At 35.6% G+C, this 141,184-nt stretch overlaps 1 protein-coding gene across 6 annotated transcripts; it reads left to right on the top strand.

Annotated features, from left to right (window-relative positions):
• Nucleotides 1-6,163: 6,163 nt before the first annotated feature.
• Nucleotides 6,164-114,009, top strand: PTPN2 (protein tyrosine phosphatase non-receptor type 2). 6 transcript variants are annotated; one of them, XM_007487741.3, is made up of 11 exons: nucleotides 6,164-6,603; nucleotides 31,306-31,396; nucleotides 45,519-45,619; nucleotides 62,985-63,083; nucleotides 66,114-66,251; nucleotides 87,767-87,976; nucleotides 90,895-91,056; nucleotides 101,230-101,423; nucleotides 105,390-105,491; nucleotides 110,052-110,086; nucleotides 113,635-114,009. In XM_007487741.3, the coding sequence occupies exons 1-11, from the start codon at nucleotides 6,535-6,537 to the stop codon at nucleotides 113,643-113,645; spliced, it is 1,212 nt and encodes a 403-aa protein (XP_007487803.1). In that variant the 5' UTR covers nucleotides 6,164-6,534; the 3' UTR covers nucleotides 113,646-114,009. The 6 variants fall into 6 exon arrangements, with proteins under 6 accessions (XP_007487803.1, XP_007487804.1, XP_007487802.1 ...); XM_007487742.3 differs by lacking the exon at nucleotides 110,052-110,086; XM_007487740.3 differs by lacking the exons at nucleotides 110,052-110,086; nucleotides 113,635-114,009 and having other exon boundaries at nucleotides 105,390-106,993.
• Nucleotides 114,010-141,184: the final 27,175 nt, after the last annotated feature.

Consider the following 141,184-nt stretch of genomic DNA (forward strand, 5'->3'; position numbering starts at 1 on the left):
TATTGTACTTAAACCACCATTAAAAATCCCAAACTGACTTGAGTATTTTATTGGGATTGAATTAATCCCTGGCTACCACTAGTATAATCTATTTAGTCAATAACCCCTAATTTTACCCCTAACAGTAGCTCAATGGATTGAGAGCCAAGCCTAGAGACAGGAGGTCCTAGGTTCAAATCTGTCCTCTGACACTTCCCAGCTGTGTGACCCTGGGCAAGTCACTTAACTCCCATTGCCTAACCCTTACCATTCTTCTGCCTTGGAACCAATACACAGTATTGATTCTATGATGGAAGGTAAGGGTTCTTAAAAAAAAAAGGAAAAGTGAAATGTAAAAATGTCTCATTAACAGTCTAGCATTCTATATTATCTCCCCATGAGGCTTGAATATTAGCCCCAAGAGAAGTACTAGTTTCTGAATTCTGGCGGGGGGGTGGGGTGGTAGTTCCAACCTTTGGTCCCTGCTGCTGGGGAGGCTGAGGCTGATGTCTCTTTTGGGCTCATGGGTTCTGAATAGCAGAAGAGTAAACTTAATGGAGGTCTACTAAGTTTAACACAGTGGCTCTTGGAAGAAGGGGAAAAAGGGCAGGACAGTCCAGGTCAGAAGAAGAACAGGTCAGAGCTCTTTTACAAATCAGAGTGGAACTGTGCTGTGAACAACCTTTGCATTTCTATCCTGGGCAAGATAGGGAGACCTAGTCTTTAAAAAAAGAAAAAGTCCTGAATTCTATTAAAATGGTTCTGTTGATACATGTTATGATTCTTTTTTTGGTTATCATTTTTTCTGTGTAGGAATAAATCCTTTTGCCTAACTATGCACTAAGCACTGCTTTTCCTACTTCTCTTTTTTGAGAAGTCCCTGGACATGAGTCAAAAAAATAACATGCTATCAGGGCAGCTAGGTGGCTCAGTGGATCAAAAGCCAAACCTGGAGATAGGAAGACCTAGGTTGAAATATGACCTCAGGCACTTCCTAGGTGGGTGATTCTGGACAAGTCACTTAACCCCAATTGCCTTGCCCTTAGTAGTCTTTTGCCTTGTTAACAATAATTAATATTGATTCTAAGAAAGAAGGAAAGGGTTAAAAAAAAGTAACATGTTCTCTTGGATTTTGGGATTGGTGTTTAATGAGTCAATAAATGTGAGAACAGAGAATGGAATCTTCCTATTTAGACATAAGGTTTCACCAGAGCTGAACCTGAGCAAATATCAATGACTAGGTACAGAACATTAGTGCTGCAGGTCACTAGACCCTGTGCTCCCAGTGGCAGCAGTTTCTCTATGCTAGATTAGGTTTTCTAGGTCTGCCTTTCCAGGGTTCTTTTTTTTATATTCCAAAATTATGCTTTGTCTTACCCAAGCCATCAAAATGTCATTCAGTCAGTGGATAGTAGAGAAGTATCTGAGGAACTTAATTCACATTAAGGAGTGAATTATAAAAATTTAAGGTAATTAGATTGCAAAAAGGGCAACTTATTATCCCAAAGAAATTATACTTTAATGGTGGAAATTTCAGCAGAGATGTTTAGAGCACATGAGGTCTTCCTGATAGCCTTCAAATTATTTTGGGCCTGCTTTTTCATCTACAATAATGCTGAAGTCAAAGTAGGAGGTGATTATCTCTCCAAGAGAGAAGCCACATGTCAAATGCCTTGATTGCCAAGAAAGCAGTGATTTAGGATGCCTAAAATGTCAACAAAAGAAAAATCTACCTTCTGAAACTTTAACTTCAAAGACAGATCAATGTCTTTCCGAAAAATTCCCCTAGGAGTAAAAACCTTGACTATTTTCAAGTTTCCCTTGACTATTGAGTCTTCAGTGGAGAAGAATGAAGACAATACTACTCCAATATTAATTATGGATATCAAGGCCAATAAACATCAGATAAAAGAGGATATTCATGGAGTTGAATGATATCAATTTGGCCAAGTTCAAAAAACTAATTCAGCTTGATGTTTGAAAAGAAGGCTCTCATTTCTTAAGTATGGAGCTTTGTATATTGCCAACAAAACTAGTACCATCTAAACTATATCCAACTAATCTGCTTTGTATATAATAAAAGTTTCTAGTATATGTATAAAAACACTACCCCAAAACCAGGGAAGTGAACTTCTCCACTTAAATATAAAACTGGCCCTGTGTAAATAGATTTGCTGTTTCCTTTACTTTCCTTTATTATATTCTGAACAGCATCTGAACTACAACCTTCACTGGAGAATGCTCCATACGGCTGAAAAGCTAATTAAAAAAATGAAAAACCTTTCCCAAGGGGATGGTGTCAGCCTAAATCATAACTGGAAGGAAGAGTATGAATTAAAAATAAAAGCAGGGAACCTTTTGAATTTAAGTATTGAACCAGAACTCGGGAAACCTGAGATCTAGATTTAGTTTTGGCTCTGCCATTTATGAGCTGAAGAACTCTAGGCAGGATTTTTATTTCAATGACAATAGATTGTGATTTTTAGATTTTTTCCATTTTGCTTAGTCTAGCACCCAGGAATGTATACACCCACACTACTGGCATGTGCTAGCAAGTGACAAATCAGAAACAATTGACTGTCCCCTGGGCTGTTCTAAGCCAAGCTTGAGCCACCATTGGCACATGTGAGACACAGGAAGTGATGTAGAGAACTGCCTTTGGAGTTCCATCACTTCCTGTGAGGAGGCCTGGGCACCAGTTGACCCTGGAACTGGAGCCTGGGGGAGCTCCCTCAGATGGCTTCCTTGAGACAGTCACCTGGTGAGTGATAAGACTGACTCCCCTTTCCCTTGACTCTTTGGGGAGCCCCCTTTGGCCAAGGCCTTAACTCCTGCCTGGCTTAGCCTGAGCTGGAGCAGTTTAAACTAAATCTTTTTTCCTCTCTCTCTCTCTCTCTCTCTTAATTTCTTCCTCCTACTATAAATAAATCATCATAAATTTCCATTCTGACTTGAGTACTTCATTGGGATTTAAGAAATTAAATCTCTGGCAACCAATTAAAATTATTATATTCAATCTCAACCCTAAATTTAACCTTTACAATTTGTAACATTATTATAATACTCTCCTCTTTGTACTGTAGGGCTCAAACAGAAGACTCTATCACTCTCACAAGGAGAGCTCACTTACTTTTTGTATTGTCTATTATATTCTAATTTGTATAATTTCTTTGATTTATTTGCCATTAGCTTGGATAAGGAATTTTATTTGATATCACTAGTTGTGATGGCTTTTTTATGACAGGGATTTGAAGAAAAGGAAATCAAACCTTTGCATAAAGTTTGGAGTACTTTTTTCCCATTAAGGGTTGGTGACCAGGAAAATGTCTTGAATCTAAAAATCATTTTCCTTAGAAAGATTGGGAGGGGGAGTTGTAGAAAGACATAATTTTAGATATCCCTTCTTTGGGAAGGAAGGAAAGGAGTATTTCTTTTTTTTAAAACCCTTACCTTCCGTCTTGGAATCAATACTTTTGATTCCAAGGCAGAAGAGTGGTAAGGGCTAGGCAACAGGGGTCAAGTGACTTGCCCAGGGTCACACAGCTGGGAAGTATCTGAGGCCAGATTTGAACCTGGACCTCCCGTCTCTAGGTTTGGCTCTCAATCCACTGAGCCACCCAGCTTCCCCCATAAGTTCTTAAGAAATGCTTATTCCTAGGGGGCAGCTGGCCTCAGACATACACAGTATTGACTCCAAGATGGAAATTAAGGGTTTAAAAAATTTTTTTAAAAAGAACTTATGATGTATTTGGGCACTTTAGTATGTGCTTTCCAAGTGTTTCATTTGATCGTCACAACAAACTCATTAGGTAGATCCTATTATTATACATATTTGCATTTGAGTAAAATGAGACAGTCATTAAGTGACTTGCCTAGGGTCACACAACTAATGTTTGAAGTCACATTTGAACTCAGGACTTTGTACCTCTTGAAACCTATCTATAAGAAATTAATCTATAATGGTGGCATTTTAGACACCAGAATAGATTTGTGAGAAATTAGGTATAATAATAATAATATCTGGAATATAAATAGTGCTTTAAGTTTTGCAAAGCACTTTATAAATATTTACTCACTTAATCCTCCTACAAACCTGTAGGTGCTATTTTTATCTTCATTTTACAAGCAAAAAACCCGAGACATACAGAGGTATAGTGAAATGTTTGAGCCCAAGTTTAAATGCAGGCATGACTTCAGGTCTTACATTTATCTATTGTGCCACTGAACTGTCTCCAAATTATGGGTAGAGAGGCACTTCTTCTGACCTTCGACACACATCATAAATTTAGATCTGGAAAAGGTCTTACTGCTCATAGGATCATACTAATGAAAATATTTAGTCCACAGCTCTCCTTATACAGTTGAGGAAATTTAGTACCAAAGAGTTCACTGACTTGTCCAAGGTCACTCAGGTGGTTAAGTGGCAAAGACAGGCTTCAGTCTCACACCCTCTGGCTCTGAATCCAGCATCCTTTCTATACATCCCAGATTCAGCTCAGATGAATTATCTACTGGGAAGACTTTCTTGATTCTCTCTTCCCTGCTTTCTTATATGAATAATACTGCTCCTGACTTCCAGTCTAATAGTTAGTCTAATATTAGTTCCTTGAGGGCAATGTGAAGATTGGATTTGGCTATCTTCTGATTGTAACAATGAAGCTCTTTCTTGATAGTGAAGATAAAATTATAATTCCTGGTCTATTTTTAGATTTTAATCCCCAAAGTGTTAACTCAGTTTTTAAAGTAGATCTATCCATTTTAACTACAAAAAGGCATTAACTAACCAAAAAAGTGTTAACTCACCACAAAAAGGTGTTAACTACAAAAGGTGTGACACCCATTTGATACATTGAGTGGGCAGTCCTGGAGAGGAGCATCTGCTGTAATTGGTTGACATAAAAATTTAGGGGAGGTGACATAAGAGAAAGGTCTTTAAAATAGAGGAAACAGAGGCACACAAGGGATAGAGATCAGTCACTGGAAGGTGGACTGAAGATAGACAGTCAATCAGAGTTGGAGTGAAGACACTTGGCTGTGGAACTGGACCCCTGGAGGAGCTCGGTCAGGAGACCTCAGACTGTTTTCTTTTTAGATGGTCACCATGGTGAGTGAAAGGATGACTTAGTTTTCTTGCCTTTCTGGAGTTGTGAACCTCTAAGAAAGACCCATAGTGTGAGACTCCTTTCCCCTGACTGGTTTTTTCTACCTGGCTCAGAGGAAGCAGGAGCTCACACTCTCTCCCACTCTCTCTCTCCTCTTTCTTTCCTCTCTTCCTTAATATCTTCCTCTATTGTAAAATAAACTACCATAATTCCATTTACTTGAGTAATTCATTTTGGGATTTAGAAATTAAATCCCTGGCGACCACCAATCAAATATTAAGTCCAATCAATAAATTTAACAGCAAGAACTGTTTACTTTTGTCTGTCCATCTCCACTACCTGCTCACATAGTGCTTTGGTGTAAGAAATGTTTCTTGAATGAAAAATAGCAAGCATTTCAGGCTTGCAAAGAGCGTTACATATATTATCTCATATATTAATCCCATCTTATAGATGCGGAAACTGACAGGCAGGGGTTAAGTGACTTGCCTAAAACGCAACTAGTGTCTGGGGTTGGATTTGTATATTGAAGTCTTTCAGCACTTTATCTGCTCAGTCACCAGCACCACCAACTACAAGGGTTAGAAAACAAATTTAAAAGCTAAAAAACAAATTAAAAAACAAAAACAAGTAGAAGTTGGCAATAAGGTGGGTTTAAGTTTGCAATTTGGGCACAGCAGGGTATAAAAGGATTTCTATGCTGTTACACACAACTGTGGATAATCGGAGCTAGCCTCCAAAACATGGAAGGGAAACTGGGAGCACTCTAAGACAAGTCGCAGAGGAGGCGCCAATTGCATGGGTAGAGGGTGTTTCCTCACCTGGAGGCTCCCCATGAAATGAAATCCCAGATTCTGCCCCCATCCTTAAAGACAAATACTTTCAGTTAAGACTAAGGAAAGAACAGTAGAATAGGACGAAAGAAGAGCTCCGACTAGTTACTTTCCCGAGTTTCTGCCCGTTGTTTCCCTCCACGCGGGAGCGCAGAGCCGACTGGACCTCCGCGTTCCTCCAGGGGGTGGGGCCTGTGAGCGCTCGCTCCTCCCTCCTCCCGCCCCCTTGGGATCCTGCGGTTCAGCAGGGTGGTCCCTAGTGGCCCCGCCCCCTTCCCACCTGGGTGCCGATTCCCTGAGGCGGGGACCACTCCCTCGACTCTCTGACTACGGTCGAATCGTAACACCCCCCCCCCCCCTTTTCCGCACCAACTCTGCGTGCTGACGTTCTACGCTCCAGGTACTTTCCCGGCCGCGAGCAGCTGGTGTTCGGCGTCGTCGCTGGGGGTTGGGGGGGGAGCGGGAAGGAGGAGAAAGCAGGGAAAGCGGAGCGCGCATGCGTTAGGCGGCCGCCGCCGGGGAGAGGAGTGCGGCTCCCACTCTGCTGTTATACAGCGAGGACGGGGCATGTGCCTCTCCGGCCGCGGCGGCTCTTCTCGCGCCAGGTCTCGCCCGCCACCATGTCCGATACCATCGAGCGGGAGTTTGAGGAGGTGGATGCTGAGAACCGGTGGCAGCCCATGTACTTGGTGAGTCTTAGGGGTTAATGTGGCGGCCGACGCCGCCTACTCTGAAGGGTCAGGGCTCGGGCTGTCCCTCTAGCCTCCCGTTCCCTCCCTCTTTTCTCCCCTCTCTAAGCGGAAGTGCCCGAACCGAGGCGCGCGGGCTGTCCGGGCACTGGTGTTCAGGTGCGCGCTCCGAGTGCGGGGTGGCGGCGGAGCGCGCCTGCGCCCAGGATTTCTTTTCTCTCTTAATAAATAAATAAATTTAAAGTAGTGCACTCTCTGATGCGCGCAGGCGTAGAGGTGGTTCGTAAGGTCGAAGAGGGCTCCTACAGCGGCCTCTTGTGGTGGGTTGAGACTCGCTTGCTTTGGTTGGGCCTGGCACTAAACCCCTGGGAGGTGCGTTAGGGAGGGGAGACTGTGGCATTGCCCGTGCCAGAGCTGCGCCGCATGCACATGGTCACAGAAGTTCAAACGATGTAGCTTCTCACCCTTGCTCCCCCGAAGTCTATTAAGTTACATCACCCGACACTGCCTCCTGGGTGGGAGCAGCGAAGAGAGGCCTGTGAAATCATCATTACTCCATAGCCTGGTCGTCCCTGGCAGAGTTATAGTAGTTCATGTAAAACATTTAAATAAGTCCAGAGATGAGGTTGGGTGGTTGTTTTTTGTTTTTATGTTGCATCCCATGTGGGTATCAGATAGGGGAGATGTGACCTCCATATAGCAGCTGAAGAGGTTATGAAAAACTAGGTTAATCGCAGTGCTTTCTTCACTTGTTACTGTGTCTACAGTCTGTCCAATTTCCAGAGAAACTACTTGACCCTCAGGCTGTAATCACGGTAGCCATTTCTAAAATGAGCTCTGGTCCAAATGGATTTGACTTCACTTCCGTTTATTTTGCATTTAACTATAATGTATTTAGGATAGTTATAGTTTTGCAGATTTGAAGTGATGGTAGATATTGCTGGAAGGAAGAAACTCACTTTATTTGAGTGAGTGAGGGAGGGTTTTTTTTTGTTCCCCAGTGAAATGAAGGAATGAATGAAGAATACATTCAGTAATTACTTACTGTGTGTGAGGTACTTTACTGAGTGCTGAGGTTACCAATTGAAAAGATCGTCCCTGCTCTCAATGAGCTCACATTCTGATGCGAGAAAAGACATGCATAGGAAGTTGAAGCTTTAAGTGAGATGGAAAGGTACCCTAGTTCTTAGGGTTCAGTGGCAAAGCAGATTATAATGCTTCATTTTTAAAGTCAAAGGCATATCAGCTTATGATATTGAAATATTTGATAGTGTCAAAGTCTATGGAAGAAAGAAGTCTCTTTTCTGAGTCTTTAGTGTAGCTGTGTCTGCAGTACCCACCAAAGCAGTTGACAGGCCACATCTGAGGGGGTTACTTATTAGGAAGTAACCTAGGGCCTGGGCTAGAAGCAGCACCTGTGATATGGGAGGTGTTTTTTAGGTATACTGTACATTTTGTGCAATTAATTTAAGTAATATAAGTAAATTATGCACTGTACTTTTTAACTCAAGTGAAATTGAAATTTTTTATACAAGTTGATTTTTTTTTTTAAACCCTTACCTTCCGTCTTGGAGTCAATACTGTGTATTGGCTCCAAGGCAGAAGAGTGGTAAGGGCTAGGCAATGGGGGTCAAGTGACTTGCCCAGGGTCACACAGCTGGGAAGTGTCTGAGGCCAGATTTGAACCTAGAACCTCTCCTTTCTAGGACTGGCTCTCAATCCACTGAGCCACCCAGCTGCCCCCTAAGTTGATATTTTTAACTGGACAAAGATTTATAAAGTACTTAACTATATGCAAGGCTCTGAGGAATACAAAGATAAGAAATAAAAGTCTCTGCCCTCAAGGAGCACACTGTGGGATGGAAAATAAGAGGTATACTCAAATCATACAAATTAGAAAATAATTAAATACATTGGGAAGGGTGAACAGTGATCAGGGGATTCTGTGTAGAGAGGAGGAATCTTTACAAAGACCTTAGTTTTAACTCCAGATATGGCTTATTAGACATGAAACAAGGGATTGTAAGGATGTTAAGCTATAAATGAGAATTCCAATTTTTCATTTTCTGTGTAACTAGTTGATTTTTCCTCATCCTTATTCTGTTAGAAGTAATGCATAATAGCTTATTTCTGCATGTCATGATTTTTACAAGTGTATTATGGTAGTAGTACAGCAGCTAGGTGGCATAGTTGAAAGAGTGCCAAGCCTGGAGTTAGACTACCTGAGTTCAAATTTAGCTTCATACACATGCTAGATGTGTGACCCTGGGCAAGTCAACCCTTTTTGCCTCAGTTTCCTCATCAGTAAAATAAGCTGGACAAAAAAATGGTAAGCCATTCTAGTAATTTGCCAAGAAAACTCCAAATGGGGTTACCAAGAGTTGGACTTGCCTGAAGATAGTAGTGATGGTTAGAAGTCAGAAGAAATGAATCCAGATCTCTCTGTTACTTGCTACCTATGTAACTTTTAAGCGAATTACTTTACCTATGGTCCTCATTTTTTCATCTGTAAAAGCGGGGATTAGACCAGATGACTTCTGAGGGTTCTTTAAATATTTTCACAGATATTTTAATATCTATGAGCCTAAGTGAAGGCAGTAGTACTCAGAAGGATGACTTGCTATTGGGTCACACTGCTAGTCAAGACCAGGGCTAGAATATGAACTTTAGAGGCCAATTCTTGTTGCTTTCTTTTTTCCACCATACCAAGTAGGGTTTTTTTAATGCTCTGATTCACATAGTGTAGGATTTGATTAGAATCAATGTCTTGACTTTTAAAAAAACTTCTTATGGTGAAATTTTTTAATCATTGAAAATCTTAAATATTAACTTGGGTAAATTCCAGTGAGAATTTTAGTATGGGGTCCTTGCCAATTGTGTCTTCAATTGCATTTGTTCAGCAGAGGCAACTGTTTTCCAATATATGCTCCTGACAGCATGCAAATTTGAGCTTTAACACATGAATTTATTTAAACTTAATGAGAAATAACTTGGTTAATAAAAATAGTAGATAGATACTCTTTAGGTAATTTTATGACTTTCCTCCTTGTTATATTGTGTGTTAATAGCCCCATGCAAAGAACATATATTATTAATGGCAAGAAGATGGGAAAGTAGCCTTAGAAGAATAAGAATAATTCCTTAGAAGGAAAAAAGTTTAGGGATGTAGAGTTCAGTCACACAACTCTTTGGAGTGGCAATTGAAAGGCCATTCAGGAAGGAGTTAGGAGACCTAGATTTTTGTTACAGCTTTTCTAATAGTGAACTAGTTAACTTGACAAATTTTTTTACAATTATTTTTTGTGCAATACATTATATTAGATACTGGTGGTACAAAGGTGAAATAAGATGTTTCTGTGCTAGCATTTAGAAGAAGATAAATATGTACATGAGTATAATTCAAGTTCTAATATAACTCATAAGAGAGGTCCATGATTACAGATTGTTATGAGAATTTTGATGATTGAGAAATGTCTTCTAGTTGGGAAGATAAGAGTATGGTTTATGGGAGAGTTGATACCTAAGCTGGAAAGTATTTTAACAGGTGGAAATTGGGGATAAGTGGGATACATTGTAGGAATGTAAAAGGTGATGAGTTTAAATTTTTTTTTAAACCCTCACCTTTTGTCTTGGAATCAATAACTGTGTATTGGTTCCAAGGCAGAAGAGTGGTAAGGGCTAGACAATGGGGGTTAAGTGACTTGCCCAGGGTCACACAACTGGGAAGTGTCTGAGGTCAGATTTGAGCCTAAGATCTCCTGTCTCTAGGCCTGGCTCTCAATCCACTGAGCTACCCAGCTGCCCCAAGTTTAGATTTTCTAAATCAATTTGTTCTTGAAATAGTTTTGGACTTCTTTTTAATTGATGGCACCTACATATATGGCTAGTCTGGGGAGTTAAGGATATTAAATACCTCCAGAATTAAAGCAGTTAGAAAAATTTTGAAGCTGGCCTACCATCATACTGAAAAAGTATATTATTTTCCAGACATAATTGCACATTTTTGAAGGAAATTGTCAGTGGTGTTGAAATTTCTTACATTAATATAATTGGATTATTGAGGTTATAAGGAGTACAGTTTTAAAGATACTAGACATGGGTTTTTAAGTTCTCTTTCATGCCTGATTTTATGACTTTGCTCTAAATCAGAGGTACTTAACCTTTTCTTTTGTGTCATGGACTCTTTTTTTCCTAGTAAACCTACTGGTCCCATTTCCCAGACAGATGTTTTTAAATAATTAAAGGAAATGATGAATTTCTATTAGACATGAATAAAAATTAAAATGTAATTAAAAAAACTATCCAAGTTTATTTATTCCTTCCATTTGTTGATCCCATTTCATTTCCTTTTTTTATCCTTCCTTTTCATGCTAGGCAACAGTAAAATGTTATTCTGACAAACAGTATTTCATTGGAAGTATCAATGCTAGTCTTTTGGGGGCATCACAGAGTACTTTGGAAGAATATTCATTCACTTCATTTCTAATCCTCAGACACAGCTAGCTGAACTATTAGGCTGGGGCATTAGAGGAGATGAGAATCCATATGAGGGTTTGTGAGACTGGACAAGGGAAGTGAGAAAAGGGAAATGGGAAAAAATCAGTGTCATGATGTATAGAAAAATGGGTAACTATATCTAAAATGTACCTAAAAAAACCTGTTCAATTATTAAGGCAAGCCAGCAACCATTAAGGGTTTACTTAATGCCAGGCATGGGGGATACACAGATCAACAACAGTATCTGCTCTGAAAGAGGTCATATTCTAATGGAGAAAACAACATGTAGATAATTCTGTACATATAAAATATATACAGTGTAAGTTGGAGGTAATTTCTGAGAGAAAGCTTTAGCATTGAGGGAGAACTGAGAGGTTTCTTGTAGAAGGTAGAATTTTAACTGAAACTGGAAGGAAGCTAGGGAAGTCAGGAGGTGGATATTAGGAAAGGGGAGTTTCCCGTTTAGGGGACAGCCAATGAAATTGCTGGGATCAGGACTAGGGTGTTTAATGTGCTAGGAACAGCAAGGAGGCTAGTGTCATTGGATTGAACAGCAAGTTAAGGATGTGTGAGTAGTATTAGAAGAAAGGAAAGGCAGTAAGGGCCAGATATTAAGGGCTTTATAGTAGATCCTAGAAGTAAAAGGGAGCAAGTGAAATTAATTGAATTGGGGGGGGGAGTGTGTACAATGAGTGTGAAAAAGAAACAGTCAGATTAGGTCTGGGCTTTAGAAGTATCATTTTGACAGCTGAGTGGAGAATGGTTTGTAGACGCTTGAGGTTAGGAAGACCAACTAGCAGACCATTGTTGTAATCAAAGTTATGAGGTGATCAGGGCCTACACCAGGGTGGTTTTGGTATTAGAGAAGATAGAATTGCTAGGACATGGCAACAGATTGAATCCGGGAGAAGGGATAGAGAGAATGAGGAATATAAAATGAGGTTGTGAGCCTGGGTGACCAGGAGGATTAGTGGGTTCTCTGTAGTAATGGGGATGTAAGGAAAAGGAGAGGATTTGTGGGGAAGAAAGATGAGTTCAGTTATATACATTTTTATTCAATAGAGAATCTTAGTATTTGTTCCTCTGGGTCCATAAAGATTTGTTGAATGAATGGGCAAATGGAATTGTAGCTAGAGGAGACAAGTTCTTCCTTCCTTGCCAAAAGCACGTTCTCCACACATTCTGACATTTAGAGATATTTTGATTTAATATATTGTATGTTTAAATATACCACTGTTGCCCTCTTTCTTCCCTCCACCCCCAGTTAAGTATTAATTTTCAGTTTAGGATCAATTATTTTCATAAGATTGCTTTCCTTCTATAAATAACTACTCATTGAGGTCAGTAGCACTGAAGGGATGGGAATTTTGATTGGGAGGCATAGTTTTGGAGTTCGGGTTGCCCTAGTCAGAGATTTGCTTTTGGCATGTTTTCTAGGTTACTGCGGTAGGGATCTTTTTTTGGAAGAGGATGGAGGTGCAGGTGACATTGTTTAGAGATATTCTGAAAGTGACTTTTCTATTAGATACTCCACTTATACTTCTGTAGTTCTGCTATGCCATTTAGCATCCCTGTTAGTCCTACCTTCCCAGCGGAATATCTTTTGCAGCTCTAGTAATAAAAATGATAGCTGACATTCATATAATGTTTTAGGATTTGCAGCATATTTTGTATACATTAACTTGTTTCATTCCAAAAGCAAATATTTGTTAAATGACTACTATGTGCCAGGTTCTATGCTAGCAACTGTTATAAAGAATGAAACAATTCTCACCAATAAGCTTATATCTAATGAAAGAGAAAAATACACATAAAAATGTGCATGTCATAAATTTAAAGTTAACTACAAATGTATACAGAGTAGTTAAATGCAAGGTAGTTTGGGAAAGAGGGCATTTGGTGACACATAGGATGTAAATTTTATCAAATCTCAGAAATAAGTTTCCAAATCACATTCATTACTTCTAGATTTATTTGCTGAAAATAGTCAGACTTTGAATTTTTGACATGGGTCTGGGAAGACATGAGCTTGAATTCTGCCTCTGGCACCATGACCAGGACAAGTTACTTAAGTAATAAAAAGCCCAATTTTTCTCATCTGTAAAAAGAAGCTAGTGATAACTATTTTCCCTGTCTCGCAACATTGTGAGTCTCAAATGAGATAAGATATGTAAAATTGTTTGCAAACTTTAAAGTACTATATAAATGTCAGCTGACATTGTTGGTCAGCCATGTTCAACTCTTCGTAACATCTTTTTTCTTGGCAAAGTAAATTACTTTTACTGCCATAGTAAATTATTATTATTGGAAGGTGAACTTCCAGAAACATTGATTATGTGTCTATGCAAGACTCACTGCTCAGAATGTTAGAATAAAAGATTAAATTTTAAAATGGTCCCTGTCCCTTGAGATTAGCATTTTGCCAAGCTTGATCCCTGATGTTAGAGTCCATCTATGGACTTGTAGTTCTCTTCCTTTTGACTACAGGAAAGTAAGGAAGGGAAGACATTTCTACTTATTGCAGAAGTTACTTTAAGGCCTGAATAATGAAGTCATGCATGACCAACAAGTCAAAGAGTTGGGAAATTTGTAGACAGTTGTTCTAGGTGAAGAGAGTAGAAATTAGCAGAGTATAACCATCTAGGAGAGGTGTCAGAGGTACTTCTATTCTTCTAGTCTCCCAAGTTTTTAACCTAACCATTATCATTGAATCTTCATTCTATCTCTCCCTATATTTCTAATCACCTGCCAGATTTTGACATTTGTACCATTATAGTATGTTTCTTTATAACTTTTTCTTATTTGGCCATCACCTTCTCATTGACATCATCCTTTAGGTTTTATCACCTAATTCCTGGACTATCGTAGTAGCCTACTGATTGGTCTACCTGCTTCTAGTCTCTGCCTCAGTCCATCCTGCACTTGACCATCAAATCTATCTTCTTAAAGTGCAGACCTGGACCTTTTCCGACCCTCCTATTAATTGAACTGTGGTGGCTCCCAGGCACCTCCAGGATCAAATACAAAATTTTCTGTCCTTGAGAGCCCTTTATAACCTTCCCTCCCTTTCCAATCTTCTTATACCCCTCCACATATTTGCATTCCAGTGACACTGGCCTCTTTGCTGTTCTTGAAAAGACACTTCGTATCCTGACACTGAGTATTTTTACTGACTGTACTCCATGCTTGGAGCTCTTTCTTCATCTCTGCCTCTTAGCTTCCCTGACTTTAAATCCCAGCTAAATCCTACTTTTGACAGGAAACCTTTCCTGATCCCTTTTAAAAACTCTAGTGCCTTTCCTCAGTTGATTATTTGCAATTTACCTTTTATATAGTTTGTATATAATTTCCAGCTTATTGTCTCCCTTATTAGAATGTGAACTCCTTTAGGGCAGGAACTATAGTTTGCCCTTTTCTCTATCCCCAATGCTTAACACAGTGCCCAGCACATAGTAGGTGCTTAATAAGTTTATTGACTGATTAAGAAGAGTGCCTAGATCAGAGCTTTTGGGATATACCCATAGCTAGAGAGTACAATATAATTGTTGTTGGTCCAGCAAAGGAAAACAGCCATAAAGTACAAGGGAAACAAGAAAGAATAATATCATAAATACTCAAAAGAACAGAATGCAGCAAGAAGCATCAGGTGCTGCAGAGAAGTCAAGAAGAGGATTGAAAACAGATCATCAGATTTGACAAATCAAAGATCATCAGTAAGTTTGGAGAAAACAATTTCCCTTGAATAACCAGATTGCAAGAGTAAAGAAATGAGTAAGCAGAGTGAAGTCAGTGTATAAATTTTTTTTCTAGCCAGGTTTCTTTCATTAAAATTTTTTTTGAGCTAACTTTACATTTATCCCCATTAAATTTCATATTGTTAATTTCCAAGTCTAACATTTCATCTTGTTGCTTTTCTGGATCCTAATACTCATCTAATATATGCTTCTTCCTCCCAGTCATGTGATAACCTGGAAATATAACTATTGTCTTTGTCTTTGTCCAGGCTGTAGATAAAAATTTTGGAATAGAACAGGGCCAATGACAACTTGTCGGTTCTATACTTGTTGAAATCTTTATTGAATTGATTTAAGGTAAGCAAAGTCTGATTTTTCCAGATGAGGAAATTGAGGTTCAAGTAAAGTGATTTGTCTAAGGTCACACAGCTACTAATTGATTAGTGCTTTTTTTTAAACCCTTACCTTCTATGTTGGAATCAATACTGTGTATCGGTTCCAAGGCAGAAGAGTGGTAAGGACTAGGCAATGGGGGTTAAGTGACTTGTCCAGGGTCACATAGTTGGGAAGTGTCTGAGGTCAGATTTGAACCTAAGACCTCCTGTCTCTAGGCCTGGCTCTCAATCCATTGAGCTACCCAGATGCCCCCATGATTAGTGCTTTTTTTGAGACCAGTTATAGGGATATTTTCATTGACATAGATGAGAGTAAGGAGTAGCACGGAATAATGGATAGAGATCTCACTTGGAATTAGAAAGAACTAGGTTCAAACCTCATTTTGGACAGTTACTATCTAGCATGTCACTTAACCTCTTTGTTTTTCAGATTCCTCATACCTTAAGTTAGGGTATTGGACTTGATGGTCTCTATCATTCCTTTTAGTTCAAAATATAGGTCATATGGGCTTTCTATAGCTGGAAGAGACCTTAGAGGGACTCTAATCCAGTCCTTCAATTTACAGGTAATGAAACTAGGAAACATTAAATTATTTGCCCAAAGCCACGTAGATAGTGACAGAGGGAGTGTGTAAATACAGGTCCCTTATTCTATGTCCACTATTTTTCCCTCTGTATTATGCTACCTGTTACCATACACCACATGTACCTTAAGATTTATGGTGTCCTTAAAAGTTTTTTGATCTATGAGCTTAATAAATGTTGGATTCGTTAAAGTAGGCAGGTAGGTAGGTAGTGAGAATGTATATGAATGTGACTATAAGAGGGGAAATTATGAAACTGGCCATAAATTAAAAAGAGTGGTTCTAGCCAGTTCCTTTGAGGATGCCAAAAAGTGAGAGGGAAAATTATGAGACTGACTGTAAATTAATAATTTTATTAAATCAAAAGTGGTAGGAGAAAAAGATGGAAAAATAGGAGTGAGATATATAGGTTACTTTCCTTGTTGTTCCATTTATTTTGCTATTCTGTGGTTGTCATTAGGACCCCCGTAGCCATGCTATACAGAGAAGTCCAGCCAGCAATAAACATAGAAGAGAAGGAAGTGAAATCCACTGTTTCCTCAGTTTATCAAACTTTTTCTCCACCCACTAACTCTCACACATCTCATCTTGGGAGCCAACTATCATTCTATTTTGCCTGGGCCACTCAGGGAGGTAGTCAAGGGGACAGTGCAGGGGACATCCGCCCTGCCTCCTGCCTCCTGTCTTGTCATCTCTTGGCTCTATTGGTGCCTTTTTCCTGCTGCCATTCTATCCTTCTGACCCAATCCACTCAATGATTTCCTTCACACAATCCTCACCTCTTGAGTCAAGTTCGGGCTCACGCCAGGTATGTAGGTAATTGATGGGAGATGACATCACCTGCATGATCCCAGAAAGGGAGGAAGGCAGATTTCCTTTGCACATGACCATGTTTATTCAGGCAATCTCTAAAGATATTTATTTGAATAAAGACAGAAACAAATTGATAGATGACTCAATGTTAAGAGCCAAGGACATGAATAAATAAGTAAAATATTTTAAAATTGCACTATGTACAATTTGGTGCTGTGATCTTTTCTGATAGGATTAGGCCTTCAGAGACTTTTCAAAGAAGGAAATTATGGTCAGGGAGTTAATACAAATAATCCTTGAATAGAAGACTAGTTGATACTATTAAATTGAAAAATGATTTTCTCCTAGGGACAATGTTGCTACAACAGAGAGTTTAATATTGGGGCCTGATCAACGTTTAGTGGATATAATTATAAATATATTTGATCAACTCTAAATTATAGTATTGCCTCATATAAAACTGAAGAATATGTAAATTGACTATGGCAGCACTATAACCAGTTACCAAAAAAGTCAAATATTATGAGTCAGTAAAATTAACAGAATATGCTATAGTAGTGTAACATATGATATATTAAGTTTTTATTTTAATTCCTGCTTAATTTTTCTTGCAATCCATCAAGTTTAAAGAAATACGAATGAGGTAAGCACTAAAGGGCAATTAGGTGGAAAGCTTTTTTTCCCCAATAAGGTTTCCCATATTCTATACTTAATATATCTGTATGGTAGAAAGAACTCTGGACTAGTAGTAGTCAGAAGACCCCTGAAGCCCAGCTTGGAAACCTAGTGGGTTTGTGAGTGGGCACTAGTTCTGTGATTCTGAGTCATTATTAAATGGGATTTGTAAAAATTTGTATTGTAAATCGGTATTGTAAATTTGTAAAAAATGGGTTTCATGAAATGGAATAATGACACTTGTACTACCTACCTGAAATATTATGAAATAATATAAGAAAAGACTTCATACATACTGTAAAGTATCATACCAAAAGTAAGTTGATGTTATCAGAAGTATGGAATTCCTCTGGAGAGTTTTAGGTATCTTTGAAGGTAGATTGACCATATGATAATTTTTTTTTTTTAAGAAATTGTTTAATCAGTCAACAAGCATTTATTAAATATTTTCTGAGTGCCAGGCACTGTGCTAGGTCCTGGAAATACAAAGATTGAAAAAATAAACACTATTTATTTTTAGTGAGCTACCAGAGGAGAAATGTATATTATAAGAGTATGCAAAATAAATCTAAATGATTTGGGGATAAGGGGACACTAGTAGCTGAGGGGATTAGGAAAACATAGCAATGAAACTTGAGCTGAGTTTTATTTTTCAAGGAGATGTGAAGAGGGAGTATCTTCCAGGCATGGGGGATAGTTTGTTATAGAGACAGAAAATGGAGATGAAATGTCATGTGTGATGGACAGCAAAAAGACTGTTTTGGCTCATTTTGTTCAAGTACTTGAAGGAAAGTAGTGTGAAGCAACTAGATGGCACAGTGGATAGAGAGCTGGAGCTGGAGTTATTCAGACATACTAGATGAGGGACCCTGGACAAGTCTAATAACTTCTAATTTTTGTTTACTGCAGTTTTCTCATCTGTAAAATGGAGATTATAGTAGCATCTATCTTCTACAGTGATTTTTAAAAATATGGAATGCTGGAAGTGATTCCAGGTGCTCAGCCTTTACAGACCAGGCTAAAACCCTAGGGTTCTCATAAGTCAGGTTCATTTCCTGTCTTGTGCCTTCCCAAATTTTAAATGGCAGTGTTTGAGAAGGACACATGAAGGTGGTGGTTCTCTCCATAGTTATGAAGGTAAATAAGGGATCGAATGGCTCCTTCCACTGAGTCCATCTGGATCAGAGCCATCTTCTGGTCCTTTTGGAAGATCTTGAATCCTTTGACCATTCCTCCATTAGCATCTATCTTCCAAGGTTGCTGTGAATGTTAAAATGAGATATTCATAGAGAGCATTGCAAATGTTAAAAAGGTTTGTATAATAAGCTTGGAAAGATAGGTAGATAGAGGGATATCTACTTTTCTGAATTTTTAGAGGTTTTTTTTCTATAGTCACAATAAGTATTAGAGATCGAAGTTTTTTTTCTTGTTGAATCAAAACAATTCAATTTAGTATCTATTTATTGTGCCAGCCACTGTGCTGCCGAGTGTTGGGCATAATAATAAAAAAAAAGGAATATACTCTGCTCTTGGGAAGCTTAGACTTCTTGTGAGGTGGTGGGATACTTACTTGATTAAAGTTAGATTTGGCTACAGCTGTGGCTTTGGTTATAACATGACACCTAGGTTTTGTAAGTTCCTTACATACAATAAAAGATGATAACACAGTATTGTGCATATAACTAATGAGACAACTAGCTGGCATGGTGGATAGAATGCTGGAATCAGGAAGTTCTAAGTTAAAATGCTACCTCAGACATTTATTAGTTGTCTATTAGCACATGGAGTGTTCAGAAAGGACTAGGAACTCTGAGCTCTTTTCAGGATGCTCATCTACCTTTGTGTCCATCTTTTACCTAGCCAGGTTGAGAGTAACTGATGGGCCTCAGACCCATTAGTGAGTTAGGGGATGTCTACCCCAAGCACATGAAGATTTTCTACACTTACCCCAGGGGGCAGATGAGAACAGTTTGTTCCAATAACCATGAAGGTGGCAGAAGCAGGCACTGTGGAATGCTTAGAGCTGGTCATATGTGGAAAGTGCCAAGGTCATCTGTACACTGCATTTTAGGCCACAGCCAGTCATTCTGACCTTCAGCTTGCCAGTGGACTTTGATGACTGTGAGAAAGAGAATGAGGCTGATGATTTTATATAACTCTATCTCACTTAACTCAAATTCACAGGCAAGTCAAAATATCACTTTGTATGGGGAGCTAGGTAGCTCAGTGGATAGACAGTGAGGCCTGGACACGAGAGGTATTTGACCTCAGACTCTTCTAGCTGTATGATCCTGGGGAAGACACTTAAACCCCAATTGCCTTGCCCTTACTGCTCCCCTGCCTTGGAACTGATACTTAGTATTGAGTCTAAGACAAGGTAAATATTAAGATATCAACCTGTTATGTCATTGGTTCTCTTCAAAAAGGACAAACAACAAACTTGTGTGACTTCGGATAAATCACCTCTTCTGGAAAATAGAGGCAATAATGGCCCTTTCAATCCTAGGGTTGATGTGAAGAGCTTTGCAATCCTTAAAAAACCATATGAATAACTTTGTTATTATTCAGTTGTATCCCACTCTTCATCATCCCTTTTGAGGTTTTCTTGGCAAAGATACTAGAGTTGTTTGCCATTTCCTTCTCTAGCTGATTTAACAGATGAGAAAACTGCAAATAGAATTAAATGACTTGTCAAAGGTCACACAGCTAGTAAGTGGCCAGGGCCATATTTGAACTCAGATTTTCCTAATTCCAGGAGGTGTTCTATTCACCATGCCACCATGCTGCCCCATATAAATAATTAGTACTGAATAAATACTTGCTTATTTGTTGAAGCATCCTTCTCTGAATCCCTGTTTCCCTAACCTAGTGAAGTGATTTAATCTAGAAGGAAATCTGAAACTCTTTTCCCTTTTCTTGTTTTTGGGTCAAGAATGAGCATTAAGCAGTTTAATCCTTATCTGTTTTAACTAGGTGCTCAAGTAAGAGGCAGTTTCCCATCAAAGATTTTCATTCTTCTTCCTCTTCCTATTCTACTGTCTTTGCTTATTCATTATTTGACATTTTCTTGCTCAAATCTCAATTCAGTACAACTATTACTTCTTAATTTTATAATCCTTTCATTCTTCCTACTTGATTCCCATTCATATGACTACCAAAAAAGGAAAGGAGGGAGTGTAGGGTTTGATCCCCTGAGCTAATCTTTTTTTTTTCCCCCTGTGGGTTTATCTCTCTGACCAGTTTTTATTCTGATTGTATGTCTGAGGTTTCTTTTAGTTACTCAAAAAGCATTAAGATTTACTTTATGACTTATTGCCCCAAGATAGGGTCAGTAATAGTTTACATTCAAATAATGTAAATTTTGAGATACTTTGCCTACAACAATTCCAAGTTAGTTAATACAAGGATTATGTTCATTTTAGAGATGAGGAAACTGAGACTCTTATTTCTCTTAAGTTAAGCAATTTATCCAAAATTATTAAGTGGAAAAACTGGGACTTTAGTCAAAATGCCAGAATCTATGGTAGGTGAAAGGGACACTTAATATACAAATGAGATATCTCCTTGTCTCAAGCAGCTCAAACTACAAAGAGTTGTGGCCAGGGAAAGGGGCCTTGGTCTATGTCAGTAATGGCGAAACTTTTAGTGACTGTGCCATGTGTCCTCTACATACACAGCTGAGTGAGGAAGTACTCCTTTTGGGCTGCTGGGCAGAGTGGTGGGTAAAGTGAGGAATGTCCTCAGCTCAGTGGAAAGGGGAAAGGGAGCAGCTCCGCCCAAATCCCTCTGCCTTTCTAATAACTAACTGGCAAGCAACAGCATGCATGCCCACAGAGAGGGCTTTGTGTGCCCTCTTTAGCATGTGTGCCATAGGTCCACCACCATGAGTCTAGGAAATACAGGGTTTGTGAGAGGAGCTACAGAGCAAAAAAAATCGTCAAAATCATTCCAGTAGCATTGAAAATATTTTATTATTGTCTTTGAACAAAAAGTGAAAAGGGCAAGATTGTATGGACATAATGGCAGAGCTTGTTCTGACTAGGTCCTAGTGGATGACAAGATGGGATAAGCATGGTTGTAGACTTGAGATTGATTATAAATAAAATGCTAAGGCAAATATTGACTCAGTGACTCTATCATATGGGCAGTTCTGTTCCAAGGCTGCCAAAACTGAATGGATTAACTTTCCTAGTATGTAGGGGTGACAAGGCAAGAGTCTCTGGAGGCCCAAAACTTGAACCTAAATTTTCTGACTTTTAAAGCCAAGGGTCCTTTTCAAAATCCACTAGGTTGCTTAATCTCATGTCCCATTGGGTGTTTAATCACTAGTAGGCAATCAATAAGAATTTATTATAAGGGTATGCAAAATGTCTGAATATGTCACAGGATTAATAAGTTTTTTTTTCAAAGAGAAACAGGTTTAGATAAAAATGTAAAATATATGTGTTCTCTAAACTTAAAAACAAACAAAAAAACCCACCTGGTTGCATAGTATAATGTAAAGAACATTGGATTTTAAAATCAGAGGATATTAGTTCATGTTCTAGTGTTGCCACTTATTACTTGTGGGCAATAACATCATTGGGTCTTAGTTTCTTTTACCTGAATTTGCAGCTAAAAGCCTCAGCTCTGGTACCTGACTTTCAAGTCTCAGCTAAAGCCATATCTACAAGAAACCTTCTCTAGGCCTCTTTAAACTTAGTACCTTTTTTCTGTGTCTGTCTCCAGCTTATTGGATAGATAGATGTGCATGTGTATGTGTGTGCATACACACACATCTTGTTTGTACCTAATTTGTGTGATGTCTTCCCATTAGACTATTACAGTGAGTTCCTGAGAGCCTGGGCTGTTGCTTTTCTGTATATCCCCAATACTTAATACAGTACTTAGCACGTAGTTGGTGCTTAATAAATGCTTGTTGATTAACAACATGGCCTTCCATGAAACCTATCCACCTCTTTAGGTGGTAATGAATTTTTTCCCTTTGGACTTCACGTAGCACTGAGGAGAAAGGAAAATGCAAATTATTCAGGGAATACTTGCTGTCTGTCCAATGAGATTGGTATCAGTCCAGTGAAAGAGTCCAAAGTGAGAGTATTAAGAGTATGAGAAATAGGAAATAGCATGGAATAAGGTAGAAATATAGTTCAGTGTTATGTTGATAGTACAACTTCCTGTTTCAAATGAGGTTTAAGTGCAGTGTCACAAATACTGTCAAACTGAGGATTTGAGGACTTCAAATTTTATGCTGTAGTAGGTCCCTTAAAGGCTTTAGTCCTCTGGGATTTTGGTTGGTCCAATAGAATATAGAATACTGATATTATATACATTCCCAGTATTCCCAGGTTTCCTTGAAACAGTCCATTTCTACTAATATTAGTCTACTAATAGTCCATTATGTTCATAGACCATAATTTGTCTAGTCCATTGGTTTCAAATTCAGATAGAGACAGGGACCACTAATATGTACATTAGAATTTCTGCAGCCTGCATACTGACCTATTTTAAAAATGTAATAGCTATTTTTTATTGTATTTATTTTTGTTAAATATTTCCCAATTACATTTTAATCTGATTTAGGCCACAATTGAGTATTGTGGGCCATGTCTCCTGCAAGCTGTTTGACACCAGTCTGCATCTCTTTTGTTTCTAGTTCTTTCCTTCTATGATTTGTTCCTTGACCTATTCGTTTTTAGAATAAGGTTATTTAGTTTCCAACTAATTTTTAACCTTTTTTTTTTTAAACTTCAGCCCCTTGTTTAGTGCGATTTTTTTATAGCATTATGGTCTGAAAAGGATATAATTACTATTTCTGTTTTTCAGCATTTGGTCATTAGGCCAGATGTATAAGACATGGTCAGTTTTTCGGAAGTTTTTGCCACATACTGCTGAGAAAAAAGTTATATCTCTTTTATTTCCATTCATTTTACTCTAGAGGTCTATCAAATCTTAATTTTTCTACAATTCTATTCACCTTAATTTCTTAGTGGTTAATTTTTTGGTTCGATTTATCTAGTTCTGAGAGGGGAAGGTTAATGTCTCCTAATATGGTTTTACTGACTATTTTCTCTTGTAATTCATGTAAGATCTCCTTTAGGAATTTGGATGCTATACCATTTGGTAAATATATGTTTAGTATTGATAATACTTCATTGTCTATGGTAGTGCTTTATCAAGATGTAATTACCTTCCTTATCTATTTTAATTAGATCAGTTTTCACTTTTGCTTTGTCTGAGATCATAATTGCTACCCACTGCTTTTTTAACTTTAGCTGAAGCATAATGGATTCAGTTCCAACCTTTTACCTTTACTTTTTGTGTCTAGTTCTTTCTCGTAACAAAAAGAGTTGACAGCAATTTTTTTTTTACCTAAGAGTCATTTTCCTTTATGTTCAGTTTCTTTGAGCGTATTGATTTTACCTGATTCCTATCCATTATTGTGTAGAGATCCTCAAGAGAAGCCACTCAAACTAGTGGAGCCCTTACTCTAAATCTTTTTTTATGTCACAGGTGTTAGTGAAACATCCAGGGTGTCCATCTGTTAACTCTTGTTCTTGTTACCTGATTGTCCCATTTTCTTTTCTTATGTCTCTTCTGTAATATTTCTTATATCACTTTTTGCATCTAGATCATAATTAGAAATAGTCTTTGACCTATTTCTACCCATCTTGAATTTCTGCATTGCCCTTTGGGTCACCCTCAACCTTGATTTCTTGTATTTTATGATGCTGTATGATTTACAGTCATATAGAATCACAAGGAATGATTTTTTAAAGTGTTTTTAAAGTTCAGTCTTTGTCTTAAGAAATAGCTTCAAATTATTAAAAGGCTTAAATAGTTTCATAAATTCAGTCTATCCTACTCTTATATTTATTCAATTCTGGGTCCTTTTCCAGGGTCCATACCAGTTTTATGTACTGATATACTTAATCAAAGGATTGACCATACATCTGCATATCAGAATCTAGGTCAGTGGTCTTCAGATTTTTGGATCATATTCTTCATCAGTTAAAAAAAAAGTTGAATATGTACTCTATTGCGAATTAGGGATAGAACTCAGACCTGTGATAAAAGGAACTCCTTAGTGAGAAAACTTCCTTTAGCACCTTCTATACAATAAGTGTCATAGAGTCTCTCTGAGGTTAAGTGACTTGTCCAAGATCATACAACCAGTATGTGTTAAGAGGCAGGCTTAAACCCCAAGGATTTTCCTGGCCCTGAGGCTAGCATTCTATCCACTGTGGCATGCCTCTTCTCCTTGCACACAGCAAATAAAAATGAATAAATAAAGCACATAAGTTCTAACATATATGAAACATATAGAATATGAATGAAAAAGGAATGAGATGCAGATGAAATAATTAATATTTTAAACATTTTATTTCTTGTAATCATGATACAAAACCTTTTTTTTTAATCATAATATGATTAATGAAATAAATAATGATTAAATCTTTCATTACTTTGGGAAAACTCCTTTGTATGAATTAGAGAGTAATGGCAAATCTTTTAAGAGACTGAGTGCCAAAACTACAACCCTCATTGCCTATAAGGGTTAAAAATTAATGGTTGCCAAAATATGTAGGAATTAAATTTTAATGGTTTGACTTAAATATATGAAAATTATAATATGGCAGTTGCCAATTTAAAGTATTATTGCTCAAAGTTGAAATGACTTTTAATAGATTTTATTTACAAAAGAGATGGAAAGAGTGAAAGTAGAGAAATACAGAAAGGTAGAGAAGACATTTAGCCTATCAATTTAAATATTGCTCAGCTAGGATTTGTTGACCTTTGGCCAGAATTAGGCTCTCTTCAGAAGACAAGAAGGGGAAGCCAACTATTCACTCACCCAAGTTCCCTCCAAGAGGTAGGTCAAGATGATGACTTGAGCTGAAGACTCCTGAGGCTGACTTTCTTCTTGAAGCTGACTTCCTTTTTGAAGCGACTTCCCAGCCCCTGAAATTCAGGACCTTTTTTAATGGCTTCTTGTCCTTTCCCCTCTTCACAGGGGCCAATCACGGCTTACAACTTGCCCAGCACTGCCCATGGAGGCAGTGTCTTGTGGGATCCACTTCTTGCCTCTGAAGGTGTTAATTCTCATCAAAAGCGTTCACAGATTTCTGACTAAGTTTCTGAGGCTTTGAATTCTCTAAGTGATTTGGGAGCTCCTCCATCTAGTTCAAGATTTTTGTTGATTCATTCAAAAGGTAGACAAAGGAAAGTTGATCCTGTTGTTAAGTAGGGGTACTTAACTTATTGTTAACCAAAGTGTTAATTCCAAATAGACAAAGAGAATAAATGATTCCCTTTTACAAGTGTAAACTCAGAATAGACAAAGAGAACAAACAATTCCCTTTTCTCAACCTCTCCTGTGATTTCTTTGGGAAACTAATCTCCCCAATGGATCATTTTACATAATCACCTTGTGCCTCTAAAGATTTTCTAATTACAGGTGCACACAGTATTGCACCTCCTAAGAGGAAATTACAATAGTTAGAGATAAGAGGGAAATGAAAGAGAGCAAACCATTGTTTGCTAGGAGCATTGACAATAAGCCAATTTGGGGGTAGTTCCCTTTGTCATAAGAGTTTACATTCAGAGTAAATGTGTTCAACCCCCCATAGTTCAGTCAATTATATTCCAAAGTTCATTCTGAGTCTTCTGATGCTGTGGAGGTTTCTTCAGGCATCTTTATGGAACCTTCAAAATGATTCATCTTCTAGATTCAAAGAGTTGTAAGAATTGGAAATACTATTTCTACCCAAATGTATATTTTATAAAGTTTATTAGGGAGGGTAGACAATCATTCCTAAGTAACCTGACTGCATGGCCCCTAGCCTGCATGTCTCTTCTCTCCTTACCCCCCTGACCTGCCTGTTCTGTTCACTTCTCAGTTCTCCCCCAATTCTCCCTCGATTCTTCCACTCTGAAGCCCAAAGCCTTGACTTTTATTGACGTACAGAAGGTACACAGATGGAAACCTGGCGCAACTATGCTATGTCAGGAATGTTTGATAGACAGGTAAAGTTACTCAGGAAGGGGAGGGGGTGAGCTTCATTGACATAGTTATTGAGCTCCTTTTCCTGAAATGTTTTTTCTCAAAAAATTTTTTTAAGTCTTGGGATTTATGAGAATTATACAATCCCCCTGGGGAGCGTATTGACCAACACTTGGATCACCTGAGGATGCATTTATTTTCATTTAGAAAATAGCTTTATATAAAACTTGTAGTAAGAACTTCTGTTTTGTTCTCTACCTTTACTGTTTTCTTCTTTTGTAACAGGAACTTCTGTTTTGTTCTCTACCTTTAATTTGACATTCCTTTTAATATATGTAAAAAAACCCCAAACATTCAGAAGCTACTAGGCTTCATTCAAAATGCTCCCTCTTATGGGCCATTTAGGGGTATCATGCTCCTCAGGGAAAACTTTCCACCTTTCAGATGGGCTTATATTTCTCCTACATGCTTACCCCAGACATGGGAGGGAGGAAATGCTTCCTTTGGACTGCTGGGCAGAGGGGAAGATCATGTGAGAAATGTCCTCAGGTACATGTGGAGAAGGAGCGGAGAGCAGTCCCCTCTGGCACATATGCCCTAGATTCGCCTACATGGTCCTAGGGAATATGACATATTTATACCTATTTGTTAGTAACTAATTATTCTGTTCCTTTGATTGGTGTAACTAATAAACAGATGAATTTCTTGTATATACAATACAATAAAAGAATAGTCAGCGAATTTGACAGTTTTACAGTAGGAGTCATGGTTTTTCTGTGTATAGTATTAATGATATAAAACGCAAAATCTAGTAGAAGTAAATTGGTTTTCATTTCAAATCGGCAGAAAATATATACTAGTCATCATTCTTTACATGGTTTTGCTTATTCATGTTTGAATATTTTAATAGTATTTTTATGTGAGTACAAGAAACCCCCAGAAAGTCTGGTTTTGAAGGAGATCATATCTGACCCTCATATTATTGAGGAGCTACTAGAATTTATTAAATTGGAATGTGTCATGGTCAGATTTGTATTTTAGGAAAAACAGTTTTCCAGCTCTCTGGAAGAATAAGTGGACTGGGCAGAAATTTAAGACAGGGGGACCAGGTAGGAAACATTTTAAGTAGTCCAAGTGGGAAATGATGAAGGCCTGGACCAGGAGAAGTGATATGAAGGCGTAAATGACCTAATTTGACAATTGATTGACTATAGGGTTATGGTGGAGTCAGGCATTGAAGAAGATAATATAATTGGAATTTTAATGTGATTATGAAGTCCTTGAATTTAGGAAGAGGCTGATTTTCAGGGAAAGAAGATGAGTTCTGCTTTGGACATGTTGAATTTGAGATGTCACATATACATCCAGTTTGGAGATGCTCATCCAGATCATGTCTTCTAACTGTGGGTGTTCCATTAAGATAATATGTGACGTCCCTTTCTTTTATACCACTTCATTTGGTGATTTGGTAATATCAGCTACCATGAATTCAGTTAACAACTTTATGCTAAAAATTCTCAAATCTAACTATCCTGTCTGAAACTGTTGACTGACTTTCATGTCTACCTCTCCATCTGCCTTTTGGACATCTAGTATTTGATGCCTAGTAGACATCTTAAAATTCAACATGTCCTAAACCAAACTCATTATCTTTCCTCCTAATCTGTCTTCCTCCTAGTTCCTCGGGCTTGCAGTTAGTTGTCCTCTTTGTCATAATTGATGCCTCACTGTCTAGTCACTCCTCCTGTTGCCTGCAATTTCACCTTTCCAACTTCTCTGAATACAATCCTCTCCTGACACTGCTACCACTTTGGTGTAGGGTTTGCCTACCTCACGTATTTCCCCCTAACAATTCATCCTTCAGTCAGCCATCAGAAGGATTTTCCTAAAGTGCAGGTTCAATGTCATGTCCTTAGACAATAAACTCCAATGAGAATGTCTTTTCTAGGATAAAATACAGTCTTCTGTTTGATGTTCAAAGCCCTTCAGAACCTAGCTCCCTATTAGTTTTCTTAGACTTTATACTCCCTTCCCTTCACACTTTTTTTGATCCAGTGACACTGGTCTCTTTGCTTTTCCACAAACAAAGACACTCCATCTCTTGGCTCTGAGCATTTTCTCTGGCTGTCACTTCTCTTTGGAATGCTCTCTTCTCAACTCTGCTTCCTAAACTTCTTCAGGAAGCCTTTTCCAATCTTATAAATCTAGTTCCTTTCTTTTGTTTTCTGTTCATCCTTTATATTTCTTATTGGTACATATTTGATTGAGAGCAGCTGGGTGGTGCAGTGGATAGTCTGGAAGACTTATCTTCCTAAGTTCAAATCTGGTTTCAGACACTTAAGTTTGCCTCAGTTTCCTCCTCTTTAAAATGAACTGGAGAAAGAAATGGAAAACCACTCCAATTCTTTGCCAAGAAAGCTCTGCTCCAAGTGCTTGATTCTGCAGCTCATATACCAAGAAAGCTCCAAATGAGGTCATGAAAAGTTGAACATGACTGAAAAACAAGTGAATAACAGCAACACTTTTGTTTACTTGCCTCTTCAATTAGATTGCAAGCCTTTTGAGGGCAGGAATTTTCTTTTGTCTCTTTTTATATCCCCAGCACTTAGTAGAGTGCCTGGTGCATAGTAGTTGCTTAAGAAATGTTTATTGGGGGGCAGCTGGGTAGCTCAGTGGATTGAGAGCCAGGCCTAGAGACTGGAGGTCCTAGGTTCAAATCTGGCCTCAGCCACTTCCTAGCTGTGTGACCCTGGGCAAGTCACTTGACCCCCATTGCCTAGCCCTTACCACTCTTCTGCCTTGGAGCCAATACACAGTATTGACTCCAAGATGGAAGGTAAGGGTTTAAAAAAAAAAAGAAATGTTTATTGACTGACTGGACACCACCAGTAGACAGAATTTTTATATATTTAGTTGTCTTATATGAATGGTTAGGCTGGTCTTTTTTGAGTAGTCTTGATATTTTGTATTGTATTTCAGCCTTGGAATGATAGAATTTTATATCTGGAAAGGACCTATAGCATTATTTAGGCCAACTCCCTCATTTTATAGATTAGGGAACTGACAAATGGGAGAGTTTAAACAGTTTGCCAAATAAGAAATTATAGATGGCAGAGTTGGAATTTAAATCAATGTCCTGAGACTCCATATCAAGCATTCTTTCCACTGCATTAAACTGTCTCTATTTAGCCCAATGTTACATGTAAATGAGCACAATTGGAAAAGCTTCAAGAGGCTATGCTACTCAATAATTGTGCAGAGCATTCCCAGAGATTTTGGAAAACTCCTTTGATGAACTTTCAACTTTCTTTAATACCTTACTTAAACATTAAAATAATGAGGATCCCTGAACGGATTAAATTTTGTATGATTTTACATGAAGGGCTGTTAGAATCTCCTAGTTAAGACTTGTTCTTCCATTGAGCTTTTTTTCCTTTCTCTTTTTGTAATTAGCGGTCTGTAAACACACTGGGATCTGGTAGTGTGAATCTTAAAACTGCTCAGACTCTATTTCAGAAGCTTTGATTAAGCTATTCCCCATTTTTAACAATGGAGGTACTTGATCAGGAATGTATTGAGAACTTTAAAATTACTCCACCCTGCTCAGACAGTGCCTTAGGGGAAGATAAAGTTGCAAATTCCTGATTGAACAATGAGAAGTCCCCAATTCATACTTATAGTGAAGCAAAAACCCTAAGCTAGGTGGTCTATTTTTAGATCTAATACAAAAGGGTGCTAAGTACCTATAAAGGTTAAATTAATCACTAAAAGGTCAAGCAACTTACAAAAGGCGAGCTTAGCAAAAGAGATATGAAATACTCAGAAGATATAATTTACCCAGAGAAGGTGAGAACTAAAGAGTGGTGAGAACTAAGAATGGGCAGTCCAGGGAAAAAGCGCCTACTATGATTGGTAGATGTGAAAATTTAGGGGAGGTGACATGAGAAAATTCTCTTTAAAAGGGGCTCTCTGAACTCAGTTCAGGAGTTCAGGAGTTCAGAGGAGGGTCTCTGAACTCAGTTCAGGAGTTGAGGATTTCAGTGAAGGACTGGAGCTTGCTTGCTACAATCTTGTGGTGAGTGATAAAGACTTGACTTTCTCTCCCTTAATGCCCTTTCTACTATTTTCTCTTTCTCTCTCTCTCCCTTCCCTTTAATTCCTTCATTTGTAGTAATTAAAATCTCCATAAAACCTAGCTGACTTGGGTATTTTCATATTTGGGAATTTTCCCATGGTGATCACTTATTTTTTATTTAAATCAAGACACTAAAAATTATTTTTATAGTTTGGCCAAAACCTTTACAGTTTTTGCAATTCACAATCTTGGCAAACCATATTTTCACGGATTAGTCTTTTCCTTTTTCAGTCATTGTATATGAAGTTGCCTTTTGCTGTGGAGATTTTATTTGTTGGAGATTATCTCTTCCTTTCATTTGCATTCATCAACAATACCCTCATTACACTTGTTCATCATTTCATAAAGCTTTTGTAAGGATGAAAAGGTGGTATGAGTTTGGGTAGTTTAATGTGCTTTTGATGATTTTTGAGGGGTATTAATATTCATGATTTTTTTCTGTTCTTTGTCTTTATTTCCCTGAGGTCTTATAAAGTAATCCCTCCATGCTTTCAAGATTGCATTGCCTCTAGCATTATTTTCCTTGGTGTATATTTGGTCTGACTCAACTGTTTTCCCCAATTTCTTAAATACTATTTCTATTGCTTTGCATAGCACATTTACATACTGTTTCTTTATTTCTTTTCTCAATAACTTAGTAATAATTTTAGTTTATCAGTTTCATCAGTATGGTCATTATATCAATCAAATTGTAAAATTTCCCCGAATTAGTAAACAGAATTAAATTAGCTCTACTTTTATATACACCATTCATATATTTTCTTGCTCATGCTTATGTTGAAGATAGCTTATTTAGTGACTAGGAAAGTAATTTATTGATTGCAGTATGAGAAGTTTGATTATTAAATTATATTTTTATTATTTTAAGGAAATTCGAAGTCAGTCCCATGACTACCCTCATAAAGTGGCGAAATCTCTAGAAAATAGAAATCGAAACAGATACAGAGATGTCAGCCCATGTAAGTACTTAGGGATTTGGGGGGAGGGGGTGAAAAGTACAATTGAGCTTGGAGTGGTGGTTGGGGAGTGGAGATAGAACTTCTAAATATAAGCAAGATACAATTAAACATAAAACTAAAGCAATAGTGTTAACTGTCGATGTATGATTGGAAAAAGAATTTAAAGTAATAGCCAGTAAATTTTGAGGTGATTTTAGTATATATTCACTGCCTACCTCTCCCTTGAAATATATAGTAAATTTTAATTTGATTGAGACTGCTCGTTTTAATAGATTAGGTCTTATTATCTGCTCCAAATTTTTGTTTAAAGTTTGCAGGAATGAAAACTGGTCCCGTTTATAGTGGCATTCTTATTTTTTGTTTCTTTGTGTCATTCAGTTCAGAGCATTGAGCTTGTGAACCAGTATTAAAAGGTTTAATTCCAAATAAATCAGCTAGCTTTACACACTTTTTTTGACCACAGAGAATATATAAAAAGAACAGAAAAAGAAGATTGTATTTGAAGTCATGATATTTATTATGCACATCTTGGTTTTTTTTATGTTCAATTATCAAGCATTCCCTTCTTCCTCCCAAATATCTTTGAAACAGGTGTGCTTAATCAAGCAAAATTCCCATGTTGAACCTTTCCATAATGAATGTCTCATTCTCTCTTAGGATGGTAGGTAGCATTTTTTATCATTGGTTCTTTGGAATCATGGTTGGTTATTGTGGTTGATTGGAGTTCTTAAGTCTTTCCCAATTGTTAATTATTACAATGTTGGTATAATATAAATTGTTCTCCTAATTACACTCCTTCATTTTGCATCAGCTCAGACAAATCTTCCTAAGTTTTCCTGACATTTTCTCTTTATTTCTTTCAGTAGAGTAGAATTTCATTACATTTTTATATCATAATTTTTTTCATCCACTCTCCCATTTGATTAGTACCCCCTTTAATTTCCAATTCTTTGTCACTAAAAAAAGATTTGCTTTAAATATTTTTGTATATTTTAAGGGGTATTTAAGAGTATGGTTGCCAGGAATTAATTACTTAATTCCAAGTGAATTACTCAAGTTAGAATGACTTTTATGGTAGTTATTTACAAATAGTAAAAAGTAAGGAAAATCAGAGACAGAGAGAGACAGACAGAGAGAACTACTCTGCCCTGATCTGAACCAGGCAAGGCTTCAGAGGCCCCAGCAAAGGGGGGCACAGAGGTTAATTAAACTTCTAGCCGATGAGGGGCCTCTCTGGAGACGAGTGCCTCCGGAAAAAAACAAGGAAAGGGAGTCAGCCTTTTTTCACTCACCCACTTGGCAGTCCAAAGGGAAGCAGTCTGAGGTCTCAAGCCTGAGCTCTTCTAAGGCCAAATTCAAAGAGGAAGAACCTCGTCACACCATACCACCATATTTAAAGACAGTTCTTTGCTTTACTTACTGTGCCTTTGGTCCACTTTTACTTGGACCAATGGCAGCTTTAACTTTGCGTCTAACTGCCCAGGGGTCAGTCAGTTGTTTTTTATTTCTCACCTGTTAGACACCCCTACACCCCCCCACACACTCTTAAGGATTAAGGGGGGGGGTAATATATTTCTGGTGGCTAAAATCTAAAAAATAAATAGGGGAGAGTTAATCCTATCTTCACAATATAGAGAATTTTTTAAAAATCTCTTTGGAACTTTGACCTAGTATGGTTGTCTCTGGTAGGTACACATAGTTTAGTGACTTTTTGGAGGCTAATTCAGAATTGCTTTCTAGATCCTTTAGGCCAAATCACAGCCCAATCTATTTACTTTTGATTGTGCTGGTAGTCATTGGGTTTGTTGTTTTCTCAGCTCTACTTACTTTGCTCTGCATCAGTTCGTCTAAATCTTCCTATGTTTCTTTGTTTTTGGAATCTCTTAACATCACAGTAATATTGGGAGTCTTTTTTCATGTCTCAAGATATAACTTGTATTTTTTTCCTTGAAAAACATCTTGTTCATATCCTTTGACCACTTGTCAGTTAGCAAATGGCTCTTAGTTACTTATGTGTCTTGGAAATGAGCCTTTTATCAAAGAAAATTGCTGCAAAGATTTTTTCCCCTTTCAATCTTATCTGCATTTCATTTGCAATTTACATTTTTAAAAGTACTTAATGCATTCAACACATTAGTTCAAAGCTATTTTCCTTGTCTCTTCCCTCTCAATTTCCTTTTGTCTTTGCATTTTTCCGAGTGTCTTTTTTTGAGGGGCATCACTGTAAGTATTTCTATCACTTCTGCTCTCCCCAATCTTGCCCTTCCCCATTTAAAAACAAACCAAAAAAACCAACCTCTTCCTTGTAATAGAAGCCAAATCAAGCAAAACAAATCAAACACATTGGTTGTATCAAAAATATGTATCTTATTCTGTACCTTTAGTCCACTATAAGGAGGTGGATAGATAATATATTTCATCATAGGTTCTCTGGAATTATGGTTAGTCATTGCATTTATCATTTTCCCTTTACAGTGCTATAATCATCTCATAAATTATTCTTTTCCTTTTTCTTGCTTCATTAGGTATCAGTTTATATAAGTCTTCACAACTTTCTCTAAATTCATCCAGTTTATAATTTCTTATGTCTCGGTAGTCTTCAATTACAATATTCATATATGCTAATATATATCTTTTGGACATATTTTTCTTTTATTTCTAATAGGAAATGACTCTGAAAGAATGTGCAAAGTATATAATTCCATGTTGCTATTCAGAATGGCTGAACTAATTCATGCATAATTCCAGCACCAATGCCTTAGTGTGCCTGCCCTGCCACATTTCCCCTCCAACCATTGTCATGTTCCTTTTTTTGCCATTCTGATGAATGTAGAACCTTAAAATGGTCCTACTTTGAATTTCTGTTACTATTAATGATTTGCAACATTTTCTCTTATTGATAGCTCAGATGTCTTTTGAACATTAACATAGTAATAATTCTTATTTCTTGTATTTAAAAAAAATTTTTTTTAAACCCTTACCTTCAGTCTTGGAGTCAATACTATGTATTGGCTCCAAGGCAGAAGAGTGGTAAGGGCTAGGCAATGGGGGTCCAGTGACTTGCCCAGAGTCACACAGCTGGAAAGTGTCTGAGGTCAGATTTGAACCTAGGACCTCCCGTCTCTAGGCCTAGCTCTCAATCCACTGAGCTGTCCAACTGCCCCCTATTTCTTGTATATTTAAATAAGTTTCATATTCTATTTATGTTTGTATGGTATATTAGGCTTTTTGTACAAATAAAACCATTGCAACCAAAATTAGAAGGAAAGCACCAAATTGGGGGGGGAAATTCCTAACAAAAACCTCTGACAAAGGTCTCGTTTCTCAAATTTATAAGGAGCTAAGACAATTGTACAAAAAAAATTAAGCCATTCCCCAAATGGCAAATGGTCAAGGGACATGAATAGTCAAAGAAATCAAAACTATAAATAAACACATGAAAAAGTGTTCTAAATTTCTTATAATTAGAGAAATACAAATCAAAACAGTGCTGAGGTACTACTCACACCTAGCAGATTGACCAATATGACAGTAAAGGAAAATAATAAATGTTGACAGACTTGTGGCAAAATCAGGACACTAATGTATTGCTGGTGGAGTTGTGAATTGAACCAGCCATTCTTGAAGGCAACATGGAATTATGCGCAATGGGCTTTAAAAGAATACATACCTGTTGATTTAGCAATACCACTATTAGGTTTGTATCCCAAGAGATAATAAGGGGGAAAATACCTGTACAAAAATATTCATAGCCGCATTCTTTGTGGTGGCAAAAAAAAAATGGAAAATGAAGGTTTCCCTTGATTGGGGAATGACTAAACAAATTGTGGTATATGATGGTGATGGAATACTATTGTGCTGTAAAGATTGATGAACTGGAGGATTTCTATATGAACTGGGAGAACCTCAGTGAACTGATGAGGAGTGAAATGAGCAGAACCAGGAGAACACAGAAAGTAAAAAATTTTGGAAAAATCCAATGTAATGGACTTTGCTACTAGTAGCAATCCAATAAGCCAGGACCCTCCTGAAGAACTTAAGTGATGTTAAGTTTTGCTTTTGTATATATGGGTATGTGATTTGGGCTTTAGGCTTTAAAAGATTGCTCTATAGCAAAAATGAATAATATGGAAATAGGTAAGTGATAACATTTGTACAACCCACTGGAATTGCTTGTCATTTCTGTGAGAGGGGAGAGATAAGGGAAAAAAAGAAAATGAATCATGTAAACATGGAAAAATATTTAAAAATAAAAATTAAAGAAGAAAGAGGCTAGGTTAGGAAGAACTTTAAATACCAGGTAAGAGAACTTTAAATTTGATCATGGAGATAACAGGAAAACACTGAAGCTCATTGACCTGTTGTGGGAAGTGATGATCAGATATAAACTTTAGAAATCACTTTCCCAGCTAAGTGGAGAATATATTAGAGTGAGGAGACCAATTAGGAGGTTATTCCATTAGACTATATCAAAGGTCATTAGGATCAAACTAAGGTGATGGTTGTGTGAATGATAAGAAGGGGACTTATACAAGAAATGTCATTGTAGTAATGAAATTGGCTAATGGTTTGGTTTTCTGAAGTGAGTGAAAGTGATGAACTGAAGGTGATATGGAGGTTACCTTATAGTGACTGGGAGGATGGTGGTGTCTTTGTAGTATTAGAGTTAAAAGGGACAAATTATAACCCAGATTGAATTGCTTGTCAGCTCTGGGCGGGAGACAACTTTGATCTTATAACTTTGGAAAATTTAATGTGAAATTTTTTTATTAAAATAATTAATAAATGAAAATTTTTTCTCTTGGAAATGTAGATGAGTTCTATTTTGGACATGTTGAATTTAAGATGTCTATGGGACAACCATTTTAAGAGTCTAAGGCAATTGGAGATACTTAACTGTAGCTCAAGAGAGATATTAGGATGGGCATATAGATTTGGGAGAACTATGAGTTGATGAGATAACCAAGGTGAGAAAATATAGAGTGAAAAGGGAGGGGTCCCTCCACAGCACCTAGAGGGGCATCTACTATTATTAGATATGATCTGGATGAAGAACCAGCAAAGGAAGACTGAGTATGAATGGTTGGATAGATGAGAGTAGAATCAAGAAAAAGCAGTATTACTAAAGGAGAGAGGATCCAACAATTTGTATTCGGATTTTAAAATCATTTTCTTTTAGTATTGAATTTTAAAGGCTATTCTAGCTGAAAAGGATACCTCACAGACATTGAAAGGGTTACATATTTATGTTTTCTTTTTTCTAAAACCCTTATCTTCCACTTTAGAATCAATACTGGGTATTGGTTCCAAGGCAGATAGTAGTGGTAACGGTTAGGCAATAAAGGTTAAGTGACTTGCCCAGGGTCATGCAGCTAAGAAGTATCTGAGGCCAAATTTGTACCTAAGACCTCCCATTTCTGGGCCTGGCTCTCAAACCACTGAGACACCTAGCAGTCCCCAATATTTCTATTTCTAATAAAAGTATTCAGAACCCACTGAAAATTTTTAAGTATTTTTAAACAGATTAGGAAATTGTTCCCAAATTTAAAGTGTCTAAATATGAGAGTTTATATAGGTGATTCATAAATTTTGGCAACAAAAGTTTAGTTTTTAAGTGTCTTACTAATAGCTATGGTTTTATAATGTCATTAGTTAATATATTACATTACAATATACACAAGTCAAGGTTCCTCAGCAATGGTATTTGTATTTCATATTTGTATTTTAAATCTTTTTAAATTTCTTGTCAAATCTTATTAAATTGCTTTTGTTTTTAATCTCTTAATATGGAAGAAATGTCAGCTCTGTCACTTTTTTTCCTTGGAATCACATTATGCTATATTGAGACATCAGTTTCTTTAGAACAACCTTTTTAGGCCATTGGCTTTTTTATTGTGGGTTCATTTAGTTAAAAGTAGATAGTATAAATCATAATTCTACCTAAGGAGACATAATTATAATAGAATTGTAATATGCCAAAACAGGGATACTTCACCTATATATGGACTCAATCAGGGTGACAGTGTGAATTAATATAATAAATTTTAACTCAATTTAATTCTTTTAAAAGAATAAGTAATTAGCAATAGAAATTTGTTTTATTTATTCATAAATCTCCATGCATAAAATGGTATATCTCTTGTACACTCTATTTTGAAGACTACTGACTTAGACCAATAGAACCAATAGACCTAATTTTTGTCCCCTGGCCTCAAGTAGACCCTGCTTCCTTCTGTAGATTGCCACCACAAACATTCCCTCATTTTCTAATCTTTAGCCTTTTCTATATGTTTGTTTTTGTCCCTGCTGCCTACAGACATTCCTAGGACTCCCCTCAATTTGGACCACTCCCTAAAGCAGTTAAAATAAAGGTTATTTGAGTGAATTTTAAAGCCAAGGAGACATAAGCATTTCCCCTATTTCACTTCCTCCCTTTGGCTTCAAAGACCTTTCCAAAAGCAAATGATTATTTGGTAATTCAGCACCTTCATTAGGTAAAGGAAATCAGTTAAGTGACAAGCATTTATTAAGTATTTAGTGTGTGCCAGCCATTGTGCCAAGTGCTGGAGGTACAAAGACAAAAGGAAATTGTCCCTGCCCTCTAGGAGCTTAAATTCTGGACATAGAAGAGATGTTGGGGGGTAGGAAAGAGAAACCCATACAAGATTTATATGTCTAAATAAGATTAAAGGATATTCTAGCAATGACTTTAGGAAGGTTTGAGAAAAAAGGGTATTGTGCCATCTTTAGAGGTTTATATCCACATTGGAGTAGTGGTGTGGCAGCTCTACTGTGGCTTCCCAGCTTTCCCCTTTTGTACAGGAAACATCTCATATCTATGTTGTGGGTGGTCCCTTACTTTTTAAGGGACCTGTAAAAGTAGTGATTGTTGAGGAAGCAAGTTTTTTGTTGTCTATGGTTTCAGCTTTAGGAACTTAGAGGATTTCATTTGGTTGAAGGGTAGGAGGGGAATAGAGTTGGAATCATTTCCATCCCTCCTCCTTCTGCTTTTCAGATGGTGTAGGACTATTTGGGCCCAGATCTAAACTTAACTGTGGAGTTATAATTAGGAAGAGATGGGAAAATCTTTCTGGCCAGATTTGAACCTAGACTGTCCTGTCTCTAGGCCTGGCTTTCTATCCACTGTCATCTAGCTTCCCTCCAATCTTTTCCTTTTTTAATAGGGTCTCCAGAAAACAATGAAAAGATAGGGAAGAGAATAGGGTTGGTACAAAGGGATTGATAAGATTTTGACATTGAAAAAGTGGTTCAAAATCAGGTCAGACAGCATTTTACCTTGGTAGTAACAGACTTCAAAAATAAATAGATTTGGTTTCTGTCAGTTAACATCAGGAGGCAAGTTTTTCTTATGCATCCATAGCTTTTTTCTGGGGTCCATTTTTCCTTATGTCTAAAGTAAATTTCTTTCTCTCCCATATTGCTATCTTGATGTCACCTGGAGGCCAAATGCCGTTGAGTAAATTGAGACAGACGAGCCACTGCTAAGGGAGGTTAAGAGTCAGGAGACAGGAAGCAGTGGAGTCAAGAATATTGCCAGACAGCAGAGCAATATCCCAGGCACTGCCCTCCTGGGCAGTCCAGGCAAATTAAGAAACTATGATTGGTTCCTGAGATGTGATGTGTGAGAGTTAGTGGATGGAAAACACTTTATAAGTTGAGGCAAGGAGAAAGTGAGGGTCTTTTGCACGCATGTGATGGAGCTGACTGGACCCATGTAGAAGTGTAGCAAGGAGATCCACAATGGCAGCCACAGATTAGCCAGCAAAGTACCTATTTTTCCCTCTCTTCCTCCTTTTGATTTAATAAAGCTTTTAAGCTACAACCAGCTTCATAATTTTTTATTCTTATACTTGGCTACTACTTGTTCTCATCATCACCACTAAAAAGAATTTATTAAGCAATATGTGCCAATTGCTGAGCTAATCACTAGGTATACAAAGAAAAAGAAAAAAATACAGTTCTTGCCTTCATATTCTAATGAGAGAGACAATACGTGAACAACTACATCCATGGCATATACAGTGTATTTGGGAAGTGATTTTAAAGAGAAGGCATTAATAGTGGAGGGGGCTTGGAAAGACCTTGTGTAGAAGATGGAATTTGAGCTCAGTCTTGAAGGCAGTTTAGGGAAAGCAGAAAGCAAGGAGGGCAATTGAGGAATGGCGGATGACCAGTGCAAAGGCACAAAGTTAGGAGTTGGAGTGGACATGTCAAGGAACAACTAGAAGGCCAGTGTAGCTGAAGAATAGAATGTGTGTGGGACAGTCAGGTATAACAAGATGGGAAAAAATAGCTATATGAAAGGCTTTGAAGAGCTTTAAAAGCCAAAGAGAACATCTCTCTGTCTCTCCTCCTTCCTCTTTCCCTCCAAGTCATAGGGAGGAGCTACTGGAATTTAGTCAATAAGAAGGGTGATGTGGTCAGACTTATACTTTAGGAAAAATCACTTTGACAGCTGCATGGAGCATAGATTAGAATGAGGAGAGATTTGAGGCAGGAAGAAAACCAAGTGACCTATTGTACTTGGTTGTATATGAAATAATGAGGTTCTAAATCAGAGTGGTGTCTGTATGAGTAGAAGGTAGATAGAAGGGGGCATACATAAGAAATGTTGTGAAGGGAGAAATGAAGGGTATTATGTAATGGAAATATGAGAAGGGTTAAGTTGGACATCAAGGTTGTGAGTTTGGGTGTCTGAGAGAAGGATGGTGCTCTTGACAATAATGGGAAAGTAATAGGAAAGTTCAGAATAGGGAAGAGTTTGGAGAGACAGATAATGAATTTTCTGTTTGACATGTCTGAAGTCATTCAATTCCAGGTGTTCAAAAGGTGGTTGTTAATAAAGATTAGAGCTTAGGAGAAAGGATAGGGCTGTATATTCAGATCTGAGTCATCTACATAGAAAAAAATGAATCCTTAGGAACTAATGAGATCACCAAGTCAGATATGGAAGGAGAAGAGAAAACGACTCAGACCTAGCTTTGGGGAACACCTTGAACTAATGAAAATATGCCTCATGAAGAGCTAGCAAAGGAGACCTAAGGAGTGGTCAGATAAGTATAAAGATTACTAGTTAAAATCACCATGGAGAAGAGAATATCCAGAAAGCGGTGATCAACAGTGTTAAAAGACTGCAGAAATCAAGAAGCATCAGGATTTAGAAAAACTATTAGATTTGACAAATAAGAGATCATTGCTGACTTGGAGAGAGCTGTTTTAGTTGAATGGTAGTCAGAAGCTAGATTGACCAATTTGCAATAATCATAGTTTATGTGAGGTGATAAGGGCTTAAATTTGGGTTTTTAACAATTTAATGGGAGAAGTGGGATGGTGGGGGAAGGAAGGAAGATTGTGAGAGATGTTATAGAGGGAGTAATCAGAAGCAACTAACAGCAGCATATAGACCTGTCTCAGTCATGATGAAATGCTTCCTCATCCCTCATCCCTTTCTATTACATGCCTACAGTACAATCTCTTGAACATTTTTCTCATAGAATTTCTAGCTTCCTTCAAAGCTAGGTTGTGTTTCTTGAAATTTTCTCCTTCCTCCTCAAATTATATCCTTAAACTTCTTAAGGCCCAAGACCAAATTTTGTTTTCATATCCTTAAGAGTTTTACACATTGAAGGCACTTAATAATTTTGAATGATTCCTTTATACATGTGTATCTCTCCACTGTACAATGTAAGGTTTAGAAGGAGAGATTTTTCTTTGTCTTAGACTTTTCTAAGCTTAGTATAGCTGCTTATTAGTACATGTTTGTTGGGTTGGATTGCATAGGGTTGAGAAGGAACAGAGAAGAATAATTCTGAAGTTATTAACTTGGTGACTGTCAAGATGGTAGTAGTCTTGAAAGAAACAGGGAAGTTTGGAAGAGGGACAGATTTAGAGCTTCCCAGGACAGTCTTGGGCAGTACTCACATTTAAGGGGTTAGAAGGTAAAAGTAATCCAGTGAAGGTATTGAGAAGAGTCAGACAGGTAGGAAGTTGACCTGGAGAAAGAAAGCTATCAACAAGCATTTAATGTGAGTAATACCATTGGAACCAAGAGAAAAGCTTTGAGGATTATCCAGTTAGAGAATGTGACACATGGTATAAATGGAATCATTCTTTGATTTTTTTTTTTTTTAGAATTTGATTATTCCATCTTGAGATAAAATAAAATTTCTTTAGAATACTTTGAATTCTTTAAAAAAAAGTTAGTATAAGGGAAGCTAGTAGCATAATGGTTAAGAGTTCTAGGCCTACAGTCAGGAGGATCTGGGTTTGAATGTGGCCTCATATGCTTCCTAGCTGTGTGACCCTAGACAAGTCACTTAAACCCAATTGTCTAGCCTTTGCTATTCATTTATCTTGGAATTGGTACTAGAACAAAAGGTAAGGGTTTAGAAAAAAAGGTTTTTTTTTTAATAAAAGAAACATAATACTATATAAGTATATGCTGTTATATTTCCATTTAACAAATATCTCAAATAGTTAAGTCAAAAAAAGAAGAAAAAAATCAGATTTAAAAGCTTTATCAAGAAATCCAATCATCTTGACCTAGTGTAACAGACATAAAATAAGAGTATTTGTTTGATCTTTATTTCAACTTGGTCTTTAAGATCTAGTTATAAGTTTGACTCCTATTTACAACCTTTGAAAGTAGCAAAAAAAGAAAATAAGTATGTCTTTATAATGGGGGTCAAACTGAGTAAAATTATAAGAGAAAAAGAACTTGATTATGACAGTATTGAAAGAGGAAACTAATTTGTCTTGTCAGCTGAGTTCAGGTCTAAAACTAGTCATTTCTTGACAGAAGAAACCATTTCTCAGAAAACCTACTGTTGTGGGGGATGGGTTTCAGAAGTTTGTTTTATTTTTAAACCAATCTATGTAACACTTGGGTTAGTAATATATGTTTCTTCATGGTATTTATTATTAGTATTTTTAGAAACCTCAGTGACAAGAGTTTAAAGCAGATGTCATTTAGAAAAAATGATACTTCTGTGACTGATGTTATAAGATGTTGAAATCAGGCTTCCTGTGGAAGTGTGGTTTGGGTTGTTTTTGTGATATGTCAAGCAATATAACTTGAACCACCATTTCCACTAATTGAGTTTTTCTCCGTTCACAATATCTTTAAAAAGAGAATTGCATAAATAAAAATAAGTTACAGGCATGTAAGTGTATTCTGTAGCACAGACAGTTGTGTGACAAAGGCAGAATAAAATGTGGAATGGAGAAAACATTTTCTAGTTACTGTTTTAGAAGTTAAAACTTTGGAATTTGTTGATGGGACAGTTGGCAGATTGTGAGTAGGTGTGAGGAGATGAATTGAGGCAGTAGCTGGAAGAATCTGGGCAGACAGTTTTAAGAAAAAGGGTTTTCAATTTGGAAGTAGCAGGATTTTATTAGATGTTTAAAAGTTGTGTTTCTTTAATTGGAGAAATGGTAATGCCCTACTTTTATTGTTGTCTGTGCTGGAAATCATGAATCATAGTCATAATTTCTTCAGTATTCATCGAAAAGACTGCTAGTTTAACTTCTTTTGAAATTGTCTAATTATTTTTTTGTTCAAATAAGTCATTTTAAGATAGTATGTTTTATAGTTGATGCCAAAAAACTCCTTCTTACTTCTCCTGCAAATTGAGTTCATTTTTGGTCTTCAGCATTTTGTAAATTCCTCTTTCAAAGGTGTTTTCAATTATCATCATGTATATTTAAAAAAAATTTTTAGTGAAAGGAAAAAAATCCACTTTGATCTTATATGTATATGAAACTCAATTTACCTGTCCTTCCACTCTCAAATGTGCCTTCATCTAGCAAGAGATGCTTTGGGATCCGATTTACAATTAGGGGGTAGATCCTAAATAGATTTTTTTTTATTATTTACTTTCTCTTAAAAATTTTGTCATTCTTAAAATCTGAAAGATTTCATTCTGGAAGCTCCAGTAGAGCACTGTTGCTGGTGTTGTGAATGCTATAAATTTAATAGAGAAATAATTGAAAGAATTGAGAATAAGTCGAAATGTGAATTTTTTCATTAAAAAACAAAACAAAACGCTTACCACCATCTGTCTTAGAACCAGTACTAAGTATCTGTTCCAAGGTAGATGAGTAGAAGGGCTAGACTGTTAGGGGCTGCCCAAGGTGACACAGCTAGGGAGTGTTTGAGTCTAGATTTGAACCCAGGACTTCCTATTTTCAGAGGAGACTCTATCCACTGAAGTTTTGGGCCATAGTTGGAGTACTTCAAAATTGGAAGAGGAAGAAGTATGGAAAAAAATCCTCCCCATTAGTTTCTGAAATGTTGTTGGTAGAATCATGCATAAATATACAATGTAGCTATATCAGTATACCCTACTGAATTTTTCCTGTTTAGAGTCTTTATTTTGTACCAACTGAATTATCCCAGTTATGCAGCTGATGTGGCTTTGCATTTTGTGTTCATGCCCTTTCTATGCTTTACACAAGGAAACAAGGCCCTTTGATGCTGTGTTTTAGTAGCACTTTGAGATTAGTTTATTTGGCATTATTTAAAAAGACCTTTTCATATATTTCCTGTTAAGAGTGAGCTAGCTTTCTGGGATATGTGGTTTTTATTTTGTTAATTGTGTAGCTGGCTTTCTCTTTTCCAACATAATAAAGCAGTTAAAGGGTGATTAAACTGTTAAAAAAAACAATGCTTGCTGACCTCATCTTTCCGAGAACACTAGTATGTGTGATTTACTATAACAAGATCTTAGTTTTTTCCTGTTGGCAAATGACATGTAATATTTACAAAGGTCTTGGGTTCAATCCAACAGAAACATCTCAGATAAATTGATATGTGAAAGTAAAACCTGTTAGCATTTTCTTTTCTTTTGAGATAATGTAACTGGAAGATTTCTAGTTAATATTTCTAAGTATTATAACATTGAGGGCAGGAAATTGTAGACTAGATTGTAAAATTGCTACATAGATGATTTTTTGTGGAATTAAGCACCAAACCTCAATTTATTTAATTATATTTTCACAATCTGGTTTTAATTGTACATATCTGAAATTGTACTTTCAGAATTATAAGTTTAACAGCTCTTCTTTTTATGCAGATATTTACAGTTTGTTTTTAAATTGTCTTGAAGCGAATATGTATATGGAATTATAAATGTATGCCTTTTAAGAAGCTGGTCTTCTTAAAGTTGTATGTCATAAAAAGTTTCTCCTGTTTGTACTTCTACATATATAAAGCAAAATTTTGCCCAGCCTATATATAAACTATGTTAAATTTGGAAGTAGTGAAATCTGATTTTAAGGAACCTTTATTTTTATAGAAAAGAGACAAATTTATACCCAAATTGTAAAACATACTTACTTAAAAATTTAATTACTTTTGTACTTTTCCTATTATCTTTTGTTTTGCATTATTCTTCTTGCCTTCCCTCCAACCATCCCCTGTAACAGAATTTTTTTTAAAAGAGAAGAGGGAGGAGGAATTCAAACCAACCCATCATTGTGTCAGTATATTAAATGTTCTACACCCATGAATCCTCCACCTCTGAAAAAGAGTAGAGTAAGCTGTTATATGTCTTCTTTCAGGCATACTTGTATTGAATTGTATTCTACAGATTGTGAAACCTCTTTTTCAGTCTGGTAAATCAAAAAGAGAGGAATATTCTAAACTCTACCTTTTTAGAATTTTTTTAATGAAAAGTTATTAAAGCATTTCCAAACAAAAATGCATATAAATATGCATTAAGCCCAGTTCTGCCATAAATAAGAATAATGAAATACTGCTTCCCCTAGAAATTTAGTCCTAACTCTTTTGCAATCAATTTTTTCCCCTGTAAGCAGAGTAGTCATCACTTGAGCAAAACATTGGCTGAAGTAAGCATTTTGCTTCCAATAAGGAAGGTATTTTATTTTATTGCACTATAGGATTTCTCTTTTTTACTTTTAATTCAAATTATTTTAAATCATCATTAACTTATTTGTAGGACAAAAAAGAAAACTAACCTTATTCTTGTTATCTCATTCTTGAATATTTAGCAAGATAAGCTTTTCCTAATAAAGCTATGACCATTTCTGAAGAAATATCCTGGAGTAATTCATGGTGTGTCATTTTTGTTTTTATTTTTAGATGATCATAGTCGTGTTAAACTGCAAAATACTGAAAATGATTATATCAATGCCAGCTTTGTTGCCATAGAAGAGGCACAAAGAAATTACATCTTAACGCAGGCAAGTAATATGATGCTGAGTGGTTTCATAAAACTGGAGTTTCATAGATTCTGAGTTCTCTCTGTCTAGGAAAAAATGTTGTACTTTGAATTTAAATAAAATGAGCTCCATTAAGCCCAAGTAGATTATCTGTGTTGCATCTTATCTGAGAAAAATCTTGCTTGGTGACTTGCCAAGCATGTATTTTGCTAATAATATTACTTGCTCATTTGATAACTTCCATGCCTTTTTTTGTATTGTCTGAAGAACAAGGAAATCCTTTGAGATCTTTGTCTTAAGGAAAAAGTGAAGAAAAAGTACAGCAATACTTGATTTTCTCTATTAATTGATATTCTCTATTAATATTGATTGATATTCTCTATTATTATTATTATTAATATTGGTTGATATTCTCTATTAATCAGAGAAAAGTAATTGCTTGTCTATTGCAAAAATTGCGTTCTTAGGAGAAATTAAAGTGAGAGGGACAGATAGAGGGGGAAATTGAGATGGCATCTTGCATTATTTTTATTTTTGAAACATTTACCTTCTGGCTTAGAATTGATATTAAATATCGGTTTCAAGGCAAATAGAGAGGTGAGGCCTAGGCAATAGGGATTAAGTGTCTTGACCCGTGTCAGACAGTTAGGAAGTGTCTAAGGCCAGATTTGAACCTAGAACCTCCCTTTCCAGGCCTGGCTCTTTGTCCATGAGCCACTGATATTTCCTCCCCACCTCTCTGCGTTGTGGCCTTGAATCTTTTTTCGGGAGAGGGGTGGGGAAGTGAATTTTCTATGTTTCTGACATGCCCATTTATATGTAAATAAACATTCTTTTTTAAGTTCCATAAATAATCTAATAAATCACATTGAATTATATACCTCAGTTATAATTTGTTAGAACAAATGTGGGGAATTAAACTGATATTTCATTTGGTTATTTAAGTGATAATTGTATATAAGAAGACTACAGTAGTTATATTTAGAATGTAAATTATGCTTCACAGGTCATCAGCATATTGAATTGAAATTACTATAGTTTTAGAAATTAGTCACCATTTTGTAGGAAGACATTTTCTTTCTACACTTGCTCTGTATTTCTACCCACCTTCCTTTTTAATAACATATGTGAATTTTAAAATCTCCATCTAGCTTGGTCTAGCACCCAAAATTGTGCACACCCACACTACACGGGCATGTGCTAGTCAATGACAAATCAGAAATAACTAACTGCCCACCTGGGCTGTCCTAAGCCAAGCTTGAGCCACCCTTGGCACTTGTGAAGCACAGAAAGTGAGGTAGGGAACAGCCTCTGGAATTTGCTCACTTCCTGTGGACAGAGCTAAACACCAGTTCGTGCTAGGAACTGGAGCAGAGAGGAGGCCTGCAGACAGCTTTCCTTCAGATCGGTCATGTGTGTCAAGGACTGATTCTCCTTTCTACCTTGGCCTTAGGGCCTAATCTCCCTCTGGCTCGGCCAGAAGGTTGAGTTAACCATTTTCCCTTTCCTCCTCTCTCCTTCACTCCTTGTCCTTTTTCCTTACTCCCATTGTGATTAAACCACCATAAACTCCATTCTGATTTGAGTGTTTCATTTTAGGAATTTCATAAGTAAACTCCTTGGCGACCATAAATTAATATTACAACAATCTTAAAGGTGAATTTTCACCATTACACTACATTTGAGTTTTAAAATGACTGAATATTGACTGTTGGTTCAGTAGGTTGAGTGCTGAGTTTGGATTCAGGAAATGAGGTTTGAGTTCAAATTTGCCTCCAAGAACTTCCTAATTGTGTGAACCTGGCCAAGTCTTTTAATTTTCAGCTTCAATTTCTTAAGATGTGGTGAGAATAAAATAACACTCATAAAGAACTTTTCAAATCTTAAAGTGCTAATATAACTGCTAATTTATTTTATATTTAGTATTTTTTTCTTATGGTCATCTGCTATAAAGATCATCTGTGTAATATACATCTTTGTAGAAATTTAGAAATTGATTCATGTTCTCAAAGCAAATTGCAATAGATAAATTACTGAAGCATTAATTATTCAGTGTTACCAACTCTAAGTTGATTCTTGGGTAGGATAGATTTACTGGTGAATTAATATAGTAAAATTTTAAGATTTGAACTTAACTTGACACATTGGGCTTTTATTATTTTTGAAGAACATGTTATAATTTAACTTTTAAAGACATGACTCTTAAATTAGTAGAATAACTGTACTATATTATCTCAACTCAGACTTTTAAAAACCAGATTCATTGTAAAAATGATTATGGCAGTTGCCTTTGTGAACATTTTTCTACTCAGAGGTATACCAGTCACACACATATATATGTATTTCAAGTCATATGAATATGACTTAAAATAAAACTGTGGTTTTTATAAAAGTAATACATTTTAATAATTTTAATACAGATGAAGAGATTGATGCTGAAGATACCCCCAAAAAATTTAGAACCAATTTATTCCTTCCTTTGTGTACCTTTTCTCATTACTGTTTCTACCGTGTGCTCTTAGTTATATCCTCTGCAACTACATAGAACAAATATAATTCTTCTTCCTCATGACAGTTCTTCAGGTACTTGAAGGCATCTCTCAATCCTTAGACTCTCAGTCGTCTTTTCATCAGGCTAAACATAACCCAGTTCCCTCCTCTGATTGTCATATGCCATAGACTAAAGACTCTTTACCCTCCTGGTTGTCCTCCTTGGACACTCTTCAGCTTATCAATTTTATATATGCAATCACATAAAACATTTTTCCATATTAATCCTTTTGTGGAAGGAAACTCAAATATTTAAAAAAATGTAAGAAGTTTTTTTTGTTTGTTTGTTTTTGCTCTGGGTTCAGACTCTATCAATTCTTTTTCTCTGAAAGCATATGATATTTTTTATCCTGAGTCCTTTGGGATAGTTTTAGATCACTGTATTTCTGAGAATAGCTAAATTATTAATAGTTGTTCATAGTACAGAATTCTTGTCACTGTATACAGTGTTCTCCTGGTTCTATGTATTTTAGTCTGCTTCAGTTCATGTAAATCTTTCTAAGTTTTTCTGAACTCCTTTTGTTTGTCATTTCTTGCAGCACAGTAGTATTCCATTACAATTATATATTATAACTTATTCAGCCCTTCTCCACTTGAGTGGTGTCCCCTCACAAAAAAGAGCTGCTTTAAATATTTTTGGATATAGGTATCCTTTTTTTTTTAAATCTCTTTGGGATATAAACCTAATGATAGTATTGCTGAGTCAAAGGGTATGTACTGTATTTATAGCCTTTGGGCAGAGGTCGAAATTGTTGTCCAGAATTGAATCATTTCAGAACTCCCCCAGCAGTGCATTAGTGTCTCAGTTTTCCTACATCCCCTCCAGGTTTTGTAATTTTCCTTTTCTGGCATAATAGCCAATCTGATAGGTTGTGGAATGATACCTCAGAGTTATTTTCATTTGCATTTCTCTAATTAATAGAGATTTGGAGCATTGTTTTTGCATGACTATAGAGAGAGAACTTTAATTACTTTGTCTGAGATCTGCCTGTTCATATCCTTTGACCATTTATTAATTGAAGATTGACTTGCGTTTTTATATATTTGACTCATTTCTCTACATATTTGAGAAATGAGGCCTTTATTACTATATTATTATTATATTGTTACATGTACCATAATATTACATATTATTTTTATAAAAATTTGCACTGTTATTATCACTGCATATTACTTTCCATCCCAATTCCTCCATTTAGTTTCTGACCACTACCTCCTCCAATTTGCCCTCTTTTGTATTAGCCCACCCCACATTCCCTTATCCCCTTCTACTATTCTATAGGATAAGACAACTTTCTGTATCCAAATAATTGTGTATATTGTGTTCTTTTGTTGAGCCAATCCCATTGAGAGTAAGGTTCACATGCTTAATTACCCTCCCCACCTACCCCATCTTCCCCTCTCACTGTAAAGGCTTTAATGTCTCTTTTATGTGAGATAGTTTACTCTATTTTATTTTTCCCTTCCCCTCCCAATGCATCCTCTTTCTCATGCCTTAATTTAATTTTTTATGTTGTCCTATCATATTCCACTCACACCCTTGCCCTCTACATATACTCCTTATAACTGTCCAAATAATGATAAAGTTCTTTGTAGTTACAAGAGTCATCTCCCCAGTAGGAATGTGCATAGTTTAAGCTTTTTGAATTGAATGTCTTTTGATTTCTCTTACCTGTTTACTTTTTTATGCTTCTCTTAAGTTTTGTATTTAAAAGTCAAAATTTTCATTTAGCTCTGGTCTTTTTATCATGAACTTTTTTTTTTCTCTTTAAAGAGGTTTTTAATATGCTTCTTTTTTCTTTCTTTTTTAAACATTATATTATTTGGTCATTTTCAAACATTATTCATTGGGGAAAAAAAGGATCATTTTCTTTTCCTAACCCCCCATCCCCCCCATTGCCAATGTGCGATTCCACTGGGTATCACATGTGTCCTTGATTTGAACCCATTTTCATGTTGTTGGTATTTGCATTAGGGTGCTCATTTAGAGTCTCTCCTCAATCATATCCCTCCAACCCATGTAATCAAGCAGTTGTTTTTCTTCTTTGTTTCTACTCCCACAGTTTTTCCTCTGCATGGTGGATAGTGTTCTTCTTCATAGATCCCTCTGAGTTGTTCAGGATTACTGCATTGCCTCTAATGGAGAAGTCCATTACATTCGATTGTACCACAGTGTATCAGTCTCTGTGTACAATGTTCTCCTGGTTCTGCTCTTTTAGCTCTGCATCATTTCCTGGCGGTTGTTCCAGTCTCCATGGAATTCCTCCACTTTATTATTCCTTTTAGCACAATAGTATTCCATCACCAACATATGCCACAGTTTATTTAGCCATTCCCCAATTTAAGGGCATCCCCTCATTTTCCAATTTTTGGCCACCACAGAGAGTGCAGCTATGAATATTCTTGTACAAGTCTTTTTCCTTATTATCTCTTTGGGGTATAAACCCAGCAGAGCTATGGCTGGATTAAAGGGCAGACAGTCTTTTATTGCCCTTTGGGCATAGTTCCAAGTTGCCCTCCAGAATGGTTGGATCAATTCACAGCTCCACCAGCAATGAATTAATGTCCCGACTTTGCCACATTCCCTCCAGCATTCATTACTTTCCTTTGCTGTCATTTTAGCCAATCTGCTAGGTGTGAAGTGATACCTCAGAATTGTTTTGATTTGCATCTCTCTGATTATAAAAGATTTAGAACACTTTTTCATGTGCTTATTAATAGTTTTGATTTCTTTAACTGAAAACTGCCAGTTCATGTCCCTTGCCCATTTATCAATTGGAGAATGACTTAATTTTTTGTACAATTACTTTAGCTCCTCATAAATTTGAGTAATTAAACCTTTATCAGAGGTTTTTGTTATGAAGATTGTTTCCCAGTTTGTTGCTTTCCTTCTGATTTTAATTACATTGGTTTTGTTTGTACAAAAACTTTTTAATTTGATGTAGTCAAAATTATTTATTTTACATTTTGTGACTCTTTCTAAGTCTTGCTTGGTTTTAAAATCTTTCCCTTCCCAAAGGTCTGATATGTATACTATTCTGTGTTCACCTAATTTACTTATAGTTTCCTTCTTTATGTTCAAGTCATTCACCCATTCTGAGTTTATCTTGGTGTAGGGTGTGAGATGTTGTTCCAAACCTAATCTCTCCCACACTGTCTTCCAATTTTCCCAGCAGTTTTTATCAAATAGTGGATTTTTGTCCCAAAAGCTGGGGTCTTTGGGTTTGTCATAGACTGTCTTGCTTAGGTCACTTACCCCACGTCTATTCCACTGATCCTCCTTTCTGTCTCTTAGCTAGTACCAAATTGTTTTGATGACCACTGCTTTAAAATATAGTTTGAGATCTGGGACTGCAAGGCCACCTTCCTTTGTATTTTTTTTTCATTATTTCCCTGGATATCCTTGATCCATTGTTCTTCCAAATGAACTTTGTTATGGTTTTTTCTAATTCAGTAATAAAGTGTTTTGGGGAGTTCAATGGGTATGGCACTAAATAGATAAATAAGTTTGGGTAGGATGGTCATTTTTATTATATTAGCTCATCCCACCCATGAGCAGTTCATGTTTTTCCAATTGCTCGAGTCTAGTTTTAGTTGTGTGGAGAGTGTTTTATAGTTGTGTTCATATAGTTCTTATGTTTGTCTCGGCAGATAGATTCCTAAGTATTTTATATTGTCTAAGGTGATTTTGAGTGGAATTTCTCTTTCTAATTCTTGCTGCTGAGATGTGTTAGAGATATATAGAAATGCTCATGACTTATGTGGGTTTATTTTGTATCCTGCAACTTTGCTAAAGTTGTTGATTATTTCCACCTGCTTTTTGGTTGAATCTCTAGGATTCTTTAAGTAGACCATCATATCATCCGCAGAAAGTGACAGTGTGGTCTCCTCATTGCCAATTGTAATACCTTCAATTTTTTTTCTTCTCTTAATTGCTACTGCTAGTGTTTCTAGTACAATGTTAAATAATAGAGGTGATAATGGGCATCCTTGTTTCACTCCTAAACTTATTGGGAAGGCTTCTAGTTTATCCCCATTGCAGATGATGTTTGCTGATGGTTTTAGATATATACTGTTTATTATTTTTAGGAAAGGCCCTTTTATTCCTATGCTTTCTAGTGTTTTTAATAGGAATGGGTGTTGTATTTTATCAAAGACTTTTTCTGTGTCTGTTGAGATGATCATGTGATTTTTGTTGGTTTGCTTGTTGATATGGCCAATGGTTTTCCTAATATTGAACCATCCTTGCATTCCTGGTATAAATCCTACTTTATCATAGTGAATGACCCTCCTGATCACTTGCTGGAGTCTTTTTGCCAGTATCCTGTTTAAGATTTTTGCATCTATGTTCATTAGGGAGATTGGTCTGTAGTTTTCTTTCTCTGTTTTTGACCTGCCTGGCTTTGGAATCAGTACCATATTTGTGTCATAAAAGGAATGGGGTAGAATTCCCTCTTTGCTTATTATGTCAAATAGTTTGTATAGTATTGGAGTTAGCTGTTCTTTGAATGTTTGATAGAATTCACTTGTGAATCCATCAGGCCCTGGGAATTTTTTCTTAGGGATTTCTTTGATGGTCTGTTGGATTTCTTTTTCTGATATGGGATTATTTAAGAATTCTATTTCTTCTTCTGTATTTTTGTATGTATTCATCCATGTCACCTAGATTGGGATATTTGTTGCCATATAATTGGGCAAAATAGTTTTTAATGACTGCCTTAATTTCCTCTTCATTGGAGGTAAGGCCCCCCCCTCTTCATCTATGATACTGTTAATTTGCTTCCATCTTTTTGATAACCTCCAATTTAAATTCTTCAAGATCTTGTGGACAATTTTCATTTCTTTTGGAAGGTTTTGGAGCATTTATTTGGATTTCCTCTGTATTCTGTATTTTTCCTCTGTAAAAAGTATCCAAAGTCAACCCCTTCTTCTTGGTTTTCTTGGTTTTGGGATGCTGTTCCTGGGCACTGTTTGCCATCTCTATGGTTTTTTTCTCCCCTTTCCAGTCAGAAATCTGAGTGAGGAGGGCTGGCTCTCTGTGTATGGGTCTAATGATCAAGGCTTTTGCCTCGGACCAATTCTTGATTGTTCTCAGCTGTGCTGTATTCCGGAGGGAGCCTGAGGTCTGCCCTCCCCTGCCTGCCGACTTTTTGGGTGTTACTGCTCTTGGGTAAGTCCTTGGTGGTCTTAGTCAACTCCCCAGACCTATAGGTGCCCCTTGGCTCACTTGTTGATCATGGTGCACTGGTTCTGAGTGCCCGAGTTCTGAGCTCCCCTTGCCTGCCTGCCGGGGTTTCGGGTGTTACTGCTCTTAGGGGTAAGTCCTTGGTGGTCTTAGTCAGCTCTCAAGACCTGGAGCTGCCCATTGCTCGCTCCTGGTGTGCCCCTCCCTGCTGTGGTGTATGGTTGGGATGGGTAGGTCAGCTCAAGTTTGGGTGGGAGCTTTTTTGTTCTTTTATAGTGTGGAAATGCCTGAATCCCACGTACCTTTAGTGTTGCGCCCTACTGTAGAGTCCCTCTGTTCTTATGAGGATCGTTTTTGGGGGTGTTTAGGGGTTGTCTGTATCATTGGGTCTGAATAGGGGAAGCGAGCCGCGTTAATCTGCCACCATGCTTACCTGGAAGTCTCTTAATAATATCTTATCATGAACTTTTGAAAGACTTCAATTTCATTGAATTACCATTTTTCCCCTTGAAGGTGTATGCTGTTTTGTTGAGTGAGTGATTCTTGGTTGAAGTCCTAGCTCCTTTGCTCTCTGGATTATCATATTGCAGGCCCCTTCTATCTTTTAATGTAATTAAATCTTATGTTATCCTCACTGTGACTCCATGATATTTGAATTTCTTTTTGACTGCATGAAATATTTTCTCCTTGATCTGAGAGGCCTAGACTTTAGTTACAATATTCCTGGGAGTTATCCTTTTGGGATTTTTTTTCAGAAGGAGATTGATGGATTCTTCCCATTTTCTATTTTACTCTCTGGTTCTGGAATAGTTTTTTTTCCCCCCATGATTTCTTGAAAAATAGTCTAAGCTTTTTTTTTTTTTTTTGGATCATGGCTTTCAGGTAGTGCAATGATTTTTAGATTTTCCTGAATTTATTTTCTAGGTCAGTTGTTTTTCCAGTGTGATATTTCACATTTTTTCCTCCCCCCCTTTCTTTTCACTTTGATTGCTTCCTGTTATCTTATAAAATCATTAGCTTCCACTTATTTAATTCTAATTTTTAAGGTCCATTTTTTCATTCATTTATTGCCAATTACATGGAATAGCAAATTTCCACATAAGTTTTCTGAAGTTATATAAACCAAATTGTCTCCTTCCCTCCCCACTCCCAGAGCTGGCAAGCAACTCAGTCTGAGTTATAAATGTATAATCATGTAAAATGTATTTTTCCATATTGTTCATTTTTGTAAATGAATAATCTTATAAACTAAAGCCTTAAAACGTTTTTATGCTTTCATCTGCATTCCTACTCCAATAATTCTTTCTCTGGTGGTGAATATCATTCTTTGTCATTAGTCCCTCAAAATTGTCCTGGATCATTGTATTGCTGATAGTGAAGGTTCAATTTTCCTAAGAAGTTCTCAATACATTTTTGTATGTCTTTACATTTGGCCAGTTTTGCTTTTTTAAGAATTTTCCTTCATTGAATTTTTGGGCCTCTTTTACCAGTTGGCTTATTTTGTTTTTCAAGGCATTAATATCTTCAGTATTTTTTTATGCCTTCTTTACCAAACTGCTGATTCTTTTTCTCATGTTTTTCCTGTATCATTCATTCTCCCCCCTCCCCCATTTTGAGCTTTTCAATTAAAAATTTTTTGAGCTTGTGAGCAATTCGTGTTTTTTGGGGGGAAGCTTTAGATGTAGCTATATTCACTTTGTTGTCTTCTTCAGAGTTTGTATTTTGGTCTTCCCTGTCACCAAAATAACTTTATATGTTATTTTGTTGTTGTAGTGTGCTCATTTTCCCAATCTTCTTTTCTTTTTATTTAAAAAGCTGATAAAGTTGGGTTCTGTAACTGCAGAGAAGGGAGTACTGTTCCAAGCTTCAGGCTCTTTGTACAGCTGCCTTTAGAATTAGTTCTGGGAATAAATCTGCTTTCATTTTTTCGAAGATGGTAGAATGCAGTGATAGTGACCTGTTTAGAGACAATGTGCCATGCCTGCAGGTACCTCCCCACTGCCCAAATGCCATACAAAACCCTCATTCCACACAAGGGAGGGAGAAAGTGCTCCCATTTGACTGCTGGGCATTGGGGCGGGTGATATGGAAAAAGTATCAAGACAATGGGGGAGATTCAGCTCTGCCCAAGTCCCTCTGCTTTTCTAGTAACAAACTGGGGGTGGGGAGGGTTCGCATGTCCACGGAGAGCACTCTGTGTGCCATCTTTGGTACATGTGCCATACATTCACCATCACTTGTATATTAAGGAGAGTTGTGTTTAATGCTCTTATGGCCTATGTTCTAGTCTGGGGGTAACCACAAGCCCCCTTCTCTGCCTTGGAACTGTGGCCAGAGTCCCCTGCTTTTCTGTGGCTAAAAACTCTGGTTTGTGCTAGTGTTTCTTTTCCTCCTGAGAGTGGCTCCCCAGGATTGCTTTCTAGATCTGTGTCTGGGCAGTGCGACAAGAATCTTGAACCCAGAGGCGGCAATATCTGTAATATCTTTCTGAACAGTTGTCTGACCCCTTTTATCATCTGTGGCTAAGAGCTCTATATGCCTTTGCTTCTACTTCAGCTGTGCCCATCCTCCATCATGGCATACTTGAGCCCTCATGTTTTCTAAGTTGTTTTGGGCTAAAAAATTACTTCACCATGTCTTTTTGTTGGTGGAGGTGGACTTAAAGCAGCTCCAGAATTCATTCTAAGGCTTTATATCACAGTTTTTTGCAGAGTAATTTGGTATTTATTAGAAACATACCTATACCTTTTCCATCATCTTGACTCTGCCTTGACATTTTTTCCTTTTTACATCATCTTTATTTCCAATAGATCCCTCTTCCCTTTCCAACTTTGCAAGTGATTTTCATAATTAAAAAAATAAGGATAAGAAAGAGCAATTCAACAAAACCCAACATATCAAATTAGTTTGACAGTATATGTAACATTTCACACCCATAGTTGTTCCTCCACAAAGAAGGGAAGGAAGTAGTCTTTCATCATTTCTAGGACAGAACTTAGTCATTTTAATTATATTCAGTTCAATTTTTAATTTTATTCTTTCCGTTTTTGTGTGACTATCTTTGTATGTATGTGTTTGTCTCTCTCTGCCTGCCTCCCCTCCCCTCCCAGGACATCAGTATCATATAAAGAGCACTATATCTGGAAGCCAGGGACTCATGTTCTATTTTTGACTCTATTAATTGCCATCTATGTGGATTTGGTCAAATAATTTGATTTCTTTGAGCCTCAGTTTCCCCATTTGAAAAATGAGAGGTGTCAAACAATTAATTTGGCAGTCTTTTTCTGCTCTAGATGTCCCAAGTATTTGTCAGTTTGAAAGAGGATCCCAAGTACAGGACAGTGTTGAAAACAAAGAAATGAGCCACTGTTGATGAAATTTCAAATGCCCTTTTAAATTCAGCCAAACGTCACATTATAATTAAATTTTTTGACTGCCACATCATGCCACTGACTCACTAAACCCTCTAGTCTTTTTTAGTTCAACTGTTTTCTCTTTATGTTCCTATATTTTATACATAAAAAGGTTTTTTTTTTATTCAGTAGTTTATAGTTTGTAGAATATGTTCTCTTCCTTTTTTTTTTGAAAATCTGGGCTTGTCCAATCTTTTGATCATTGCCCATGACTTCCTAAAATGTATTTATTTAATTAATTAATTTAGAAGATTTTCCCATGGTTACATGATTCATGTTCTTTCCCTCCCCTTTCCTCTCACCCCTCTCAGAGCAAACGAGCAATCCACTGGGTTTTACATATAGCATTATTCAAAACCTATTTCCATATTATTACTATTTGTAGTAGAGTGATCATTTAAAGTCAAAATCCCAATTGAACAATGTGATCAGTCATGTTTTTCTTCTGTATTTCTACTCCCACATTTGTTCCTCTGAATGGTAGCATTCTTTCTTACAAGTCCCTCAGAATTGCCCTGGATCATTACATTGCTGTTGTAGAGAAGTCCATTATGTTCGATTGTGCCACAGTGTATCAGTCTCTGTCTACAATGGTTCTCCTTTCACTCTGCATTAATTCCTGGAGGTCTTTCTAGTTCACATGGAATTGCTTCACTTCATTATTCCTTTCAGCACAATCGTATTCCACCAATATCAGATACCACAGTTTGTTCAGCCATTCCCCAATCAATGGACATCCCCTCATTTTCCAATTTTTTGCTACCACAAGAGCACAGTTATAAATATTTTTGTACATGTATTTTCCTTATTATCTTCTTGGGGTATAAACCCTGGAACAAAGGGCAGGTAGTCTTTTAAAGCCCTTTGGGCATAGTTCCAAATTGCTCCCCAGAATGGTTGGATCAATTCACAACTCCACCAGCAATGCATTAATGTCCCATTTTTGCCACATCCCCTCCAACACATTACTTTCCTTTGCTGTCATGTTAGCTAATCTGCTAGGTGTGAGGTGGTACCTCAGAGTTTTTTTATTTGCATTTCTCTAATCAGGAGGGATTTAGAACACTTTTTCATGTGCTTGTTTGTCAAGTTCTGCTCCACAAATTATTCGTTGATTCATCCAACTGGGATGAGAAAAATGACTTGCAATTACAGGAGGGTCAAGCCATGAGACTAACAGATCAGACATGTAGACATCCTATTGCTGTGCAATGACAAAGTTTAATGATTTGGTGTACATGCTTTATAGGGAAAATTACATAGACTGAGGGATTAGATAAGCCTTTTGCAGGAACAATGGTTAGTAATGATTTACAAGATGGCAATAGTGGATGTAGATCGCCTTAGTAGCTCTAAGCAGTGTTTTCCTTGGGATAATAAATCACATGTTGGCATATCAATGTATGATCTAATACTGTATAGTCTTCTCACAGAACTTCTGCATCAATTTTCTTAGCAGGATATCTAGTATTTGGGGAGAGGGAAAAGTTTGCTTTTCTCATGCTGGGGAGTAGACTCTGTGCTTGGTAATTTCTAAGCTATGATTTCCCAGGAGACCTTGCAAATTGGGGTGCACTGGGTATTCCCCAGCCTTGCTGGAATGGAAGCCTCTAATCTTCTTATGCTGTACCATACTTGTTTGATAGTTTTTATTTCTTTATCTGATAACCGCCTATTCATGTCCCTTTCCTATTTATCAGTTGGGGGTTGGCTTGATTTTTTTTTGTACAATTGATTTAGCTCCTTATAGATTTGAGAAATTAGACCTTTGTCAGAGTTTTTTGTTATAAAGATTTTTTCCCCCAATTTGTTGCTTCTCTTCTAATTTTGATGGCATTGGTTTTGTTTGTACAAAACCTTTTTAATTTAATGTAATCAAAGTTATTCATTTTACATTTTGTAATATTTTCTTTTTTTGCTTGGTCTTAAATTCTTTCCTTTCCCATAGATCTGACAGATATACTATTCTATGTTCACCTAATTGCTTAGAGTTTCCTTCTTTATATTTAAGTCATTTACCCATTCTGAATTTATCTTGGTATAGGGTGTGAGATATTGATCTAAACCTAATTGTAGAATACATTCTCTTCCCTTGTTTAAAAATCAGGGCGTGTCCAATCTTTTGATACTTCCATTGCCCATGATTTTTAAACTATCAGGATATCAGTAAAATTGGCAATGGTTCATCAGTCACCCCTAGTTTTTCTTGTCCATTGACTTGAATTCAATATAAATAGCTAAATAATCTGTTACTGTCACCTCACTATTTTGGTATCTACTATCTTGCTACTTGTTTTTGTCATGTCATTTTAGGGGAAAGGGTATTATTTATCCTTTGCCGAGAAATTGAAACCAAACAAAGATTTCATTAGCCCATCTACAAGCAAAGATCTTGTTACTTCTTATGATCTTCCTTTTTTTTTCTCCATATGACTTAAAAAAACAAAACATCCTTTTTGTTCTGTTTTCCTTAGTTTTCCTCACTGGCCTCATCCACTTCTGAATATTTTTGACAACACTATTTTTGTAGGATTGTGCCATACATTTATAGTCACCTTCTATGCCTGCCTGGCTTTGTTTCCATTCTCTGTACATTTCTTTTTAAAATCTAAGTTGCTTGGTGAGTTCTCTGTGCAGCCACATATACTACTTGAGATAACTCACATTTTTCTTCTTTATTGAAATTGTTCCCTTTCTTTTTTTAAATTTGTTTAATAGTCAAGTTAACGTTTATCCCTTAATTTTATTTAATTAGATGATTTAGAATATTTTTCCATGGTTATAAGACTCATGTTCTTTCCCTCCCCTTCCTATATCTGACACACAATTCCACTGGGTTTTACATGTGTCATTGATCATATTATTAATATTTGCACTAGGGTGATTAGAGTCTGCTTTCCCAGTCATAACCCCATCAACCAATGTGATCAAGCAGTTGTTTTTCTTCTGTGTTTCATTTCCCACAGGTCTTCCTCTGGATGTGGATAGTATTCTTTCTCATAAGTCCCTCAGAAATGTTTTGGATCATTGCATTGCTAGTAGTAGAGAAGTCCATTGCATTTGCTTTTACCACAATGTATCAGTCTCTGTGTGCAATGTTCTCCTGGTTCTGCTTGTTTCACTCTGCATCAATTCCTGGAGGTCGTTTCAGTTCACATGGAAGTTCTAGTTTATTATTCCTTTGAGCACAATAGTATTCCATCACCAGCATATACCACAATTTGTTCAGCCATTCACCAGTTGGAGGGCATCCCCTCATTTTCCATTTTTTTGGCACCACAAACAGTGAGGCTATTACTATTCTTGTACAAGTCTTTTTCCTTATTATCTTCCTTTTTGTTTCTTCAGAATTTTATTCTTGAACAGCTCCCTTCTCCTCTGCGCTGAATTCTGCTGAAGCATTTTGGATCCATTGGGACCTTACATATCTTTCTTCTAAACCCTTTTAAGCCTCTTTCCATATGTCTAGAGTACACATCAGACTGTGCTCTATATTTTCTCACCTCTGTCTGAAACTCAGAATGGAGTAGTAACTTCCTTCCTGTATTTTAATTTAAAATCTAAGAATTTTTTTGTTTGAGATTGTATTTTTTATAAAAATCCAAGAATTTTGTTTTTTGTTTAAGATTTTACTTTTATAAAAATTAAATATTTTGATTTTGTTCGAGAAAAGATCTTCAAAAAAAAAAAAGAAGCTTGAAACTTTTATATCCAGAGAATGAACTGTTGCAGAAAGATGCTGGAAAACCTATACTTCATCAAGAAGATCAAGAATGAACTTTGAATATGATTGATTGAACTGAACTTTGATTGAACATTTATTGTAAATGTACACATTTTTGCCAAAAGTGACTGCCCCTAATTTGGCTTTCTGTCAATGAGCCTAGCAAAACATTGGTTTTGCTTTCTTTTCTTTACTATTTCCTCCCTCACTATTCTAATTCCTCTTAGAAATTTGAATATCGTGTATATTTATAGTTAGAAGTGCATTAGGGTTACAAATTGATTATGTTAAATGATCAATGGGGAGACTAGTCTCCCAATGATCATTGGGGGGAGGGGGAGGATTGTAAATCTTGAAATCTCTCAGACTTGTGAACGTTAAAAAATTTCCATATTTAGGAATCCTTCATTGGAACAAATTCCCTACATTGTTTTCCAGTAGGGGATTTGTTCCAATGGAGGATTCCTCATTCCAAAGAGTCCCTTCAGGGGGCATGTGGGTAGCTCAGTGGATTGAGAACCAGGCCTAGAGATAGGAGGTCCTAGGTTCAAATCTGGTCTCAGCCACTTCCTAGCTGTGTGACCCTGGGCAAGTCACTTGACCCCCATTGCCTAGCCCTTACCACTCTTCTGCCTTGGAGCCAATACACAGTATTGATTCCAAGGAGGAAGGTATAGGGTTTAAAAAAAAAAAAGAGTCCCTTCATTTCCACCCTAGTAACAATTTGCTCCCTCCGGTGAGATTTATGTTAGAAGAGTTTAAAATTTATCTAAAATGTCACAGCAAGTTTGTTATAAAGCTGGTATAGAACCTAGGGGTTTTCCTAATCCAGTTTCCACTATAGCACAATTTCTCTTAGTTGAGAATACTTTTAATTACAGTAAAGTCTCACTTATCTAGATTTTTTGGCCTTTGCCTATTTGCACCTTCATCAAAGGGAGGGATAGCAGGAACGTGAGTAATTCGTTATGTGATTCCTTCCTCAATCCCTTTTGCCCGGTTTGAATTAATGTTCAAAAAAGTCATGTCAGCAAGTACCTGATGTCTGCCAGGCACTGTGTTAACAGCTGGAGGTACAAAGAAAAGCAAAAATAGGCTTTGCCCTCACAGAGATCACAATTAATTGGGGGTTTGGGGAGGGAGCAACAGACAGACAACTTTGTACAATCAAGATATATCCAGAATAAATTAGAGTTAGTCTCATACAGAAGACACTGACATTAAGAAGGAATGGGAAGGGAAGGGATTCTATCTGATAGTTCAGAGAATTGAGGGGAAATTAAGGAGGAAGTAATTCTAGACCTGCAAGAGACAGCCAGTGAAAATGTCTGGAGATATAGAATGTATTGTGCAAGGAATGGACAGCAAGGTCAGAATCAATAAATTGTAGAGTATTTGGAGGAAATCAAAAGAAAACTGAAAAGGCAAGAAGATAGATTTTAGATTTGATCCTAAGTGTAAGGGAGCCATTGGAGTTCATGGTCTAGAGGAGTGAGATGACCAGATATTCACTTGAAAAAAGTTACTTTGATAGCTGAATGGAAAATGAATAGGAATAGGGAAATATTCTAGACCAAAGAGGAATCAACCAGCAGGCTATTGTAGTAGCCCAGGTGCAAGGTGATAGGGACCTACACCAGGATGGTCACAGTGTCGGAGAAGAGAAAGGAACACAAATGTGAAATTCTTTTGTTGTCAATGGAATTAAAATCCCAAACATACCCTTTGTATTGTAATGTACTTAATCATATTCTACTTGAAAGTTTTTATTGCATTCATTTAAAAAATTATCCCATTACTGTGTTTGTCATTGCAATATGATTTCTTTTTTTTTAATATTTACCTTCTGTCTTAGAATAGATAGTAAGTTAAATTGCAAGGTAGAAGGGTTGTAAGGGCTAAGCAGTTGGGATCGAGTGACTTGTCCAGGGTCACATATCACATATCCAGGAAGTATCATAGGTCACATTTGAACCCCAGGCTGCCTTGGCTTTCTGTCCACCAAACCATCTATTTGCCCTAGACCATATGCTCTCACAACTCTTTTTAAAGAGTTTCTATCAGTTTCTATTACATGTATATTTTACAAATTATTTTTATATTCCCCAATTGTTCTGAGTACCATTTGCCTTTCAAGCCAAGTAGATTTAGTGTATGAATTTCCCCCCCTATAGAACCATCATTTTCTTTTTGTGTCAGTAATATACTTAAAAAAAAAAAAAGAAAAAACAACTTTACCTTTTGACTTAGAATTAATGGTGTGCATTAGTTCCATGGCAGAAGAGCAATAAGGGCTAGGCAGTGGGAGGTTAAGTGACTTGCCCAGAGTAACACAGATTGGAAGTGTCTGAGGCCAGATTTTAACCTATATAATCATACTGAGCTACCTATCTTGCCCCTCCAGTAATATACTTTCAACAATTGAGCTGAATATAGTTCAGAATAATTCTTAATTTTGTATTCATTTTGTCTTAACTACTTTACTTTTTATATTTTCTTTTTATATTTCTACAGGGTCCACTTCCTAATACTTGTTGTCATTTTTGGCTAATGGTTTGGCAGCAAAAGTCCAAAGCAGTTGTCATGCTAAATCGAATTGTGGAGAAAGATTCAGTAAGTAATATTTATTTCTCTATATAATTTAGTATACTACATTTGTACATCATCCTTGTAAATGCCCTCCCAAGTTTGGATGCATCTGCTTGCCAATTAGCTGTGCCCAACTCCTTTAGGATAGTGGTTAGGTTCTTTCTAACAGGAAGAACTAATATATCCCTCTCCTTTGACACCATGTCTTCTTAAATAATAAATGCAGGCCATTAATTAACCTTATAGATTTAAATATAATACACTAAGCAATAAGTAGTAATAATACATATTTAACTCATACACTAAGCAATAAGTAGTAGTAATACATAATTAACTCATAGTTCTAGGGGTCTTAAAAATCCCTAAGCCAGATCATAGTCCTTTGTTTTCTAAGTGCTAGGAAATCTGTGATTGATTTATGAAAATGAATTCTACATCTATGTAAATGATTAATGGCTTTTTAGCTGATGGTTTAAAAAATATTAGGCTTTAGGCAAATAACAAATAAATTAAAATTAGAAACATAGTCCATTTTCACTATCATCACATATATACTTGTCTTCAGGTAAGTGTGAGCTGATAGGTTTTGAAAAACTGATTTTTTACTTTCTTGGGAAATGATGTCATATGCAATTTATCACTCCACTGTCAATAATCCACTTGTCATCATTTTTTTTTGGATAATCTAAAATATACTCTAAAGACTCTTAGGCTTTGTGATTTTCAATATAAGGTAGGAAAAGACAGTATTCATTTGTTCAGTTTGATGTGAAGATTACCATCAATTTTAGGTTTTTGTTTAGAAACATACTTTTTTTGTTTTCTCTCCCCCAAAGATAATTTATTTTCCTCATTAATGTAATTTTTAGCCTTTTTTTATTTTTAGATTACTAGATCCAAATTATCTCTTTTCTCTCCCCCCTGCTCCCAGATGTTAAACAATTTGACCCAATTTGACCCGGGTTATACATGTATTCTCATGCAAAATATACTTCCATATTTGTTGTCATTGTTGTAAGAGAATACTTATATAAAACCATAAATAAACCAATGTAAAAGATAGTATGCTTTGATCTGCACCCAAGTCCAATAGTTCTTTCTCTAGAGGTGGATAGCATTCTTTGTCATCAATCCTTCAGTATTGTGTCAGCTAAGTCTTTCACCATTGTTTATTGTACAATATTGCTGTTACTGTGTTCTCCTAGAAACCTACATTTTAAAGTAGCCTTAACAAAGTTTAATTATTAAGGTTATGATTGGAGCTGATTGCATTGATCAAAATATAAAAGAACATATATAAATATGAATAAAAGAAAGCAAGTTATTAAATCATGTTGGAAGACTCCAGTATAACAGTTGATTATTAAAATAAGTCAGTGTACATCTCAGTTTTTATTACATTGGGACTTAGAACTTGTGTAGGTTCTTCTTTGGGAATTATAGTAATATTAAAGTAATTGGAGGAAGCTAAAGTTTTTTTGCTTAGTAGGAAGAATGAAAGGAAATCAGCATTTAGTGCCTATAATATGCTAGGCATTGTGTTTAATATTTTACAAATATTACCTCATTTGATCCTCACAATTATCCTTTAAAGTAGGTACTGTTTTTATTTCCACTTTACATGTGAAGAACCTGAATTAGACAATAGTTTTAAGTGACTTGCCCATGGTCTCACAGCTAATAAGTGTCTGAGACCATATTTGGATTCAGGTCTTCTAAATCTTACCATCTGGATCACCTTGCTGCCTCTGTAAAATAGACAGCATGCATAATTTACTTAAACACAATATTGCCATTTTAGCAATTTTCCTTTCCATTAAATAGTAGCATCTAATTGTGATTTTTTAATTTTATAAAAAGTAGGAGGCCCGTTTTTATAACAAAGAAATGCAAAGACTTTAAGTGACACAAAGATGGTTTGAATAAATCCCTTAATCTCAAAAAAAAAAAGATTTATCCATCAGAGCATGGGATGAGGTACTCATTTGTGCTGTTGTCTGTAAAAATAAAAACCTTAAACTACTTGCCTTTCAAGGCTTTAATAACACTGTTCTAAGGTTCTGACCTATGTACATGTTAATATGTAAAAGAGGATTTTCTCAATTCAGAAAATGTTTGTTTTCCATAAAAAATTTTAGAACAAGAACATTTCTTTTTTGGTGGAAATGACACATTTAGAGATACACAAAAATCCTTGTACTTGCAAGCTATAGTAAAGAAATAGAGCAGTTCTGGGAGTGGTTAGCCTTGTTTCTCATCTAGAGGGCTGACACTTTATTTTTAAAAAGCAGTATTAGTAAAATAACTAGATATTTGTTTCTCAGAGTTTGTGAAAATAAAAACATTTTGATTGCCAAGTCGGATATTTGCCAGAATCTTTGTCCTATTTGTATGAAAAAAAAAAAAATAGTTCCATTTTTAGGGGCTTTGTATTATCAAAATATGTTGCTGTTTTCTCATTTATCTTACATCTTATATCTCCTTTTATACTTGTTGCAATTAAGAACACACAACTCAAAAATTCAATTTAAGCCAGACCAATCATAGATTTTTAAAAATTGTGAATGATCTCTTATGAGCATTAAAATTCAAAAGGAAACAGAATATATTAGGAATAGGTTCTTAGACCTATGTAATAGGTATATTTAAAATAAAACCTTTTCAATAAACTTTTGAGTACCTTCCTCCCTAGAATCTATTAAACTTATATAATAAACATTAAAAGTAAAAATTCAAGTATATGATAAAAAAAATCAGCCATCATGCTTTCATGGATTGCAAATTCAGACTATCAATATTTTACCTTTCCTAGGTAAAATGTGATGGTTCTTATTAGAAAAAAATTTTCATTACCTTGAAACAGTACATTTTAATAGCACTATTACTTGTTCTGCATTTGGCTTTCGGCTAACTCCTGTGGTATCTTAAATGTAGTTGTAACATTGGTTTTTCATTTGGATCCATATTTTTGAAAAGAGATTCTTTTTTTTTTTTTGGTATTGGATTATGGTCTGCCAGCTCTAAAAATGTTTTTTTTTTTTTTTTTCAATTTAGATAAAATGTGCACAATATTGGCCAACCAAAGAAGATAAAGTGATGGTGTTTGAAGAGACAGGATTCTGTGTGAGGCTAGTGTCAGAAGATGTCAAATCATATTATACAGTTCATCTACTAAAATTAGAAAATCTTCATGTAAGACCCTTCACCTCCCTTCCTTACTTAATTTTTTTTATTCTGTTATCCTAAGTTTTTATTGTAGTGTTTTTTGAATTATATTTCTATATACCACATGTGTTGCTGCTTTTTGCCTTTATTCCTACATATAGTATCTTTAAATTGGATAGAAATGTAAGCTAAGTTTTGAAAGAGTTAAGTGGATTTTTTGTGAGTTCAAAATTTTGAGATTTAAAATACTTTTGGCAATAATAGTAACAGGTATTTAGGAAGATGACAAAACATAATAGTATATGTACATAGGTATATTTCATCATACTTATATTAAATATTATAGTTTTCAAAACAGTGAAGTTATTTAGCATGTGGTTGGAAAGAGCATAATAATGAAATTATTAACAGATTTCATAAGATTTGTTTTCATCATTGATTTACTATTGTGAATTAGCTAGTGCATCAAGCTTCTGCTTTCACAAATAGCAGGAATTCAAGGCAGGCATCCATATACTCTTTTCTTTTTTCTCTTTTAATTATTGCAAGCTGTGAAGTGCAAGTAATATGGAAATGTTTATAAGATTATGACAAAAGCTAAATAATGATAAGAGAAGAGAAATATAATTTATATCACAGGAAGTATATCTTTATAACTAATCTTTTAAGAATGCATCTATCTATTTTTGAAGTGAAGTACACATGAAATAGATTATTTGGAAATAAATTTCCTAATCTAAAACTAGGTACCTAGTGATTCACTAATCCGTATTTTATGAGTAGCAAAAAATAACTCCCATATAAAGGAAAGTCTATGAACAGACATTTATTAAATACCTGCTATGTGTCAAGCATTGTATTAATTACTGAAGAGACCAAAAAAAACAACCAAAAGTTTTTTTGCCTTTAATAAATTCACATTTGAATGAGGGAGACAGCATGCAAAAACTGTGTACTTGTAAGATATAAACAGGGTAAATCAGAAGAAATTTCAGAGACATCAGTAGGAAGGGATTTGGACTGGGGGTGGAAGGGAAATGAATAGACCCATAAAAGTCTCCTGTATAAAATGGAATTCATAGTGTGTTTTCAACTTCACCCTCATTTCCCCAAATTTGAAATTGTATTATTTGTTGTTGCTCTCATCTGCCCATCTCTGATTACATATTTCAGCTGCATATCCAATTGAGAACTGTTCTCAGAAAGCTATAATAGGTATATTTAGGCCACGTTTGATGCATATAAGATTGATATCCACATAAAATTCCTGTGGTCCAGAGAATGTGGTGCTTAGCTTCATGTACCCATAAAACCAGTGCCTTCCATATGTCAGCATTTTTGGTCCCTTGGTCTTCTCTGTAGCATAATGCTTTTGGAGCTTATGCCTTATGCCCTCAAAGTTGAAATATTCAGTGTTTTAAATCTTGTTCATTACTTCAGAGTTAATAGGTAATTTATGTAAACTGCATTTATTTCCTATTCACTATTCACACATTATAACTACAATTCCTCTATGTCCATAAGTCATTTCTAATAGCAGCATTGAACTAGATAGTATAGTATTATTGCCAGAAATTCATTTTATAATTTTCTGATGCATCTCTCTGTAGCTTCTTTTGTTCTTGTTGTCTTATGTTTGATTCTCACTTCTAATTATAACTGTACATGACATTTTATTCTTGCATCTTATCAATCATTTCTTTGTATTTGCCCTTTTTTTTAACTTGTCTGGATGACTTTATAATCAATCGTGTCTAGGTCTAACCTGGTGATTACTCTCTCACTAAGGTGAATGTTCACATGGACAGCTGTGTCATTGGGTTTTTCTCATTGCATATGCTAATTGTAGATGATGTATTTCTTGAACTGTCTTGCCAAATTGCCATCCTTTTTTAGTATCCATGAACCCCTTGGACCTCCTCCCTTCTAGATGGACATGGAGTGGACAATGTATTTCTGCCCCACTCCTTGGAAAGTGGGGAGGACATGACCTTTCAGCAAATATGGAAGGGCACCTTGAAGTGTTTCTGATGGTTCTGTTTGGGTCATGAAGGGTTTGAACTTTCTTTTGGCTAAACTAGTTGAGGAGCAGGGAGAAGAAAGGTAAATAATAACTCATGGCTATCATTCTTTAAACTTTATGGTGCTTGTCCCCCAAACACCCTGAGGGGCAGTGCAGGTATTATTCACTCTTTTACTGAAGAGGAAACTGAGGCTTTAGTTAAAGAGCTGGCCACAAGGTGAAGTTGTTTCAGTCAGAGGTAACACCTAATAACAGTAGCAGGGCCCCAGGCAGAGTAGGAACTCCAGAAGGAGAAAGAAACAGATGGGGAAAATAGGCATTCTGGTTCTTTTGTGCAATAATATCTTACTCACTTTCTACCTAGAGTAATGTTTTTGGATAGTTTATTTAGCAGGAGGTAATTATAAATGAGTTGAATACAAGTGAAAGTTTCACAGCAGGTATTTGCTATTCTGAATTCACACATTATTTTATCTGACTAAACCTCTGATGCCCACTTAAATAACTGCTATATTAGTTTTAAACTAAAACTACACTATATAGTATATACTGTGAAACCATATCAATATTACCGATCTTACTAATAGCCAAGAAATGTTTGTTATTTTTTGTTTTATATGGCAATGAGTCATAGAAGTTATATGTATAAAGCAATATATTTAGGGTTTTTTTTTTTATATTTTAGCACTTTTTGTATGGGTCAACTAGAGGAGAGAATGTTTTTCTTTGAACTTTCTAATTTCCAAGTGTACTTTTCCCTCTTGTTTCTCATAATTCTGTTGGCCAACTTTAAATTTATCAAGTTCCAGGAATTCCATTTTAATAATGACAACATTGTATTTTCCTGGCCTAGTAGACTTATCCAAAAAGAGGAATGGAGGACATATCCTCCATTCCTAGCTTTGGTTTTCATCAGCCCATATTGACATCTGTAATCTTTCGTCCTTTAATACTTTCTGATAATTTGACATTTATTTCTTTCAATTTCATGTGTCTTTCCTTTTTATTTTATCTATACAATGTCTAGCACAATAGTCCATTTATGAATTGAATAATTGTTAATTAAATGAAATGTCAAAGATTTTTCAATACAACTATATTTAAGCACTTTTTAAAAAGTAGAGCCTTGAATATAATTTGTAGAAAATATAAATTAAAATAATATCTACATATCCAAGACCTGAAATTCAATTAAACAAATAATTTTTAAGGATCTACTTTGCTCAAGGCACCAGGGATACAAAGCCAAAAAATAGAATGCTTTCAAGTAACTTGCATTCAACTGGACTTTTTAAGAAGGTAGGCCTGAAGGAAAGAAAGCCTTTCAGACAGAAAGGGCAGGGTAGTCTTGCCTTTGTTGATCTCCACAATCCTAAAGTCCTTTGTCCTTATCCTGTTTAATGACATTTCACATACCCTTTCTCTTATGATTATTGATTATATGTATTTCATCTCACCCTACCAAGACCGTGCAATCTCCTTGAAAGTAATATCAATCTTTATATAGCCTCCACAAATCAAAACTTACTGCTTTGCATATTTATATGAATAAATATTGAATAAATTACTTGTGGATTTTTAAGCACCTATATTGGTATATTATTTACTTGAAAATTTGAATGTCAAATGGATATGAATTTGAAATTTTTTTTAATTTGTAGTACAATTTTTGTTGTTGGTCACTTGTTTCAGTCATGTCTGACATCATTTGGGGTTATCTCTGCAAAGGTACTGGAGAAGTTTGCCTTTTCCTGATCCATTTTGTTTGACAGATGAAGAAACTAAGGCCAACAGGGTCACGTGACTTGCCCAGAGTCATATAGGTAGTGTGTAATGTTTGAGGCCAGATTTAAATTTAGGAAGAGAAGTCTTCCTGACTCCAGGACTGGCATTCTATCCATTGGGCCACCTAGATGCTCTCCCTGCTGCCACTCCTACCTCCCTTTTTTTGGTAGCAAAATGAGAAAACCACAAATGTTCTTGTTATTATTACTACCCCCTCAATTCATTATTCATTCTCTACTTCTAAAATGTAGATTATATTTTTGGAATTTTGCCTTAACAAATTTATTTTTTATGATTTTTAAATTTTATTCATATATTTATCATAAATTATCATTTAATTTAGAATGTTAAGATCGGGAGAATTTTATTATATTGAATTTTTTTTTTTTAGTAAAACCAGGGTTATTGAGATCAGTCATAGACATTATTTTGTAATAGAAGAAAGCTAGTCTTCAAGTCAGCTAAGGCCTGCTGGGTATTTATTAATGTTTTAGAAATCTCTGTGTACTTATTTTCTTTCCCTTTCAGAGACCTTAGAATGTAAAAGTTTTTATTTTATGTTCTGCTTTTTAAAAAAATCTAATAATCTAAATCTAATCTAAAAGTTTTTGGTTTGGGTGTATCAGCCTAGAAAAACATAGTATTCAATATTCACCCTCCACACAAAACCACACAGAGCCAAGGGTCTGGGACTCTGGGAACTGTCTCTGAGAATATCACCCTCTGAGATGATTCTCCAAAGAATAGAACATAGAGATCTTATATATCTTTTGGAGAACTAAGGACAGGGAAGTGTGATTGATTGACTATACAATGGCTACAAAGAAATGAGAAGTTCAGATAGGCTTACCAGGGAGAGGCTGATGCTTAACAGTGGATACTAAAGAAAGACTCCAGCCAAGGGCTTAGCTTCCTGGGAGAGGACTCTGATACTATGGGAGAAACCACTAAGACAAAAGAGTACTTAACTTTTGACTGCTGTCTACTAGTCCCACCTAAACTGGGATCATTAAGTACTTTTAAGGTCTGTTGGTCAGTCTGGAGCTTTCATTGGAGTAAGTTCTCTGGACAGGGGCAAACTTGGGGTTCCCCAAACCCAGTTGACAGGCAAGTAGTTGCTTTAAAAAAAATAAATAAAAAGCAGAGCTCTTTTTCTCTTAATAATTGAATAGATCTGTGGTCTCAGCAATGTGGCTTTATTCTCCTAAGTTCAAGATTGCAGCTCTTATTGGCCTTACTCCGTGTGATTTTTTGCTTATGTCTTTCCATAAATCATCCCTAGAGAATCTTACCTGCTGATCTTGCTTTGGTCTTAACTTTTTGGGGGGTACCAATACAGCCCTCAGACTTTATGGAAGTTGTCTCAGCCTTTCACTACATGAACAACAGCTCAATTCCATATTTTTTATACCTGTTCTTGCACGTAAGCCATTATTGGCAATGTGCAGCAAAAGTGTGCCCATCGCCCTAGGGTAAATCTGAAATTTCCATTCAGCTGAGATTGTGGTGTTATATTATTCACAGACTTTGGCCATTACCTTTGTGACCTTGGGAATTCACCTCTTTGTTTCATTTTCTTTGAATTTAAAATGAAACAACTCAGTGGTATGTAGTCTCTTTCTAAGAATTCTAAAGATAATGCTCATAAAAAAAGTGGGTTTGATATTTTAGCAGCTTAGGGTCTTTGAAAGTATGGTGCAGTTTCCTCAGTGCTGTCCTATTTCCTTCTGAGTCTCTCCTTGTTTCCCTACCATGCCTGTCCTCTTTTTTGTTATTCTATTTTTAAAAATGCATTTGACTCTTTGGAACAAAAGAGTTAAGCCTCTTTCCAACTAGAGTTCTTTTATGTAAATTTTAAGATTATACTAGATTCCTGTGGCAGCTAGATGGCTCAGTGAATTAAGAGCCAGGGCTTGAGATATGGAGGGTCCTGGATTCAAATTTAGCCACAGACACTTCCTAGCTAACCTCCATTGCCACTGCTCTTTTGCTTTAGAACTAGTACACAGTCTCTAAGACAGAAAGTAAGGATTTTAAAAATAGATTATACTAGATTCCTTCATAGATACTGTTAGAGAGAACTTAAGGCAGTTTTCCTTTGTCCATCATCAAATATGAAACAGGAATGTGTTTACTGGTTTGTGGTTTTAACTGCTATCACTTTGCCTTGGAGAGTGCCTTGCATATTTTTCAGATGTAGGAGGGATGTCCTGTATTTCATGAGATTCTCCAGGTGATTCTGTTTACAGATTATGTGGTGATTGTTCTTCTTGAGGAGCGGTTCTCAACCTCTCAATTTGTAGCAATGAGAATACATAATGCATATCAGGTATTTACATTCTGAATCATAACTGTAGCAAAATTACAGTTTTGAAGTAGCCACCAAAATAATTTTTTGGTTTGGGGTCACTGCAACATGAGGGGTCACGGCATTAGAAAGGTTGAGAACCACTGTTCTTGAGGCTCACAGAGAGGTTTTCTAGCACTAGGAAGTTTTTGATCATTTGGTGTGACAAGGAAATCACTTTAAAAGACTGATATATATTAATTTAAGGTCGCCAAGGAATTCAGCTATGTAATTCCTTAATGAAAACTTAAGTCAGCAGTCAACCTTTTATGGAGTTTAATTACAAACAGGAGGAAGAAAGGTATTAGAGAGGGGGGGGAGGGGAGAGGGGAGAGAAGGGAATAGGGCTTAAATACCCCCTCTGTTTAGGCTGGGCCAAAAGGCCCAAGCCCTTAGATAGCTGAGGCAAAGAAAAGAGATCAGTCCCTATCACTCACGTGACCAAAATGGAGAAACAGTCTCAGGGGCCTCCACCTCCAGCTTCCTTCAGAGCAAGCTTCTCAGAGCACAACCTCTCAGAGCAAAACCTCTCCAACCTCCTAGTCCTCAGACCCCACTATCTTTAAGGAAACCATCCAAGTTTCCTCCCCTCAGTTCTCACATCTACCAATCACTGTCCATGTCTTCCCTGTGCCAATGGTGGCTCTAGCTTAACCCAGGACCGCCCAGAGGTCTGTGGCTTTGCACATGTCTGTTGAAGGTCATATTCTCAAATAATTAATCCTTTGCTGCAGCCCTTCCTAAATCCTGTTACTCTAAGTAGGGTAGAAATTGTATTTTCCAAGACCTGGTTCTGTCATTCCAAGTATCTCTATTGTATCATTCTAAAATCAATCATGACTCAAAGAACTTCCTGTTCTATGCTTAAGCATAGGTCAAAGCCCTTTCCATTGTTCAGCAAAAGGTTTCTGTCCTAAAGTAATCTTAGGTAGGGAGGAGAAGGACCCTCCCTACCTAATGTTGGAAATGGGGAAATTTCCAACATTCATAAGTCTTAAGAAATTTTAAGGTTTACATTGGGCACAATGTTTTAGATGGTAAGTAATAAAAGTAAGTTTAAGAAAAGGATGGTAAGTAATGACCAGTTAAAGCATTGAATAACCTGGAAGCAAATAGTGAAAGTCAAAACTAGAATGGTAACAGTTTTCAGTAAAATGATGAGAACAGAAGTCAAGTTATAAGAATTAAAGGTGTTGGGGGTCTGTGGCATTAAGTAGTTTCCCTCAAGAAGTTCATTGTTGAAAAAAGAAGGTTGGAGTGGTATCTCAAAGGGATAACAGGGTTGAAGTATTCTTTGTAGTAAGGAATGCCAAATATAAACATATTTGTAGGTAGGATCCAGTAAAGATGTAGAGATTGAAGGCACATGGGGAAACAAATAATTGGTGAAGCTCAGAAGAGATAAAAATAGGTGAATGGAGGACATAAATTGAAAGGTTAGCTTTAGAAAAAAGGAGATGTTTTTCCCTCAGAGGCAGAAAGAGATTCTGTATGTAGAGATGCAAAATAATTTTTGAAGGCAATAGTAGGAAAGTTGAAGGAGCTCATAAAAATGGAAGCTTTTTCAGTTTATTTCATTTGTTTAAGAGAAAGTTTAAGCATGATAAATTTTAAATGGCTTCAGCTAGTTTCTTCTATAAAAGATCAGGAGAGAACTATTCTTAAATCTCTGCTTTATTATGTTGGGCGATGGCCCTGAAATAACAAATCAGAAATGCTTCCGCCTACCAAGTATGTGTGAATTAATTTGTTTTGTAACTAGAATTCACATATTTTTTCTCCACTGCTATACCAGTATAGGAGTAACATAAAGATTGGTCCTTTATATGAATGAAGGAGGGTGATTCTCCTGAGAAGCCTGCATTTTGTGGGCCAAAATAATTAAATATCAGATCTTCTAAAATCTGATACTGAGGGAAGTCATCTGGAGATGACTCATTTTGTGAAAGCAAGGGCTATAGGTTCCATTTTATACTTTTAAGGACTTGAACCTTAAAAATATATAATGATAATAAATAATGTCATTCTTTCCCATCCCTACTTCCTCGTTTTCCTAAACCAATTTGAAGTCATGTACTTACTATGACCATAAATAAAAATGTCACATATAATGCTTTCTTAGACTTGTTTATTTTAAGGAACACATTAATTCATTCGTATTTTTAAAACTTTTTAGAGATTATCATTAAATTTAGTTAATTTTCAGATCCGCATCATTTCCTTCCCCTTTACCCCTTTCCCTGGTTGAGAAAACAAGGCAGGGAAAATCCTTTTAAAAATATGTATAGTTAAGGAAACCAAATTCCTTTATTGGCTGTGTTCCCCGAAAAAAATAGTCTTTATATTCTGAGTTCATCCCTTCTCTGTCAAGAGCTTGGTAGCATGTTTTCACTTGCATCCTCTGAAATTGTAATTATTAAATTGGTCAGAGTTCCTAAGACTTTATCTTTACAACGTTGCTATTATTGTTTAAATTGTTCTCCTGGTTCTCATTTCATTCTCTATCAGTCTACAAGTCTTCCAGTGTTTCTCTGAAACAAAAATTTTTTTTTCATTTCTTGTATCACAAAAAAAAATAGTATTCCATCATATATATATATATATTTCATAACTTATTTAGCCATTTCCCTATCGATGAGTACTCCATAAGTTTCCAATTCTTTGCCATCACAAAAATGACTACAGCAAATATTGTTGTAAATATGGTCCTTTTTCTTTGTTCTCATTGGAGTGTAGACTTTGCTGGGTCAAAGAATATGCCCAGTTTAATAGCTGAATGACTTATTTTCTAATCACAGAATTATGGGCTCCTTTTTTTTTTTAAATAAGGAAAACTAGTCTGCTGGGAAAATGCTAGGAATAAAGATCCTAGCTCAAACAAAATCCATTTATTTCTTAGAGGTAATGTAGCAGTGCAAAGAGTTGTTTACTTGGAATCAAATAGTTTTAGTTTAGATTCTGTCCTCACTACTAGCCATATGATGTTGGGCAAGTTATTTAATTTCTGATTATCAGTCTCTTCTGTAAAATAGCTTATTTTTTATCTAATTTTCTCTCAGGTTGTATCCGAAAGAATAAACTTGCTATTTATTTTTAACATTTTTAACACCCTTATATAAAATTTTGTGTTCCAAATTCTTTCCCTCCCTCTCACCCCTTCTCTATCCACTAGAAGACAAGCAGTATAGTAGTTATATATGGAAATCATGCAAAACATTTTACTCTAATCAGCACATGGCAAAACAAAAAAACAAAAAAATTTTAAACAAAGTAAGAATATGTTGTTTCTGTTTGCATTTGGAATGAATCCATTTTCTCTGGAGTTGGATAGCATTTTTTCACCATGAGTCCTTTGAATTGTCTTGGATCTTTGTATTGATCAGAGTAGTCAAGTCTTTCACAGTTGATCAACAGTTATTGCTGTTATTGTGCACACCACTTTTCCCAGGTCTCATTTCATTTTGTGTCAAGTCATATAGGTCTTCCTAGGTTTTGCTTTTCTGAAACCAACCCCCTCATCATTTCTTATATCATAGTAGTATTTTATCACGTTCATATGACACAACTTGTTCACCATTCCCCAATTGACGAGCATCCCCTCAATTTCCAGTTTGTTGCCACCACAAAGCATTGGTATAATAATTTTGTACACATAGTTCCATTTCCTTTTTCTTTGATCTTTTAGGATATAGACCTAGTAGTAATATTGTTTGGTCAAATAGTATGCACTGTTTTATAGCTGTTCAGACATAGTTCCAAATTATTTTCTCCAGAATGATTGGACCAGTTTGTTAATGAACCTATTTTCCTTTATTCCCTATAGCATTTGTAATTTCTAATAGATGTCAAGTGGTATTTCAGAATTGTTTTGATTTGCATTTCTCTAATAGTGATTGCAAGCATTTTTTTTTTCATATTAACTATAGATAGCTTTATTTCTTCTGAAAACTACATATTCTTATCCTTTGATCATTCCTCAATTGAGGAAATGGCTTTTCCTTTTAAAAATTTGACTTGATCCCCAATATAGTTTAGAAATGAGGCCTTAGTCAGAGAAACTTGATTTAAATGTTTGATGTTACTTCATTGTTTATGGTGCCTTTTATTTAAATGTTTCCTGGTTATCTCTTTTAATTGAGTTTATTTTTAATTTGTCTGAAATCATGATTAATTACTTCTGTTTTTTTAAACTTCAGCTGAAGTATAATAGATTCTGCTTTATATGTTTATTATAATTCTATTTGTGTTTCTGTTTCTAGTGTGACTTGTAACAGCATAAATTTTTTTTTTACTGTTTTATATCTATTCTGCAATCTATTTTATGGGTTCTTTATTTTTGTGTGTTGTGTGTATCTTTTACCACATTGTTAATTCTTTTCCCCCAGATGTTATTTTATCATTCATTTTCCCCCCCAGTTTTTCCAGTTACTACTCTTACCTCCTTCTTTAACTCTTCAGTTCAACTTGCCTCGAGAAGTATGAACCCACATTCACAGTTATGATTACTATGTCTCCAAACTGTGGCTCTATATGAATTGTTTCTCTCTGGTTGATTGCAGTATTTATTTGACCTGGTTAGAGCTCTGAAATTGGGCTATAATATTCCTGAAAACAGATTTTTTTCAGTTTGGGATCTCTTTAGGCAGTCAGTGACTTTTAGAGTCTTTCAATTTCTATTTTACCCTCTGGGTCTAAAATAATGGGTCAGTTTTCCTTGGTAAGTTATTGAAATATGATTTTTAAGCTCTTTTTGGTCATGGCTTTCAACCACTACAATAATTCTTATGTTGTTTTATCTCAATCTATTTTCTAGTTCAGTTGTTTTTTCAATGAGCTATTTCATATTTTCCTCAATTGTTTTCATTTGTTTGACTTTGTTATATTGTTTCTTAATGTCTCATGGAGTCATTAGCTTCCATTTGTTCAGTTCTTATTTTTAAGGAATTATTTTTCTCAGTGAGCTTTTATACCTCTTTTTTCATTTGGACAATTCTGTTTTGTTTTAAGAAGTTCTTTTTTTTTCAGTTCTTTATTTTTGTGTGTTGTGTGTATCTTTTACCACATTGTTAATTCTTTTCCCCCAGATTTTATTTTATCATTCATTTTTTCCCCAGTTTTTCCTGTTACTACTCTTATCTCCTTCTTTAACTCTTCAGTTCAACTTGCCTCCAGAAGTATGAACTATTATGATTATTTCCATTGTTCCTTCTCATCATCAAGCTAATATTTATTTTTAAAATTTTTATTTTTGTCATGAAAAATACATTGCCATATTGGTCATTGTTTTAAGAGCAAACTTCTACATAGCCAAAAATCCCAAAATAAAACCATAAATGAATGCATTAATGTGAAAGACTACTCCAACAATTCTTTCTCTGCAGGTGAAGAGCATGCCCTATCATAAGCCCTTCAAGTTTGTCCTACATTGCAATGCTGAGAATAGCCAAGTTTTCACAGATAGTCATAGTACAATATTGCTATTTTTGTGTATGTTCGTCTCCCAGTTCTGCTTATTTCACTCAGCATCAGTTCCTGCAGATCTTTCCAGCTTTTTCTGAAATCGTCTTGCTTAAAAAAATTTTTTTTTTAATTTTAAAAACATATTTCCCTGTTTACATATTTCATTTTCTTTCCTTTCCCTTTTCCCTTCTTGTTCCGGGATCCAATAAGCACTTCCACTGGATTATACAAATGTTATCACTTATACCTATTTCAATATTACTCATTTTTGTTACAGAGCAGACTATTGAAACCAAAGCCCCAAATCATATATCCTTATTAAAAAAAATAAGCCATTTGTTTTTCTTCTATGTTTCTACTCCCACAGTTGCTTCTCTCTGAATGGAGAGCATTCTTTCCCCGCCAGCAGTGCATCAGTGTCCCAGTTTTGCCAAATCCTCTCCAACATTTATCACTTTCCATTACTGCCAAATTGGCCAATCTGATAGGTATGAGGTGGTACCTCAGCATTGCATTTACCTAATCAAGATTGATTTAGAACATTTGATTATTGATGACCTTGATTTCTTACTCTGAAAATTGCTTGTTCATATCCATTTATCAATTAGAGAATGGCTCATATTCTTATAAATTTGACTTAAGTTTGCTATAAATATGAGAAATAGACTTTTATTAGAGACACTTATTGTAAAAATTGTCCCAGTTTGTTGTTTCCCTTCTAATATTGGTTAGATTCATTTTTTTTATTTAATGTAATAGAAATTGTTCATTTTATATCTTATAATATTCTCTGTCTCTTCTTGGGTTGTAAATTCTTCCCATCTCCAAAGATCTGCTAGGCAAACTATTCTGTCTTCCCCTAGTTTAGTTACAGTTTCATTCTTTATAGTCAAATCATATATCCATTTTGACCATTTCTTGGTATGGGGTGTGAGATATTGGTATATATCTAACTTCTGCCATACTGTTTTCTAATTTTCCCAGCAGTTTTGGTTAAATAGTGAGTTCTTATTCCAAAAACTAGGATCTTTGGGTTTATCAAAATTATAGGTTGCTGTTGTCTTTTATCCCTATGGATTATTATTATTAATCTACTCCATTGATCTGCCATTCTGTTGTGGTGGAAATTTATTAGCAGAGACGCCAAAAAGAAAAAGTCTCTTAAGCCAAAAAGAAATAAGTTTATCGAGGGAGGGCCAGTCCCACAAAAAAGCTGGACTCTGAAGACCCAGAAGCTTATGAGTGACCTCCTTATATACCCAAAAATTTGTACAAAAGAATCAATGATTTTTTTTCTCATAATATTTATATTTACACAAGTATGAATCAAGTAAAATAAAAATAAAGCCTAGAGTAAAGGAGACGAAAAAATCAGATAACTTGGGTATGTTTGAACCACAACTTCACATAGTAGAAAAAAGGGTGGAGAAATGTCAGAAAACTTCATTCTTGCTGTATGGTTCTTCTTAGAAATGATTCTTTCAGAATTAAATGATTGCTATTTTTAGAAACATTTAATACTTAAAGGTTTGAATTATTAATTGAATACTAATTTAGTTCCAAAAGAGCTAAACTACTAAAAGAATAAAACTCTCAAAACTCTAAAATAATTTAAAAAATTGCTTCATATAGAATTAAATTAGGAAAAACTGCTGATTCAATGTAACAAAATAACTGAATTTTGGATAATCTGCTAATATTAATGTAATCGTGAAGGCGGTAAGGAATTTCACATTCATACTGTTGCTTAGCCAATACCAGATTGTTTTCATTCTTGCTGCTTTATTATATAGTTTGAGATCTGGTCCTGCTGGGCCACCTTTATTTACATTTATTTTTCCATTAGTTCGCTTGATATTCTTGACCTTTTGTTCTTCTAGATTAATTTTGTTATTTTTTCTAGATCTATAAAATAATTATTTGGAAGGTTGATTGGTATAGCACTGAATAAATAAATTAATTTAGGTATTATTGTCATTTTTATTATATTAGCTCAGTCTAACCATGAGCAGTTAATATTTTTCTAATTGTTTAGATCTGACTTCATTTATATGAAAAGTGTTTTGTAATTGTGTTCATATAATTTTTATGTTTGCCTTGACAAGTAAATTACCAGGTATTTTTTATATTGTTTAGAGTGACTTTAAATGAAATTTCTCTTTCTAACTCTTGCTAATGGACTTTGTTGGTAATATATAGAAATGCTAATGATTTATGTGGGTTTATTTTGTATCTCACAACTTTACTGAAGTTATTATTTCAGCTAATTTTTTAGTTGATTCTCTAAGCATACTATCATGTCATCTGCAAAAAGTGATAGTTTAGTTTCCTTATTACCTATTTTAATTCCTTCCATTTCTCTTTCTTTCCTTATGTGAACTCATATCACATAGGACTTTACAAACCTTTAATAGCTGTTGCACCATTTGGGTATCCTGATCTAATATCGAGGTCGTAAACCCTAATTATGAATATGGTCTCTTAAATAGGATTGTGCTGTTATCCCTGGGGTAACTTGTTCTGTTGATCAAAATTTGGGTCAGTTACTAGCTTGTTTCACTTGGATTAGTTGATCTAAGTTATATCATTCAGAGGTTGTTTTGTACTCCAAGGTCACCCCAACCAAAGATTACAATTTAATAATCTTGTAGGTTTGTCATCTGGATATTAATTGATGTTAATGTTTGCTAAAGCTAGCATTTCTAGTACAATATTAAATAATAGTGGTGATAATGGGTATCTTTGCATCATCCCTCATCTTATTGGGAAGGCTTCTAACTTGTCCCCATTACAGATGAGACTTGCTAAAGTTTTAGGTCGATACTTGTCATGTTAAGGAATGACCCATTTATTCCTCTGCTTTCTAGTGTTTTTAATAGGAATGGATATTGTGTTTTGTTGAAGGCTTTTTCTGCATCTTTTTGAGATAATCTTGTGATTTCTGTTAATTTGGTTATTGAAATGGTCCTGAGTTCAAATTTGGCCTCAGTCACTTCCCAGCTATGTGATCCTGGGCAAGTCACTTAACCCCCATTGCCTATCCCTTACTGCTCTACTATCTCAGAACCAATAAACAGTATTGATTCTAAGATAGAAGACAAGAGTTTAAAGAAAAATTTTAAATGAACCCTGCATTCCTGGTATAAGTCCCACCTTATTGCTGTAGTTTCCTTGCTAGTATTGTATTTAAAATTTTTGCATCTATATTTATTAATGAAATTAGCCTATAATTTTCTTTATCTGTTTTTGTTCTTCCTTGTTTAGGTAACAGTATCATATTGGTTTCATAACAAGCTAGCATTTATTACACAATTAATACATTCAGGTTATATTTCAGGCTTCAGAGAGATTCAAGACAACATCCCTGTCTTCAAGGGTTTAATCCTATAGACACATAAATAAAAAAAAAGATAATGAAACATCGCATTGTTAAGTAATAGATAGTAATACTACAACAATTAAGAGAAAAAATAGTCTCTAAGGTCAAGCATAATTAGATAAATCCTTATGCAGCAAGTATTTGAACTGGTCCCAAGTTTATTTCATGTAGGAAAACTTGCTTCAGCAAAATTCAGGAATCAATGACTAAGACCTCTTTGATAGAATGAGATGATTTTGGGAAGATAGCATGACATGACAGAGAAAGTACTAATTTGGAGCCAGGGAGAACTGAGGCACTTAACTTTGTGACCACTTAATTTCTCAGTTTTGGTTTCCTAAATTGGGAGTGGAGAGTTGTTAGGATTAAACAAACTGGTATATGGGAAGCACTTTACTTAGCTTTTAGTTCTACTTTATTATTCCTGTAGGGGAATATTAAAAAATCTGAAGTTAGAGAGGTGTGAGGAGGCCTTGAGTGCCATGCTAAAGACTTGAGGGACTTTATCCTATCAATATTGAGAAGGCATTGAAAGTTGTTTTCATTTGTTTGTGATAAGAAGAGGGATGATATTTTAGGTAGTAAGTAGTTTGTAGGATGAATTAGAGGCATGAAATAGTAGGCACATAGGGAATCTATTGAGCTTTTTATTTTAAGCTTGATTTTAAATCTTTTTTAAATCTGATTTTAAATAGAAATAAAGCATTGACTGAAATAATGAAGCCTGGAAAGGTGATCTAATTTTGAAGGGAAAAGATGATTTAATCAATCAACAAGCTTTTATTACATACCTACTCTCTACCAGGCACTGTGCTAAGTGGTAACTATACAAAGAAAGGTAGAACAAATAAAAAACAAAATCTAGTCCCTACCTCAACTCTCAATTAGCTCACAGTTTATGTTGAGTTATAGTTTAACTTTGCATTATATTTCCATCCCCTCTTCTTGCAAATATCAGTCAAAATATCAGGACAGGAAGAGTAAAATTTATTCAAGTAAATTTTTTTTTCATTAAACATATGGCTCTTTTTACCTCATAACCTCATGAGCTTTCTTTTAGCTCTAGGCTATAACATTCTCTGAGCTTTGTTTTTAGCATCTTATTTCAATAGGATAGGGGGAAATCAACCAAAATTAAATTGCTTTGGGGGCAGGGGATAAACCTTCAATCTTTTCTTCTGGGAGAAAAATGCACTGATTTTTTTCAGAAAACTATTAGTGAGGTGGACCAGATTATATAAACAAACATGAGGATTTCTGGGAACTGTCTTTGAGTATCCATGATAGCCTGACCTGAATTGAAAAAAAGTCAAGGAACAGTGGTTGTGAGCCAAAATTATTCAGACAGAGAAAATAAAACAGCCACCCAAGACTAGAGGAACAGAAGGTTGCAAAGCCAGGATGTGATGCAATTGCACAGCACATAAACAGTTTGTGAATTGGGCCACAGGAGAAGATGCTACAATCTTAATAAGTTGCAGGCCAACCTCAGAGAGCACACTATGATGATTGAAGACCTGTAGAAAATGAATGTAGATCCACATCACTCCGAAGGCATTAATATGAGTTAGGCTTGAATATTCTTGTGTCTTTTAAAGAGATTCCTAGGTGAAACAATCTGAACTTGCAGTTGGAATTTTATCATTTAAGGTTCACGAAATAGTAAGTGTGAAAAAAGGTTTGGGAACGTATATCCAGAACCAAACTTTCTAATGTTCCAAATCAAAACAATTAGTAGTGAAACATAACCCTTCTGGTGCGGCAATAAGATTTTTGGTCTTTTCTATATGTGATTGGTTACAAAATAGCTCCTAAGATTCTATCATTTCTACTAAGGGACATTGCCTTATAGCTTTCTTGCACTTATGAATGTAGAAGAGCTCATAAATGGTACTGTTTAGTTTTATTTGTTGAAGTAACTGATTAACAATTTGGAATCTCCCGGTCAGTAAAAGTAGATCTTTCATATATTATTTTAATCTTCCTTATGCCTTGAAAATGACATAACAGCATGGAACTTGTTAACTCATGGATACTAACCAATTGCTGGGGAAAATTGGAAAACAGATGGAAAGAAATTATGTTTAGACTAGCATTTTAAATGGATATGTTTACTGAATAAATCATATTTTTTAAAATTTAGAAAAGAGGGGAAGAATTCTCTACCTGATCATACAAGATAAGATTAGCCATTTCAGTTGTACACATTGTAAAAGCTTTTGCTAAAGCAAAACCAATAAAGTAAGGATTGGAAATTAATTTCCACCAAATACAGGTTCAAAACCCACCTCTAAAGGGAATTGGTACAAAAAGAATTATTCTCCAATAGTAAGAGTCAGAGGACATGAGGCAGCAGTTCTCAAATCAAGAACTGCAGTCTATCAATAACCATATGAAAGAATGTTCCAAATCACTGATAAAAAGAGAAATGCAAATGAAAACAACTGAGGTTCTACCTCAATTCTATCAAGATTGGTAAAACCAACAGAAGAAAATTATAATTGTAGGAATTGTTACAGAAAAGTAGGCAGACTACTGTAATGTTGGTCAGAGCTATGAATTGATGTAATCATACTGGAACAAGAGTTTGGAACTCTACTCCAGAAGGCACTACAATGAACTTGCCTTTGACCCATTAATATTTCTACTTGGCAAAGATGTTGAAGACTGATGAGTACCCATGTGTAGCTAAAAATTTTATATGTGCTTTTTTGTTGTAACAAAGAACTAGAACCAAATTTTGGTGTACAGCTATAATATTGTACTGCAGGACATGACTAAGATTTGAGCCTAGTGACCAATCATGCCTTCAAAAAATTGATACAGCACACCTCCTGCCTCTTGACAGAAGAGACAGGCTAGAAGGGCAAATTGAGGCACATGTTTTCAGATAAGCCAATCTTTTGATGTGTTTTACTTGACTGTACTTATTGAATTCAGAGAGAGCTTCCTTTGGGGAAGTAGTGATGGGTAGTGATAGTGATGTGAGAAAGTGCACAAGAAAAAAAAAAGTGGAGCATCATTTAAACATTTAAAAACTTACAGAAGAAAAGTTTAGAAGATGACACAAAGTACAGTTTTGAACTTTGTTAAATAAAGTTACTAGATTTTTTAAAAGTACTTCAGGTGGTCATGATTTCATATACATTATATCTTTTTTCTTTGCATATTGAAATGCTTTCATTAATCTTTAAGCTCATAATCAGTTTAAAAAAGTTTTTAAGAACTTAATATCTTCCATCTTAAAGCAACAAATACTGTTAATGACTTCCACCAAAAGCTAGAAATAAGTGAGGACTGCAATACATTTTCTGGAAAATGAGTAAAGAGTGAGAGGAACCAAAGATTTGTAGACTGTATAGAAGTTTTCTGCAATGCGTCATTAATAATGGTTTCAAAAAGAAAATTGGGAAGTGAAGCATTGAATGACATGCCTGGAGAAATGATGTCCCAAATTTGGGAGAAGATAACCAGAGTTATGAAAAACCCTTTAAAAAGACATGAACATGAATAACTACTGACTTATTTGCCTATTTCCCTAGCTTTATAAAATTTTAGAGGCATTGTCTCCCCCCCTTCATTACATTTATATATTACCCACTACCTATATTCCATAAATATCTCAAACTCAACATGTCCAAAACAACTCATTATCTTTCTCCCCCCTAAACTCACTCTTCCTATTTTTCCAACTTCTCTCAAGGACAACAGCAACATTCTGTCCCCTAGGTTCTTGCCTTCAAGGATGTGTTAGTTAGCTCTTTACTCTGATCCACTCCACTTATCATTTGCCAACTCTTGTCATTTCTACCTCTATGACATCTTACATAATCCCTTCTCCACTTATAGGCGTTGTTAGAGTTCCCACTTTCTTTGCGTCTTGTCTGGATTATTGCAACAGACTTTTAATTGGTCTCCATTTTTCAGGTCTTTTCCCACTCTACTCTATCACAACAAATAGCTATTAAAGCTATTTTCTTCAAGTTCAGGGGTAGCCATGTCTCTACCTTCTCAGTAAACTAGAGACTTCCCATTACTTTAGGATCATATATAAACTTCTTTGTCATTTAAAGCCCTTTACAAAATGATTCATCTACCTTTCCAGTAATAACAAATCACACTACTTTCTGTACCTTAATGGTCCAGCCAGACTGATGTTGCTGTTCCTTACACATAATATACCATCTCCTTCCTTGATGCCTTTATATTGAATGCCCTGCATTCCTATAATACATTTCCACCTCACTGCCACCTCCTTGAATACTTTATTAGCTTAAAAATTCTGTTTGAGCTACACCTTCTAGAGAAGACCTTTCTGATATCCTCCAACTGCTAATAAGTACTTCCCTCTAAAATTTAGCTTGTATCTAATATATTTTGTGTGTACTTATTTGTGTACATCTTGCCTCATGATGGAATGTAAGTGCCTTAAAGACATGACTGCTTTTTTTTTTTTTTAGCCACAGTGCTGGCACATAATAGGTACTTTTAAATAAATTTTTATTTATAACTTGAGGCCTTCTGACCAATTAAAGCATGAAATAGGAAGAGCTAAGTTAAAAAATAATCATGATTATTGTGTTGGAAATCAAGCATAAATAAAATTCAGTGAATGATCCTCTAATTGGTGAAGTCCTCCAGGTATTTTTTTAATTGTTATTTTTTACAGTTGACTTTTCAGGGTCTCCTAAGTGATATTTATAGCATTTAAGAGTTTAAACTTATTTATATCTGCCCACTAAAAATTGGAGTGGATGATAAACTCCTGTTGTCTAGATTATTACCTATATATAGCTGTATAGCTATATACCTATAATGCTTTTGTATCAGTATCCCCATCTTGGACTGACAATTCATATGAATATTGAGCCCAGGTCTTTACAAATGATAATTGATTTTGCAGGCTGTATTGAAGGAAAGGGAAAAGTTAAATAACTAACTCTGAGGTTCACGGGTCTTTGACCAGAAAGATAAACTTAAATATGCCCATTTTGCCATATAATTGAAGTTCAAGTAAAAGGTGTAGGAAGTTGAAAACTTTCACTAAAGTGATTATCTTTCGGAATTTGCATGTATATCTAAAGGAAAGTTTGGGAGGGATAGTAGAGGAATGCAGATATCTAGATTTTAGCAATTTTGTTTATTCTGTTTAACTTTACATTAACAATTATTATTGGCAGCAGCATTTACTGAAGAAATTGAAATAGTTTTTTGAAAGTCAGTGTGGAGGGGGCAGCTAAGTGGCTCAATGGGTTGAGAATCAGATAGGAGATCCTGGGTTCAAATGTGGCCTCAGATACTTCCCAGCTGTGTAACCCCAGGCAAGTCACTTAATCCCCATTGCCTAACCCAATGATGGCAAACTTATGGCATAGGTGCCAAAGATGGCACTCAGAGTGCTCTTTGTGGGCATGCTCTTCTTCCTCCCTTCCACCCTAATTTCATTACTAGAAAGGCAGGAGCTGCTCCCTTCCCCCTTTCCATGTGCCTGATGACATCCCCTCACCCCTCTGCATAGCAGCACAATAAGAGTGCACAGTGGGTAAAGTGGGTGGCTCACAGGTGGCAGATCTGGAGGGGAGAGTGGAGTGCTTGGGACACTTCCTACCCCTGCTCTACACTTGCTGAGGACGTAACTCATCTCGTCTGCCCTTTCTCCCTCCCCTATGTATATGGCACTCCATCTCTGAAAGGTTCACCATCACTGGCCTAGCCCTTACCATTCTTTTGACTTGAATCAATACACAATATTGATTCTAAGATGAAAGGTAAAGATTTAAAAAAAAAATTAGTGAGGATGTTTTGAGGGATCCTTTTGGAAAACAGAAGTAATTCAGACTGGTTAATTACTATTCATTTTGATAAATACTTTAAAGCACTGAATGTTATCATCTCTAAAAGGTTTAAGCTTACTTAGTCTGTTCATGAATAAGATAAAAGATTCAGTTTCCAGTGAATCATTTTAAAGATGCTTCTACACTCCCTGACTTTGCATTTTTGTCACTATTTCTTTCAAGTTTTCTATAGTTGTTGTAAAAGCATAAAATATTAGTCAAAGAAGCAAGTTGAAAGTTCTAAGGAACTGTTTTTTAATTATTTTGACCAAATTTTGACTGTTTTTTAATTATTTTGATCTTGATAGCATCTTTAGAAATTACTTATTAAGTGGATTTTCATTTGTTATTATTTTGGGAATAGTGATAGCTATTGCCAAGAGTATTCATTAAAAAGTTTTCCCCACATCTTAGAAAAGCAATTAATTGATTATATATTGAATGGGAAAATTAGGGTTCAGAGGAATTAGTTACAAAAATTAAAGCCAATATTTAAAGCATGACAATCAGAATTTTAGAGCTAAAAGGACTTTGAATTACCTAACTTAGTCTCACATTATATATGAGGAACCTAAGCCCAGAGAGAGATTAATTGATTTGTTCTAGGTCACAACATTTTTGAAATATTTGATCTTTGTTAAGCAACAAAGTGTTTTAATAGTCAGATTGGGCCAAATTAACTTTTTTTTCCTCTCTTTAATTTTCATGTTGTAGAGTGGTGAGATCAGGTTAATATCTCACTTTCATTATACTACATGGCCAGATTTTGGAGTCCCTCAATCACCAGCTTCATTCCTCAACTTCTTATTTAAAGTTCGAGAATCTGGTTCCCTGAGTGATGAACATGGACCTGCAATAATTCATTGTAGTGCAGGCATTGGCCGGTCTGGCACATTTTCATTAGTTGATACTTGTCTTGTCCTGGTAAGTGCTTTTTAAAAATATACTATTTGTTTGATATGATTTGGGTTTTACTTTTATGTTTAGGTACAAGCTTAGATTTTATTTCTGAAGAACTTAGTTTTTATAGCTATTGAATAAAGGGGTGAAAAGATCTTTTGTAGTTTCTTGCAGTCTGTCCCTCTCCACTCCCTTCTTTGTTTTAAAGAACACAATTTTATTCATACTTCTGTGGTATGATTTTTGCCTGATACAAACCACTACATATGTTTCCTAACGTCTTTTTTTTATCCTTTTAATCTCTCCAAACTCCTGTCCCCATCCTTGCCCTGGCTAAGTAGAATCTTATACTGTCACCATGGCTTGTTTACCTACCACTGGTTAAAGGAGAGAGAGAAAATCCCTTGTAATAAATATGCATAGTCAAGGAAGACAAATTTTCTTAGTGGCTACATGTCTCTGAATCTGTCATCTCTGTTGTGAAAAGCATATTTCTTCAATGGTCCTCTGGATTCATGAATGACTATTGTATTGATTATAGTTCTTACAACTTCTTAAAAGCCATTTGTCTTCATAGTGTTCTTGTTATTAGATAAATTATTCTGAGTTCTTTACATTTCATTTTTCGCTAGTTTATAAAAGTCCTCAGAATTATATTGCATGACTGCACATGTATAATGGCTACCATACTGCTTGCCTTTTTGATGAGGGAGGGGTGGGAGGGAGGAAGAAAACATGGAATTCAAAAATTTTTGAAAGAATATTTTAAAATTGAAAGTAGAATTGTCCATTTTTATAATATAGACATAATAGTGTAAATTGTTCTGGTTTTGCTCACTTCACTATACATCAGTTTATATCTTTCCATTTCTCTTTGAAAAACATCCATTCACTCATAACAGCACAGTTCTATTGTGATTCATTCATATGCCATGACCTCTTCAGCCATTTCTCAGTTGTTGGATATCACTTTAATTTTCAGGATGGATATCAATTTAATTTTTGCCACCTCCAGAAAAAGAAAAGAAAGGGAAAAAAAGCTGCTATAAAGATTTTGCTTTCGTATAGGACTCTTCTTCCCCCTGCCCTGCACCCCTCCCCCCCCTTGATATCTCATTTTTTGGTATACTCCTAAGCAGTGGTATAGCTGGGTCAAAGGACAAGCTACGTTTAGTAACTTTATGCATACAATTCCAAATTACTTTTGGAATGATTGTACTCATTTATGAACCTTTGGGTTCATCAGCAACAGTTAATCAGTGTGTCTGTTTTCACTAGCTCTTCCAGCATTTATCATTTTCCTTCATTGACATCTTTGCCACTGATGGATGGCATCTCAAATTTGCTTTTCTTTAATTTGCATTTCCTGAATTAGTAGTGACTTAGAACATTTTTTTTCAAATGTCTATAAATAATCCTGGGTTTCTTTCCCTTGAGATATGCCTGTTTATAGCTTTCAAATCCTTAGACCAATTTGATGAATGGCTCTTACTTTTCTAAATTTAAATCAATTCCTTCTATATCTATATACCTATATCTGTATCTTGTCCTATCTATATATATTAGATCTTTGCAAAGAAATCTGTTGCAAATTTTCCCCCCAATTTTGTACCCTTTTATCTTAGCTTTATTAGATTTATTTGCATAGAACATTTTGAATTTTATATAATCAAATTATTTTCTCTCCTGTGATCCTCTCTGTCCGTTGTTTGGGGATTAATTTTTCTCTTTAACATGAATCTAATATGTTTATGATAAAAGGTTTATAATCCTTTATATGCAGACCACATATGCATTTTGAGCTTTTCTTTGTATAAGGTGGATGTTGTGGATATAAATATAATTTCTTCCATACTGCTATCCAATTTTCCTGGTAGCTTTTGTCAAATAATAAGTCTAGTAGCTGGGGACTTTTGTGTTAATCAAGAACTAGGGTACTAGATAAATTTGCTTCTGTGTTTTATGTAACATCTATTCTAGTACTTGATGTATTTTTTACCAGAACCAAGTTATTTTTGAAAATTACTGCTTTGTGAAATCTGGGATTCCTAAGTCCCCTTTATTTCCCTGTTTTTCCCCCATTATTTCTCCATTATATCCCAAGATATTTCATCTTGACCTTTTCCTTAAAATGTTTATTATTCTTATTATTTTATCTTGTTCTATAAAGTAACTTCTTAGTCATTTCATTTTATAGCCCTGAGTCTATAAATCAGTTTCTTAAGATATAAGTTTTGTTTATATCTCAGGAATAATTTTCAAATAGTGCATGCATTTTATAATTATTTTCAGTAGAATCTCCCTTTTGGTTATTTACTCTTTTTTTTTAGCCTTTACCTTCTCTCATAAAATTCACACTATCAGTTCCAAGGCAGAAGAACAGGAAAGGCTAGACAATTGAAGCTAAGTGGTTTGCCCATGGTCACACAGCTAGGAAGTGTCTGAGGTCAGATTTGAACCCATGACCTCCCCTTTCCAGGTCTGGCTCTCTATCCACTGAGCCACCTAGCTTGCTTCCACCTTGTTATTTCTTAGTACTGTATAAAAATGCCAATCACTTTTGTAGATTTGTTTTATCTTCTATTTGATTGAAACTGTTGTAGTCAGCTTGCTAATCGTTTGTGTGTGTATAGCATATCATATATATGTGTGTGTAGAATATCACACATAGAATTAGTAGGACTATCAGTAAAAATTAGCTTAAACACTAGTACTCACCAATAACTATTGTAAAAGAAAACCTGCTTTAATTTATTCTTCATCTTAAAGAATGTTTTTCAGCTCTGAGGCTGATTAATATTCACAAAATTACCCGAAGCTTGAAATTTATAAAATTTTAACAGGAGCTAATGAATTTGAACTATGTTCCCTTATTCATATCACTAAGCTCCTTATTTCCTCCAATAATAATAACTTCAAAAATATTTCAACCTTCTTTGCAGATGGAAAAAAGAGATGATCCTTTTTCTGTTAATATTAAGCAAGTATTAGTGAATATGAGAAAATTTCGAATGGGACTTATTCAGACTCCAGATCAACTAAGATTTTCATATATGGCTGTAATAGAAGGAGCAAAATTTATAATGGGAGACTCAAATATACAGGTAAACTTTTATGGGTAAAAAATGTTATATATCTACATAAATAGAACCATATAAGATAGTTATTACATATCTTTACTATAATATAGTAACAGTAAGTATAATTGCTATACTTCCCCCAAAAGCATGTTTGATATGACAAACTTATTGATTAAAGAAAAACCTCAAATTTTATTATGCCCTTATATTCTGTTGGAGAACTCAGATTCATATTAATTCCTATGTATTATTAGTATCTTTGACTTCTCAGTTTTTTCCTTTTTTTTTTTAAAGGAAACTGTTTTGCATTGAAAATGATTGCTTTTTTTCAGAATTAAATGAATTCAAGAGTTGTTCGTTGTGGGCCACTTTTTCAAGTGAACTTTACCAAAAATTCTTCTGAATAGATATTTCATTTTGTTATAAATTTATTTTAATACCACATAGTGCAAAGTACTCTGTAGTACATGTGTACTATATAATACAAAGACTTTTGTGCTATGTATTAGGAATTTCCTATGTATTCATGTGTACTATATATTATAATTTTACATATGTAAAATAAGCAGTCATTCAACAAATCCTTGTGGTTTTTGCCTTGAATTCTGACCTTTGATTTGATGTTATTCTAATCCTAGTAACCTGGTTTACTGTTTTTTTTTTGTTGTTGTTGTTGTTTTTATTACCAGCCATGTTTGGAATACTTTAGGAAAACCATCTAGGGTTTATCTAACCAGACAGTTAACCTTCAGTATTTTAGTAGGTAGAGTTTCAAGGGACCTACATTACCTAATCCAGCTATCTCATGTTACATATGCATAAATGAGGAAATGAGACTGAGACTTGAAGTGATTTCCCCCCCAAGGTCACCCAACTACTGGCTGTGAAATAAAAGGCAATTTTCAGGTATCTGGTGGGACATAGTGACGAGAGTGCTGGACTGGAGTCAAGTAGATCTGAGGTCAAACTAGCCTCAGATACTTAATAGTTGTGTAGCCCTGGAAAGTCATATAACCCTATTTGCCTCAGTTTTCTCATCTGTAAAATGAGAATAATATTATCTTCCTCATAGGGTTGTTATGGGGATCAAATGAGTTTGGGTTTGTTTTTTTTTAGCTGCTTAGCATAATGGCTGGCATATAGAAAGTGCTCTATTAAAAAATATCTTATTTTCTCTCTCTCTCCCCTCATTTATAGGTGTTGGTTTCTGTTTTTATATTAGCCTTTCAGTTAGGACAGGCTATCTTTCTTCCTTTAATATGTTATACTTTAAAAATAGTATTAAGGGAAAACTATCCGAAGAGAAGCATTGGATTAACCAGTGTCATTCATCATTAATAGAGTGCCAGATTTGTATAGCACAGCATTTTTACCAGACAGAAAAACTAAAAGTCCTTTCCTAAAAATCAGGTAGCTAGAAAAAAAATGCAGTAGAACAATCAGAAATTAAATGCTTTTTTAGAATTGAAGTTTGAAAGTGGTTGATAGCTAGTAATTTTTCATTTGGGGGAAGCATGTCTGCTTTATGTGTACAATAGATTGGGGGTGGGAAAGGGTATATTTGAGAAAGTGAATTTTGATAAATAAAGCTAGCAGTTTACATTGAGCAACATGAACTAAAACACTTAACTGATCATTTATTTTTCTTTATCCAACATTTCTTCCCCAGCACTTGAACTCTTAGTACAAAGGCTGTGCCTCCAAACCAGATTTTCCTGGCAATTTTTTAGTTTTTTTTAATATGTATTTTCTATCTTCCACACTTTTAAACAATTTGAGGAAATACTGGGGAGATGGGGTTGTCTCTCTCATTTGTTTGTATGATGACTAATGTGGTTTTGATTTGTTCACATGTTCTCATTCAGAGCTCTGACCATAACACACATTTGTATAATGAATGTTCACAGTTTGTGTCTATAAAAATTTTTCTATATTAAATTGGTCTGGTACAGGGATCAGACACAATCAATCTTTTTTTTAACTCCTTACTTTCCACCTTAAAATCAATACTGTGTATTGGTTCCAAGGCAGAAGAGTGGTAAGGGCTAGGCAATGGGGGTCAAGTGACTTGCCCAGGGTCACATAGCTGGGAAGTGTCTGAGGCCAGATTTGAACCTAGGACCTCCCATCTCTAGGCCTGACTCTCAATCCACTGAGCCCCCTAGTTGCTCCCAGACACACTCAATCTTAACTTCATTAGTTCCATTCTCTAAAAAGCTTAGCTAAAGTCTCCATACAAAGTAGCAATTGAAAATGTACTGCAATATATAAGCAGGAAAATCACTGACCTTCTTATGACTTAATTGCTCTGGAGAATAGGGATTTAAAAAGCTACTGTGAATTCCATGTTATCTGATTCTATATTTTAAGAATCTTGAGGGAAAGCATAGCAGTTTTCTTCCATTCCTGACAGTATTTCAACCCTTAGCTATAATAGAGTAACTTTCAGTGGTCTTGTTGGAGATGCTTTTTTTCAGGACTGAAAACTAGCACATGCTACTTGTCTCCTTCCCTGCCCTCCCTTATTTCCTTTCCTTTATTTATAGTTTAGAAATACAGCATGTATGATTGTGTGACTGGTTCTCTTATAAAATTACCATAACATTCTTTCCTTTTCTTTTTTTAATCCCAGTTTGGAGAAAAATCATCGACATCCTTGATCTTTCTGAATAGTTTCCTTGAAGTCTTTGTTTTGTGATATGCAATAATCTTTCCAATAGTATTATTCATTCTGAAGTATTTGTTTTCCCTCTACTCTCAAATATTAGCTTAGAGAAGTAGACATTTCTATTGCGGTGTATGGGTCTTTTGGTTCTATATGTAGGGTAAATTGAGATAAATATTGAATCTGAAGATTTAAGAAGACTCAAAGACTGTACCCTTTTTTTGTTGTTGTACACATACTAATTGGTACTCTAACTTCTCAGGTGTTTGGGGTAGGGTAAAAAATAGGGACATTTTCTTTAGGGAAGCCTCTGTGACAGTGGCCTTGGCCTACCCAGGTAATGCACAGGTGTTATATGAACTAATAATTGGTATCATTGTATTAGCAGACTCCCATTAGTCTATAATTTTCAATATTATCTGGTAAATTGTGTAGATCAACAGTTCTCAGACTTTTTTGGACTTGGGACCTAAGGACTCTACCATAGTGCTTTAGTTTATCTACTTTTTGTTTATCTTCTGATATTTATCATATTAGAAATTAAAATACCTTAGTATTATTATGAAATGGTTTTGACTTCATGGGACTAAAATTCCCTGAAAGGGTCTCAGTGACTGTCTCTATCTGTTAGTCAGTCAGTAAACATTTATTAAACCTCTACTTTGTTCCAGATTCTATGCTAAACACTAGAGATACTTAAGAAAGCAAAAGATGTGTCTCTGCCCTCAAGCTAAAAGGCTAGGGTGAGGTACTTAGTGTAGGAGCACCAAGAAGTCTTACAGCTAGATGGGAAAGAAGGAAGTAAATGCCCTGGGCACCCTCCTTAAATGAAGGGTTTGGGAGTTGGTCTTGGATATCGACCCTCAGTAATCAGTGAAGGAGGGGGCCCTAAGGATAGGGGTCCCCAGAAAAAGTTTGAGAACCATTAATCTAGAATACAGCACAGCACACCTTCAAATAGAGGCTTTCAGTTACATTGTAAGGTTTTGGTGTCAGCTTCATAATGAGAAATGTCAAAGTCAAGCAAGTTTCTTTTTAGCTTGACTGGTTGTATTCTATAGTTGCTTTTTCTTCAAACAGCAAGTCAGCTTGAATTCCAGATTTTTATAAATTCTTTACTAAGATTAAATGTTCCATTTCATTGTTTTTTTACTCAATACTCCTTTTCTTGATGACAAATTTAGAGTTTGTTCTATATTCTGGGAATTGGTCCAATAAGATTTTATTTCTAGCATAAATTGACTCTTACTGGCATTTTTTACTTTTGTCCTGGTCAAACACAATGTTTCAGTGAAGGGTAAAATAATACCTCAGATTTACCCATATAAATTCTGGGAACTATTTAGCATTCTTATTGGGTATCTTACTTAGCCAAATGCAAATAGTCATTGGTTTTCTTCTGCTTTTATCTCCCTGTTTTCACTGCTTTCTCACTGATGGGACTGAGGGATGGCCAGCAAGCATTTATTACGTCTTACTAAATGCCAGACACTATGCTTAGCACTGGGAAGCTAAAGAAGAGCAAAACCAGTTTTATGATAAATTACAGATATATGAGAGACTGTGAATATAAATCATTAAGTGCATAATGACCTTACATAGCATATGTTACAGTGTTAGAATTTCCCATAAGCGAGACTCACTGAAATACTTTTCTTTCTTTCATGTAATGACATAAATCTTAATTGGGCAGTATTAGCTATGTTAGCAAAAACTGATGCAGAGGAAATTAAGTGCTATATTCCTGTAAAAGAATATTTTCTATTGTTTTGTTTTTTATGTTACTTAGACATCACTGGGCATGTTAGACTGTGGCCCAATTTAAAACATGACTCTTATCTCCCTTTACTATCAAAAATGACAATCTTTTGACTTTAAGAATTATTTTCCTTTCTAAAAAAGCCTGAAAAAAGTGGTAAGAGTAGTTGCTAATAACTTCAACAATTAAAACTAAAACATTGTCCTATTTATAATAAACCTACAAACATTTACTAGGCACCTGCCATGTACCTTGTACAATTTTAGTTTTTGAAGATACAAATTTAAAAAGGAAATAGTTCCTTCCTTAAAGGTGTTTACATTGTATTTGGGGGGGGGGGGAACCAGAACATTAATTAGCATATTGTAAAAAATGCACAAAATAAACATAAGTTTAATGAGGGGGAGGATTAGCAGCTAGAGAGATCAAGAAAGTTTTTATACAGAAAGGATTGCTAAAGGACAGACAGTATTGAAGGAGATGGGATTCTTACATTTAGGGGGTGAATTCATAATGCATTCTAGACATTGAAGATCCCCAATTCAAAGGGACAGATGCTGATGTGTGACTTTGAGAAGCAACAAGAATTCCAGTTAGGCTAGAATGCTGCAGAGTGTGGGAAGGGAAGTAATGTACACTAAAGTTGGGAAGTTAAGATGGAACGGCATAATGAAGAGTGTCAAATTTAGACAGAGAGAGAAAGAGAGTCAAATCTGACCGTAGCCACTTATTATCTCTATGACCCTGAGCTAGTCACTTAACCCTACTTGCCTCATCTGTAAAGTGAGCTACAGAAGCAAATGGCAAACCACTCCAGTGTTTTGGCCAAGGAAGCCCCAAATGGGGTCATAACTTGTGAGACGCGACTAAAATAAATGACAACAAAAATTGCAAGCTTCATTCTTATGATAACTTGTTTGTTGTACTGCTTTAAGATTTACAGAGAGCTTTAGGTTCAGTATCAGAAAAATGAAATTGAGAGTAGTTAAACGACTTGGCACTAATTTCTGAGGCAGAACTTGAGCCCATAACTTCCTGGCCCAAGTTCAGTTGTGTTTCCATAATGTCAGGTTTCCTGTCATAAGATTTTTACCCAAGTTCAGTTGTGTTTCCATAATGTCAGGTTTCCTGTCATAAGATTTTTACCTATGTTATTCCATTTAATAATTTCACAAGAAACCTTGAGAGGTGGTATACTGTCCTCCAGGTATTATTAACCCAATTTTTTAGATAAGTAATGAAAGACTTTTCAATTAAACTAATACCACTGTTTCTAATAACACATTTAGTTCGTGATTTTTCTTAAAAGCTCTTATGAATGATTCTGTGATCTAAAAAGATGGTTTTTTTTTTACTTTCACTGCCATATTGCCCCACTTAGCAAATAAGTCTATTTGTTGACTTAAGTTTTTTAGCTCTTTTAGTTTCCTGATTATTGATTTATATTTTTTGTACACGAAATTATTGTCATTGTTGTCATTGTCCTTTTCACCATCCTTCTATTTGTCAGTATGTCACTTGTTTAAGGGGGTCAAGTATGAGTTTGTTTAAATATAAGCAAAAGTGGTATAGCTTACAAACCTTTTACCTTTTTCATGTATTGCTCCTAATCTCTATTTTCCAACATATTCTGTACCATACTTGTTTATTTCTGCCTTTTTTTCACTGATGTCAGTATCAGTATGTTTGTTGATTTTATTTTGAGATCTTAATAGTTTCTTTAGATTTCTATTTCTTTTTACTATGTACTACAGATATTGACATTGAGTTAAAATGATTTTAATAGTAATGTCTTTGCACTTGCAATTGCAATTGCATATTTGCAATATTAAAAGAGCATTTGTTCTATGAAATAGTGTTTTCTGTTTACCTTTGGATGGGCAATAAAACAAACTCCACCTGTTCCTTTAATTAATTCTCTTCAAAGAGAACCTGTCAGCCATTCTGCAACTTCCTTCTAGTTACATTTTATAGAGAACTTGTCAAGATTGATATACTTGAGGGCAGATAGGTCTTTAGATTTAGTCGATTTAGAACCAGGCCTAGAGATGGGACTTCCTGGGCTCAAGCTTCCTAATTTTGTGACCCTGGGCAAGTCATTTAACTCCAATTACTAGATCTTACTATTCTTTTACCTTAGAACCAATATTCTAAGATGAAAGATAAGAGTTTTTTAAAATTCCTTTTTAAAAAAAAAATGGATATGCTTCAGATCCTCCAGTATTATATCTATTCATTGGTCACTGTATACACTATCATAACTGCCTAACTGGGGGCAACTGGGTAGCTCAGTGGATTGAGAGCCAGGTCTGAGGACAGGTTGTCCTAGGTTCAAATCTGGCCTCAGCTGTGTGACCCTGGGCAAGTCACTTCACCCCCATTGCCTAGCCCTTACCTGCTTTGGAACCAATACACAGTATTGATTCCAAGATGGAAGGTAAGGTTTTATAAAAAAAATAATATCAATAACTGTCTAACTGGTTAATTAATGTTTAAGCAGTCCAAAACTTTTATGATTATTAGTAATTAACTATAGGAGCAAAATAAAGTCACAGAGGACTAAAGGATTTTTCGTATTTTTCTTTTTTAGAAAGATTACTTAATAATCATAATAATAATAATCAATGTACTGGTGATGAACTTTTCCATACTTAGCTAAGTCTGATCCTTAGACAGTAGAGTTAAAATCTGTTGCTATGGCTATATTCAAAACCTTCAAGAATTCTTCCCTTTAACATTATGAGACAAAATCTTTATTTTTAATGAGTAGTGTGTCTTGTTTTAGACATATACTGAGCTGGCAGGTTAAGTAATTAATATGAAATTTTAAGAGAAAATTTTAATTTGAAAACTTCAAACAAATTTTGGCCTATAGCAATAATTTTGTGGTTATGGGAAACATTTGGCATGGAAAATCTTATTCATAAATGTCAACTGATTGTATCTTCTTAGAATTTCTTAGACCACCAAGATATGTTCATTTAACAACTTTTGTGTCAGAGGGTAGTACTTGATTCTAGGTATTTTTGCTTCAAATGTCATATACCTCTTATATACCTTTTTGGGTCATTTTTCAACTGGTGCATAATCCCTTAGTTTTCAGTTCTTTGTCACTACAAAAAGTGCTGCTGTAAACATCTTTCCACATATGGGACCCTTTCTTTCTTTGAATTCTTAAGGGGTATGGTTTGGTTAAAAGGTAAATACCCTTTTGTGCATGGGAATTGGAGGCCATATTTCCCAAATTGCTTTTCAGATTGGTTACACCAATTTACAGGTTAACAATTGTCTAGATCCCATTTTGAAGAATTTCAATGGCTTTCTGGCCACAGGATATATATATATATATATATATATATATATATATATATATATATATATATATATATATATATATATATATATATATTCTTTCTCCAAGCCATTCCCAAATACACTGGTTTTCTATTTCTTTGAATGCTTATACATGTTCTTAACATATTCTTTTCCTCTTGCTTATCACCATGGTAGTGGTGATAATGAAGAGTTACAGTGACAGGTTCTGATCTCTGTAGTCAACTGTTGGGATCCAGGTAATTAAGAGAGTTTTTCCCAGTCCACTGATAGGCTAGTTCTCAGAACTTTGAGTTCTAGTCCCTTGTAAAGCAGACAAAGCATAAGCACACCTAGATTAAGAGATTGACAGATGCCTTAATCATCTCTTCTCTATAATATAAGGAACCAGATCATACCAAATATTTCATTTTGACCACCATTATAAAATGTGAGATTGCTTTAGTATTTCACCAACAAAATTCCCCTGGACAGGTACATGAGCTAGATAAATGTATTCTACACACTGTTCTTTTTTTTGTTTTTTAAAACAGTATTTTATTTGGACATTTTCATTCATTATTCATTGGAAACAGAGATAATTTTCTTTTCCTCCCCCACCCCTCCCCCTCCCCTAGCCGATGCGCGATTCCTCTGGGTATCACATGTGTCCTTGCTCCGAACCAATTTCCTTGTTGTTGGTATTTGCATTAGGGTGCTCATTTAGCGTCTCTCCTAGATCATGTCCCCTCAACCTCTGTAGTCAAGCAGTTGCTTTTCCTTGGTGTTATTACTCAGTTTGTCCTCTGCTTGAGGATAGTTTTTTTTTTTTTACTCATAGATCCCTGCAGATTGTTCAGGGACATTGTAAAGCCATTAATGGAGAAGTCCATTACGTTTGATTATACCACAGTTTATCAGTCTCTGTGTACATTGTTCTTCTCGTTCTGCTCCTCTCACTCTGCATTACTTCCTGGAGGTTGTTCCAGTCTCCTTGGAATTCCTCCACTTTATTATTCCTTTTGATGATTCTCTTGAGTTCTGTGCTTGGACATCAGATTTTCTGTTCAGGTCTGGTCATTTCTTTACGAATACTTGGAATTCTTTTATTGTGTTGAATGACCATACTTTCCCCTGTAAGAATATAGTATATTTATGATGGGTATTTTATTCTTGGTTGTAGACCTAGTTCCCTTGTTTTCCAGAATATCATATTCCATGCCTTTTGGTCCTTCAGTGTGGATGCAGCCAGAGCCTGTGGTATCTGAATGGTTTCTTCTTGGCAGCTTGTAATATCTTTTCTTTGGTCTGATAATTTTTGAATTTGGCTATAACATTTCTTGGTGTTGTCAGTTCTGAATTAAATACAGGGGGTGATCTGTGGATTCTTTCAATCTCCACTTTTCCCTCTTGTTCTAGGCTATCGGGACAGTTTTCCTGAATAATTTCCTCTAGTATTATGTCCAGGCTTTTTCTTTTGTTGTGGTCTTCTGCTAGTCCAATGATTCTTAAATTGTCTCTTCTTGAACGATTTTCTAAATCGTCTGTTTGGTGAATGAGATGCTTCACATTTTCCTCAATTTTTTCATTCTTTTTGTTTTGTTTTGTTTCATAGTGTCCTGCTGCCTTGTAAGGTCACTTAATTCCAGTTGTTGTATTCTGGTTCTTAAAGATGGGATTTCATCTCTGGCTTTTTGGTCATCCTTTTCCTTCTGGTCTGATTTTCTTTGAAATCGTCTTTCATACTCTTTACCTCGTCTTTCATCTCCTTTACCTCATTTTCCAGCTGGTTGATTTTGGCTTTCAAGACACTATTTTCTTGTTTTAGTTCAAGTGCCTCTGTTTCCAGATGACTTATCTTAATTTTTAAGTTCTTTTCCCAATTGTCTTCAGCCTCTCTAAGTTGTGTTTTGGGTTCTTCCAAAGCCTGTATCCAATTCGCTGGGATTTTTGATTTATCGTTTGCTGATCTCTCCCCCTCTGTTCCATTTGCTGTGTAGAACCTGTCTATTGTAGTTTCTTTCTTCTTTTTCTGTTGTTTGCTCAAATTCACCCCTTCTTTACTCCCCGTATTTGTCTGTGCTCTTGTTGCTCTCATTTTTTTTTTGTTTTGGGGGGGCTTCTATTAGTCTCCCCTCTTGGAGCTTTAACAGAAGATCTCTTGGTGTAGCTCTACACACTGTTCTAAATGCTATTAAGAAGTTCCAGCATAATTTTTTTAGACAAAGAGGAAGTGTTACTAATGTTTGGTTGATACAATCTAAGATTTTTCTGATAAGTAGTGAAGTCTTTTTCATTTATAAATTGGTTAATATTGCACTTTATGAAACACTGGACTGAGGGATTTTTTTTTAAGGTGTCAAGTGACACATTGCTTCCCATTTAGAAATGGTGGAAAGAACATTCCAAGGAAGATGAGGGATTTTATTAACCACTGTGTTGTATTTTTCTCCTTCCTTAGAAGCGGTGGAAAGAACTATCTAATGAAGACGAGGCACCTAACTATGAACATTCACCACCTCATCCAACTAAAATAATTCCTGGAAAGTATAATGGGAATAGGTTAGAGTTAGAAAGTGGCGAAAAAGATGAAAAAATAAACCTTACAGAACTCTCCACCAAGATGCAAGATACAGTGACAGAGAGCACTGAAAGGTAAGTTTCATAGAGTTAATATGCTAGGAAAAAAACATTTCATTTTGCCCTCTTAGACAAATTTATTGAAGAAATCAGTAATTTCTTTTGTATAACCTTGCTTTTTGGGATCATAAGAATCAGAGCATAAAGGTTATCTCCAAATTATTCAACTCACTTCCAAATTGACTTATCCAGCATCTCCTGTATGTAAGCCTGGTATTGTAGAGGATGTAAAAGAAGTATAAAAAACAGACCATAAATTGAAGGAACTTGCTTGAGCTGTAATTATAATATTAATTAAGATAGTACTCTTTTACTGATAGAAACTTGTGAAAGTTAATATATTTTGTCAAGGGTTCTAAAGACTTGTTGAGACTTAACACCAATATTTCTTGTATCCTGGAGTCCAGCTTAAAGGGTTTTTTGACTTAAAAATATGACAGAAAACCCACTTCTTTCCATGACAGCCTATTCTACTTTTTCCTGAATTGACTTGTTAGGAACTTTTTATTTACATGACTCCTGCTCCTAGTTTCACAGGGCCAAGCAGAACAAGCCTGCTTTCTAACCCATTATTCTGGTCATAGTAATTTTTTACTATTTTTTACCTTTACTTAGTCACCCTTATTGGCTTTTGTGTTGAACTTGAAACCAAGGGGAGAACTAATAACTCTGTGGCCATGGGCAAGTCACTTCTCTTTGAATCAATTTCCTTAGTCATTCAATTATCAAGCATTCTTAATATGTCACAGAAAGCTCATGAAGGACTTGCCATATAAAGAAAAAGTAATATCAGGCCTCACCATCAAGTAGCTTGCATTCTACTAAGGGAGATATATTCAAATTCGTGTACACAAGTTGCATGGAGTATATGAAAGTCTACAAAATACTTACCATTGGAGTATCTACCTTACAGGCTTGTGGTGAGAATCACATTAAAGTGATACACTGAGGGGTTACTTACTGAGAGGCAAATCCTTCTATTCTGCTTCTGATACCTGTTAGATATGTTAATGTAAGCAGATCATTGTACATCTTATATCTTGAGGTTTTCTTCTTCTGTACCTTGTGGCTAATTTTATTTGCTCTATCTATACTGTAGAGGGCTTTTGTGTATAAAATCTTTTGTGAGCCTTAAAGTTCTATTCATAGGTGAATATAAATTGAGGAAATGTTCTTTTTAGCATCTATAAGATTACCAGTGTCTCTTTTTTCTCCTGCCAGTCTTGGCATTTAGAGATGTCTTGAGAGGTCCAAGGGAGGGGCTGAATGAAGAGTTCCTACATTGTAATTATAGACCTGCCTGAGGGGACTTCCTGGTCTTTGATCACTGAGAGAGATTATTGGCCATATAATTTATTGGTTTATTAGGCTAAAGCCTAATCAATACATTGATATACTTACCCAGAAGCCAGTCTGAATTTTTAATTGTCATACCAGTTAAGCACAAGCCTTGTTATTTCTCAACAATGTTTCTTGCCTGTGTCCTGTCCTTTTCATATGCCTTGTGTAACAGTTAAATTAGTTTCTCTACTCAAAGTATTATATTTTTAGAGGTTTATTAAGAGTATTAGAAATCAAGTATACAAAATAATAAACCATGTGCCCACGGCTGAAAGCCAAATTCAGAACCCCCACGCTTAGTCTACTCACTACATCCTTACAATCTCTGAGTACAGGAAGAGAGTGGAATAGACGGTACAGTCAGTTTAAATACAAATTGTGATCTCAGGAGGGGATTCAGGTGAGATTATAGGAGATTCTGGGGACTGCCAAGGACTTCTGGGGATTGGAGTCTGGGGTTCAAATCTCCATTTTCACATATTCCCATTTGGTCCTTATTGGGAAAAATTTCCCCAAAAAGGATCATGAAAACATAATCAACTTAAAGATTACAATAATTTGAGGATGGAGGGTGGGGGGACTAAACCAATCATTGCTTGACGCATTAACAAAAAGCCAGTTAGGGGGCAGTCCCCTTTGACATGAAAGTATAGATACAAATAAATGTTCAATCAACCACACCCAAAGTTCATTCTTGATCTTCTCATGCAGCTTGTGGTCCGGAGGCATCTTCATGATGTCTTCTCCAAACAGTTCAGTTTCTGGATTCGGAGAGGTAGCATGTTTCTTAATCTAAAAATTCTTCTCAAAAGGAATTTAAACTTTGCAATTTAAAATAATATTTTTACATTCCCCCCCTAGAGGAGGGTAATTAAAAAACACAGGGATCATTTAGGGATGCATGGCTGAGTTATGAGGTATGTATCAATTGGCAAGAGAAATTAAAAAGACATCAGAAAAATCCAAATAAAAAATAATTTCTGGATGAAAATATTCTTAGTAAAGGAAAAATAAATCTATAACAGGTCCTTGAATCAGGGCCCAATTAAAATGATATAAGCATTACCCAGTTAGTAGCCAGGACTACAGAAAGTTTGCCAAACTATGAAAGACAGAAAAGGGACTAGAAAATAGGAGCCAAGTTTGGGATACTCATCTGTAAGTATTTTCACAAAGAGTATGGATACAAGGAAATCTGGGAACTGCCAAGGACTTCTGGGGATTGAAGTCTGGGGTTCAACTCTCCATTTTTACAGTTGCTACCATTATAGACCAAATTCTCATCACCTCAATCCTGAATCTGTGCTCTCTCAACTTTTTAATGTATTCAATCCATCCTATTTCAGTGTTAATTTCTTATTCCTATAGTTATATTTGATATTTGTCACCTTTCTGGATGGAATGAGATAGGTTTACAAGGTGCAAATCTTAAGTCTATGTAAGTGTTCGTGATTATTATCATTATGTTGAAATACCTTGATTGATTACTCATTGCTTATGGGATAAAAAATGAATTCATGAGACAAGGCAGCATAGTACAGTGAAATGAGGACTACATTTAGGAACTGAAGACTTGTGTTCAAGTGCCATGGGTTATATTTATTAATAAATATGTAACCATGAACAAATCACTTCTGAGCCTGTTTTTTCACTTGTAAAGAGAAGTTTAAATATTTCTATTACTTATCTCAGGATCATTTTTGGAAAGTGCTTTATATAAATACTGTATAAATTTGAATTATTCCCTCTTCATAATACAAGTGGTTTTCATATATATTAGATTCTTTTTAAGTGTTTCATTGTAACAGCCCAAGATGGCAGCTTGATGGGGACAGAATATCCAGGATGCCCACATCCCTCAGCAAAGTACTGAAGATTGCATGAGACTGAAAAATTATCAAGAAACCCAATGAGAAACTACATAAAGTGACATCTACTCTAGGACAGAAAGTCAGAAGACTAGACCGTAGGAAAGGGAAGTGGACCTCAGGCAAAGCCAGTGTTGATAAATGGGACATGGATACCCTGCAAGACTGTGTCCATCATTGTGATGTGTAATAATTTTGAGGAAAGAAAATATTTACTTTGCCCAGATTCTCTCACAGGGTAGCTTTAAATTAAAGAGTTTTTATTAAAACTAGTTTGCGAGGGATAGGGTAGGTAAGTGGCTCAGAGGATTGGCAGTCAGGCCTGGAGATCGGAGATCCTGGGTTCAGATTTAACCTCAAACACTTTCTAACTGGTGACCGTTGCAAGTTACTTTTATAATCACAATTGTCTAACCCTTAGCCTTTGAACCAATACATAGTCTTAATTCTAAGACAGAAGGTAAGGGTTTAAAAAAACATCAACCTAATTTAGAACCAAATGGAGAATGTCAACTAGACATATAAAATTCATAAAGCTAAATCTGCCAGATGATGATGATGAAAGTCCTTTTTTCTTGTCCTTAAACTTCTGTTCCTCTGACTAGATTAGAAAAAAGAACACACTCTCTCTACAAAAGTCACCTCAGCAAGTAAAAGCTTTGTCTTAAGATTTTTTAGTGGGGAGAAGAGGTTTTCTTCTGTTTCCTTTGCCTCTAGTAGGTAGTAAAATCCAAATGACTTGTTACTTATGTATTTATTTGTTTGTTTGTAGTGCTGTTCGGAAGAGATACCGAGAGGACAGAAAAGCTAATACAGCTCAAAAGGTGCAGCAGATGAAACAGAGGCTAAGTGAGACTGAACGAAAAAGAAAAAGGTGGTTATATTGGAAACCTATTCTCACTAAGATCGGGTTTGGTACAATCATTTTGGTTGGCGCTTTTGCTTGCTGGACAATGTATTTTCGACAGCATTCCTTACAAATAAAGCCTTAATTTGCACAGCAAGCTTCTGCACTAGTAGTTGATTCAGTTGCTGCAGCAGTTACTTGCTAGGGCTTTGTCTCTTAGCAGCAACACCCTACCTGTACCTGAAAATGGCGTAGTAGAATAGACACCAACCAGATAAGTGATGGAAATCATTCACAAGTCAGCATCTCAGGACTTTGACCTGCAGGTACTTCTGAAAACCAAATTGTAAACTGCTATATAAAATAAAGATGTTAATGTTTGTTTTCAAGAAAAGTTTTTTTTTTTGCTAATATGTTGATACAGTTAAAAACTTACATTTTACCAAATTAAGCTGAAAAAACTCTTGGCCAGAGGGATATATATATATTATATATATATCTGTGTAGGTTGTCTAGGTTTTAATTCACACATCTGATACAAGCAATAAACCTTGTGGTTTTATCTACATTAAAACAGATGATCCTTAAAGATGTGCAAAATGTGTAATGTATTCTCAACATGGGCATCAACATTTTATATTCTTAGGATAAATATATTTTATAACTGCTTATTTAATCTCCTTTTGTAGTTAACTGTACTTTTGAAAAAAGCCCAGTTTGAAAAGATGTTACCAAAAAATAATTTTATTTTGGACCTGAGTGTTCTGATTTGTGTATTTAATTAGATGTACCCATATAAATTTTCATTATTACCAGAGATTTGGTATGAGTGACTAAGTTTGACAAAGCAATTTTTATTGTATATTTTGCATTCCATTGTGTTTTGCTATTTCCCATACTGAAAAATAAACCAAAAGCAATTAAGAAAAGAAAGAAAAGAAGAATGCTGCTTATTAGGGACACTGTCAGGTAACTCTTAATCCAAAATGTACGGCTCTTATAAAATTTATTTTTCTAATACTCTTAAAAGTTTTTCATGAGAATTTCAATGATAATACACCATAAAATATTAGCCACAACTCATTTTCCCAAACTGAGTGAAATGTGAACATTTGGCTTAAATTTGTATGTTCCCATATGAATTTTAAAGTTCTCTAAAATATTTGGTTAAAAGGTTAATTTTGCAGCCTGACCGTGTCCCTTTAGATTCTTTATTGAGATTGTTGAAAAAATAAAAACATTTGACTTTTAAAAGCACATTGTTTTAATAGAAGCTGTGTTCAGAGTTTAGAGTGCTCTTCAGAGTGCTAGTTTTATTAAAGTTCCAACATTCCATTCAACTTTTAACTTGTCTGTATTTTATTGACTTTCAGTTTTAATATTTGGAATTTTCTGAAAAATATAGATAGTATAGATAAGCAGTTAAAATGTTTTGGTTTAAATTGTTGAAAGTGTTAAATAACATTGAAAGTACTTAATATAGATTGTAGGTGGTACAGCTACTTATTAAATATGTTTTTTTTAACTTGTGCCTGTGTCCTAATTTGGTATTGTTTTCTTTAACCTTTTAGTAAAGAGATAGCCAGAGGGCATTTCATATTCATTTTTGCATTACATCTGTTCTGGTGTCAAGACCATACATTTCAGAACATTATCCAAACTTAAAGTTTATTCCCTGCTTTCCAAGGTGGTTTGTTTTTCTCCTTTGGATTCAATGTTTGCAAAATATATTTGAACTCAGGTTACTACTATCTTAGATTTAATCAACCAGCTGGAATTAGATCTGTTGAAAGAAAAATTTTTATAACACTTCCATGGTGGAGTGGGTAAAGCACTGCATTTGAAGTCAAAGTCTTGGATCTTGGACATGTCATATTCCTCTCCTACCTCAGTTTCCTCATCTGCAAAATGAAGGGTTTTAGACCAGATAGTCTGAAAGCTATCTTCCAACGCTTAGTCTACATGAGCCTGTATATAGTTAGTGCTAAAAAGACAATATCCCTTAATCTATTTAAGTGTTTCATAATCCATGCCTTCACTATTTCCATTGTCCTTTATTTTGAAGCAACTCACAGTTCTGGGGTATTTATTTGCCTCTATTTAAACTCTGCTTTTCATTCTTCCTTGTGGTATTTACTCTGTTGAACATTGTCTTTGTAAGAACTGGTGTGGTAGAAACTCACTAGTGGGCCCTTAAAAAGAGTGACATTGTCCTGGAGGATGTTTACATTTTATTTTGGAAGTCCTGGAGAATAGTGTTGAGTAAGCAATAGTCCAGGACTTTTAAGAAATATTGTTAGATTGTATGTGGGGCATTTGCTAATTTTGTATATAAATTCATAAAAGTTTATAGTATTGTTTTGGATTCTTTAGAAATTGGTCCATCATCATTCAGAAGCATTTATTTGATGAAGAATTATACAGACATTATCAGTATGTTTTAGTGGGAAAAAATGTTAGATTTAGTGTTGGAGAACCTAGGTTTTATTTCTAGCTCAGATACTTTCTACTTTTATGACCTTCCGCAAGTTACTTGACATTTTTAGGCCTTACTTTTCTTCACTTGGAAAATGAAGATGTTGAATTTCATGAGATCCAATGTTCCCTTTAGCTCTAAATTGATGAACCATTGTCATCTAGAAGTTTATAACCTAAGCTAGAAGTTTGCAATTCAAGATGGACATCTCATTTTTTATAATTAATATATCTGAGACCTATTATTAATTTGTTGACAGAGTTCTAGTAAGTTAATTGTATAGTTCAATTTTGTTTAGCTAGAATTGGTTCCTTAGCTTAAAGGAGTAAAGGGAATAAACCATGGTTTCATTTATTTGTTTCTCAGAATGGCAATTTACTGTTTTCCAATTTTTTTGCATTTGGGTGCTTTTCTATCCATTCTTGGTCATAGTGTTTGGCCTAATCAGAAAGTGATCAAGTGGATCCATGTGAAATTTCATCAATGTGGATTCTTCCCGCACTGGTGCTGATCTCTCCCCAGTCATGCCTTGTGTAGTTGTTGTCAATACATTTATAATAAGTCTGCCATAGAGGATTAATCCAACATAATGGAAACTTCCTTTTGCTCTCTTAATGTTTTTGTTAATCTCAGTCCAATGCTCAGGCTAGATGTGTTAACCTGCATTCTCACTATATGACCATCCCACCTCTTTTGCTGAACCCTTCAGTACCACATCTCTATTGCAAGTCAGTAGTTTTTTTCCTTTGGCTAGGGCAAGTGAAGTGATAATAAATTTTATCAAAGCCTACTTTCTGCCAAATGATTGCTAATTATTGTTACATTCTTTATGCATTTTGCTACTCATATAAAATGCAGTTCATTCTATTTTGGAGTGTCCAATCTATTTAGAACAACAACCATGTTCCAAATTAGTGAGTTTTTATGAAAGTAAAGTGTGGTATGTCAAATATTCTGGTAACACAAATTACAGTTATCTTCATTACATATTCAGAAGGTTTGGAGAATAATCCACATGTTTTGCCTCTAGCTTCTCTTTATGTGTGTGTCCTAGTCCATTTAGTTGCTCTGTAGCTTTTCTACCAAAGGATGACCAGGAGAAAGGAAAGGAAATGACAATGGTTAGTAAAGTCTAGCCAGGCGTTTATTAAGTGTTTATTTATTATGTGCAAACCCCTATGCTATTCAGATTATCTACTTAATTACAAGATAAAAGTTCTCTCATGTAGAGGTTTTTATTACATAATATCTAGGGTCTATTTGGTCATTTTTCTTAATTTGTACTATTTTTGTCCTTTGATGTCCTGAATAATGTTTTTAATAAATCTGCACTGACTTTTTAAAACTAGATTATAAAAGTAGTTTGTACAATAGAGTGCTTCACTTTTTGCAATAATTACTTGTTTGCTTTCAGCATCATTGACCAGCTTGAGTGAGGCCTAACATTTTGAGAGAAATCCTCCTCTGACTCTTCTGCATATTGAGCTACTTCTGCTGTTAATTCCTAGAATGACATTCAAGGATTAGTCAAAACATTCTCAGAAAACTCTTGAGAGAAGCATTTTTATCTGTCTAAATGTATGCTTTATAATGATCCCAGATTGTAACCTGAGGTTCTGGTGAGATTCACAATTATCTTTACTGTTCACTAGGAATTTTAAATTCACATAAGTGAATGCATTTCCAAAGTACTCATCACTTTGTAGGAAGTTAGAAAGGACACATCAGTAGCTAAGCTATGCTACTGCACTCTGAACACCTGTAATTTGTAATTTCCCTTAAGAGAAATTTATGAATGTTTTTCGAAATGAAAGCCTAAAATGAGCCAAATATCATTTTTTAGGACTAATACTTCCTATGATGTGCTCTTGCAGGAGTTGGAGTTATATAAATCAAATTTCACCACCTCTACTTACATCTAAGCCTGCCTAGAGATAGTCGGTTGAGTAGAGAATAATATGGGGCTACTTAGGCAGAAGAGAAAAGCTCCTGGGTTATCCAAAGGGTTAGCTACAACTTCATTTCCAAATAGTGCAGAATGAGCAGTCAATATAATCTCATAGATTGTATCTAACTGGTTGGTGGATTCTGCTTTTTGTTCCTGACCCCAGGTGTTGCAAGTACTGCCAGTTTGGACTTAACAGAGGTGTGTATTCATGAAAACCAGATCTATATTATTAAACATGTAGCAATCATAGTAGTATTTCATATCTTTAGTATTTAGGGTGGGTTTGTTTTTTGTTTTGGGATGTGTTTTTCTTTTAATTTTTGTTTTTGTTTTTACATTTAAATAATAGGATAAAGATAGCCATATTTTACCTTTAGGAAAAAAAATTTAGATTAATGTGCATGCAACAGGCCATTTTTGTTTCTAGCCTATAAAATTAAACAATAGAGAACCAAGTCTTCTTGACTTAAAATTCAAATATCTGGATACCTATTGAATATTCTTTTATTGTGGACTAAAGAAAACATTCATTTGTGTTTTTTCCTTACAGTTTTGTTGCTTGATTTTGCTATTTGTTTGTGTACCTTTATTTGGAAATAATTTCTTCACAAGTAGCTGTGTTGCCAAGGACAAAGTGGAGGATTGGCAGGGCTATTATATTCAAGTGCACGAATGTAACTGATGATAATATTTTAGTATTTATTTTGTGTACTGTCTCATCAACTTCTGGTTTAATAGGGCAACTCAATTGATCAGGTATTTATTGAATGCCTACTATGTGTTTAGCATTTGCCCATCAAATTAGTGAATAATCAAGGGAGTTTAAGTTCTTTCAAATTCCTTTCATTGTTCTTTCCTAGAATGATTTACTTGAAAATTGTACATGTTTTGAGCCCTTCCTCAGCAGCAATACTTTTCCATCTTCAACAGTTACATTGCTTCTAAGGACTACTCAAAGTAATACTCCAAAGGGCTTTTCTTTTTATAGTCTCCAGATAGTGTCCTCTTTGCAATTTGGATTCTTGAAATATTTTTATTCTCCTTTGAAGAGAATTCTGTTTTTCACTGTCATTTTTTATTCTTTTCCTATGGTATGTTTTATTTTCCACTAATCAGTTGCATTTTTCAGTGTAGTCATTGAGTCATATAATAAACTTTGTCCAAGAGGCTTTGGTATTATCCCTGATAACTCAATTATGAAAAACCTCAAAGTGTTCCTTATCCATCATCAGACTTGGAACACCCAGTACCATTCAGAATTTTAAAACACTATCTTTTAAATTCAGTTATACTAATCAGGAATCTGGTTTTACATCTGGTATGGAATCGAAGATTTGAAGAACTTAGTCATTATAGCTGTTTACATGTTTCAAGAAAATGGTGATTGATTTTCTCATTGTATCTCAAATCTCTAGCTTGACAATATTTATGCAATATTCATAATAATAATTCTGTTCATTTCTTAACCCCACCATGGAAAACCTTAAGATGCCTTATCTTTGACTCAGGAAAGAAAGAATAGTTTTGTTTTCCTATACAAGACAACTTTGCTGTCATTACAATGTGAGCTTTGCTCACTTTGCCCCTCTGTAAGATTTGGCTTTCTCTTTTTTCAGATTTAAACCAGAAAGCAGGATTTTCCATTAGTGTATTAAGTTGCTATGATATTCCATCTTATAGAAGGTGGATGAAAAATAAATGTCTTGCATAAATGCTTTATCCAAGTATCTCAAACACTAACCACATTTAGTTTAGTTTGAGAAACAAAATAGTAACTTAAATAAAAATTGACAAGAAATGTGCTTTGTCTTTCTTGCAAATAATATATCTTAAAAACTTGATAACCCACCTAACTTTTATTTCATCTTGCAGAATTCTCCCTCCCTACAATATACCAATAGAAAAAAAAAAGAATGGATCTAAAGTTGGTTTTAATGACCTCTATATTTGCCATAATGTTTCTGCCAGATGGCTATGAATTTCATAGATACCTGCATGGAATATTTAAACTTAGAGATTTGAACTGAATCAAGAGTGAACCACAGGCCATTTTAGCACTATCTGTTGAAATTCAAACTGGCCCAAATAGTAATTTTTTACAGAAAACAAACAATCCAACCAACTTGTCCACCATTACAGTGATCACTGAATCAAAAAGTTCATTTAACATAATTCTTTTATTTTTGTATCTTTGTATCAGAGCATTTGGTGGCTGCATGGGAAATCAGTATAAGTTATTTACAGCTAATGGGCCTTGTCTTTTCCTGTCATCTTAGCTATTGAGGATTCGTGGGAGATACATCTATTAATCATCAATCATCCAAAATGTTAACTTATAATCAACAGTTTAAAGATTAGAAAGTTTCCATTAAAGACTTGTCTCTGGCCAAGTGTGAACAGCAAAATGAAGGACACTTTCCAATTATGATACAAAATTGTAGATGCTTAAGTTTAGGAAAAAAAAAGGAGTAGATAGTCAGAGGGAAATAGATCTTAAAATATGGGGGTTTTGATTGGTCAGATTGCGAGTGTGGTGCTCTTCATATATTTAGAGAATCTATAGGGAGAAATATTTGGGTTGTTTTTTTGTTTTGTTTGGTTTTGTTTTGCAGGCATAAACAATAGCCTGAATAAAGCTGAATAGTCTGCACATTTGTGAAAAAATAGAAAAGTTTGATCTTGAAATGAGTAGCAGCATTGTATACTCGATAGGGAGCCAATATTGAATTCAGGAAAACTTGGTTTCAGTCTGCCTCTAACTGGCTGTGGTACCCAAGCCAATTCACAATCATCTCCATTCTGAAGTCAGCTTTTTGTGTCCTCAAGGTACACAGGTACTCGGATATCATAGTACCTGGCACATACTAGGCAATTAATAAATGTCTCCTGACTGACTGTTAAACTCTATGTTGCAGAGAAAATGCCATTCTACATTGTAGAGTAAGCTTCCTCAAATGAAAGTTTCCTTTGCCATTAAAATCATAGGTCTGGTTCCAATAATTATCTTGAAAGTCATTTCATTTATCAATACTATAACATTCTGGTTTTAGTTCTTGTGCTTATTTTAGCCTTCATATTAAGCATAATAAATATCTCAGTTATTTTTTGACTGTCTAACTACACTAACAATTCATATAGAAATAATACCTGTGACTTTAGAAATTCAGATTCTATATGATTGTCATTGATATTGTTTGCCAAAGAGAAGCAAAGGCAATAGTTTTTTTTTTTTTAATCCTAAACTAAACAGTTTAAAAAACAGAAATCTTTTACAACTCCTACTGATAACACTACTATTGGATTAGCATTACATATTAAACCCCAGAGTATTAGGAAATAAGGTAAATACTAATCGTGATAAAAGCTACTCAAGGGACCTAATTTTACAAAGTCTACCTGACCATAATATGTCATGGAGACCAGGATGTGATTTGGAGAGGAATTGGAAAGGATGGGCTTTTTCCCAAGTTTTTTTTAGGAAGTATTTTGCAAAGAGGAATTTAAATTACAGTGCTTTAATATGAACACTTTATAGCACCAACATTTTCTGGCTAAGAGAGATGACGAGTAATTTTACCAGCGACATCTGGAACTATTAGTCTGATTATTGAATGTGGAATGTTGGAACACTTTTTTGTTGCCCTTTTTTTCAGTTCCTTGTAAGTCCTATGTTTGTATGTATCCATGTGGGAGGAGGGGGTCATATTTGTACCAAATTGGTGACTTTGTTTTGTATTATATTGTAGGCCAAGACTGACTGACACCTAAATCTCCATGATCTGTGAATGTTCTGAAGCTATAAATTTTGAACCATTGACATGCAAAGCAAGATCTGAAGCCCTCTCCGGGAATCAAAGTGAGGTTTGATAAATCTCTAGAGTGCCTCACAGTTATCTGTTTACAACGTAAACTATACATCCAGGGGACAAAGAGCACCCACCAGCAAGAAGACTTTGCAAAACTTATAAATTTGATGTATTGTTTAGTGTTTTTTAAATGCTTGTAAGAATTGTAGAAAGATGTGAAAGGAACAAATTAGGAGAGACTACTTTGTAATGTTCTGCCATTCTTATTGTATTTTTATACGTTTTGGGCAGCATTAAATATTTTTTTTAAACTGATGTGTTGTTTTCTGTGCCTTATGTTAAAAGACTGCTTCTCTTCATTAATCATTTTAAAAATTAGTTTGTCATTGAACTTTTACAAATAGTGATTAACATCAAAATGCCAATTTAATAGAAATGATGGAGGCAGCTTTTGTTAGTTTACTCTAGCTGCTGGGAACATGGCCACTTAATATAGCGTTTGTATTCTGATGAATAGAGGAATCCTTTCAGGAACCAGTACTAATCTTGCTTGTGAGGATAGAAGAATATATTGATGGCACACCATTTTTAGAGTCAGTGATTTCTGTAATAACATAATTAGCATATTTGTAGGTGACAAAAAGCTGTGGGGGCTAACCAAACATTGGGTTACCATCTGGACAGACTGAAGCTAATTAATTGAATTTTAATAAAGGTGTGTCTTAAACTTGTATTCAAATGATCAATCACACAAGCACAAAATGGAAAAGGCGTAGCTAGAAAATAGTTGTTTGAAAGAGTTTGGTTTTAATGAATCTTACACTAAAAGTCAGCAATGTGATGTAGTAGCCAAAATAAGCAATTTGATTTTAAACTGATGAAGAGAGACATTGTCCAGAGCAAGGGGGGATATAAGTCAGTTTATACTGGTCAGAAAAAAGCTCAATGATGTGGGCATCACATTCTCCAGGGGATTTTGAGAAGCTGGAGGTTGGCCAGGATGATGGAAGAAGCCTGGAGACTGGAATTTAAGAACTGGTTTAAAAAATATGAGATGTGTAACCTTGTGTAGATAGGGGATACCTAAAAGCTTATCTTGAAAGTACTTTTAAGAGCTGACATGCAAGAATCAGGATTGGATTTGTTTTACTTCACCCCAGAAGGCAGGATTTTGAGCCATAGGTGGAAATTACAGGAAAACAAATTTAAGCTCAATTTAAAGGTATTTATAAAACTGTATAAAAATGGTATGTCTAACTGAGAATAATGAGTTCCTAATCCTCACAGTTTGCACAAGATCTGACACCACAAATGCCATCTGACCCAACTCATACTGAGGTAAAAAAATCACTTTATCGGTGACAAATAGTCATCCATCCTTGGACCTCCATTAAGGAAGAATCCACCTCTGGATATCCCTTTAATTGTTAGGAAGTTGTTCATTGCATAAAGCTTAAATGTTCATCTTCATTTCTTGTTCTGTACTCTGGAATTATGCAAAATAATTTTTTTTAACTTTTTATCTTGTAATTGATATTGAGTATTGGTTCTGAGGTAGAAGAGCAGTAAGGACTAGGTAATTGGGCTTAAGTGGCTTGCCCAGGGTCACATAACCAGGTGTGAAGTTTGGATTTAGCTATTTCCTGATTTTTAACAATGAATATACTTAGTCTAACAAAATCAGGGGGGATTATGAACGTTAAATTACTCCACCCTACTTAGACTGTACTTTAGAGGAAGATAAAGTTGTAATCTCCTGATTGAACAATGAAAGTACTTAACTCTTACCTTATAGTGAAGCTAGAACTTTAAGTCTATTTTAAGATCTTAATACAAAAAGGTGTTAAGTAACTATAAAGGTTAAATTAATCACAAAAAGGTTATGTAACTCACAAAAGGTGAACTTAACAAAGAAGTGTTAAGTCACTAAAGATATAATCAAAGAAGATGAGAACTAAAAAGAATGGGCATTTAGAGGAAGAGACACAAGAGTGAAAGGTCTGTATATTTGGCTCACTTCCTCTTTCAAGTACCTTTCTGGCAGTGGAGAGTTGGCTGGTGACAGAGTCCTGGGCTTTTTGGCATCTTAGCATAGCTACAAGTTATTGTCCGGTTCGGTGGTGAGTTTCTGGCTGAGTTTTCCTCCTTTACTTCCCAACTTTATCCTCTTAGAAGCCTCTAATCTTCTTCAGAGACCTAGAGGCAGGGATTTTAAACTCCCCCTGGCAGAAGCCAGGCAGGAGAACTCCTGTACCCTCCTTCTCAAATTCCTTCCCTCTATATGAATTAAATTACCATAAATTTCTAGACTGACTTGTGTATTTTATTTGAGATTTCCCTTGGTGACCAATTAAATCTAGATTTTAAGTCACAATCCTAAAATTATCTTTACATAGGAAGTGTTTGAGGCCATATTTGAGCCTGAATCTTCCCAACTACTAGGCCTGGCTATATCTACTAAACCACCTCGCTGTCCCTCAAAATGTATCTTACTAAATGTTCTCTTGTACATAACACTGTAAATACATGAAGATCTGTTCAGGCTCTAATTATCTGTTCCCCTAAATCTTCCTGCTAAACGTGCTTCATCTGATTCTATGACCCCAAGTCAAGAGAGGCCTATCACCTAACCTTTATCTTGCCTCATATTCCCAACACTGAGCATTTGCCTGGCACATAGCAAGTGTAAATAAGTGCTTGGAGTTTGGGCACCCTCCAACTTTTTTATGTCTTTTCTACAATGTGGCTCCCAGAACTGAACACACTATTTTAACTGTAGCATTACCAGGGAAGAATATAGCAGAATGAAATTTTTAGGTCCCGAACAATGACTCAATACAGTCAAAGACCAATTTGAAATCCACCTATTTTCTAATCTGTGTCTCTCCATTTTCTTAATCTCCATTTTCTTAAAATTGTTTATCAAACCCTTGGCTAAAATCTTAAGTGAGCTCTGTAGCATCAACCAGTCTATTAGGTTAGATGCTAGAAAACAAGGTTAGTCTGGCATAACCTTGCAGAAACCATGCCTACTATTTATGCTTTTCTGGTTTTTCACAAAATATTTGTTCAGTGTACTTTTAATAATATATTCTAGAATGTTTCCAGAAATTGAAGTCAAGCTCAATGACTGATAGTTTGCAGATTCCATTCTCCCTTTCTTGAAAATCAGTACATTAACCTTTCTCCAATCTTTTGGCAACTTTCCCAATCTCCATAACCTCAAGGATCACAAAGTGCTCCCATAGATATCTACCAAATACTTCCCCTAGAGTATAATTCATCTGGGTTTTGTGCTTGAATCTATTTGGAGTAGCCAGGAGCTTATAGGATTATCAGATCCTTGCTATTTCTGTTCTGTTCTTTCCAAGTCCAAAGATCATTCTCTTTGAAAGGAACAAACAACCCCCCCACCCCCCATGCAAAATAAAAATCGCTACCTCCTCTCTGTTATTATTGGCCCATTTAACTGAACATTGGTTCTATGCTCTCTTTAACCCCTCCCTCTCCCCATCACCTTCTGTTTGGTTTAAGGAGGGAAAAAAAGAAAGGAAGCTGTTATCTTCACTAACCTGTTGACTGTGCATTAGCACTGCTGATCTTACAAGACTGTGCTACCACATGTTTTTATCAATCCTGTCGCCTTTCCTAGCTTCCATCTATATTACATGTCTTCCAAAAATCTAAGTTGATTGAAAAGTTCCTTATTCATCAACATCCATCTCTTCTGATAATTCTACTTTTGTTCTCATTGGAATCATTTCTCTTTGTGTCTTCAGATTTTCATTTGCAAAAGCTTTTGTCCCTCTTCATTTGATTTCCCTTATAGAATTTTAATGCATGGAACCTTATCTTTTTTCTGAACCCTAAGGCAAAAAGTTACTAGATATTCTACTTTAGGCTGAGAGAATGCTAGTAGATGTCCAGATAATTGCAGTCTCCTATCACTATTATACTCCATCCAGGTTCGAATGTTTCCCCAACTCTTCTATTTCTTCTGTAATACATTACTATGGTAATATCACTTAGGTTTCCAATTCTAATTCTGACTCATTCTATGCTTCTCTGCTCTCATTCCTGGATTTCCTCACATGTGTGTATATGTGTTAGGGTTCTACCCCCATCCCTTTTACAATAAGATGTCCTTCCAAAGATATATTGTGGGCATGAATCTCATCCTACCCAATCTTGTTGATATCCATGAGATCAGATTTGACTCCTGTTAGAATCTCCAGTTTGACTTCCCCCAGGTCTGGTAGAGCTATATTTGTACATTTGTGTATAGATGTCTGAGTAAGGCCATGGGTTTTATGACACTCCATTCCTTGGCTTTTGTCTGTTGTTGACTTCTGAGTGTTTTTGTTCTTCACAGTAGCTTTCTTCAGTGATGTCTAAGTTGGTTGATACACAGTTTTTTCTCCCATTTTTTTTTTTAGAATCCTTACTATCTTAGCAAATGAAGTTAAGTGCCTTGATCAGGGTCACATAGCTAGGAAGTGTCTGATGCCAGATTTGAACCTAGGATCACCTAACTACAGGCCTGATTCTCTATCCACTGTCCCACCTTGCTGCCTCAAAAGGAAAGGACTTAGAGCCTTGACCCTTCTTTCCTTTGTGACCCCTTAAGCAATTTACTTAATATTTCTGGCCCTCACTTTCTTTGTTTGTAAAGTGAGACCAAAACTCAATGATCTCTAAGATCCTTTTAGCTTTAAATCCTATGATCCTACAATATTTTGAAGCTATCTTGATTAGATTTGCAAGATGTCAGATATCTCCTCTTACCAGCTTTTCTTAGTCACATTCCGTTCCTGGCTATATAACTCCTATATTTTACAGAAATCCAAGTTCCATTTTTAGGTATGATCTTAACCAATTATTAAGTTCTGAAGTTTAGCTTTCATTTCTAAATATCATACCTTTGGTAGACATTGATGATTTAAAAAGACTACTTGTGCCAAGGGTTTTTAACCATTTTTTATGTCATAGATCCCTTTGCCAGACTGGTGAAACCTATGAAACCTGTCCCCCAATGATACTTTTTTTTCTTTTTTTTTTAATTTTATTTATTTAATTAATTTAGAGTATTTTTCCATGGTTACAAGATTCATTTTTCTTTCCCTTCCTTCCCTCCACTCCCTCCCATAGCTAACACACAATTCCACTAGGTTTTTCATGTGTCATTGATCAAGACCTATTTCCATATTATTGATGTTTGCACTAGGGTGATCTTTTAGTGTCTACATTCCCAAACATATCCCCATCAACCCATGTCATCATGCAGTTGTTTTTCTTCTGTGCTTTTACTCCCACAGTTCTTGCTCTGAATGTGGATAGTGATCTTTCTCCTGATCATTGCATTGAGGCTAGTAGAGAAGTCCATTAATTCAATTGTGCCACAGTGTATCCATCTCTGTGTATAAGATTCTCCTGGTTCTGTTTCTTTCACTCTGCATCAAATCCTGGAGGTTTTGCCTGTTCACACGGAATTCCTCCAGCTCATTCTTCTTTTAGGCACAATAGTATTTCATCACCAACAGATACCACAATTTGTTCAACCTTTCCTCCAATTGAATGGCATCACCTCACTTTCTAATTTTTGCCACCAGAAAGAGTGCAGCTATAAATATTTTTGCACATGGCATGATTTTCACAGAATCACAAGAGATTGAAGTTGGAAAGAAATTCAGATCCCATCCAAATCCAAGGCTCATCTCAATGCCTGAAGAGAAAACTACTCTATAACAATCATCTTACCCCTCTTTGAAGACTTTCAGTGAGACAGACTACAATAAAGCAACTCATTCCACTTTTCACCACCACTTTCATTTTCCAACACATTTAAACTAAACCCATCCCTTTGTTTCTTTCCTTTCTTCTTAGTTCTTCCCTCTTTGGATAAGCAGAACAAAACTGACTCTTTTCCCACATAAAACCATTGCAATTATTTGAAAATGTCTGTTATGTCCCATAGCCAGATACATCTTCTCTTCTCCAGGTAAAGATAACCAGTTGTTTCAACTAATTTTCATGAAGCAGAATGACCACTATTTTATGGGTCCTCATCTTAATACAACCCAATATGTCAATGTAATTCATCAATCAATCAAAAAGTATTTATTCAGTATCTACTATGTGCCAGATTTCCAAAGCAAAAGAAAGAACTTCAGGTACAGTCTAATCAAGGCAGAGCCCAGAGGAACTACCACTTCCCAGATTCTGGATATTATATTTCTATTAATGAAGCCTGAGTTTATTTTTAGGTAGCAAGGTAATATAGTGGGTAGAGCACTGGACATGCAGCCTGGAAGTCCTAAGTTTAAATCTTTCTGTGACCTAATGTATGGTCAATTTTTGTGAATGTGCCATGTGGTGCTGAGAAGAAGGTGTATTCCTTTTTATCCCTATTTATTTTTCTCCATATGTCTATTAATTCTAATTTTTCTAAGATTTCATTCACTTCTTTTACCTCTTTCTTATTTATTTTTTGATTTCATTTATCTAAATTTGATAATGGTTGGTTTAAGTCTCCCACTAGTATGGTTTTATTGTCTATTTCTTCCTTCAATTCGCCTAGTTTCTCCATTAGAAATTTGGGTGCTATATTATTTGGTGCATACATGTTGATTAATGATATTTCCTCGTTGTCTAGAGTCCCTTTTAACAAAATATAATTACCTTCCCTATCCCTTTTGATCAGGTCTATTTTTGCATTGGCTTTATCAGATATCATGATTACCACTCCTGCCTTCTTTCTATCAGTTGAGGCCCAGAAGGTCTTACTCCATCCTTTAATTCTGACCTTGTGGGTGTCAACCCGCCTCATGTGTGTTTCTTGAAGACAACATATGGTAGGGTTTTGGATTCTAATCCATTCTGCTATTCGTCTACGTTTTATGGGTGAGTTCATCCCATTCACATTCAAAGTTATGATTGTCATTTGTGGACTCCCTGGCATTTTGATTGCCTTCCCTAATTCTAACCTTTTCTTCTTCGGCTCTACCTTTTAGTCCAGTGATTTACTTTGAATCAGTGCCCCTTGTCCCCTCCCTTGATGTTTCCCTTTTTAGTCCCTCCCTTTTTCTTCCCTCCCCCTCCCCCCTCTCTTTCCCTCCCTTTTTGTTCTCCCTCTCCCTCTCCCCCTCCCCCCCTTGGTTTTCCCTTCTCCTTACCCTTGTTGGGTAAAATAGAATTCAAGATCCCAATGGATCTGGATGTTTTTCCCTCTCAGAGTTGATTTCCCTGAGATTGAGGTTTAAGTAAACCCCCCCCCCCCCCTCTCTTCCTCTCCTTCTTATAGGAGTTTTCTTCCCCTCCCCTTCCCATGTGAATCTTTGTGTGAGAACGATTATTCTATTTGGTCTTTCTTTACCCCCTATTTATACATTACATTTTCCCCACATATTAGCATACATAGATTGATATAAATGTGGTCCTTATAGAAGAGAGTTTGAGTAAAAGAAGAAGATAACATTTTTCCCCTTTCCTTAATATTTACCTTTTCAGGTATTCCTTGCTCTTTGATTTTCGGTATCAAACTTTCCACAGAGCTCTGGTCTTTTCTTTGCAAAAAGTTGGAAGTCTTCTATTTTGTTGAATGCCCATACTTTCCCCTGGAAGTATATAGTCAGTTTTGCTGGGTAGCTGATTCTTGGTTGGAGACCCAGCTCTCTTGCCTTTCTGAAGATCATGTTCCATGCCTTACGATCATTCAGAGTAGAACTTGCAAGGTCTTGTGTGACCCTGATTGGCATTCCTTTATATCTAAATTGTCTTTTTCTGGCTTCCTGTAGGATTTTTTCTTTTGTTTGATAGCTTTGGAATTTGGCAATTACATTCCTGGGAGTTGTCTTTTGGGGGTTTAGTGTAGAAGGTGTTCTGTGAGCTCTGTCAGTGGCTGTATTGCCCCCTTGTTCTAGAATCTCTGGGCAATTTTCTTTGATTATATCTTGTATCACCATGTCCAGTTTGGTGTTTATTTCTGGCTTTTCTGGGAGTCCAATTATTCTTAAATTTTCTCTTCTCCCTCTATTTTCCAGATCTATCACCTTGTCGGTGAGATATTTTATGTTCTCTTCTAATTTCTTGGTGTTTTGGCTTTGCTTTATTAGTTCTTGCTTTAAAGCCTGGTTTTCTTTTACAGTTTGGTCAAACTGGTTTTGTAGATGCATGAATTTCTTTTGCATTATTTCCCACTTTTCCTCCCAGAGGGCTTCCATCTTTTTGGTCATTTCTGATTCAAATTCTTCATGGGTTTGTGGAGAGTTTCTATTTCCTTTGGAAGATTTTGGAGAATTTTCTTGTATATCTTCTTCTATCTGCTCTGTATTTTGTATTTTGGCTCCATAGAATGTGTCCAAAGTCGCCCCTTTCTTCTTATTTTTCTTGGTATTTTGGGGCTTCTGTGCTTCTGTGGAGTTTGTCATCTCTGAATGTGGAGGATTAGCTTTTCTTATCTCTGGTGATCCGAGGCTTTAGTCCTGGGCAGATGTTGGTTCTAAGAGCTTTCCCTGGGTTAAACTGAATATGCCTCACTGGAGCTGGGATGGAAGGGTTGGACCAGGAGGCCACACTCTCCCCCGGCTCGCTTTCCGGAAGTTGCCTTCAGAATCGCTGGCTGTGAGGCTGTTTCGTCGGCCTGCAGGGGGGATGGGCTGCCGCTTCCCCAAGCTCCGAGAGCACAGACTTTCACTGAGACTTGGATAGCAGGATCCAGCCCGTGAGGCTGTCTTGCCCGCCCTGAGGGTTGCTGTTGTTTAGACCAGCTCTCTGCAGCGGAAGCCCCAGGCAGTAACTTTCACTAGGACTCGGGTAGAAGGCCCTGAGGGTTCTGCTCTCTGAGCCCGGCAGGGCTGCGGCTTCCGGGAGCCTTGGACTCTGCGCTCCAACCCCTGAGGTCCGAGTGATCTCGGGTTCTGGCTTTTGAGGGGAGCCGTACCTTTTGAACCGGGTCCAGGTCCAGGAGGAGGGTTCCCAGGGTCTGTGCTGTTGATCGTTTTGAATTTCGGCGCCTTAGGAGCTTATATTTTGAGATCGGTCGGGAAGGGTTTTCCGGAGATCTGAGCTTTAGCTTTCTCTAAGCCGCCATCTTCCCTAAGTTTCCCCCAATGATACTTTTAAATGCTTAAAACAAAAGACATAGAATTACAAGGGAAACCAATCATTTAGCAAATTTTTTAAAAGTTCTGGGCCTTAGGTTAAGAACCCTTGTTCTGGGGTCATAGGATTATAGGTTGTGAGCAAAAATGTGAGCAAAAATAGAGGTCATTTCATAGATGAGAAAACTAAGGTCCAGAGAGATTTTTCAATTATCTTATTCCAAACTTAGTCATCTTTGATAATGCAAAAAAGCAGAGTCTGAATGAATTATTAAAGATGTACTATCTGGGATTCATGCTTTGCATAAAGGTTTGAATTACATGAACTGTGGAGTTTCTTCAAATTCTAGGAAGGTGATAGTTCTGCTATATTCTGCCCTTATTCCTACCCAGCACATCTGGAGTTTTCTGTTTACTTCTGGGCACCATATATTAGAAGACACATTGATTAGTTGGAGAGTGTCCAGAAGAGGCAAGTAGGATATGAAGAATTTTGAGTTCATGACATAAGAGATTTGTTTTAAGGATATTTTCCCGGTAGGAGAAGCTTGTGGAGGGAGGGATTGAGGCCATGATAACTCTTCAAATATTTAAAGGACTGTCACACAGAAGGATTAACTCAGTTATTGACCCCAGATCCAAGATCAACTGGTAGAAATGACAAAGGCACAAATTTAGACTTGGCATAAAGCAAAACAGAATGGACTGTTTTTAGAGATAGCCGATTCCTTTGACTTGAGAGCCTCAAGCAAGGCAGGTTGACCACTTGCCATCTATAACAAAGGATTCTTGTTCTAGTACAGATGGGAGTCAATAGGTTCTTAAGTACTTTTAGCTTCTGATCTCCTATGATTTTGCAATTCTATGATTCTATGAGGAAGTTTAAATTTTATTTACGATTTATAAAGCATCGGTCCTGTAATCCAGAACCATACACTCAAAAGGAGACTAACCCATGAAAAGCCAAGAAATAATGTCTATTCCTTTATTTCGTCTTGGATTCTGTGATGATTAAAATAGTAGAAGCCATAAACTGTAGTGATTAAAATAGTGGTCTGGTTTAAATTGTGACCGCAGAAAATATGGTTTCAAAACACTGTCTTGTTTTTAATCAAATATAAGGTGGTCGCCAGGGAAAAATTCCCAATTATTAAATATACCCAAGTCAGCTGGGTTTTATAGAGATTTTAATTCATACAAATGAGGAATTAAAGAAAGGGAAAGAGAAAGAGAGAGAGAGAGAAAGGAAATAATGAGAAAAAGATAGGCCGGCCCAGGCCAGTTCTGGCCAACCCAGGCCCAAGCCCTAAGAGAAAGATCAGTCAGTCTTTTATCCACTCACCACAAGATTTGTCCAAGCAAGGATTCCAGTGTTCAGAGAGACACCAGTTCAGCTTTGGCCAGCTGCCATCTCCAGAGAGAGTTCTTTGAGAGAGACTCCCTGAGACTGTCTCAAGGCAGCTTTTCCCTCTCCTTTTAAAGGGAATTTTCTCCTATGTCTCCTCCCCTAAGTTCTCACATCTACCAATCACAGTAGACGTTTTCCAAAGGACAGACCATTCTTAATTCACACCTAAGAAGGCTTAAAGTTTTGATTAAGTTCACACCTGAAAAACCTCTGAATAAGTTTCTCACCTCTTTGCTCCTTGTAAATTCACAAGTTGCCTGACCTTTATAGATACTTAGCACCCTTTTGTATTAGATCTAAGAACTTTTGCCTTACTATAAGTATGGGTTTAAGTATTTTTCATTGTTCAGCAAGGAGTTTCTTCCCCTAAAGTGGGCTTAAGTAGGGGTGGAGTAGAGATCTCACATTCCTGATCTAAGTTCCTTCATTGTTTAAATGAGGAATGGTCTTAACCAAACCTTATGAAGTAGGGTCTGAGAATTTTTAAGGTTCACAATTCTAAGAAAATGAACGTTATCCTCCAGTATTTTAGATGCTTCATCTGTTCACATTAGCATCAAAATTGATCTTGCTATGATAAGAGGATATATCATGACATAAGTGGGGTCAAACTCAAATAGAAAAAGGCCACTAAACATACTTTTATGGATACCTGCAGGCTCTATATTGCCATAGAAAGTTATATAGATATAAAATTTGAAATTAATTTATTGAATTCATTATATAATTTTAAAATAAGTTCAATCTGTATGCAATGGAGATACAGGTTTTTACATGCAATCTTTTTAATTTTTTTTACATAGGTTCAGAATTTTTTAAAAAAATAATTCAATGAATCAGATTTTTTTAGGGAATAGTTTTTTTTTTTAACTGTGAAACTGGAGCCCTTATTTCTTATAGTTTCTAGAAAATGATACTTTAACATTATCTATGTTCTATTGCATATATATTTTGTGATTCCCTTAGCAACTCCTGGCCTCTTGTTTGACACTAATGAAGTCACGTCATTATTTTAACCTGTTGTTAAGTCTTCTCAAAATTATGTTTTGGAAACTGTAGAAACTATTGTTTTTGCATGGAAATCGCATGTCTTGAGAGGCAGTGTGATAGAATGATCAGAACTGTGAAACTGAAAGTCAGAACATATAGGTTTGAGTACCACCTCGGCCTCTAATTCACTATATGACCTTAGCCCAAGTTTCCTCCTCTGTAAAATTGGAATTACAAGGATACTTTTGAGGGCCAAATGTGAATGGATATGAAATCACTTTAGAATCCTAAAATCCTAAACATGTATAAATGCAAGAGTTTTTAAACAGAACAAAATAATAGGGGCTAATAGTAAGATCTAATTTCTGCCACAGATATTCAAACATTTATCAATTGTCACAGCTGAAAACTTTTTAAAATATTATCAGACTTTCATGGTTAGAGCCAATAACATTTCTTAAGGTTATTTTCTAGGACAGTTTTCAAACCACTTTCCATCTCTTTCCATGTTTTCACCATCCATTGCTTTTGTGACTTAGGGGCCAGAACTTAGAGTGTACTTTCCTACTTCATTCTGAATTGAATTCTGGATGGATTCTCTAAGAATAGATTGGAACAACACAAGGGTCTAATGTAACCTAGAAAGGGGAGCTCTTCTTAATATTTAAGGGGAAAAATTAATTTTTGCCTTTAATCTCTTATATAGTTCCCATATCTCCATATTTTTTTCCCCTAGATCTTTACTAGCTAGATTATGTTGCATTTTCTGGCCTAATTAATTTAATCTCTTTTTTAAAATTCTGTAGTTTATATTTAGCTATAGTTGACTATCCATAGACCAAGTAGACAAGGGCCTAAGGCATGATGGAGGGGACACGACTCAAAGAACTCTTTTCTATAAACAGAGATTCACAGAAGCTGGCAAATCACTATCCTACTCCCATTTGTGCCATTAGAGGAATTTATTCCTTTGTGTTGGGGCAGCTCGGTGGCACAGTGAATAGAGAACTGGGCCAGATGTCAAAAAGACATCTTCCTGTCTTCCTGTGACCATGGGCAAGTCACTCAACCCTGTTTGCCTCAGTTTCCACATCCATCAAATGAGTTGGAGAAGGAAATGGTATGCCAAAACAATATCTCTGCCAAGAAAACCCCAGATGGGAACTGACTGACAATCATTTTCATTTGGCTTTGAATCTACCTAAAGTCCTTCTTTAAAATGCAAATTTCTGATAGGGATAAAGCATTCAGATCATTGAGCTGAAAGGGAACTTAGAGCTCATCAGTCAATTCCCCATTTTACAAATGAGGAACTGAGGACTCAGACTAGTAAAGTGATATACCTCTGATGGGTTGTTAGTAGCAGAGCTAGGTCCTCTTGATTTCAAATCCAGTGCTTTTACCACTGCACTTTATTGTGAATTAATCAGATTAGCTATTCACCTGGCAGAGGGTTAGAAAACTGGAGCACAGGATAACTAGATCCAGAACATGGACTGAATTATTTGGGGGGAGGGGTAGAGAGAAGGAAGAAAGGGAGAGAAAATGGATGTGAGTTGCAAAAAGGTTCCATCGCGAACTGATCAAAGGGTCAAAATAAAATGTTCCAAAAAATAAAAATTACAAAAATATGTAATTACCAATAAAATTGGTAAATGGAGTTGGAGGAAGGGAAGGGGACCTTAGTACAAATTCCCCAAACCTTCATTGACTCAAGTTACCAAAATTATTACTGGAAAAGGTTTTATTTACACATAAATAGAAAGAGTCCACCAGGAGATAAGAATGAAGGGAGAAATCAGGTGGAAGTGAGGGTGGAAAGGTCAGCCTAGCACCTTGGACAGAGCTTGGGGATATCCCGCCCACAGTTCTGTGGTTGAGGCTGTGTACGTGGAGCATGACATCTGTCAGATACTGTCCTAATGTGAATTTACTTTGCTTAAATGTTTTCCTTCTTTACAAAGGGAGGTTAAACTTTGGTGATGAAAGTGAGGTAAAAGATTACGTGAATTGGCATCAACAGAAACTAAGTAAATAGTGACTATTCTAAAAGTTTCTAAAGTCGAGAGCAAAAGGGTTCTTAACCTGGAATTAGCAAACTTGCTGGCTTAATTTTTTTTCCTTTTTTTAAACTTAAAATTTTTTAAATTACATGGAGATACAATTTTTGCCAGTCTTTTTTCTGACATTTTGTGATTCAGATTTTCTTCCTTCCTCCTTTCCTACTCCCCTTCCTGGGTATGTAAAAAGTCTGGTATAGGTTATATCAGTGCTTTCATGCAATACATATTTCTGTATTCCCCATGCTGTGACAGAAGACACTTATCACATATATAATAAAAACTCATGAAGGAAATAAAGTGAAAGATAGCATGCTTTGACTTGCAATAAAATACCAATAGTTCCTTCTTTGACTGAGGACAGCACTTTTTAAAAATCATAAATCCCTTGCAGGTAATTTGGGAGCCTTGTGTTGCTGATAATAGTTTAGTCCTTCACAGTAGATCATAGTACAATATTTCTGTTACTGTGTACACTTATTAGGATTAATTAAGCCATAGGGCTAATGAGGACCATTTGTAATCATTGGGTTCTTAGCAGCTAAGGACAGGGTAAAGAATAGTGGGTAAGGTTTCTTTAAGGCCAGACAGAATCTTGGGAAGGTATCCTGTTGGAATTCTGGATAGCCTGAGTCAGTTGGTTTCCCAATTGCCAACCTGAACAGCAGGGGGTCTCTGGGAGGTTTTGAGTTTTTTTTCCCCTTAGGTGAAGGCAAGTGTTTCTGTTCCCTGAAACACTGAAAAACCCAGTGGCAGATGAAGGAGGAGAACAGGTTTGAGTTTCTGGAATAAGTTTGTGGGAGAAATCAACAGAAAAGAGAAAGAGAGAACCAATTTTTCCTGTGTGGCAGCTGAGAGGGCCAAGCCATTTTAAGGCCTGCTTAAGCTGAAAAGCCTAGCTCGGCCTGTAAGGGCTGGCAGTTGGCAGAGAGAGTAAATAACCGAACTGATTTAAAGCTGAAAGAGACCTAAAGAATTAATAAACTTACTTATATGAGAAAAAGAGAGGCAGTTTTTCCCCTTCTGTGTGACTGCAGAGTGGGCAGGGCCTTTGAGGCCTACCAAAGGCCCAGAAGCCTGATGACGCTTCAAAAGTACTGGGAGTCAGAAGAGTGATCAGAAGAAATACAAGGAGGCAGTAAAGTGATAGATAGATAGATAGATAGATAGATAGATAGATAGATAGATAGATAGATAGATAGATAGATAGATAGATAGATGGATGGATGGATGGATGGATGGATGGATGGATAGGTAGGTAGGTAGATAGATAGATGATGGATGGATGGATAGATAGATAGATAGATGATAGATGGATGGATGGATGGATAGATAGATAGATAGACAGACAGACAGATACATACATACATACATACATAAATACGTACTATTTAGCATAGACCTAGGAATTAGTAGTAGTTTAAGAAGAATAAGGAGGTTTGGGGGAACCCAAGCTAGAAGCAGATTCATGAGAATCAGACAGGAGTGGAAAAGCTTAGCCCCCTGTTAGATTTAGGGATCCTAAAGGGAAACTTTGCTACTTTTCCTTATCTTTCCTCAAACCTTTCCCAATATTTATTAGTTTTTTTTTTTTTTATATTCTCCAGCAGTTATCCATTGAGCAGACCCAAACAGTTACACGGAGTTCCCCCCACTTAACATTTCTGGTTGTTCTTATTCACAACATTCTTGGTGATAGATTACAATTAACACACGGTTCTCTTGTTTTTTCTCACTTCACTTTGTATCAGTTCATATAAGTCTCCAGGTTTTTCTGAACTGAGCCTGTTCATCCTATCTTACACCACCATAGTATTCCATTGTAATCATGTATTACAATTTATTAAGTCATTCCTTAATTGATGGGCACTCCCACAGTTTTTAATTCTTTGCCACTACAAAAATGCTACTAAAAATATTTTTGATCAAGTAGGTTCCTTCTCCTATCTTTGATTTCTTTGAGATACATAGATCCAGTAATGGTTTTGATGGGTTAAATATTATATGGAGTTTTATGATCCTTTTGGTATGGTTCCATATTATATGGAATATATGGTTATGTTAGTTCATAGTTCCACTAACAGTATATTAGTGTCCCAATTTTTCCACATCTACTCCAACATTTATCATTTTCCTTTTTTGACCACATTATTCTATTTGATAGGTGTGAAGTAGTATTTCAGAGTTTTAATTTGCATTTTTCTAATCGTGCTTTGGAACATTTTTTCGTATGACTATATATAGCTTTGATTTATCATCTGAGAACTACCTGTTCATATCCTTTGACCATTTGTTGAGAAATGTTTTGTACACTTACAAATTTGAGTCAGTTCACTATATGTTTGAAAAATTAGGATTTTCTTGGAAATACTTACTATAAACACTCCCCCCCCCCCATTGTTGTTTCTCTTCTAATCTTGGTTGTATTCGCTTTGTTTGTACAAAAATTTTAAATTTAATGTAGTCAAAATTATCCATTTTATTTTTCGTAATGTTCTCCATATCTTATTTGGCTATAAATTCTTCCCTTATCTATAAGTCTGATAGGTAAATTTTGCTGTGTTCCCCTAATGTATTGCTAGATATAGTATCCATTGTGACTTTATTTTGGTGTCTGGTGTGAGGTGTTGGTCTATATCTAGTTTCTGCCAAATTGTGGTTCCAGTTTTCCCAGTATTTTTTTCAAATAGTGAGTTCTATCCTTAATAGCTTAGATTTTTGGGATTATTGAACAGTAGTTTACTACAATCATTAATTACTATGTGTTGATTTCCTAACCTATTTCCTTGATCTACTACCCTATTTCTTAGCCAGTACCAAATTGTTTTGATGATTACAACTTTATAGTTTGAGATCTGATATTGGCTAGGTCTCCTTCATATTTTTTTTAATTAATTCCCTTGATATTCTTGTTCTTTTGTTTTTCCAGATGAATATTATTATTCTTTTTTTCTAGTTCTAGGAAATAATTTTTGGGTAATTGGATTAGCATGTCACTGAATAGGTAAATTAGTTTAGGTAGGATTGTTATTTTTATTATATTGGCTTGGTCTATCCATGAACAATTAATATTTTTTGAATTGCTTAGATCTGACTTTATTTGTGTGAAAAGTATTTTGTAATTATGTTCACGTGATTGCTAGGTTTATTTGGCAAGAATACCCCTAGCTATTTTATATTTTCTACAGTTATTTTAAATGGAATTTCCTCTTCTATCTCTTGCTGTTGAAGTTTGGCAATGGTAAATAGAGATGTTAATGATTTATATGGATTTATTTTGTACCCTGAAACTTTACAAAAATTGTTTTTGGTTTGAGTCTCTAGGGTTCTCTATGTATATCAACTACATTATATTATCCACAAAGAGAGATAGTTTTTTTTTCCTTATTGCCTATTCTAATTCCTTCCATTTTTTTTCTGTTCTTATTGCTATAGCTAGAATTACTAGTATAATATTAAATAGTTGTAGTTATATATAGTAGTAGTCTCTTGGTAACTGAGGATGACGATTGTCTTTGTGCATTTTTGTGCACAAAGACTCTTGTGCGTGAAGATTTAAGTGGAAAAGTCAGTGCACAGAGACAGTCCCACTCTCTCGGCTTTGGAAGCCTGGGTCCAGTGGCACGAAAAGTCGTTACACCTGGAGACCTCCTCAGCTGCATTGGATGGCCGTGTTGTCTTTTGTGCTCCAACATGCCCTAAGCACTCCACAGTGCTTTGCTGCGTCCCCATCTCAGCCGTTGAACCTTCATATTGGTTTCTTCCGTCTGTTTGGCCGAAGCAGTCTTCACATGCTGGGTGAGCAAAGCCCTAGATCACCAATATTAAATAAGAGTGGTATTAATTGGACATCCTTGCTTTACCCCTGATCTTTCTGGGGAGGATTCTAGTTTATCCCCATTGCAAATAATGTTTGTTGATAGTTTCAGATAGATAACCGTTATCACTTTAAGGAAAGCTCCTTTTATTCCAATATTTTCTAACAATTTAAAGGAATGGTTGTTATATTTTGTCAAAGGCTTTTTCTGTATCTTGTGAATCTTAAAATTTCTCAGACTCTACCTTAGAACATTTGGTTAAGGCTATTCCCCATTTTAAACAATGGAGGTACTTAGTCAAGAATGTATGTGAGAACTTTAAAATTACTCCACCCATACTTAAGCATACTTTAGGGGAAGATAAAGTTGTAAAATTCCTTAGTGAACAATGAAGGTACTTAACTCATACTTATAGTGAGGCCAAAACCTAAGCTAGGTCCATTTTTAGATGTAATACAAAAGAGTGCTAAGTACCTATGAAGGCCAAATTAATCACTAAAAGGTCAAGCAAACAAAAGGCAAGTTTAACAAAAGAGGTGTGAAGTTTTAGTCTACCCAGAGAAGGTGATTAACAAAAGAAGATGTGAATTAAGAATGGTCAGTCTTGTGGAAAACGTCTACTGTGATTGGTAGATGTGAAAATTTAGGGGAGTTGACATCAGAGAAAATTCTCTTTAAAAGGAGGTCTGGAACTGAGAGCTTGGCTGTCTCGGTGGGGTCTCTCGGTGGTTGAACTTAGTTGAGCTCAGGAGCTGAACTGGAGGGTCTCTCTGAACACTAGAGTTTTGCTTGGAAGGATCTTGTGAGTGATTAAAGACTGACTTAGTTTTCTGTCTTAAGGAGAAAGGCCTAGGCCCTATTTCCTCTTACTCTCTCTCTCTCCCTTTCCTTAATTTGCATTAATTAAAATCTCCATAAAACCAAGCTGACTTGGGTATTTCATATTTGGGAATTTTTCCCATGGTGACCACTTTATTTTTAATATAAAATCAAGACACTAAAAATTTATCTTTGCAGTTTTGGCAATTCAAAGTCTTAAACCCATATTTTCACGGTCACAGTTTATGGCAACCACTCTTTTGTCTGTAACAATCTTTTGATATAATCACATGATTTCTGTTGGTTGGGTTATTGATATGGTCAACATTGGTAACATATTTGTGTGATAAAAGGAATTTGGAAGAATTCCTTCTTTTCCTATTTTTCCAAATAGTTTATGCAGTGGTGGAGTTTATTGTTCTTTGAATATTTTGGTAGAATTCTCTTGTGAATCTATCTGACCCCAGGGCCTTTTTCTTAGGAAATTCATTGATTGTTTGTTGAATTTCTTCTTCTTTGATTGGAATAAGTATTCTGCTTCCTCTTTTGTTAATCTCGGCAGTTTATATTATTGCAAATATTCATCTATTTATCTTAGATTGTCAGATTTATCGGCATATAGTTGGACAAAATAACTCCTAATGAGTGGTTTAACTTCTTCTTCACTGGTTACAAATTCATTTTTTTCATTTTTTCCTATTGGTAATTTGGTTTGCTTCTTTTTTTAATCAAATTAACCAATGGTTTGTTTATTTTCTTTATTTTTTCATAAGGCAAGATCCTTGGTTTTTTTTTTATTAGTTTAATGGTCTTCTTACTTTCTTTTACTTACTTTCTTTAATTTTCTTCTTACTTTCTTTTAACTTTAATTAAAATTTCTTAAATTTTAATAATAAATTTCCTTGTAAGTTTTCCAAAGTTATATGATCTTTACTATTTCCTTTCCTTCTTTCCTCCCCACTCCCAGAGTTGACAAGAAATTCAATCTGGGTTATACATGTATTATTCCACAAATCATATTTCCATATTATTCATTTTTGTAAGTGAATAGTCTTATGAAACCAAAACCCCAAAATATATCCCAAATAAACAAGCAATAAATAATGTTTTCATCTGCATTTCTAATCAAACAATTCTTTCTCTAGAGGTGGATAACATTCTGTTTCATAAATACTCAGAATTGTCCTGGATCATTGTATCATGGTTAATAGCAAAATATATCATATTTGATCATTCCACAATATTTCAGTTACTGTTCACTCTGCATTAAAGTAGGTCTTTTCAGCTCTTTCTGAAATCATCCTGTTCGTCATTCCTTATAGCACAATAGTATTCTGTCACCATAATATACCACAATTTGTTCAGCCATTCCCCAATTGAGGGACATCCATTTAGTTTCCGATTCTTTGCTTCCACAGAAAAGAACAGTTAAAAATATTTTTTTACAAACAGGTCCTTTCCTATTTTTAAAAATCTCTTTTGGGTACATACCCAGTAGTGATATTATTGGATCAAAAAGTATGCATTATTTTGTAATCCTTTGGGCATAATTCCATATTGCCCTCCAGAATGGTTGGATCAGTTCACAACTCTACCATCAATGCATTAGCATACCAATTTTACCACATTCCCTCCAACATTTGTCATTTTCCTTTACCATCATATTGGCCAATCTGGTAAGTGTGAGGTGGTACCTCAGAGTTGTTTTAAATTTGCATTTCTCTTAATGAGAAGGATTTAAAATATTTTTTCATATCATTATTGATAGTTTTGATTTCTTCATCTGAAAATTGCCTACTCATATCCTTTGACCATTTGTCAAATGGAAAATGACTTGGATTTTTATGAATTTTACTTACTTAATATATTTGAGAAGTGAGACCTTTATCAGAGAAATTTGTTATAGTTTTTTCTCACAGTTTTTTATTTCCCTTTTAATCTTAGTTGCATTGGTTTTGTTTGTATAAGCCCTTTTAAATTTAATATAATCAAAATCATTCATTTTACATCTTGTAATGTTTTCTCTACCTTGCTTGGTCTTCAATTCCTTCCTTTCCCATACATCTGACAGATAAACTATTCTATGTTCCCCTAATTTACTTATGACATCACTTTTTATGTTTAAGGCATATTCCCATTTTGACCTTATCTTGGTATAGTGTGTGAGATAATGATCTAAACCTAGCTTTTGCCATACTGTTTTCCAATTTTCCCAGCAGTTTTTGTCAAATACTGAATTCTTATCCCCAAAACTGGGATCTTTGGATTTATCAAACACTAGATAACTGAGTTCATTTACCCCTAGTCTATTCCGTTGATCCACCCCTCTATTTCTTAGCCAAGACCAGATTGTTTTGATGATTACTCCTTGAACTACAGTTCAAGATCTGATACTGCTAGACCACTATCACATTTTTTTTGTTACTTCCCTTTTGTTCTTCCAAATGAATTTTGTTATTGTTTTTTCTATCTCTATAAAATGGTTTTTTGGTAGTTTGATAGTATGTGAAAAGTGCTTTGTAATTATGTTTATATTATTCCTGAGTTTGTCTTGGAAGATATATTCCCAAGTATTTTATATTATCTAGAGTGATTTTAAATGGAGTTTCTCTTTCTAACTTTTGCTGCTGAGTTTTGTTGGAAATATATTGAAATGCTGATGATTTACATGGGTCTATTTTGTATCCTGCAACTTTGCTAAAGTTATTCATTATTTGAGCTATTTTTTCAGTTGATTTTCTAGGATCCTCTAAGTATGCCATCATATCATCACAAAGAGTGATACTTTAGTTTCCTTATTGCCTTTAATTCCTTCAATTTCTTTTCTTCTCCAATTACTAAAGCTAGCATTTCTAGAACAACATTAAATAATAGTGGTGATAATGGGCATCCTTGTTTCACTCCTAATCTTTATTGGGAAGGCTTCTAACTTATCCTCATTGTAGGTGATACTTGCTGATGAGTTAAATAAATGCTACTTATTATTTTAAGGAAAGGCTCTTTTTTTCATATGCTTTCTAGAATTTTCAATAGGAATGGGTGTTGTATTTTGTCAAAGACTTTTCCTGCAGCTGTTGAGATCATCATGTGATTTATATCAGTTTGATTTTTGATATGATCAATTATGCTGGTGGTTTTCCTAATATTAAACTAACTTTGCATTCCTGGTATAATTCCCACCTGGTCATAATGAATGATTCTTGTGATATATTGCTGCTAGTAGTTTATTTGAGATTTTTGCAACAATGTTCAGTAAGGAAATTGGTCTGTAATTTTCTTTCTCTGTTTTTGGTGTTCCTGGTTTAGGTATCAGCACCATATTTGTGTCATAAAAAGGACTCCTTTTAGGACTCCTTTGCTTATTTTGCCAAATAGTTTGTGTAGTATTGGAATTAATTATTCTTTAAATGTCTGATAGAATTCATGTGTGAATCCATCTAGCCCTGGGGGTTTTCTCTTGGGGAATTCATTGATGGCTTGCTCAATTTCTTTTGCTGAGATGGGATTATTTAAGTAATATATTTCCTCTTTTATTAATCTAGGCAACTTATATTTTTGTAAATATTCATCCATTTCACCTAGAATATCAGATATATTGTTATATAGTTGGACAAAATAGCTCCTAATGATTGCTTTGATTTCCTCTTTATTAGAGATGAAATTACCCTTTTCATTTTTGATACTGGTAATATGATTCTCTTCTTTCTCTTTGTAAATCAAATTAACCAATACTTTATCTGTTTTATTAGGTTGGTTTTTTAAAAATAGAAACAGCTCCTAGTCTTATGTATTAGTTCAATAGTTCTTTTACCTTCAGTTTCTCCTTTGGATCCCCAATTTATTCTGTAATTGGGGATTTCTCATTTTTTTTTCTAGTTTTTTTTGTTACATGCCCAATTCATTGACCTGCTTTTTCTGTTTTATTGATATAAGCATTCAGGGCTATAAAATTTCCCCTGAGTTGTGCTTTGACTGTATCCCATAAATTTTTATATGTAGTCTCCTTATTGTCATTCTCTTCAATTGGTTGTTTCTATGATTTGTCCTTTGACCCACCAATTTTGAAGAATTAGATTAGTTTCCTATTAATTTTTAATTTCCCGTTCTCTGCTTACTTTAAGTTTTATTTATCTCTCCTTTGATTTTCAGATTTCCAATTTGCTGCTTGATTAGAGATTTTTAATTTGTTTTTTCCCTAGCTTTTTTTAGTTGCATACCCATCTCATTGATCTGCTCTTTCTCTATTTTGTTGATGTAAGCATTTAAAGATATAAGTTCCCCCTAAGTATAGCTTTGGTTGTGTCCCAAAATTTTTGGTATATTGTGGCTTCAATGTCATTCCCTTCGGTGAAATTATTATTTCTGTGATTTATTCTGACCCTTTCATCAAGATAAGATTATTTAGTTTCCAATCAATTTTTAGTTTTTCTGCTTGTTAAATATAATTTGTATCACATTATAGTTTGAAAAAGATGAATTTCTGCTTTTCTTCATTTGCTTGTGAGGTTTTATACCCAATAATATTATGTGGTCAGTTTTTGTAAAGATGCCACATACTGCTGAGAAGAAGGTTTATTTCTTTCTATTCCCATTCAGTCTATCCAGGAGTCTATCATATCTAATTTTTCTGAAGTTCTATTTACCTCCTTAAGTTCTTTTTAAATTTTTTTAGTTAGATTTATCTATTTCTCAGAGGGGAATGTTGAAGCCTCCTGCTGGTAAAGTTTTACTCTCTATTTCCTCCTGTAACATGTAATTTCTTTTTTTTAAATAGTATTTTATTTGATCATTTCCATGCATTATTCATTAAGGACAAAGATCATTTTCTTTTCCTCCCTCCCACCCCCCCGTAGCTGATGCCTGATTCCACTGGGTATCACATGTGTTCTTGATTCGAACCCATTGCCATGTTGTTAGTATTTGCATAAGAGTGTTCGTTTAGAGTCTCTCCTCTGTCATGTCCCCTCAGCCATTGTAGTCAAGCAGTTGCTTTTCCTCGGTGTTTCTACTCCCTCAGTTTGTCCTCTGCTTATGGATAGTGTTTTTTCTCCTAGATCCCTGCAGATTGTTCAGGGACATTACACTGCCACTAATGGAGAAGTCCATTACGTTCAATTATACCACAGTGTATTAGTTTCTGTGTACAATTTTCTCCTGGTTCTGTTCCTCTCGCTCTGCATCACTTCCTGGAGGTCGTTCCAGTCTCCATGGAATTCCTCCACTTTATTATTCCTTTTTGCACAATAACATTCCATCACCAACATATACCACAATTTGTTCAGCCATTCCCCAATTGATGGGCATCCCCTCGTTTTCCAATTTTTGGCCACCACAAAGAGCGCAGCTATGAATATTTTTGTACAAGTCTTTTTGTCCATTATCTCTTTGGGGTATAAGCCCAGCAGTGCTATGGCTGGATCAAAGGGTAGACATTCTTTTATCGCCCTTTGTGCATAGTTCCAAATTGCCCTCCAGAATGGCTGGATCAGTTTACAACTTCACCAGCAATGAATTAATGTCCCTACTTTGCCACATCCCCTCCAGCATTCATTACTTTCCATAACTGTCATGTTAGCCAATCTGCTGGGTATGAGGTGATACCTCAGAGTTGTTTTGATTTGCATCTCTCTGATTATGAGAGATTTAGAACACTTCTTCATGTGCTTATTAATAGTTTTGATTTCTTTTTCTGAAAACTGCCTATCCATGTCCCTTGCCCATTTATCAATTGGGGAATGGCTTGATTTTTTGTACAATTGATTTAGTAACATGTAATTTCTTTAGGAATTTGGATGTGCCATTTGGCACATATGCATTTAATATTACTATTATTTCATTGTCTATAGTGCCTTTTATCAAAATTTAATTTCCTTCCTTATCTCTTTTGATTAGATTAGGTTTTACTACTGCTATATCAAAGATCATTATTACTACCCCTGCTTTACCCTCCTTCTATCTTTCCTTTTCTCTTCTTCCCATATATTTCTCTTTCCTGTCCCTTGAATTTTTTTCAGGGTATGGGAGAAATATCAATCCAGACTATTCCACTTATTCCCTTTCTTCTTTCTATATAAACTTCTTCCTACTGTTCTCATAGAGAATAAAGTCCTTAAATATCTTAAGTTCTTTAAGTATCATGACATCTTAGGTATCTTAATTATCACTTTTCCAGGTATGAATATACTCACTTCAAATTTATTGAAACCATTAAGTTTTTACTTTTATGCTTCTCTTGGATGTCAAATTTGGTCACTGGATTTTCTTTTCAACTTTCTTTTTTCTTTGTCAGGAATTCCTGGAAGTCCTCTATTAAATTAAAAATTATTTTCCACCCCCATAGCCCCTTGAAGGGTCAGTTTTACTGGGTATGTAGTTCTTGGTTTTAGGCCTAGATCTTTTGCTTTTCATAATACCACATTCCATGCTTTCCAATTCTTTAATGTAGAAGCTGCCAAGTCTTGTATAATCCTGATTGTGTCTCTATGAGATTTGACTTGTTTCCTTCTGGCTACTTACAGTACTTTTTCTTGGTCTGGGAGTTTTTAAATTCTGTTATAGTACTCCTGGAATGATTTATATTAGGTTCTCTTTTAGGATGTGATTGGTGGATTCTTTCAAATTCCATTTATCCCTCTTGTTCAAGGCATCATGGCAGTTTTCTTTGATGATTTCTTGTACTATGGTCTCCAGGCTCCTTTAAAAAAAATTGTTATAGCTTTCAGATATTCTGATGATTCTTACATTGTCTCTCCTTTATCTATTTTCCAGGCCAGTTGTTTTTTTTTCCATTAAGGTGTTTCAGATTTTCTTCTATTTTTTTTCATTCTTTTGATTTTTATTTTATTTATTCTTAATGACTTATAGAGGCTATAGCTTCCATTTGCTCAAGTCTTTTTTTTTAGGGAATTATTTTTTCCTTGAACTTTTGTATTTCCTTTTCCATTTGGTTCATTCTAATTTTTATAGAACTGTTTTCTTCAGGTTTTTTTTTAAACCCTACATTTCCATTTGGCCCATTCCAGTATTTAGGGTGTTGTTTTCTTAAGGGTTTTTTAATTTTAATTTTAATTTTTGGCCTCCATTTCCATTTGGCCCGTTTTAGTGTCCACGTTATTGAATCATTCTATCATTTCTTTTATTATTTTATTTTTTAACTTCTTTCCAAGTTCTTCTAAAAATTCTCTTGGGATCTGACATCCTTTCTCACTTTCATTTGGGGCTTTGCATGTTTCCTTTCTGCCACTGTTGTCCTTTTCTGAATTTATGTTTTGATCTTCTCTGCCACTAAAGTAACATTCTAAGGTTAGATTTTTTATTTGTCTTTTGATCATTTTTCACATTATTCTCTCTTCTTCATTATCTTGTCTATCTGCTGAAGTTCTGCTCTGCTCTTAGTAGAGAAAGCACTATTCCAAACTTGCAGTATAGTCTTCTCTGGTACTTGGGATAGTCCTGGCTGTCTTTGGGTTCCTTGGCGTGTATTTTGAGGGAATGGTCTGGTTGGCTTCTTGTGGGAAGGCTTTTAGCTGTCGGGTCCAACTGGATTCCATTCCCTCTGCTATCAGTTTCCCTGTTGTCTTCAGTGCTGTGTTATTCTCCCATTCTGACATCTTGTTACCTCAGGTCTCATGGAAATGTTTGGGCTTGGTTACATTTTGCTGGTTAGCCCCAATGCCACATTTGCTGGGCTTCTCAACCTTTTCACTACAGTGAGATGCATCCCTCCCATTTTTCCTTTGCTTTGAGATACTTTATTTTCTATTTTTGTTTGTTTGGAGGATTTGGGCAAGCTGAGCATCCTTTATCTGTCATCTTAGCTCCCAGCATGCCTGTTTTAATAATTGGCTTTCTGTGTAATTGGCTTCCTTTGTAATCTTATGTGTTCTGTTAATTTCAAAACATTATCTTAGTGGCAGGTGGGTCAAGCAGTGGATAGAGAGCTGGTGCTGTTAACTTTTATAAGCATCAATTTCCTCATCTATAAAATGAGGTTCATGAAAGCATCTGCCTTTAAGAATTGTCATGAGGATCAAAGGAGATAATATTTATAAAATGCTTTGCAAAACTTAAAGTATTCTATCAACACTAATTATCATTATTGTTACATTCTGAGAAGAGGTCTATATCCTTCAGCAGACTGGCAAAGGGACCCATGACACACACAAAAAGGTTAAGAACCTTTGATCTAGGGGTGGGGAACAACGGCTATTACAATTTTTCCAAAAAAAAAAACAAAACCCAACCACATCTCAATCAATAAACATTTATTAAGCATCTACTATGTGCCAAGTACTATGCTAGGTTCTAGGGATAATACAAAGAATAAAACCATCTCCACTCCCCAAAAGCCTCCATTCCAAAGTAAACTAGGAAAGTAGAGAGCAGAACTAAGTTGAGGTGGGACAATTTGAAGAAGGGAATTCCTCTGGGTTTTTCCAGAGCTCAGTTCCCCAGGAATTTCCAGCTGCATGGCCACATGACAGCAAGGCAGCCCCCCAGAGTCAGAGTGCTCTTAGAGCTTTTCATACCACCCTGACAATAGTGCCACTAAGATGACTGCCTGGCTGACTTTTATCCTTCCTTGAACTCTCTCAGAGAGGGGGAAATTTCAGCCTTGAAACAATGAGTAGGAGGTAGTTTAAAATGAACCTTAAATAAACATGGATGTGAAGAAAGAATCCCCTGAAGGAAAAAATGTGATCTGGAATAGCATCCAAAGGCACTCTCAAGCTGGGCACAAACTTCATTTTCTTGGTCATTCCTGTAACTTCAGATTCAACATTTCTCTTTTAGAGAAGTTTTGAAGCCCCAAAACTTAGACAACATTGGAAAGACACTGAGCACACAGCTGAAGTCATGTTGAAAGGGGAAGCCGTCAGGGAGCCTTGTAAAGACAAAACTGTCCCTTCTTTTCCTGAGATGTTTATAGCAATGGCTGGACACCACATACTGATGTTGCTGGCAGAGAAACAAGTCTTTACATGCAGAGCTAAGGAAACCTACATGGAATGAAAAACAGATTATTGACTCAGGGAGCTTTTGTCTCTGAAGTGTCAACACTGTGGCGGGGCGTTTCTTCTTGTCCCCCCACCCCACCCCCCAACATCCATTGCCACACATCTTAGTCAATCACACATCGATTGTGTGTTCTCACTGACTTTTTTTTTTCTTTATTGTGCAAGAGACTTCACTCAAAGATTCCATTAATCTGGTGATACAACACTGGGGACAGAACTGTTTGTGAAGGCAGGGATTGAACTGGAGCCCACACCCAGCTGGTGAAACATCAGCCCTGGA

The sequence above is a fragment of the Monodelphis domestica genome, chromosome 3 (genome assembly GCF_027887165.1).
Source record: "Monodelphis domestica isolate mMonDom1 chromosome 3, mMonDom1.pri, whole genome shotgun sequence".
NCBI classification, from domain to species: domain Eukaryota; kingdom Metazoa; phylum Chordata; class Mammalia; order Didelphimorphia; family Didelphidae; genus Monodelphis; species Monodelphis domestica.

Coding starts and splice junctions, on each gene's coding strand:
- PTPN2 (XM_007487740.3), top strand. CDS start 6,535: ATGTCCGATACCATCGAGCGGGAGTTTGAGGAGGTGGATGCTGAGAAC. Junction 66,252..87,766: donor TAAAATTAGAAAATCTTCAT/GTAAGACCCTTC, acceptor TTCATGTTGTAG/AGTGGTGAGATCAGGTTAAT. Junction 101,424..105,389: donor GTGACAGAGAGCACTGAAAG/GTAAGTTTCATA, acceptor GTTTGTTTGTAG/TGCTGTTCGGAAGAGATACC.